The sequence below is a fragment of the Hylobates moloch genome, unplaced genomic scaffold (assembly GCF_009828535.3).
Source record: "Hylobates moloch isolate HMO894 unplaced genomic scaffold, HMol_V3 SCAFFOLD_9, whole genome shotgun sequence".
Lineage (NCBI taxonomy): Eukaryota > Metazoa > Chordata > Mammalia > Primates > Hylobatidae > Hylobates > Hylobates moloch.
The window spans coordinates 104585364-104729542 of record NW_026652284.1 but is presented as its reverse complement, the minus strand read 5'-3'; the positions used below and the strand labels follow the sequence as shown (position 1 = coordinate 104729542).

At 39.2% G+C, this 144179-nt stretch overlaps 2 protein-coding genes across 2 annotated transcripts; one reads left to right on the top strand and one right to left on the bottom strand.

Moving 5' to 3' along the window:
- The first annotated feature begins 45683 nt into the window (after positions 1 to 45683).
- Positions 45684 to 111359, top strand: TMEM65 (transmembrane protein 65). Its single transcript, XM_032760381.2, has 7 exons — positions 45684 to 46503; positions 92885 to 92929; positions 96274 to 96341; positions 100608 to 100662; positions 101829 to 101871; positions 103752 to 103857; positions 109878 to 111359. The coding sequence occupies exons 1-7, from the start codon at positions 46206 to 46208 to the stop codon at positions 109977 to 109979; spliced, it is 717 nt and encodes a 238-aa protein (XP_032616272.1). The 5' UTR covers positions 45684 to 46205; the 3' UTR covers positions 109980 to 111359.
- A 10041-nt stretch (positions 111360 to 121400) lies between these two features.
- On the bottom strand, positions 121401 to 121997 carry LOC116813861 (transcription factor SOX-2-like). Its single transcript, XM_058443681.1, has 2 exons — positions 121708 to 121997; positions 121401 to 121608 (listed from the first exon to the last, which is right to left on the bottom strand). Exons 1-2 carry the CDS (start codon positions 121995 to 121997, stop codon positions 121401 to 121403), a joined length of 498 nt encoding a protein of 165 aa, XP_058299664.1.
- Positions 121998 to 144179: the final 22182 nt, after the last annotated feature.

The following is a 144179-nucleotide window of genomic DNA, read 5'->3' as shown; positions in this document are numbered from 1 at the left end:
GTGGATCATGAGGTCAGGAGATCGAGACCATCCTGGCTAACACGGAGGAACCCTGTCTCTACTAAAAAAAAAAAAAAAAAAAAAAATTAGCCGTGCCTGGCATGCACCTGTAGTCCCAGCTACTCAGGAGGCTAAGGCAGGAGAATTGCTTGAACCCGGGAGGCAGAGGTTGCAGTCAGCCAAGATCATGCCACTGCACTCCAGCTTGGGCAACAAAGTGAGACTCTGTCTCAAAACAAAACAAAACAAAAAAAGTAAAGAAAAGAAAACAAAGGGAATAAGAATAAATCGATCCTCCTTTCTAGTGTCCACTGCTTTTTTCCTGAATACTAATAAAGTATATGAATAACAATATTTGTTTAGAGTCTGTCAGGATTTGCTAGCCTGAAATGAGATGGTCCAGGAGGGCTTTCTAGTGAAGCACTGTGGGCTTGGCCTCTTGGGGATGTTCAGATGTTCATGAACCTTCAAAATAAGGTTCATGCAGCACAGGAGATTTTCAGGAACATTAGACCTTATGGTAGGCTGAATAATGGTTCTCTGAAGATGTCCGTGTTCTAACTCCCAGAACTGCGAATGTGTTGCCTTACACAGTGAAAGGGGCTTTGCAGTTGTTATTAAATTGAGGATTTTGAGATGGGGAGATTAGCCTTGATTACTTGTGTGGGCCCAGTGTAATCACAGGGTTATTATGAGGGAAAGGCAGGAGGAACAAAGTGAGTAGTAGGAGCTGTGACTACAGAAGCAAGAGGCTGGAATGAGGCAAAGAAAGAACCAAGGAATGCAGGAAGTTTCTAGAAGCTATGAAGGGGAAGGAAATGGATTCTCCTCTGAAGCCTTCAGAAGGAACGTAGCCATAGTATCTTTTTTTTTTTTTTTTTGAGACAGAGTTTTGCTCTTGTTGCCCAGGCTGGAGTGCAGTGGCATGATCTTGGCTCTCTGCAACCTCCACCTCCTGGGTTCGAGTGATTCTCTTGCCTCAGCCTCCTAAGTAGCTGGGATTACAGATACATGCCACTATTCCTGGCTAATTTTTGTATTTTTAGTAGAGGCAGGATTTTGCCATATTGGCCAGGCTGGTCTCAAACTCCTGACCTCAGGTGATCCGCCTGCCTCGGCCTCCCAAAGTGCTGGGATTATAGGCGTGAGCGACTGTACTCAGCCTACTATTTGAATTTTGGATTGTGTCTCAAAGCATGTTCAGTTTAGAGATTATCTCTGTTTGTGGTTTTATATTCCATAAATGCACACATATGTATATGATAAATATAAATAAACAGGCTGTCCCTCTGTCTGGCCTGTGGACAGATGGGATAATTATTCAGGACTCCAATCCTACGAATTGGTTTCTTTATAACTGGGTTTGATTCTAAATTTCCTTTGTGTAGAACAATCAAATCAGTGCCATATAATTGCAAGTATTGCACAATTACTAGAGATTTGAGCTTATTTTTCATTATTTTCACCATTAGTGGTTATTTACATTTAAAGCACACATTGGATTCTCATGGTAACATTTTCTCTATACAGATCCACTTAAAAACTGGCCTTAGGAACTACATGAATGAAAAGAACTGGATACATAGTTTCTGTTAAATTATTTTTTAGGGTCAGGTGCGGTAACTCACCCCTATAATCCCAGCACTTTGGGAGGCTGAAGCAGAAGGATTGCTTGGGGCAAGAAGTTCAAGACCAGCCTAGGTAACATAGCTAGACTCCCTCTCTACCAAAAAAATAAAAATTAAAAAAGATTAAAAAAATAAATTCTTCTTTACATGATTTTTTTTTTTTTTTTTTTTTGGCAAAGTCTCACTCTGTCGCCCAGGCTGGAGTGCAGTGGCGCTATCTCTGCTCACTGCAACCTCCACTTCCTGGGGTGATTCTCCTGCCTCAGCCTCCGCAGTAGCTGGGATTACAGGCACCCGCCACCACGCCCAGCTAATTTTTGTACTCTTAGTAGAGATGAGGTTTCACCATGTTGGCCAGGCTGGTCTTGAACTCCTAACCTCAAGTGATCCGCCTGCCTCGGCCTCCCAAAGTGCTGGGATTACAGGTGGCCACCACACCCAGCCTTGCATTCATTAAAAAAAAAAAATTCAGAGAGAAGTCTCCAAGGGTCATAATCAGAACACTACATAGAGGTACATGGGAAGTTGTTCTTATTTTGTGGGCTAATTTCAGAGGAAATATAAAGAAATTAGAGTGGTTATGTTAAGGGGTCAACTTCCTTACGAAGGTTCTCATACTGACTGATATACAAAAAGGACTGTGAACAACAAATAAAATCAGAGGAAATTTTCTAACATGCGTATCTGGTCAATTCATTTTCCTGCTGAATATCCTTCAATGGCTGCCCATTATTTACAAAATAAAGTTAAAATTTCTCGGCATTGTGTTTGAGATGTTTTGCGCTGTGGGCTTAATCTCTCTGACATGGTATCTAGCCCCTCTTCGAAAACACCCTGTGCTTTGGCCTTGGGAAATGATCCCTGCCCCACGTCATGCCTTTCCTCTGTCTGAGCAGCACACACCAACTTATTTTTGCCATCCTTTACAATTTGGCTCACATGCCAGTACCTCCTCTCAGATGTCTTCCCGGGCTGCCTCCCCTTCTCCCTGGCTCAAACGCACAGCTTTTTTCTCCTTTATGGGCCCGTGATACAGCCACTATAATTACTTGTTTACAAGCTGTCATCCCCAACAGACTGAACCGCTGCAGGGCCGTGACTTCCTTCTTTTCCTCTGAATGCCCTGCCCTTGGCAGATACGGGCAGTCTGAACCTGTCAGTCAGTTCTTCTCAGTTCCTTTTTAGCTCTGAAAGTGTGAAAGTATGGATTCCGTATTTAAGGATTCATATCTTTGAAGACCAGGGACAACTATTATTTGTATTACACTGCATGGATAATTTAAGACACTTATAAAGTTAATTTCTGTCTATACCTGAGCACACTTAAGTGCCTAACTCTTGCATAAGAAAGGATTCTGGCCAGGCATGGTGACTCATGCCTGTAATCCCAGCATTTTGGGAAGCCAAGGTGGGCAGATCACCTGAGGTCAGGAGTTTGAGACTAGCCTGGCCAACATAGTGAAACCCCATCTCTACTAAAAATACAAAAATTAGCTGGGCATGGTGGTGGCAGGCACCTATAGTCCCAGCTACTCGGGAGGCTGAGGCAGGAGAATCACTTGAACCCAGGAGGCGGAGGTTGCAGTGAGCTGAGATCATGCCACTGCACTCCAGCCTGGGCAACAGAGTGAGACCTACCCACCCCACACCACCAAAAAAAGTTAGAATTCCATTGTAATAATTTTATATCTGCTATATACACACTTTACAAAACTTTTCAATATAAGAATTATAATCCTACATCTCAATAAAGTTTACTTCTAAATGCATTAGCTGAACTGGGTGTGGTGGTGCACACCTGTAATCTCAGCTACTGGGGAGGCTGAGAGGGGAGGATTGCTTGAACCCAGGAGTTTGAGATCAACCTGGGCAGCACAGTGAGATACCCATCTCAAAAAAAAAAAATCATTAAGGAGCTTACTATCTTACAAAGAAAAGGAACAATAGCATAAGTGTATCTTTGTGTAACAACAATATGTTGCTGGATTTGTTTTAAGAAGGGAGCTGTCATAGCTAGACAAAGCTACAGCTGTCATGGTTAAAAAATAAAACTGGGGGCCAGGTGCAGTGGCTCCTGTCTGTAATCCCAGCACTTTGGGAAGATTCCTTGAGCCTAGGAGTCTGAGGCTACCCTGGTCAACATAGTGAGACCTCATCTTTTTTTTTTTTTGAGACGGAGTCTTGCTCTGTCACCAGGTTGCAGTGCAGTGGCACGATCTCAGCTCACTGCAACCTCTGACTCCCTGGTTCAAGCAATTCTCCTGCCTCAGCCTCCTGAGGAGATGGGATTACAGGCACATACCACCACGCCCAGCTAATTTTTGTATTTTTAGTAGAGACAGGATTTCACCCTGTTGGCCAGGATGGTCTCGATCTCCTCACCTCAAGTGATCTGCCCACCTTGGCCTCCCAAAGTGCTGGAATTATAGGTGTGAGCCATCGCATCCGGCCGAGACCCCATCTTTAAAAAAAAAAATTAGCTGGGCATGGTGGCACATGTGTGTAGTCCCCAGGTACCCCAGAGGCTGAGGTGGGAGGATCCTTTGAGCCCAGGACTTTGAGGCTGCAGTGAGCCATGATAGCACCTCTGCACTCCAGCCTGGGATACAGAGCCAGATCCTGAGTCAATAAATAAATAAATAAAATGGGTTAATGTCTAAATAAGATCATAATCTCAGGAAGAAACAAACTGAATTTTTTGGCATTGATGTTGACAATGAAAACCATTTATCCATTTAAACTGGTGTGGCATCCATTTATTATACTTAGTATTGCCTTTTAGAAACAGAACTGCTTGAACTGCACTTCCGTGAATCAAATAGATCTTATATTTCTTGGTATAGGTCACCCGAGACAATATTTTATAGAGCAACTGTCCTCAGGAAGAAAATACTCTTGTTTCAGTTATTCAATGGGATTTCATAATAAAGTTAAACCAGGATTGAAGGACTTAATCTGCTGCTGCAAACAATTTACAGTTTTACCATCAGCATTCATTTCTCTGACACAGCATAACTTAGAAAATTCAAGGAAAATGTTAGTAAATCATAACATCAAGCCTAAGCAGTCATTTGTAAACTTTTGTATGCCACCGGCAATTTATCATTTGACTTGCTACCCTCCCACCCAAGTTCATAATCCTCTTGACTCCCCAGTTAACATTAAATTTCCAATTCACACCTACCAAAGGAGAGTTTCTGTAAGATAATACTTGGATTACTGGCATGGGAATCATTTGGGGCTCATGTGAAAGATGTAAGTTCCTGGGTCCTACCTCCAACCCACTGAATCAGAAATCCTGATGGCAAGGACCTTCCCCGACATAGTTGATTAACCAAAAGGTTTTAGTTTTTGTTTTTTTTCCCTCATAGAAAGAGGTCCGCAAGTAGGTAAACTACGGTAGTAATGGCAGCTTCATGCTGCCATCTGAGACCAGAGATCCTTCTGGCTTTCTTATATATTTTTATTCTCATGGTGTCAAAATGGCTGCTCCATCTCTAAGCATTGAGCTACATTATGGGAAGGAAACAGGGAAAGGAGTAAGGCAGAAAGTCAAAAGGCCTGGTGCTGAGTTGGCCATCTTTAATAGACTTCCTCAGGAGTTCCACCCAGTGAATTACACTTGTTTCTCATTGGCCAGAGGTGGGTTACTGGTCACCAATAGCAAGGGAGTCTGGGGAGGTACTCTTTAACAGGGGACATTGACAGCCATACTAATCAGAACTGTACAGGCTGGGTGCGGTGGCTCACGGCTGTAATCCCAGCACTTTGGGAGGCCGAGGCAGGTGGATCACTTGAGGTCAGGAGTTCGAGACCAGTCTGGCCAACATAACGAAACCCCATCTCTAATAAAAATACAAAAAATAGCCAGGTGGTCGCACACGCCTTTAGTCCCAGCTACGCTGGAGGCTGAGTCAGGAGAATCGCTTGAATCCAGGAGGCGGAGGTTGCAGTGAGTGGAGCTCGTGCCACTGCACTCCAGCCTGGGCGATAGAGCGAGACTCTGTCTCAAAACAAATGAACCAACCAACCAACCAACAAACTGTATTAATAAGATAGCAGGGAAGAATGGATTTTTAGTAGGCAATTAATGTCTGCCATGCACGTCTTTTTCTTTTTAATAACTTTTTGAAACAAGTAGGCAATCTGGTGCTTTAACTGTGTGTTTTTTTTTATAGTATTTAAATTATATTATAATGTTATTAATTACCTTTTGGATGTTTAAGAATGTTTTTGCATCTTTTATATGGCTTTGTTTTGAAAACTAAAATATTCTTGAAGAACTGTCTTCAATTTTATAATGGTTACCAGTGGCAAAATTAAATTTGGTATATTAAATTTTGCTTTGTGTCTGGAATAAAAAACTATCAGACAAGAGTACAGCTAGCTATTCTGAATCATATGTCTTATCACTGATTGCTAGTATAAAATCAACTATATTCTGATACAAAATCTTCTGGTTCCATGTCTTAACAAAAAATTATGGTCATAATAAGGGGATTCATATTTTCAACTATGTCTCTATGCAAATATTTTTTTCCCCTCTTTCTTTACCACAGCAACACTTTTCAAGTTTTAAGAAAGACTTTAAAACTGAGAGTTTCATATTTGATGGTTAAAAAAATTTATGTTATCTAATGTGATGTTCAATATATGTAAATACTTAAAAGAATTATATTTTAAAAAGGGAAAGATAAATGGAATGAAAATTTTAAAATAATTTATAATTGCATCAGAAACACAAAATACTATGGGATATATCTAATGGAGGATGTATAAGACCTCCACACTGAAAAGTACAATACATTGCTGAGAAATTAGAGCAAGATATGTCCCTAGCATAGGAAACTGCCCTGTGTACCCAAGGACATATCAGTGCTTTAGGTCTGTGGCTGGGATGCATCTTTGAAGCTTATGAATATTGGCAGACACACATCAGCCATTAAGCACAGGTGTTTGCTGTCAAATCCAGGCCACATTGTAATATTTCCTGTTTATCTTTGGTGTTTATTATAAATTACCAAATGCCAAATTTCTCATTCTGATGCTGAATACTTGTCAAACCATCAGATGTTTACTGATTATAGAATGGAATCAATTCTTCTTTTTTTTTTCAGAGACAGAGTCTCACTCCGTCACCCAGGCTGGAGTGCAGTGGTGGGTTCAAGCAACTCTCCCGCCTCAGCCTCCTGAGTAGCTGGGATTACAGGCATGCACTACCACGCCTGGCTAATATTTGTAATTTTTTTTTAGTAGAGAAGGGGTTTCACTATGTTGGCCAGCCTGGTCTTGAACTCCTGGCCTCAGGTGATCTGCCTGCCTCGGCCTCCCAACGTGCTAGGATTACAGGCATGAGCCACCGTGCCTGGCCCAGAAATAAATTCTTTCCTCATCGTGTAAACCCATGATAGCTTTCCTCCATTGGCTAGTGCCTCTTCTGTGATGCTCCTCTACTCAGGTACCTTAGCTTGGATTCTCAAGGCCCAAACCCCCTCAGGCTCCACCTGTCCCGCCTTACTTCTCACTACTCTCCAACATAGAAGTACAGAGTAGTGGAAAATCTTAAGTCTGGGAATCAAGAATGCCGAGTGTATTCCTGAATGTGCCACTTTTTATGTGGATGTGCCTTTGTGCAAATCATCTTCCCCGTCACACAGGAGGTTGAACTCCCTGAATTTTTTTTTTTTTTTTTTTTGAGACAGAGTCTAGCTCTGTTGCCCAGGCTGGAGTGCAGTGATACGATCTCAGCTCACTGCAACCTCTGCCTTCCAGGTTCAGGTGATTCTCCCACCTCAGCCTCTCAAGTAGCTGGGATTACAGGCATGAGCCACCACACTTGACTAATTTTTGTATTTTTAGTAGAGACGGGGTTTCACCATGTTGGTCAGGCTAGTCTCAAACTCCTGACCTCAAGTGATCCTCCCACCTCGGCCTCCCAAAATGCTGGGATTATGGACATGAGCCATCGTGCACAGCCAACTCCCTGAATTTTAATCAGAATAATATCACCACTGCTTGCAGTATTTATCTACACATTCATTTGACTGCATCTTTGCTTCAAAAAAAATTGCCCCATTATTTTTGTGCATCAATCATTAATTAACCATTAATTAATGATGCAAAACAATTCATTTGATTTTAATGTATTATTGTTTATTATAAATAATTATAATATACAACATAACACATTATATTTATTAATTATAATAATGAAACTATTTATTGTTTATTATAACCATAATATATCATTTTTAAATTTTAGTTTTCTCCTCATAGTGGCTGCCATGAACATAATATACATGCTTATTGAGCCCCTAATTTTACATTGAGATAAGGCAAGATCTATAAAATAGCACTTACCTTTAGTCAACTTAGAGTTTTATGCACTTATCCCAATTTTCTTTTTTTTTTTTTTTTAGACAGAGTCTTGCTCTGTCACCCAGGCTAGAGTGCAGCGGCACGATCTGCAACCTCCGCCTTCTGGATTTAAGCAATTCTCCTGCCTTAGCCTCCCAACTAGCTGGGACTACAGGCGCATGCCACCACGCCCCAGCTAATTTTTTGTATTTTAGTAGAGATGGGGTTTCACCGTGTTGCCCAGGCAGGCTGGTCGTGAACTCCTGAGCTCAGGCAATCTGCCCGCCTCGGCCTCCCAAAGTGCTGGGTTTATAGGCGTGAGCCACCGTGCCCGGCCTTTTTTTAGTTTTTTTTGAGATGGAGTCTCGCTCTGTCACCCAGGCTGGAGTGCAGTGGTGCAATCTCAGCTCATTACAACTTCAGCCTTTCAGGTTCAAGCAATTCTCCTGCCTCAGCCTCCCTAATAGCTGGGATTGCAGGCGTGCACCACCATGCCAGCTAATTTTTTTTTTTTGAGGTGGAGTCTGGCTCTGTCGCCAGTGCAGTGGTGCAATCTTGGCTCACTGCAACCTCCGCCTCCTGGGTTCAATCAATTCTCCTGCCTCAGCCTCCTGAGTAGCTGGGACTACAGGCATGCACCACCATGCCCAGCTAATTTTTGTATTTTTAGCAGATAGGAGGTTTCACTATGTTGGCCAGGATGGTCTCCATCCCTTGACTTCGTGATCCGCCTGTCTCAGCCTCCCAAAGTGCTGGGATTACAGGCGTGAGCCACCATGCCAGGCCTAATTTTTTTATTTTTAATAGAGACGGGGTTTCACCATGTTGGCCAGGCTGGTCTTGAACTCCTTACCTCAGGTGATCCACCCATCTCGGCATCCCAAAGTGCTGGGATTACAGGCATGAGCCACTACGCCCAGCCTGAAAGCTCCAAGATTCTAATCATGGCTTGGTCTTTCCCGTAAGCAGCCCCCATCCAGGGGCCCACCAAGAGCCACCTCATTAGAACAAAAGACGCTCCAATCACCCAAGAAACTAAAAAGTATTTAGGAGTTCAGTGTCAGGAACCACAGTCAAAAACAATATATTAGAACAAAAGATGCAGCTAGCACCTCTATTGCTCAGCAAATTACGAGGGTTGTAGGAGCTCTGTGTCAGAGACTCGGGGCAGAGAACAAATATGTATTTCTTACTATATCACAACATCACACCTTCAATTCCATTTGAGCTCCCCTTTCTTCTTCTACTCCCTCTCACAATGTTACCATGAGTAATTCCCTCCAGCTTGTTTGCCATTCTCTCCCGCTTTCCCTCCCCAGACAGCAGTCCTGCTCATGGCTCCTATGCACTTTGGCTGCTGCTTACCTGAGCAGCTGGTTGGTGAACTGTGTGGGGCCACTAATTGTTACCCACAGGCCCTGATTGGGGGAGGACTCTGAGGTAATGATCCTCACACTATCCCCCTCACCAAGTAGTTATGGGGGGCAAATGAAACCCTATCTTTTGGGCTCTTAACTTGAGTCACAGAATGCTTTGGAATGACCCTCTGCAGAGTAATGGATATACAATCTGGACTTTGCCTAGAATTTCAGGGCAGTCACTCTTGAACTCCAGAACTCCTTTCTGTCTGGTGGATGAATCCACTACACATCCCATAGACTCTGGGTCATAAATGCCTGATGTACAAGAGATAGACACCTTATAAATCATCAACACTGACTTTGGCAGAGCCTGTTACCAATGTTATTTCCTGGGAGCTAGAGGAATACAAACCAAAAGTCTCCTGGTCCCTTTTCTGCCACTGGAGTGTGACTCATGGCAACTCCCTATGCTTTCTGTCTCTCTCTTTTCCCCCAATTCAGTCTCAGCATCCTGTTTGGGGATTTACATAGTGGTTGTGAACCAAAGATTCACTTTGGAGGGAAATCTGGCCTAGTGATGATCCTTAGGCATCTTGTTATATATTAAAATATATGGGCCCGGTATGGTGGCTCACACCTACTTCTCAGCACCTAGGGAGCCAACACACGAGGATCACTTGAGCCCAGGAGGTTGAGGTTGCTGTTAGCCGTGTTCATGCCACTGTACTCCAGCCTGGGCAACAGAGCTAGACCCTGTCTCTTAAAAAAATAAGTCAATAAATTTAAATATTGTAATTAGGTTCAAAAGGAAGTAGCAATTTGGTTGCTTTATTTATTTTGGGATCACTTCAAGTTTATGGACTAGCTTAGAAACATAATGCACTGCATATTTACTATATCATATACTTATAAATGTATATTGGCCAGGTGTGATGGCTCATGCCTGTAATCCAGCACTTTGGGAAGCCAAGGCAAGTGGATCACTTGAGGTCAGAAGTTCAAGACCAGCCTGGGCAACGTGGTAGAACTTCGTCTCTACTAAAAATACAAAAATTAGCTGGGCATGGTGGTGCACACCTGTAGTCCCAGCTACTCAGGAGGCAGAAGCAGGAGAATCGCTTGAACTCAGGAGGTGGAGGTTTCAATGAGCCACAATTGTGCCACTACATTCCAGCCTGGGTGACAGAGTAAGACCCTGTCTCAAAAAAAAAAAAAAATATATATATATATAGAGAGAGAGAGAGAGAGAGAGTAATATGTTACATATTACAAATATATTTTTATTACCATTTTCATTTATATAGTTACTTCTGTAAAAATTATGCATTTATATAGAAATACGCATATGCATACATTTCTATAGAAAACTATGTTAAGAAAAGGGAAACCACTGTAAAAAAAAAAAACCCATTTGTAATTTTCATATCTTCCTTATAAATCCTTGAAGAGAAGCCAGTAAATTTAATGCATCTCAGATAACTGTGATTCATAAATGGTAGGGGATGAAAAATATAAGGCTACTGCTCTTAAGGAATTTATAGAAAAGTAGGCATTTCATAAGTACTTGGTGATTTATAATGCACTGATCTTTGGAGCCTGGATAACCTGGCTACTTAATGTGTCCCGCCTTGCTGATATCAAATAGACACCCAAAGGTAATGATTTCAAAGATTATTCTAATTAACAAGGGACTACTTCAGACTCTAGCAGAATATGGTTCATTAAGTACAATTTAATCATTAAGGCAATAATATTAATTATGCATGCTTTCTGAGAAAACACCTTATCTCTTTATTCTTATTAATAACCATCTCAATTTTATAAAACACATTCAAACTTATGTACTGAAGTTATGCAAAGGCAAGGGAACATTGTTACAGATAGAAACAATAAATTATTTACCCAAAGCTATTCAGAAAACACTAGTCAAAACTGAAACTAGGCTTCCAAACACCCTGTCAGTATTTAAATATGTCAAGGTCAAAGTCAGATTAAGCAACTGGTCTTAGATATTTTTAGCAGTAGCTACAATTAAGATTTAATAACACTACACAGGTCTGGAAAATGTCATAATGTCATACACCAATTATTATCTTGAAATTCATTAAGAACTCCATAATCATAAGAGCTTTGGGAGACAGGCAATGGAAAGAATATCTTGTTGGGTACCTACTATGAGCCTGGTGCTCTATGGTTCATTATGAAAATCATCTCAGTGAATTCTCGTAACAACCTTGTGATGCACATTTTTAATCTTCATTTCATCCATGAGGAAACAGAGGGGAAGTAATTTGCCCTGGCTCATCATGCTAGTAAATGGAAGAGCTGCACAAGTTTAAATCCATAAAATGAAATGCAGAGAAGTACAAAGACAGTTGTATTTAATGACTGTAAAATGTATTAGAATGTAAATAAATAGTACCTATCTAAGTCTTTTCCTGCTTATTGATGAAGGTCAGTATTTTTTTTTATTATACTTTAAGTTCTAGGGTACATGTGCACAAGGTGCAGGTTTGTTACATATGTATACATGTGCCATGTTGGTGTGCTGCACCAATTAACTTGTCATTTACATTAGGTATATCTCCTAATGCTATCCCTCCCCACTCCCCCCACCCCACAATGGGCCCCGGTGTGTGATGTTCCCCTTCCTGTGTCCAAGTGTTCTCATTGTTCAATTCCCACCTATGAGTGAGAACATGCGGTGTTTGTTTTTTTGTCCCTGTGATAGTTTGCTGAGAATGATGGTTTCCAGCTTCATCCATGTCCCTACAAAGGACATGAACTCATCATTTTTTATGGCTGCATAGTATACCATGGTGTATATGTGCCACATTTTCTTAATCCAGTCTATCATTGATGGACATTTGGGTTGGTTCCAAGTCTTTGCTATTGTGAATAGTGCTGCAATAAACTTAACGTGTGCATGTGTCTTTACAGCAGCATGACTTATAATCCTTTGGGTATATACCCAGTAATGGGATGGCTGGGTCAAATGGTATTTCTAGTTCTAGATCCCTGGAGGAATCACCACACTGACTTCCACAATGGTTGAACTAGTTTACAGTCCCACCAACAGTGTAAAAGTGTTTCTATTTCTCCACATCCTCTCCAGCACCTGTTGTTTCCTGACTTTTTAATGATGACCATTCTAAATGGTGTGAGACGGTATCTCATTGTGGTTTTGATTTGCATTTCTCTGATGGCCAGTGATGAGGAGCATTTTCTCATGTGTCTGTTGGCTGCATAAATGTCTTCTTTTGAGAAGTGTCTGTTCATATCCTTCGCCCACTTGTTGATGGGATGTTTGTTTTTTTCTTGTAAATTTGTTTGAGTTCTTTGTAGATTCTGAATATTAGCCCTTTGTCAGATGAGTAGATTGCAAAAATTTTCTCCTATTCTGTAGGTTGCCTGTTCACTCTGATGGTAGTTTCTTCTGCTGTGCAGAAACTCTTTAGTTTAATTAGATCCCATTTGTCAATTTTGGCTTTTGTTGCCATTGCTTTTGGTGTTTTAGACATGAAGTCCTTGCCCATGCCTATGTCCTGAATGGTATTGCCTAGGTTTTCTTCTAGGGTTTTTGTGGTTTCAGGTCTAACATTTAAGTCTTTAATCCATCTTGAATTAATTTTTGTAAAAGGTGTAAGGAAGGGATCCAGTTTCAGCTTTCTACATATGGCTAGCCAGTTTTCCCAGCACCATTTGTGGTTTTTTGTTTTTTGAGACGGAGTCTCGCTCTGTCACCCAGGCTGAAGTGCAGTGGTGCGATCTCGGCTCACTGCAAGCTCCACCTCCTGGGTTCACTCCATTCTCCTGCCTCAGCCTCCTGAGTAACTGGGACTACAGGCGCCCACCACGATGCCCAGCTAATTTTTTGTATTTTTAGTAGAGACGGGGTTTCACTGTGTTAGCCAGGATGGTCTCGATCTCCTGACCTTATGATCTGTCCACCTCAGCCTCCCAAAGTGCTGGGATTACAGGTGTGAGCCACCACGCCCAGCCTACCATTTGTTAAATAGGGAATCCTTTCCCCATTTCTTGTTTTTGTCAGGTTTGTCAAAGATCAGATGGTTGTAGATGTTTGGTATTACTTCTGAGGGCTCTGTTCTGTTCCATTGGTCTATGTCTCTGTTTTGGTACCAGTACCATGCTGTTTTGGTTACTGTAGCCTTGTAGTATAATTTGAAGTCAGGTAGCGTGATGCCTCCAGCTTTGTTCCTTTGGCTTAGGATTGTCTTGGCAATGCGGGCTCCTTTTTTGGTTCCATATGAACTTTAAAGTAGTTTTTTTCCAATTCTGTGAAGAAAGTCATTGGTAGCTTGATGGGGATGGCATTGAATCTATAAATTACCTTGGGCAGTATGGCCATTTTCACAATATTGATTCTTCCTGTCCATGAGCATGGAATATTCTTCCATTTGTTTGTGTCCTCTTTTATTTCGTTGAGCAGTGGTTTGTAGTTCTCCTTGAAGAGGTCCTTCACATCCCTTGTAAGTTGGATTCCTAGATATTTTATTCTCTTTGAAGCAATTGTGAATGGGAGTTCACTCGTGATTTGGCTCTCTGTTTGTCTGTTATTGGTGTATAAGAATGCTTGTGATTTTTGCACATTGATTTTGTATCCTGAGACTTTGCTGAAGTTGCTTATCAGCTTAAGGAGATTTTGGGATGAGACAATGGGGTTTTCTAGGTATACAATCATGTCATCTGCAAACAGGGACAATTTGACTTCCTCTTTTCCTAATTGAATACCCTTTATTTCTTTCTCCTGCCTAATTGCCCTGGCCAGAACTTCCAACACTATGTTGAATAGGAATGGTGAGAGAGGGCATCCCTGTCTTGTGCCAGTTTTCAAAGGGAATGCTTCCAGTTTTTGCCCATTCAGTATGATATTGGCTGTGGATGTGTCATAAATAGCTCTTATTATTTTGAGATATGTCCCATCAATACCTAATTTATTGAGAGTTTTTAGCAGGAAGGGCTGTTGAATTTTGTCAAAGGCCTTTTCTGCATCTGTTGAGATACTCATGCATTTTGAATACCTGATGAGTATCATGACATTTATTTATTTATTTATTTATTTATTTATTTATTTATTTATTTTTGAGACAGAGTCTTGCTCTGTCACCCAGGCTGGGGTGCAGTGGTGCAATCGTGACTCACTGCAAACTCTGCCTCCTGGATTCAAGTGATTCTCCTGTCTCAGCCTCCCAAGTAGCTAGGATTATACCGTGCACCAGCATGCTCAGCTAATTTTTGGAATACCATGACTTTTATGTGATGCAATCGCTGGCCCCAATCCATTCACTTTAGTGATTGTTCTTAAAGCTGATGCCGCTATAACAAGATTTTTTTGGGCGGGGGCCGGGGAAGCTAATGTGACTTCTAGTTTTCATCTTTCCAAAAATCTTTTCATATTTGGGGACCCACCTATCTTGATTATGCAAAAAAAGATGCAAAGAGAACAGCTGTACTTGATTCTGGGGCTGAAATCAGTAAATATTTATTGAGAATCTACTTTGGTGCCAGGCACTAGGCTAGGTACTGGGGGTGCAGTGGGGTACTGGACAGTCAGACAAGGCCCAAGACTACTTGGGCTTGAGTGTTTGGGAAAGGCCTCTCTCAGGAGGTAACATCTGTGCTGAATTCGAATGATGAAGAGGAGCCAGTGATGCAAAGATCTGGGCTCAGAATAACCCAGGTAGTGGGAATAATACATGCTCCATTCTGATGCAGCAACATGCCTGGCATGTTATAAAAACAGAGAGAGGCAGAGGTTGAGATCAGGTGGTGAAGTAAGCAGGGGCTAGATTATGCTGATTGTATAATCAGCATAGGAAGTCTAAGTTTCTTTTAAGTAAAACAGAAGCATTGGGATTTTTTTTTTTTTTTTTTTTTGAGATGGAGTCTCACTCTGTCACCCAGGCTGGGTGCAGTGGCACGATCTCGGCTCACTGCAAGCTCTGCCTCCGGGTTCACGCCATTCTCCTGCCTCAGCCTCCTGAGTAGCTGGGACTGCGGGAGCCTGCCACCACGCCCGGCTAATTTCTTGTATTTTTAGTAGAGACAGGGTTTCACTGTGTTAGCCAGGATGGTGTTGATCTCCTGACCTCGTGATCCGCCTGCCTCAGCCTCCCAAAGTGCTGGGATTACAGGCATGAGCCACCGCACCTGGCTGGGAATTTTTAAGCCCAGGAATACATGCTCATGTTTATAAAGTTTTACAGTATCTTGGATCACAGGTCTTCAGAACTTAAAGGGAGTTTAGAGATTGCCCAGCTAAAATTTTACTTAAGAGTGAAGAAAAACTAAATCTTACAGTAATTCCATGATGTGGCCAAAGTGATACAAATAGTGCAAGCAGAGTGAGGACGTGTCCTAGTTCTGGCTCCAGAACCAATGTTCTTTCTATTTCAGTACTTGGCCTTACCATCTTAAGCTAGTACTTTTGTGGAAGAATTTAAAGCATTCTTTAAGTCTCTTTGAAAAACTGTTCCTAAGCCACAACATAATCTATTAACATGAATGCTGTAGTCAGCAAGCTTTAAAGACAGCACAAAGTCCTTGCTAATGCCCTGAGAAAAGCTAATACTTAGTTGGAGTGTCAATTACACCAGTGTCCCATGAACCCAATTACTTCTCAGTAACTTCAGACACCATCTATGCCAAATGGCCAACATATAATCCTGGAATCAAAATTGTCTAATGAAAGGAACCTTTGGGCTCATTTAGTCTAATCTTTTTAACAATAAGGAAACTGACTTACCTGTGTTCCTCCAAGGACTCTCTCAGTGGTTTTTCTTCCTGTTGAAATATACCATCTTAGCCAGGCCTGGTGGCTCGTGCCTGTAATCCCAGCATTTTGGAAAGCCTAGGCAAGAGGATTGCTTGGGGCAAGGAGTTCAAGACCAGCCTGGGCAACACAGGGAGACCCCATCTCTACAAAAATTAAAAAAAAAAAAAAATAGCTGGGCATGGTGGGATGCCCTTATGGTCCCAGGAGGCTGAAGTGGGAGAATGGCTTGGGCCTGGGAGGCTGAGGCTGCAGTGAGCCGTGATCACACCACTGCACTCTGGCCTGGGCAACAAAGGAAGACCCTGCCTCAAAATAGGTAAATAAATAAATAATAAAAAGTAAACAAAAATACAAAGAAATAAGATTATTTCAGAAAACTAAAATTGCTATTTTAAATAATAAAGCGAAATGACATTATCTAGAGTAAATGTGGGAGAGATAACTCTATGTAGGCTGGTCGGAAAAGGTTTTGACAAGAGGACAATTTGGGGGAGGAATTTTGTTTTTTCTGTTGCGTGCAGAAGAAACAACAGCTGCAAAGACCCTGAGATAGGAACAAGTTTGGTCTGTTCTGGAAACCTAAGAGAAGCCTGTATGGCTGAAGTGAAGAGCAAAAGGGAGCATGCAGGAGAGGAATCTCAGGCATGGACAGGGGCCAGAGAGGCCATGGGAGGCCCAGTGGGGCTTGGTGAGCTTGCTGTGTCACCCAGGCCGAGTGCAGTGGCACGATCATGGCTCACTGCAACCATGACCTCCTGGACAAAAGTGATCCTCCCACCTCAGCTTCCCAAGTAGCTGGGACTACAGGGACATACCACTGCACCCAGCTACTTTTTATTTTTTGTAGCCATGAGGTCTTGCTATGTTGCCAAGGCAGGTCTTGAATTCCTGGACTCAAGTGATGCTCCTGCCTTCCCTCCTGAAGTGCTGGGATTACAGTTGTGAGCCATTGCACCAGCCTAGACCCTAAATAAATAAATAAAAAATAAAAAAGAAGTTAGCTGAAGAAATAGCCTTCTTCCTAGGTAGATAGTAAGAAAATCAGAAGAGTGTCTCCCCAGATGCCAAGAAAAGAGAGTATTTCTAGAATGAAGAACTAGGGAGTAATTCACTATTTCACATATGTTCGAGATTTGAAGGAAAATCAGAACAGAAAAAATAAACACTGGGTTTAGCAACTGCACTAGTCAGCATTCTCCAGGGAAACAGAACAAATAGGATATGTAGAGATACACAAGAGAAGATTTATTATGGGAATTGGCTCATGTGGTTACAGAGACCAAGTCCTACCACATGCCATCAGCAAGCTGGAAAACCCAGAAGGTGGAAGTATACTCTGTATAAGCCTTAAGGCCTGAGAACCAGGAGCGCCACTGTCCAAGAACTGGAGAAGATAGATGTCCCAGCTCAAAAAGACAACAAATTTGCCCTTCCTCTACCTTTTGTTGTTGTTGTTGTTTTGTTTTGTTGTTGAGACAGAGTCTCACTCTGTTGCCCAGGTTAGAGTACAGTGGCATGATCTTGGCTCACTGCAACCTCCGCCTCCCAGGCTCAAGCGATTCTCATGCCTGAGCATCCCGAGTAGGTGGGATTACAGGAGCATGCCACCATACCTGGCAAATTTTTGTGTTTTTAGTAGAAATGGGGTTTCACCATGTTGGTCAGGCTGGTCTCGAACTCCTGGCCTCAAGTGATCCACCTGTCTTGGCCTCCCGAAGTGTTGGAATTACAGGTGTGAGCTACCACGCCCAGCCTCTCTACCTTTTTATTCTTTTTTTTTTTTTTTTTTTTGAGAGACAGGGTCTCACTATGTTGCCCAGGCTGGTCTTTAACTCCTGGGCTCAAGCAATCCTCCCACCACAGCCTCCCAAATTTCTGGTATTACAGGCATGAGCCACTGTGCCTGGCATTTTTAATTCTATTCTGACCCTTAACTGATTGCATAATGCTTACCTACACTGGTGAGGGGGGGCCCTCTTTCCTCGCTGATTCAAATGCTTCTTACAGGCATTCTAAGAAATACTGTTTCATCAGCTATCTGGGCATCCCTTAGTCAAGCTGACAAATAAAATTAACCATCACAGAAACATAGACCTCATTAATCGTCTGATAAAGCAGTTTTTGTGGAGTGGTTAGGGTGGAAGTCCAGCTGAGAGGGTTAAAGAGTAAAGGGGAAAAGAGGAAGTAAAAATGCTAATCGGGAATATCTTTTCCCAGAAGTTTTTCCCTGGAGTGGAAAAAATAGGGCTGTAGCTTTATGTGCATGTGTGTTCAAGGGAAGATCTGTTTTTGTTTTGAAGGTGGTTTTATGCTTGTGGAAGTATTCAGTAGAGAGAACTGGAAGATGGCAAAGACTGACAGTTAATTCTAGAAGTCGTCTTCGAAGCAGACAAGATTGAATGAACAAGCCTCTGGTAAGAACAGAAACCATGGCTGGGTGCGGTAGCTCACCCCTGTAATCCCAGCACTTTGGGAGGCTGAGGTGGGTGGGTCAACTGAGGTCGGGAGTTCGAGACCAGCCTGACCAACATGGAGAAACCCCGTCTCGACTAAAAATACAAAATTAGCCAGGCACGATGGCACATGCCTGTAATCCCAGCTACTCGGGAGGCTGAGGCAGGAGAATCGCTTGAACCCAGGAGGCGGAGGTTGTGGTGAGCCGAGATCGCACCATTGCACTCCAGCCTGGGCAACAAGAGCAAAATTCCGTCTCAAAACAAAAATGAAAACAAAAACAAAAACAGAAACCATTTACGTATTGTAAAGGGTGAGAAGGCCCAGAGAGGTAGAGAAAGTTGTGATAAAGGGCCAGGGCCAGGCAGTGGCTCACACCTGTAATCCCAGCGATTTGGGAGGCTGAGGTGGTGGATCACCTGAGGTCAGGAGTTCAAGACCAGCCTGGCCAACATGGTGAAACCCAACTTCTAGTAGAAATACAAAAATTAGCTGGGCGTGGTGATGCACACCTGTAATCCCAGCTACTCGGGAGGCTGAGGCAGGAGAATAGCTTGAATCCTGGAGGCGAGGGTTGCAGTGAGCTGAGATCACACCATTGCACTCCAGCCTGAGCAACAGAATGAGGCTCCACCTCAAAAAAAAAAAAAAAAGTTGTGATAATAAAGAAGATTGGGCCAGGTGCGGTGGCTCATGCCTGTGATCCCAGCACTTTGGGAAGCCAAGAAGGGCAGGTCACTTGAGTCCAGGAGTTCAAGACCAGCCTAGGCAAAATGGCAAAACTCTATCTCTACAAAAAATACAAAAATCAGCCAGGCACAGTGGAGCATGTCTGTAGTTCTAGCTACTCAGGAAGCTAAGGTGGGAGGATCATTTGAGCTCGGGAGTCAGAGGTTGCAGTGAGCCATGATCACACTATTGCACTCTAGCCTGGGTAACAGAGCAATATCCTGTCTCAAAAAAAAAAAAGAAAAGAAAGGAAAAGTTTGTGATCGTGACGCTCTTTACTCACAGGCTTCTGTTCAGGAACAAGTGCGGAAAATTAGCCAATTATCCACAATTGGGTTTAGCTAGAGTTGATATTTTGCCAAACAAGCAAGATGGAGAGTGAGGACAGCAAGCAAATTAATAGTGTTTCAAAGATAGTGATTATAAGGCCATGGACTTTAGACAGGGCTCAAAGGGAGGGGAGGATTACGAGGGTTGATGGGTAATGAAAAAGTTGTAAGAGTCAATAGGTTAGAGGCCCTGATAGGGTCAAACAATTGTAGGTGTTGAGGAGTAAGAATAAGTCATCTAGAAGAATAGGAAGTGGTGGTCAGAGTACAGAGCTATGACTGAATTTGAAGTTGTTGAAATTATTTGTGCTGACCAGGCCAGGTATGACCATGAGGAAAGTGGCCAAAATACGGGGAGTAAACGATCATTGCAGAGAGAGGAGAGATCAGGATGCTTTGCACTAATCTAGGTAGAGAGAAGGTTACCAATACCAATAAATAGGCACAAATGAAGAAGACTGGGCTGGGCGCAGTGGCTCACACCTGTAATCCCAACACTTTGGGAGGCCGAGGCGGGTGGATCACCAGAGGTCAGGAGTTCGAGACCAGCCTGGCCAACGTGGCAAAACCCCGTCTGTACTAAAAATACAAAAATTAGCCAGGCTTGGTGGCATGTGCCTTTAATCCCAGCTACTCAGGAGGCTGAGGCAGGAGAATCCCTTGAACCTGAGAGGCGGAGGTTGCAGTGAGCTGAGATCGCGCCACTGCACTCCAGCCTGGGCGACAGTGCAAGACTACGTCCAAAACAAAACTGAACTATGTTAATCCTTTTTAACAGTTTTTGTGTTTCGGTGGTCTTTTTTTTTTTTTTTTTTTTTGAGACAGAGTCTCACTGTTGCCCAGACTGGAGTGCAGTGGCACAATCTCAGCTAACTACAACCTCCATCTCCCAGGTTCAAGGGATTCTCCTGCCTCAGCCTCCTGAGAAGCTGGTATTAAAAGGTGCACACCACCACAACTGGCTAATTTTTGTATTTCTAGTAGAGATGAGGTTTCACCATGTTGGCCAGGCTGGTCTTTAACTCCTGATCTCAGGTGATCCGCCCACCTTGGCCTCCCATAGTGTTGGGATTATAGGCGTGAGCCACTGCGCCTGGCCCCAAATGGTTCATTGTAATTACATTTGCATTTCTCAATCTCTCTCTCTCTCTCTTTTTTTTTTGAGATAGAGTCTCACTCTGTCATCCAGGCTGGAATGCGGTGGCACGATCTCATCTCACTGCAACTTCCGTCTCCTAGATTCAAGCGATTCTCCTGCCTCAGCCTCCTGAGTAGATGGGATTACAGGCATACAACATCATACCTGGCTAATTTTGTTTTTTTTTTTTTTGAGACAGAGACTCCCTCTGTTGCCCAGGCTGGAGTGCAGTGGCGCGACCTTGGCTCACTGCAACCTCCACCTCCTGGGTTCAAGCGATTCTCCTGCCTCAGCCTCCCAGGTAGCTTGGATTACAGGCATGTGCCACCACACCCAGCTAATTTTTGTATTTTCGGTAAAGACGGGGTTTCAACATGTTGGCCTGGCTGGTCTTGAACTCCTGACCTCAGGTGGTCCACCCGCCTTAGCCTCCCAAAGTACTGGCAATACAGGCATGAGCCACCACTCTGTCATTGGTCTTAATGGACCTCGTATTTAGTGCATTTATGTTACAGAACTTTTCCTCAAATGATATATTTTCTAATGCTTCAGGGACAACATTGCATGAACAAATTATTTGGGATGATTAAGAAGGGTAGTGAGAATAGGAAATTCAAACTGGAGAGTAATAAAGTCATTAAACATGGAGCTAGTCAGGCAACAGATAATTTATCGAGGGAAGTTGCTACTGGAGCTATGAAGAGGATAAATAGATTTTTGATTTTGAGAAAACTTGAAACTCATGCAGAAAGGTTGCAATGATTCAGTGTCTCTCAGCTGTAAAAATATGTCAATGCTTGAACTTGTTGGGCCTTTGAGGAGAAAAAGCTTTGAACTCTGGAGCCATAGAGACCAGAGGTTTGAATCCTGTCCGTCATTTATTAGTTGTGTGACCTTGGGCAAGTTACTGAATCTGTCTGCACCTCTAGTTTCTTATCTAAAAAATGGGGTTTAAAAATAGTTCCTACCTGATAGAGTTATTAATGAAGATAAATAGACATTATCTTTACTGAGGGTTTAATACTGTAACTGAATCATGGTAAACACTCAATAATGGTGAGTTATATTCACTGTTATTACTGTTAAATATTATCTATAAATTGGAGACACCAAAAGCCACTTTTCAAGGCTAACAGAATTAAATGAGATGAAGAATGCAAAATATCTAGCACAGTATCTGCCATGCATTGAATTCTAACTGTTAGCCATTTCTATGAAATTGATCAGCAAATCTAATTATCTAATCATTTAACTGAGGAGTGATAGAGCAACTGAGAAGTAATAGAGGGAAAAAGTAGAGCTCTCCCTCTCTTGAACCACTTACTGATTAATGTTAGCCTTTGAAAGTCTTTCCAGGCTGGGTGTGGTGGCTCACGCCTGTAATCCTAGCTCTTTGGGAGGCCGAGGAGGGTGGATTGCCTGAGCTCAGGAGTTCGAGACCAGCCTGGGCAACATGGTGAAACCCCATCTCTACTAAAATACAAAAAATTAGCCAGGCGTGGTGGCGTGTACTTGTAACCCCAGCTACTCAGGAGGCTGAGACATGAGAATTGCTTGAACCCAGGAGGTGGAGGTTCAGTGAGCCAAGATTGTGCCACTGCACTCCAGCCTGGGCAACAGAGTCAGACTCTGTCTCAAAAAAAAAAAAAAAAAATCTTTCCAAATGGTAAAGCAGAGACTCTGATGGAAATAGCTTCAGGATAGAGGAGTCCTGAAGTGTCTGAAGAGATGAGGAAGATTCAAGCAAGCACAACTTCAATTAGCCACATTCTTTTTGAGAGCCTACATGTGTTCTCTACCTGCAGATCAAAGTGTTATGAGCCTTTCAACAAATAACCCTCATTTTTTTCATAATAAGAACTCTGCAGCTCTGTTTAATTCCAAAGCTAGTGTTCTTGGCAAATTTGTAATAGAGATGTAACCACTGAAAATAAAGCTTTCACTTATTGAATTTATATGATGTACTCCAGGCATTATGAAAAACTCTTCATATACATTATCTTATTTAAGTACAGTCATGTGCCACACAATGACATTCCAGTCAACAACGGACCACATATATATGTGCTGGTGGTCCTGAAAGATTATAATCTGTATAATCTAACCTATAAACTGAAAAATTCTTATTGCCTGGTGATGTTGCAGACATTGTAACCTCACAGCACAAAGCATTACTCACGTGTTTGTAGTGATGCTGGTATAAACAAAGCTACTGCACTGCCAGTCATAGAAAAGTATAGCACATAGAGTTGTAACTGCCCAAGGGGTTCACTTTCCCCCTGCCTAGACAGAGCCGATTCATCAAGACAGGGGAATTGCAATAGAGAAAGAGTAATTCACACAGAGCCGGCTGTGCGGGAGGCCAGTTTTATTATTACTCAAGTCAGTCTCTCAAGCATTTATTTCGGGAGCAGAGGTTTTATTTTATTTTTATTTTTTTGAGACAAAGTCTTGCTCTTTCACCAGGCTGGAGTGCGGTGGTGCAATCTCGGCTCACTGCAACCTCTGCCTCCCAGGTTCAAGTGATTCTCCTGCCTCAGCCTCCCAAGTAGCTGGGACTACAGGCGCCTGCCACCACACCCAGCTAATTTTTGTATTTTTAGTAGAGATGAGGTTTCACCATGTTGGCCAGGATGGTCTCCATCGCTTGACCTCGTGATCCACCTGCCTCAGCCTCCCAAAGTGCTGGGATTACAGGCGTGAGCCACTGCACCTGCCCTACGGAGCAGAGTTTTTAAGGAGGATTTGGTGGGTGGGGGGAGTCCAGTGAGCCAGGAGTGCTGATTGGTCAGAGATGAAATCATAGGGAGTCGCAGCTGTCTCCTTGCACTGAGTCAGTTCCTGGGTGGGGGCCACAAGATCAGATGAGCCAGTTTATTGATCTAGGTGGTGCCAGCTGATCCATCAAGTGCAGGGTCTGCAAAATATCTCAAGCACTACTCTTCGGAGCAGTTTAGAGAGGGTCAGTAACTTGTAGCCTCCAGCTACGTGACTCCTAAACCATAATTTCTAATCTTGTGGCTGTTAGTCCTACAGAGGCAATCTAGCCCCAGGCAAGAAGGAGGTCTGCTTTGGGAAAGGGCTGTCATCATCTCTGTTTTAAATTATAAACTATAAATTAAGTTTCTCCCAAAGATAGTTCAGCTTACACCCAGGAACGAACAAGGACAGCTTGGAGGTTAGAAGCAAGATGGAGCTGGCTAAGTTAGATCTCTTTCACTGTCTCAGTCAGTGAAATTTCACTGACTTGTATAGTGGTAAAGTCTGGTTGCCTTTGCAAAGGCAATTTCACAATTAGGTACAGAATACTTGATAGTAAACAACTACGTTAGTAGTTTATGTGTTTACCATACTAATTTATCTTTATTTATTTATTTATTTTTGAGACAGGATCTTGCTGTGTCACCTGGGCTGGAGTACAGTGACATGATCTCTGCTCACTGCAGTCTTTGTCTCCTGGGTTCCAGCAATCCTCCTGCCTCAGCCTCCCAAGTAGCTGGCATTACAAGTGTGCGCCACCACGCCTGGCTAATTTTTGTGTTTTTTAGTAGAGATGGGGTTTCACCATGTTGGCCAGGCTGGTCTCAACTCAAGTCATCCGCCCACCTCGGCCTCGCAAAGTGTTGGGATTACAGGCATGAGCCACTGCACCTGGCCATTATTATTTTAAAGTATACTCCTACTTATAAGATAAACAGCCTCAGGCAGGTCCTTCAGGAGGTATCAAGAAGAAGACATTGTTATCATAGGAGATGACAGCTCCAAGCATGTTATTGTCCCTGAGGACCTTTATGTGAGACAAGATATGGAGGTGGAATGCAGTGATAATGACTGTGACCCTGTGTAAGCCTAAGCTAGTGTGTATGTTTGTGTCTTCATTTGTAACAAGAAAAGTCTAAAAAGTAAAAAATAAGTATTTCTTTTAAAAAACAATGGAAAAAAAGCTTATCCAATGAAAACATAAAAAAAAAGAAAATATTTCGTTGGGGTGTGGTGGCTCATGGCTGTAATCCCAGCATTTTGGGATGCCGAGGCGGGTGGATCACCTGAGGTCAGGAGTTCGCGACCACCTGGTCAACATGGTGAAACCCTGTCTCTACTAAAAACACAAAAAATTAGCCAGGCGTGGTAGCGGGCACCTGTAATCCCAGCTACTCTGGAGGCTGAGGCAAGAGAATCACTTGAACCTGGAGGCGGAGGTTGCAGTGAGCCAAGATTGCGCCATTGCACTCCAGCCTGGGCGACAAGAGCAAAGCTCAGTCTTAAAAAAAAAAGAAAGAAAAGAAAAGAAAAGAACAAAAAGAAAATATTTTTATACAGCTGTACAATATGTTTGTGTTTTAAGCTAAGTTTTTTTAAGTTTCTTTTTGTTTCAATAGCTTTTGGGATGCAAGTAGTTTTTGGCTACACGGATGACTTGTATAGTGGTAAAGTCTGAGACTGTAGTGCACTGTCACCCGAGTACCGTTCATTGTACCTCCTAAGTATTTTTTTATGCCTCAACCCTTCCCAACCTCCCTTTTCTGCGTCTCCAATGTCCATTATATGTCCACTCTGGGTTTGTTTTTGTTTTTTGTTTTTTGTTTTTGAGACGAAGTTTCGCTCTTGTTGCCCAGGCTGCAGCACAATGGTGTGATCTTGGCTCACTGCAACCTCTGCCTCTCAAGTTCAGGCAATTCTCCTGCCTCAGCTTGCCGAGTAGCTGGGATTACAGGCATGCACCACCACGCCTGGCTAATTTTGTATTTTTATTAGAGATGGGGTTTCTCCATGTTGGTCAGACTAGTCTTGAATTCCCAACCTCAGGTGATCTGCCTGCCTCGGCCTTCCAAAGAGCTGGGATTACAGGCGTGAGCCACAGTGCCCGGCCTATACCTCCACTCTGTATGCCTTTGCATATCCATAGCTTAGCTCCCACTTATAAGCAAGAACATAGAGTATTTGGTTGTTCACTTAGAATAATGGCCTCTAGCTCCATTCAAGTTGCTGCAAAAGACTTATTTCATTCTTTTCATGTCTGAGTAGTATTCCATGATGTATATATATCACTTTTTTTTTTTGAGATGGAATTGCACTCTTGTCATCTAGGCTGGAGTGCAATGGCGCAGTCTCGATTCACTACGACCTCCGCCTCCTGGGTTCAAGCGATTCTCCTGCCGCATTCTCCACGGTAGCTGGAATTAAAGGCGCCCGCCGCCATGCCTGGCTAATTTTTATATTTTTTGTGGAGATGGGTTTCACCATGTTGGCAGGCTAGTCTTGAACTATTGACCTCAGGTGATCTGCTTGCCTCGACCTCCCAAAGTGCTAAGATTATAGGCGTGAGCCACTGTGCCCAGCTGTATATCACATTTTTTTAATCCAGTAATCTGTTGATGGGCACTTAGGTTGGTTCCAAATCTTTGCAACTGTGAGTTGTGCTGTGATAAACATACATGTGTAGGTGTCTTTTCGATATAATGACTTCTTTTCTTAAGCTAAGTATTATTACAAAAGAGTAAAAACGTTGAAAACGTGTGTGTGTGTGTGTGTGTGTGTGTGTGTGTGTGTGTGTACAGAGGTGGAGTCTCACTCTGTCACCCAGGCTGGAGTGCAGTGGTGCAATCTCGGCTCACTGCAACCTCCACCTCCTGGGTTCAGGTGATTCTCCTGCCTCAGCCTCCCAAGTAGCTGGGATTACAGGTGTGGGCCACTGCACCTGGCTAATTTTTGTATTTTTAGTAGAGACAGGGTTTCACCATGTTGGCTAGGCTCATCTTGAACTTCTGACCTCAGGTGATTCGCCCACCTTGGCTTCCCAAAGTGCTGGGATTACAGGCATGAGCCACCACACCTGGCCTATTGAAGAAAAAAATTGTTTTGACGAATTAAAAAAAATAAATCTAGTGTAGCCTAGGTGTAGAGTGTTTTTAAAGTCTATAGTAGTGTGCAGTAATGTCCTTAGCCTTCACTCACTTACTACTCACTGACTCACCCACAGCAGCTTCCAGTCCTGCAAGCTCCATTCATAGTAAGTGCTCTATACAGGCATACCATTAGGAATTTATTTATTTTTTGAGATGGAGTCTCACTCTGTCACCCAGGCTGGAGTGCAGTGGCGTCATCTCGGCTCACTGCAACCTCTGCCTCCTGGGTTCAAGCGATTCTCTTGCCTCAGCCTCCAGAGTAGTTGGGATTACAGGTGCATGTCACCATGCCTGGCTAATTTTTATATTTTTAGTAGAGGCAAGGTTTTGCCATGTTGGCCAGGCTGGTCTCAAACTCCTGACCTCAGGTGATCCACTGCCTCGGCCTCCCAAAGTGCTGGGATTATAGGTGTGAGCCACTGTGCCCGGCCAGGTATATAATTTTTTAACTTTTATACTGTATTTTTACTGCATATTTTCTATGTTTAGATATACAAATACTTTCCATTGTGTTACAATTGCCTACAGTATTCAGTACAGTAATATGCTGTACAGATTTGTAGCATAGAAACAATAGGCTATACCATATAGCCTAAGTGTGTAGTAGGCTATAACATCTAGGTTTGTGTAAGCTCCTCTATGATGTTGACACAATGATGACATCATCTCATGATGCATTTCTCTGAACATATCCCCACTGTTAGGCAATGCATGACTACATATAAACAGCCCTGGGAGGTAGGTAGCATTATTGTCTAAATTTTGCCAAGAAGGAAACTGAGGCTCAAGGAGAGTAATTTTTTCAAGAATCTGCAGCTAGTTAGGGGCAGAGGCAAAATGTTAGTCTAGGTTAGCCTGTCTCTGATGTCTCTGCTCTTTACCTTTATTTACACTGTAAATACCCACCATGCACTCCTCTTACCTCCTTGAGCCCAGGGTTGGTAGCAGCACAACTACAACTAAGCTCTGGGTTACTGTGCTATCTCTTGTGGCTCCTCTACACCCATACCTTTGTAAATGGTCCTTTTGAAAATAACCCCTGTTCAAATGATCCTAGTTAGGGTATACCACCTTAGGTGTCCTGCTGCGACCCTCACTGGTATAGCTCACTACGAAAGATATGGAAGAGAAGGAGTTAAACTACTCTTGCTTCCTTGCTACACAACATATATATGGGGCGCACACACACACACACACACAGACACTCTTCCTGTTATGAACTGAATGGGTACCCCTAAACTCATATGTTGAAGCCCTAGCCCTCAATGTGATGGTATTTGGAGATGGGGCTTTGGTGAGGTAACTAGGTTTAGATGAAGTCAGGAAGGCAGGGCCCTGGTCTGATGGCATTAGGGCCCTTATGAGAAGGGAGAACAGGCCGGGTGCAGTGGCTCACGCCTGTAATCCCTGCACTTTGGGAGGCCGAGGTGGGTGGATCACCTGAGGTCAGGAGTTCGAGACCAGCCATGACCAACATGATGAAACCCCATCTCTACTAAAATAGAAAAATTAGCCGGGCATAGTGGGCACCTGTAATCCCAGCTACTCGGGAGGCTGAGGCAGGAGAACCGCTGGAACCAGGGAGGTGGAGGTTGTAGTGAGCCGAGATCACGGCACCGTACTCCAGCCTGGGCAACGAGAGTAAAACTCCATTTCAACAAACAAGCAAACCAAAAAGAGATAACAGAAGATGGAAAACTGGAAGCATTATTAGCATTCTTCTCCCACTTGGGAAAACAACATATTGTGTAGAAAATAGTGTGTAGAGATTCACACTGTGAGCTTGTTTCCAAGAAGCAATAGGAAAAGTGAAATAAACCACAGGCCCTTTGAAAGAAGTGGCAGGCTGAGGCCTACACGGTGAGCCAGGTGGAAAACTGTAAGTCCCCAGAGTGTGAAAGGGGGATAAACTGCCCCAGGGATATACACTCTTACTGAGGGACCTGGCAATCCAGGCCATGGGGGAAGGCTTTAAGCCTACCCAGTTCTTGAGCTGATTTAGTGAGTGGTGAGGAGTATATGAGAAGGAGCGGCACCTGGACAGACTTTGTGTGCATCCCCAGGCTCCAGCAGGCATGGAGTGAGGCGATTCGTGAACCTACCTCACAGGGGACCTCCTGGAAGTCTGCTAGACCCAGGTGGCAGTCACAGGTTGTGAGAAGCTCCCAACTGAGATTTGCGATATTATGTTGAGTGGGGACAAACGCCCTTGGCCAGAACTGAGGGGCGAGTGGGAAGTGTGCTGCAGGCATAAGGACAGGAACTGGGTGCCCCTGCTTCATGGGCAGACTAGGAGGGGCATGGCCTGAAAGTCAAGGTTTCTGTCTTGGTCAGGAAAGCTTATGGCTTGGGGCGATTTTGAGTTCTGAGTGCAGACTGTCTGGAAGCAAGCTAGCTGCTGACAGCAGGACACTGCAGGCGTGAGACCTGCCTCCACAAGTGCCTGGGAGCTGGATGGAGCTTACTGCCACTTGCTATAGCCCATTCCCCATGTGGATTCTTTTGTCCAGCAGAAATAGCTGTGCCCCTCCTGGGGACATTACCCCTGTGGCCAGAGAACTGCCTTCCAATCCCCACTGGGGCTGCTACTTGCCCTGCACATGGTGAGCCAGAGCACAGACTTGCCTGACCCAGCCCCCACCTGGCGTTACCCCTCCACGTGCCCTGGTAGCTTTACACAAAGGACACAAACCTTTGGGAGCTCAATGGGTCTGCCCATTGCTTGAGACATCAGAGTACCTCCCCTGGGTAACATAAAGCAAGCATAAATCCCACTTCTACCACTGCAGCAGGCACTCTTTCACAAAAGACCACCACCACCTGGCTGTAGGCCAACTGACGCAGGTAAAATAACACAGTGCCCAGGAAGGAGAAAATGTATATGTGACTTCAGCTATCACCATTGCCTGCACTACCCTGGCTAATCAGGAGATCCTGAGTCTGTCTACGTGACCAGTTCATTGTTACTACACCTGGCATTTGAGAAAGCCAACACAATAAGGCTATTTATAACCAAGGAATGTCACAGAGTCTGCATCACTTCCCTCTCACCTCCATTAAAACTAGTGCTGGTACCCACTGCTGGAAGACTTGAGGACAGGTCACGTCACTGGATCCCTTGACGACATTCCCCAGCACCAGCTCGGAGTGCGGCAGCCCTACTGGGTGGCCAGACCCAGAGGAGCGGCAGCATTCACAGTAATCTAGCCCTCAGGGACTGCTACTCTTAGGGGAAAGGGGAGCGCACTACATCAACGGAGCACCTCAAGGGACAAAATAATCCAGAAGGAAGGCCTTGAGTCCCAGAACTTTCTGCTTGTGGGAAGTTTTTTCAGCAGAAGTGCAGGTGCAGTGCTGGGCTCAGCAGGAAAAGTCTCTGGCTGTACCCCAGCAGTCAGGCAGCCTTGGTACTTGTGAAGGAGAAGGGGACTTCTTTTCTCCCTCATCTGCCACTGAAGACATATCTGGGATACTCCCACAGGACCTCAGTGAGGGTGTACCTACAGACAGCCTTTCTGGAACACTTCAGAGCGACTGCACCCCCACAGGAGGAGTACCCTCCAGGTTTAGGCTTGCACAGTGGGTAGAGTCACAGGTCCTTTCTACATGGAATATCAAAATTCCTGCAGCTGAAAAGAGGTGCCCATCTGGACTGAATTGCTGGAACATTGGGTCAGGAGTGTAACTAGGAGGTGGATCACTTTCCTGCTGGCCTGGTGAGCTGAGGTGGCTTCCAACCTTCCCGCTGATAAAACCTCAGTACGTTTCACTGAGAGCTCCCTCAGCTGCCTCTGTCAAGGCTGGGACCTCTGCCCACCATTTGGTATTGCTTTTACCCACCTGCTTTAGCCACAACCAGTTTCTACCCAGGGATACCTTCCTTACTTGTCTGAAGTCTGAAATGTTCAACCCAGTAAATCAAATATTGGGGGATAAATATGTAAATATAAAAGTGCACATCACTGGGGAATGAGATCAGCTTCAAGAGAGCTCTGACATTCCAACCCTATGGGAGATGGTGAACCTGCTCACATACTGAACACATTTCTACTACAACAAGCATCTGAGAAAGCCATCATACAAAGACCGTCTATAACAAAGGAACTCATACAGAGTCTTCACCCCTGAAAGCAAAGAGAGCTGAATTAGGCTACAGTAAACTGTAAACATTAAAGTCACATCCACAAGGGAAAAAAGAAAGAATTTTCTTTTTTTAAAAAAAGACACAGTTGAATCAAAAATAAATCTAAGACTAATTAGAAGAGGCTGGGTGCAGTGGCTCACGCCTGTTATCCCAGCACTTTGGGAGGCTGAGGCGGGCAGATCACAAGGTCAGGAGTTCAAAACCAGCCTGACCAACATGGTGAAATCTTGTCTTTACTAAAAATACAAAAAAAATTAGCCACATGTGGTGGCACACACCTGTAATCCCAGCTACTCGGGAGGCTGAGGCAGGAGAATCACTTGAACCTGGGAGGTGGAGGTTGCAGTGAGCCAAGATTGCACCACTGCACTCTAGCCTAGGTGAAGAGCAAGACTCCATCTCGGGGTGGGGTGGGGGGTGGGGAAGAATAATTAGAAGAAACAGTCTACCCAAATGAGAAGGAACAGAAAAATAATTCTGGCAATATGACAAAACAAGATTCTACAGTACCCTCCAAAAACTGCACTAGCTCTCCAAAAATGGATGCAAACCAAGATGAAATCTCTGAAATACTAGATAAAGAATTTAAAAAGGTGATGATTAAGCTATTCAAGGAGACACAAGAGAAAGGTGACAACCAGCATGAAGAAATTTTAAAAAATTCAGAATATGAATGAAAAATTTTCTAAAGAGATATATATCTTAAAGAAAAAACAATCCAAACTTCTGGAAATGAAAAACACATTTAGGGAATTACTAAAGGCAGTAGAAAGTTTTAAGAATACACTAGACCAAGTAGAAGAAAGAATCTCAAAACTTGAAGACAAGCCTTTTGAATTAACCTAATCAGAGATAAAGAGAAAAGAATTAAAAGAAATGAACAAAGTCTCCAAGAAATATTGGATTATATGGCCGGGCGCGGTGGCTCAAGCCTGTAATCCCAGCACTTTGGGAGGCCGAGGCGGGCGGATCACGAGGTCAGGAGATCGAGACTATCCTGGCTAACACGGTGAAACCCCGTCTCTACTAAAAATACAAAAAATTAGCCAGGCGTGGTGGCGGGCGCCTGTAGTCCCAGCTACTCGGGAGGCTGAGGCAGGAGAATGGCGTGAACCCGGGAGGCGGAGCTTGCAGTGAGCCGAGATCACGCCACTGCACTCCAGCCTGGGCAACAGAGCAAGACTCCGTCTCAAAAAAAAAAAAAAAAAAAAAAAAAAAAAAAAAAAAAAAAAAAAAAAAGAAATATTGGATTATGTAAATTGGCCAAACCTAAGAATCATTGGTGTTCCCGAGGGAGAAGAGAGAGAAAAAAATTTGGAAAACTTATTTGAGGGAAGAATTGAGGAAAACTTATCTGGCCTTGCTGCAGATTTAGATATCCAAATACAAGAAGCTTAGATAATTCCTAGGAGATTCACTGCAAAAAGGGTATCACCAAGGCATACAGTCAACAGGCTATCTAAAGTCAGTGTGAAGGAAAGAGTTCTAAGGGCAGTGAGATAAAAGCATCAGATAACCTATAAAGGAAAACCTATCAGACTAACAGCAGATTTCTCAGGAGAAACCTTACAGGCCAGAAGGGACCGGGGTCCTATCTTTAACCTTCTTAAACAGAATATATATTTATTTATTTTTCTTGAGACAGAGTCTTGCTCTGTCACCCAGGCTGGAGTGCAGTGGCATGATCTGGGTTCACTGAAACCTCCATCTCCTGGTTTCAAATGATTCTTCTGCCTCAGCCTCCTGAGTAGCTGGGATTACAGGCCTGTGCCACCACGCCTGCGTAATTTTTGTACTTTTAGTAGAGACAGGGTTTCGCCATATTGGCCAGGCTGGTTTTGAACTCTTGGCCCCAGGTGATCCACCCGCCTTGGCCTCCCAAAGTGCTGGGATTATAGGAGTGAGCCACCACACCCAGCCTCATATTTCTAATTTTCAAAAAATCTTTTTCACTTTCTGGATCTTCCTGCTTTTAGAGATTCCTGTTTTTCAATGGATTCAGTTTCTCTTCTTATTTTGCAAAGATTAACATTCAAGCTTATTTAAATGTTAAATGTTATTCCACGTTATGCATTTTCAAAAGTTTTATTTTGCTCCTGTGTCCTCAGGGTTTCTTTTTTCAAAACAATATTGGCTATTTTGGTTCTGTCTTTCCATTTTTAAGGCTTTCTTCAATTGCTTAACGATTTTAGGCTTTTGGCTCATATTTTGTATTCAAGACTGTGACAGCCGGCTGGGCGCAGTGGCTCATGCGTGTAATCCCAGCACTTTGGGAGGCTGAGGCAGGCAGATCACCTGAGGTCAGGAGTTTGAGACCAGCCTGGCTGACACGGTGAAACCCAGTCTTTACTAAAAATACGAAAATTTGCCGGGCATAGTGGCCTGTAATCCCAGCTGCTTTGGAGGCTGAGGCAGGAGAATCGCTTGAACCTGGGAGGCAGAGGTTGCAGTGAGCTGAGATCACGCCATTGCACTCTAGCCTGGGTAGTAAGAATGAAACTCCGTCTCAAAACAAAAACAAAAACACTGAGACAGTCAAAAGCTATTTGGACACCCTATGATTGTCAGGGCTGGTTAATTGGTGGGCTTCATCGTAAGATGGTCTGGCTGAACTCTTACTGGGTGCTCAGAAAGGAGTCTTTTAAAAGCATGGCTACCAGTGTTCTTGAAGCAGACCAGAAAAGTGACAAGGGATCCTTGAGGGAGTGTGGCCCTATCTCCTTGTTTTTGGTATGCCTCCTTTCTCCTAGATGTCTTGGTACACCAAGCCCAGTGTCTCTCTACTAGTAAACATCTAGACTTCTGGGATGTGAGGAAGAGGCATGGATGAGGGAGGGATCTGGGCTTACAACTGTTCGTTTTAGATGTCTTCAACTAGTTCTTTTTGTTTTTTTTTGTTTGTTTGTTTGTTTTTTTAAGAGACTAGTCTCTAGTGTGTTTACCAGGCTGGGCTCAACCTCACAAATTCTTGTGCTCAAGTGATCCTCTCTCTTCAGTTTCCTAAGCAGTTGGGGACTACAGGCACTTGTCATCATGCCCAACATAGTTCTTTTTTCTTAGGTTAATTGTATCTCTACTTTCAGAGGTACCTGATGCCTCCAATTCCTGCAGTGTTTTGAGGCTTTGCTTGAATTAACCTTCTTCTAAGTTGTTCCATTCCAGCTTAATTTTCACCATTCTCTGGTCCAGTGGGTTAATGACCACTCTTTCATCTGCTTTCCATCTTATGTTAATGTGTTACTGTCATTTATTCTCTTGTTAACTCTGGGCTTGTGAGTCTATGTCTTTTAAAAACCCACTTACGGGCAAAAACTGGAAGCATTCCCTTTGAAAACTGGCACAAGACAGGGATGCCTTCTTTCACCACTCCTATGCAACATAGTGTTGGAAGTTCTGTCCAGGACAATCAGGCAAGAGAAAGAAATAAAGGGTATTCGATTAGGAAAAGAGGAAGTCAAATTGTCCCTATTTGCAGATGACATGATTGTATATCTAGAAAACCCCATCATCTCAGCCCAAAATCTCCTTAAGCTGATAAGCAACTTCAGCAAAGTCTCAGATACAAAATCAATGTGCAAAAATCACAAGCATTCCTATACACCAATAACAGACAAACAGAGAGCCAAATCATGAATGAACTCCCACTCACAATTGCTACAAAGAGAATAAAATACCTAGGAATCCAACTTACAAGGGATGTGAAGGACCTCTTCAAGGAGAACTACAAACCACTGCTCAACGAAATGAAAGAGGACACAAACAAATGGAAGAACATCCCGTGCTCATGGATAGGAAGAATCAATATTGTGAAAATGGCCATACTGCCTAAGGTAATTAATAGATTCATTGCCATCCCCATCAAGCTACCAATGACTTTCTTCACAGAATTGGAAAAAACTACTTTAAAGTTCATATGGAACCAAAAAAGATCCCACATTGCCAAGACAATCCTAAGCCAAAAGAACAAAGCTGGAGGCATCACGCTACCTGACTTCAAACTACATTACAAGGCTACAGTAAACAAAACAGCATGGTACTGGTACCAAAACAGAGATATAGACCAATGGAACAGAACAGAGCCCTCAGAAATAACACCACACATCTACAACCATCTGATCTTTGACAAACCTGACAAAAACAAGAAATGGGGAAAGGATTCCCTATTTAATAAACGGTGCTGGGAAAACTGGCTAGCCATATGTAGAAAGCTGAAACTGGATCCCTTCCTTACACCTTTTACAAAAATTAATTCAAGATGGATTAAAGACTTAAATGTTAGACCTAAAACCATAAAAACCCTAGAAGAAAACCTAGGCAATACCGTTCAGAACATAGGCATGGGCAAGGACTTCATGTCTAAAACACCAAAAGCAATGGCAACAAAAGCCAAAATTGAAAAATGGGATCTAATTCAACAAAGAGCTTCTGCACAGCAAAAGAAACTACCATCAGAGTGAACAGGCAAGCTACAGAATGGGAGAAAATTTTTGCAATCTACTCATCTGACAAAGGGCTAATATCCAGCATCTACAAAGAACTTAAACAAATTTACAAGAAAAAATCAAACAACCTCATCAACAAGTGGGCAAAGGATATGAACAGACACTTCTCAAAAGAAGACATTTATGCAGCCAACAGACACATGAGAAAATGCTCATCATCACTGGTCATCAGAGAAATGCAAATCAAAACCACAATGAGATACCATCTCACACCAGTTAGAGTGGCGATCATTAAAAAGTCAGGAAACAATAGATGCTGGAGAGGATGTGGAGAAATAGGAATGCTTTTACACTGTTGGTGGGAGTGTAAACTAGTTCAACCATTGTGGAAGACAGTGTGGTGATTCCTCAAGTATCTAGAACTAGAAATACCATTTGACCCAGCCATCCCATTACTGGGTATATACCCAAAGGATTATAAATCATGCTACTATAAAGACACATGCACACATATGTTTATCGCAGCACTATTCACAATAGTGAAGACTTGGAACCAACCCAAATGTCCATAAATGATAGACTGGATTAAGAAAATGTGGCACATATACACCTTAGAATACTATGCAGCCATAAAAAAGGATGATTCATGTCCTTTGTAGGGACATGGATAAAGCTGGAAACCATCATTCTGAGCAAACTATCTCAAGGACGGAAAACCAAACACTGCATGTTCTCACTTACAGGTGGGAACTGAACAATGAGAACACCTGGACACAGGGAGGGTAACATCACACACCAGGGCGTGTCGTGGGGTGGGGCGGGGGAGGGATAGCATTAGCAGAAATAAATGATGAGTTAATGGGTGCAGCACACCAACATGGCACATGTATACATATGTAACAAACCTGCACATTGTGCACATGTACCCTAGAACTTAAAGTATAATAATAATAATAAAAACCATTTACATTCCTTTTAGTGTGATTTTCCAACAGCATGGTCAAAATTATATGTGTTCAACCCACCATTTCTAATGAGCACTTTCTGTCTTCAATTTACTTGATTTTGCTGCTGCCTTTGTAACTCTAGACTACTCATTCTAGAAATGTTATTATCCTTTGGCTTCTGTGGAGACAGTATTTTTTTTCTCTTGAGGTATCATCTCATTTCTTTCCTTGGTTCTTTCTTCTTCCACTGTGTATCCCTTAAATGTTGTTGTTCCCCAGGTCTCTGCCCTTAGTCCCTTTATGTTTTCATTGACACATTTGCCATAGACAATAACATCCACTTGCTTGGATTTAATAACTTCCTTAATAATGTTGACTCGAAAATCTATGTCTGTGGCTCCAGACTCACATAAAACTCAGAAACCGGATAGAGGAAAACAGGACTCTGTCTCTCTATAGCCTAATCAGGTCAAACAAACATCCTAGTGCCAAAATAGGTCCTCCCTTTAGGTAAAGGAAACAGCAGGAATAAAGGAAGGCATTCAACTTCATAAAAACAACAAACAGAGCAAAGGAAGAGCTGTATCACATATGTGAAGTTTTGTTTTGTTTTGTTTTTGAGATGGAGTCTTGCTCTGTCACCCAGGCTGGAGTGCAGTGGCACGATCTCGGCTCACTGCAACCTCTGCCTCTTGGGTTCAAGCAATTCTCATGCCTCAGCCTCCCAAGTAGCTGTGATTACAGATGTGTACCATCATGCTGGGCTAATTTTTTTGTATTTTTAGTACAGACAGTGTTTCACCGTGTTGCCAAGGCTGGTCTCGAACTCCTGGGCTCAGGCAATCTACCCTCCTCGGCCTCCAAAAGTGCTAGGATTACAGGCATGAGCCACCGTACCCGGCCTCATGTGAGGTTTTTTTTTTTTTTTTTTTTTTGGTATTTTTATTTTTTTTGTATTTTTAGTAGAAACAGGGTTTCACCATGTTGGCCAGGCTGGTCTCAAACTCCTGACCTCAGGTGATCCACCTGCCTTGGCCTCCCAAAGTGCTGGGATTACAGGCTTGAGCCACCATGCCGGGCATATGTGAGGTTCTGATGCAGTAAGAAGCAATCCCAAAATCACACTGACAACACACAAGAGTTTATGTCTCTGTCATGAAAACTCTGCTGCAGGTTGAGGAAAATCCCTGGGGAAGCTGTCCTATATTGGCTTTCTATTCCGGGTCTCATCAATTTCATGGAACATCAATTTCAGCACATGTTGTGACTCTCACCATGGTAGGAGATGAGAGAGCTGCATAGTTGAGCACAGACATTCAGAAGTGAAATATGTCAGGTCTCTATTCATTGTCCAAAGCAAGCCACAAGATCACCTCTAACTTCAAGGGTTCAAGGAAGAACAGTTCCCTTGGACCCTGAGAATTGGACACTATTGAATAGCAGTAATTCATAACATTTAAAATATTAGACCTTAAACAGAAAATTTGGCTTTAAACAAAGTGTCTTTCTATTTGTATGCTCCTAGTACCTAGCGTGATAGCCAGTACAGAGTGGGTGTCAATGTGTTGAATTGAGATATGTTTTAGAAGATAATTTGATAAGTATCTTGGAAAAGGTGTTCAGCATATCTGTATCGACACCTGATTTTCCCTTCAACACAAACAGGAACAGTGAACGTCTTTCAAACAGTGACCTTTCTCCTGGGCTCAAAAGATGGAGCCGTTTTTCAAAAATAGTTCTTGCAACATTTCTCAAAAGGAGACCTACAAATGGCAAACAGGCATATGAAAAGGTTCAACATCACTGATCATCAGAGAATTGCAAATCGAAAGTACAATGAGATATCATCTCATTCCAGTTAAAATGGCTTACATCCAAAAGACAGGCAATAACAAGTGCTTGCAAGAATGTGGAGAAAAGGGAACCCTTGTACACTGTTGGTGGGAATGGAAATTAGTACAACCACTATGAAGAAAAGTTTAGAGGTTCCTCGAGAAACTAAAAATAGAGCTACCATATGATCTAGCAATCCCACTGCTGGGTATATAATCAAAAGAAATGAAATCAGTATATTGAAGAGATATCTGCACTCCCATGTTTATTGCAGCACTGTTCACAATAGCCAAGATTTGGAAGCAACCTAAGTATCCATCAACAGATGAATGGGTAAAGAAAATGTGGTACGTATACACAACGGAGTACTATTCAGCCATAAAAAAGAATGAAATCATGTCATTTGCAATAATGGAACTGGAGGTCATTATGTTATTAACATAATGTGAGACTAACCAGGCACAAAAAGGCAATCATTGCATGTTCTCACTTACTTATGGGATCTAAAAATCAAACAATTGAAACCATGGACATAGAGAGTAGAAGGGTGGTTACCAGAGGCTGGGAAGGGTAGTGTGGGTGTGTGTAGGGGAGGCAGTGATGGTTAATGGGTACAAAAAAATAGTTCAAAAGAATGAATAAGACCTAATATTTGATAACAAAACAGGGTGACTATAGTCAATAATAATTTAATTGTACATATTAAAATAAATAAAAGAGTATAATTAGATCATTTATAACACAAAGGATAAATGCTTGAAGGGATTCATACCCCATTTTCCATGATGTGATTACTATGCATGGCATGCCTGTTTCAAAATATCTCATGTACCTCATAAATACATACACCTGCTATGTACCCACGAAAATTAAAAATTAAAAAAATACTTATTGCAGCATCTAAATATTTCAAAACCTCACTAAGAATTTGACTTTAAAGTTTGAAGAGAGGGCATTTTATAGCCTTGCTTATATTTACTTTAATCAAAACCCTTCCCCAACCTCAAAGGCAAAGGACAGCATGGAAGGGGAAGAAGTTACAAAATATTGCCTCAAAGAGTCAGGTAGTTGTTTGTGTGTTTGTGCCTGTATGTGCATGTGTATGTATGTGTATGTGTGTCTCTCTCTGTGTATTTGTGCACGTATGCACTTTTTATGTTGGGTGTGGGATAAAGACTTGTTGCATATAGGTGCGTTATTGTAGGCGTTGCACATAAATGTGATATTACAGGCAGATAAACATGAGCCTCATAGAGTATGAAATTAAGCACAGAAGTTTTGAGTTTCCAAGTGACAGCCCCTTGCTTATATTTTTCATCCTGTTTTCATGAAGTACTATGTCTTGCCCTGTGCTTGGCATTGTTTAGCAGGTAGATTAAATCTTTTTATTTTTTTTCTTTTGTGACGGAGTCTCACTCTGTTGCCCAGGCTGGAGTGCAGTTGCACGATCTTGGCTCACTGCAACCTTTGCCTCCCGGGTTCAAGCAATTCTCCTGCCTCAGCCTCCCAAGTAGCTGGGATTACAGGCATCCGCCACCACGCCCAGCTAATTTTTGTATTTTTAGTAGGGGGGTTTCACCTTGTTGGTCAGGCTGGTCTCAGACTCCTGACCTTAATTGATCCACTCGCCTCAGCCTTCCAAAGTGTTGGGATTACAGGCATGAGCCACCACACCCAGCCTAGATTAAATCTTTAGAAATGAAGTTCCGCAGTGGTGATGATGAAAAGCCGTATTGAATGAATGGTGTAGAGGAGTACAAAGGACTCAAAAGAGGAGATTGTTTGTTTGAGATTTATTTAGGATTTCTCAGGTATTTTAGACCAAAATAATTCCATAGTTACTTTCTTTGTTTCTGTTTAAATTGTGTATACTTATCATAAACAATTCAAGTAAAAGAGACAAATGCAAAGGAGAAGGTTACAAAAATCACTCAAGTTTCCAACAACAAAAATGACCAGTCTTACATTAGGTGAACATAGTTTCAGGCCATAAACCTCACCAGTCCCCAGTTTTCCCCCTACCTTGTTGCCTCCTGTGCCTCTTACAAGTTCTCACTGATGAGGAGTCCCAGGGTCATGACCAGACTCTCCGCTCATCTCTATCTTTACCCCAATGGCAACCTGATCAGCTTATAGCTTTAAATGATACCTGGATGCTGATGACTCCCAAATTTATGTATCCAAACTTCTTCCTTTGAAACCTGGACAGCTAGAATGTAAGGGGTTGTTGAGTGAAAGAAAGCTGAGAAAACAGAGATCCTAGTTGTGTTCTCTTTCTTTTAGCTTTAAAGTTGAATTAGTCTCTGACACTTCTAGATATATGGTCTACTGCTAACACTAGTTTTTACATCTTGAGGCATTTTAATACTACCTATCATTTGTTGAACATCTACTACATGTTAGGTACTGTCTTTCTTTTTTAAAACATACATTGTCTTATTTTACCCTCATGATTCTGTGAGGTAGATTTTCATAAAAATCAAAACAAAACAAAAACCAAAAAAAACCCCCACAAAAACAAAAAACAAAAAACAAAGGCTTAGAGTGATAAGTAACATGTCCAAATTGATACAGCTAGTAGGTGTTAGAGTTAGGATTCAAGCTCAGGGGATCGATCCTCTTTCTGGTATGCTATATCTATTTGTATTTCAATGTGAATTTTCATATCAGTTTGACAATTTCCATACACACACATATAGACACACAAACCCAGCTGGGATTTTCATTGGGATCACACTGAATTTATAGATTAATTTGGTGTGATGATTAATTTTATGTGTCAACTTGACTGGGCCAAGGGATGCCCAGGTAACTGGTAAAATATTATTTCTGGGTATGTTGGAGAGGGTATTTCTGGAGGAGGTCAGCATCTGAACCGGTAGACTGAGTAAAGAAGATCACATTCACCAATGTGAGCGGGCATCATCTAATACACAGAAGGCTGCAATAGAACAAAAAGGCAGAAGAAGGGTAAAAATACTACCTCTGCCTGAGCTGAGGCATCTGTCTCCTCCAGCTCTTGGACACTGGTGCTCCTGGTTCTCAGGCCTTCAGACTTGGACTGGGACTTACACTTGTGACCCCCTGGTTCTCAGGCTATCAGACTTGGACTAAATTATACCACCAGCTTTCCTGAGCCTTCAGCTTGCAGACAGCAGATAATGAAACCTCTCAGCCTCCATAACCATACCAGCCAATTCCTCATAATTAATCTCTTTCTGTATATATTTCTATATCCTATTGGTTGTGTTTCTCTGGAGAACCCTGACAAATGCATTTAGGGAGAACTGATATCTTACACTACTGAGTTTTTCAATCTTGAATTGGTATTTCCCTCCACTTATTTAAGTCTTTAATCGTTCTAATAAGACTTTGTGGTTTCCATTGTGAAGAAACAATTTATTCACCACCACTGTGATGGGGCAGAGGCCTTCCAGGGGTCAGAATACTAAGGCAGGAGCTTGATGGATGAGAAGTGCAATGAGGAAATTGCAAAAATATGGGCAGAAGAAATGATTAAAGGTTCCACTAGGTAAAGCAATAATTTCAAGAATTTTAAAGCAGAATAGCTGGGTGTATAAAGTTTCATCAATGGCAGGCAGCAAACAGCTGTGTGCCCTGCCAGCAACAGGGAAGCCAGGAGCTCTGGAACATATTTATATGATGCAGCTTACCATGGACTGATGATTCAGCAGCGATTTTTCACGAGGAGGAAACCGATTGTTAACTGAGGTATGACAGTTGTCCTCTTTAAAAGCGAAGAACAGGCTGGGCCGAACTCAGGCCAAGTTTGCCTTCTGGGCTTTCCTTCCTTCTGTCTTCCATTTCTGTAGCCCCCTCCAGCCTGCTAGCGTTTCCTCTTCAGCACTATCATATTTCCTGGGAAACTCCCCTTTGCCACCTGCATCTAGACCTGCTCCACAGCCCCATAAACGATCCCCAAATTATCTCCCTCCCTAGCTCCTTCATTCATTCATATTTAGGATATTCAGGTGTTCAGAGAAGGAAGTGGTCAGGGGATCCAGTTAATACACATCCATGTATTAAATGACAGCTAGGTAGGCATTTCTCAAATGAGGGTCCAAAGACATAATCCTAGAGATTTGAGAGGTCCATGGGCATTCAGATAATAATAGCTAGTATTTATTGCATGCTTGCCATGTATCAGGTGCTGTTTGGAATGCTTTACATGTATTATTTGGTTTCACCATAACATTACAAAGCAGATGCCCTTATTTATATTTAACAGGTGAGAAAACTGAACATGTTTTTATTCCCATTAAACAGATGGGCAGTCATGGAAAGGTTGATCAGCTCAAGGTTACACAGCTAATAAATGACAGTATAAGGACTCAAATCCAGGCAATCTGGGTCTAGAGCTAGTGCTTTCAACCCCAATGCTGTCATCTGGGACTCAATTGAGCCTGGATGGTCCAAGATGCTGTCATGCATGTTTGGCAGTTAGCTGGGGCTGTTGGCTACAGCCTCCTCCTCCATTTGGTCTTTCCAGCAGGATGCATCAGACATCTTTATGCAGCAGCTGGATTCCAAAAGGTAAATGTCTTTGAGGCAATTTTTCCATGTGGAAAATTACCTTGATGCAATGGCAGCCTCCATGTATACACCTACAGGTCATGAAACAGATAGGCTTATAGGCCAAATTAAGAAGCTTAAATCACATTATCTGGTAGTTCTAAAACGTATCCTCAAATGTTTTGGCATTACTCCTATTAAGATGTGGGGTCTGTATCCCTTTCCCTTGAATATGGGCTGGCCCTAGGGATTGGCTTGTAGCCAGTAGAATACAGTGGAAGTGATACTGTGTGACTTCCAAGGATAGGTCAGAAAAGGCCACAAGCCTGGTTCTTTTCAGACATTCACTCTGGGGAAAGCCAGCTGCCTGGTGAGAAGTTCACCATGCTGGAGTGGCTGTGTGAAGGTGCTCTGGTTCTCAGCCCCATTTGAGCTATCAGCCAGCCATGTGAGTGAGCCATCTTAGCTATTCAGCCCAGCTGAACTTTCAAATGACAGCAGTTGTGTTGAAATCTGATTGATACTACATAAACGACTCCAATAAAATAACCGTCCAAGTAAGTTCTTCCCAAATTTCTGAGCCTCAAAATTAAGAGCAGAATAAATTGGCTATTTAAACTACTAAGTTTTGGCATAATGTGTCTACCCAAAGAGTAGCAATAACCAGAAGAGTTTACCAACCAACATAAAACACAGTGAGAAGCAAGCGGAAAGAGACAGGGTAGATTAATAAGCTTAGGACAGGCTGAAGGACCATAGCACCTAAATTCTGTTTTATGCAATGTTCTCATGTCTTATCCCTCTCTACCATCCAGTCTTCTCAGCACATAGTGTGGTTACAAGGATCAGACTGGAGACTAAGTAAGGCGACTCAACAGACTGAAGGGGCCTGGGCTCAACATATGTCTGTTCTGTTACAGAGCTGAGGGGCAAGCGTGTCTGGTTATAACGGTAGCTGGCATTAGTTGGCTTTGTAGCTAGGGGTTTATCTGCTTTTCTTGGGAAGAGATTACATGAGGCCATAATAGCGTTACAATGGGTGTTACCAGTAGGTGTGCAATTTAGGGATGACATGGCTGTCAATCTGGATAGTATGATCTGTACCTTATTAATACTTAAAAGTCCACTTTGTCTTTCTGCCTCTATCTAAAGCAGCATTTTCGTTTGTTCCATCCTTTTTATCTATGTTCAACCCACATCCATTCATTCTATGTGTAACCTTTCTCATAAGTGACTTGCTTCTACATTTTAGTTTCTCTTGTTTTATAATAGAATTAAATATTCTGTAGTAATATAGCAAAAGCATACCCCCAAGGAGCAAACATGTGTCATATCACGTTTATGATGTCCTCCTATTTATTGACCAAAACAAGTCAAATAGCCAAGCCCACAGTCAATGTAGAGGTGGACTACACAACGGAGCGGATAATAGAAGGTGTAGTTCATTGGGAGTCACTACTGTAACAATCTAATACCAACACACAGTTAGGAGAGGGTTGATCCAGGGATCAAACTTAGTTTAGTGTGTCTCTGGAGTCTACACACTAAACTACTATTCTGGAGGTGATTGGGAATGGGTTCTTACCGAAGAACTTTTTTCAAACCTCACTTCCCGGGCCCCACCCCAGTGATTCAGAATATCTTGGGGGTAGGGAAATTGTGGGGGGATGGGAGGGTACTCCCATGAGCCTGAGACTGAAATAACTCTGCAGAGGATTCCAGTGCACACTAGGGAATGAAGGGGGGTTCAAAGACAAGGAAGATATACTTTCTGCACTCAAAAAGCTTTCATTTCCACAGACAGCATTCTTAATTGTTGTTATTACATCACAGAGGCATCACCTTGGAATTTAAAAAAGAAGCGATTGCTTTCCATGTTTAAGAGCCATCAGTGTTTCTCAAGCTTTCGTGTGTGTTATTACTGGAGTGCTTGTTAAAACCTACATGACTGGGTCCAATGCCTACGTTCTGATTCAGGAGGTGTGAAGTGGGTTCCACTATTTCTCATGTCTAAGAAACTCAGGGACACACTTTGAGAACCAGAGTTAGAGAAGTAGGAGGCTTTAGTGGTAACAGTCCTCCATTATTCAGTTTAATATTCTACTTACATGTAGCATATTTACTACAGACAAGTTCCCGGGCTGAGTGCAGCACTGTTTATGATAAGGATGGGATTTAGATCTTGATTACGCTTGAGCAGATTTATTAAGTGGGTTTATTCTCTAAGGGTGCCTAAGCGTCATTAGATAGGTTCAGATAAAGCAGAGATCTCCTCCCTTAGGAAGAGATTAGGGACAGCTTAATGAAGTAGGAGACCTTTCACCTGGGCCTTGAAAGATGCCTAGGACCTGGACCAAGGGAAATCGTGGACAATCAAATAATTCTTCCCGCTTTAACACGGAGAAAAAAAAATCACAAGCAACCACTAGGAAAGGTCTATGATATTCTTGCCTCTGCCTCTAGCATTAACAATTTGCATGCCAGCTGCTGGAATCTGAACGGGGAGGACTGTTCTCGTGTCAAGGGCTCAGTCTCAGACCCTCCTTGGGCAAGGGTGGAACTGGCTTCGCTTTCTCTTTGGGGCGCACAGAGCGGGTGCATTAGAGCCGGCCTGCTCAGCCGAAGCGGCGGTGGGCGCTGACTTGGCGAAGGGCGCAGCTGGGGCGCTTCGTTCCGGAGCAGAGCGCCGCGATCCTGTCGGGGCTGGGGTGGCAGCGCAGCTCTCCGCCTGTCCAGAGCGGGGCCGCACCCCGGGGCACCTTTCAGAACGAGCTCCGGATATGGGCTTGGCCCCAGGTTGGGGGCCGGGCGGCAGCTGTACTACCCTGGCGGGCGAGGGGTCCAGAGCTCCTCTTCCCTATTCCGACCTGTAGATTTAACGCCAGCACAGGGTGGCGCACCCTACCTCCTTCCACCTTCACGCACCAGCGGGGAGGGGACGCGTGTGCGCGCTCCTCCCCTAGGCGGGAGAGCGGCCTGAGAGCCTGCAGACTGCGCCTGCGCAGCCCCGCTCACGCCCTCCCCCCCCGCCCCCCCGACCTCCTTCCCCTTTCGCCCCGCCCCGTTCCCCCTTCTGCTGCCGCTAGGGGTAGCGGCGGCGGCTGCGGCCCGGGAGCGCGGCTGCTTTGAGGGCTCGGGAGCCCTACGGAGTGGGGACGTGGGGAGGCTAGAGGGTGAGAAAGCCAGCTGGAGAGGAGGGCGGCGCTGGAGGAGGGCGGTGCGTGGCTGACTCATCCTCTGGAAGATCGGACTGACAGAGAGACACACACCCGCCCGCCCCGCCCGCCCGCGCCGCTCCACCTCAGCCGGGAGGCGCCCGCCCGCACCGCCCGCCCGCCCTCTCCGGGCGCTGTCCGGCGCCGGCCGTCTCAGAGAAAGTTTTTCCCATCGGAGGGGCCGGAGCCGCCGCGGGCCTTTTGGAAGGGAAAGGGGACGGAACAGGAGGGGAGAGCCGCGCGGGCCCGCGGAGTGCATGGTGCCCGGCGCCTCGGCTGCCTGGCAGGAGGACCTCGGGGCGGGGTCGAGCTGATCCCAGCTCCTTCTCCCCTCAGCCGCGCAAGAAACCGCCCTCCCGGACGGCCGCGGGCGTCCCCGCTCTTCAGCTCGCCATGTCCCGGCTTCTGCCGCTGCTGAGGAGCCGGACCGCGCGCAGCCTGAGGCCGGGCCCGGCCGCCGCGCCCCGCCCGCCGTCCTGGTGCTGCTGCGGGCGGGGGCTGCTGGCGCTCGCGCCCTCCGGCGGCTTGCCGGGCGGCCCCAGGCGGCTGGGCACGCACCCCAAGAAGGAGCCCATGGAGGCGCTGAACACGGCACAGGGCGCGCGCGACTTCATCTACAGCCTGCACTCCACGGAGAGGAGCTGCCTGCTCAAAGAGCTGCACCGCTTCGAGTCCATTGCCATTGCCCAAGGTAAGGGGGGCAGGTGGGGGGCGAGCCTGGGGGCCCCGACGCCCGCCTCTTCCCGCCAGCCCACCGGGAGCCCTTTGCGGCCCTGGATCTTGGACCCCCGCCGCCGCCCCCCTTCCGCCCCCCCTCGCCTGTCTGGCCCCACGCCTGGGACGGCTGGGGGCGGGGAGACTCTCCGCCGCCCGAGTTTCCCCCAGGCAGGTAGGACGGGCGCGGGTCGTGTCAGGAAGACCCTGACACGGCCTGGCTACTTCCTCCCCAGCCTCAGAATCCGGAGCTTCGTTCTAAAATGCCAGTTAACACTGTTGGGATTGTGGTTTGATTTGCCCCGTGCCTCCCCTCCCCAGCCCTCCTGTCCCTTAGCTCTTGCTGCTTTCTTGCGAGCGTGCACCCGTGCAGGTGGCATGCTGTGCCTGCTCCGAGAAAGTGCTACAAACCCGCCTGGCAGGAAGAAACTTTTTGAATGGTTATCAAATGAAGACGTATGGGTGGGTAGCCAAAAGAAGGGGTGTAGCTTCAAAAGTCAGGGATGCTCATAGCTGCTTGTTTCCACACACGTCTGGTTGCGTTAATTTAAGCAGCCAAAGGAAACATTTTCCCCAGAAATGGAAAGACAGATTCAAGTTAAACTCCAGTTTTGGTTTTTCCCAGAGGTTGAAAGAATGAAATAAATAAGGAGGTATATTTTTTGGAAATCTGTGGCTCTGGTTAAAAGTCAGACTGATGCTCAAAAGTAATTTGGAACGATGAAAGCAAAACGATTTTTAAACTAGTCTGTTAAAATAGGATATTTCTAAAAGAAGTCCAGAATGGGGTAGGTCAGAATTTGAGTCTAGGTGAAAAAGCTAAAAGTTCAGAAAATAAAAAGGATGAAAGGAGCAAACGACTAAAATGGATGTCTTAAAATATTTCTGCCACTTACATACAGTTATGTAAACAAAACACATTGCTTCAGTTTGTATTACATTCTGATGTGTTTGAAAGTTTTAAAAAAGTTTACTCTGCCCTCTAAACTTGGTAGATACATAAACATCTCATAGATTCCAAAGTGTAGAGCACATTGATTCGGATCATGCCATTTGATTTGCCAGACTTGAAAGTATATCTTTGGCTGATGTGCAGGAATGGAGGAAAGAATTATCTGCCTCATGTAAGCAGGGCATTATCTGTACTACTTAAGAAACTTGTTTTAGTTGTGGCTTTTAATCAAATTTTTTCCCCCTCAGTTCAGGAAATTGTGGACCAATTTATAGTGGATGATTGATTCCAGACATTGTTTACCCACAGTGCTTTTACAGGAAAATGTAACATCCGATCAATTCCATTATTCAATATGTAATCATGATGTTATGTGAAATCATAATGAAACACTAGCACATTTGTAATCTATGTGTGCACTCAGTATGCAGTTTAAAAATAGTCAATCAATTCTGAAAATATGCTCCTTGGAAAAATAATATAGTCAGTCATGTACTAGAGCATTAACTTTTGAATCTTTCTGCACTGACAAGACTATTTGAACACACATTTTACCTTTTCCAAGTAATTTCTTGGAAATTCTGCATTGTCAACAAGTTATAAGATTGAAGGGCCCTATGAATATAGTTTTATGGCAGTTCTTGAAAAGCATGTCCTGCAAGGTGACTGAATAATTTTTTTCTCATGTATTATTATTTTTTACATGCCAGCAGTATTGCGGTAGCAATGCTACATTTCCTAATAAAGATAATATTTTTTAATTTAACGTGGTTTTAAATATTCTGAAAAGGACCCAAGCACTTTAGTCAATGGAGGTCATTAGCATCAATTAAACTTAGTTATGTTACTAATATGAGAGAGAAATTAGTAATTTAAATTGTCTTCTTTGCTCAGGAGAAACAGTCAAGGATATTTGAAACAATGGTTAGTCAGATGCTTATCTCTCCTGTTTATATGCTAAAGAATATCAAAGTTTAAAACAGCTATTTTTGCTGATGTTGATGACAAAATGATTGTCCTATGAATCAAATGACACAGATGCTGCTGCTTTGTTAGTATAGTCTTGGTGTTCACTTATTGTTTTCAGTATCAACACATATAGTTATGAAGATAACTAGAATCATCACTTAGGAAATTACCTTATTCATTAATCATTAAGGTAAAAGGGATTTTATTATGTTGGGAATGCATACAGCTCATTCCATTGCTGAAATAAACATTTTTTTTCCAGCCAGATAAATGAAAAACTCCCATGTTTTCTTTTATTGTTGCTTTTTGAATAATGTTTTCAAGTACTCAACCAATGTATTAAGTGTGTGTGTACCAAGTGCACTTTCTAACAAAATTAATTCTATTAAAAGGGCTATTTCTTACCATAGGCAATCTTTTGTGTCTTTGGAAAGGGTGCTTGTATAAACTAATGAAGTGTTTTGGATTTGGTATGGAAACATTACTGAAACAATATCCATGCTTTGATATGGCAGTGGAATCTGCTGTTGAGATTTGGCACATTTGCCCTTATCTTTCTTATATGTTTATCAGTAGGCATGTGATATAATCTGTGATGAGATAAAGCTTTGGAATCAGTTCGTAATAGATAAGGCAGACCTTGTGGGATATCTCATCATAGTTAAATAGAATATTGTGATTTTTAAAATTACAAACCAATTTCTTTCCCAATTTAAAAAAAAAGTTGAGGTTGCGCCTTCAATTTACCTGCTCAGCCTGATCTCTCTTCTTCCAGAAACAGACCATATTCTGCTGATAGAGCATTATTCATTTTTTTACAAGTAGTACTGGCAAGCTGACATTATTACAGTGGCCTTTCAATGTTAGCCAAAATTTTTAAAACAAATTTTCTTCCCAATTTTTGTAATTAGTATTTCCATTTATAATTATTTTTAAAAGCTTTTAAAATATAGCAATTTGGTATTGAAAGATAGACAGTGCTTGTTGTATTAGTTATCCATTGCGGTATAACAAATTATCCTAAAACACAGTGGCTTAAAACAAGCATGTATTAACTCATAATTTCTGAGGCCCAGGAATGCTATAGCATCTTAGTTGAGTATTTCTGGCCCAGGATCTTATAAAGTTGAAATCAAGCTCTCAGCTGGGGTGGCATCATCTGAAGTCTTAACTGGGGCTGGAGGATCCATTTCCAAGAAGTCTCACTCACATGGCTGTTGGCTGGATGTCTCAATTCCCTCCCATGTGGTCCTCCACAGGGCTGCCTGAGTATTCTCATGACATGGCAGTGGGTTTCCTCTAGAGCAAGTGATGAGAGAGCGAGAGAGCAAGAGAGAGCGAGTGTGTTTGCAAGACAGCACCTGTGAGCACCTAAGCTGGAAGCCACAGACTTTTATAACGCAGTCTTAGTAGTGACAGTCCATCTCTTTTGTCCTGACTCATTGTGGGAGAGTACTATAGAAGGTGTGAATACAAGGGAGTAGGAATCATCGGGGGTACATCTTTGAGGCTGGCTTCTACACTTATTTAAGGTGGTGTAATTAATGCTCACCAGAGAGTTACACAGAGAGACAAGAACTGGCTATTAGAGAGGTACAATGAGAGAGATGTTTTGAAAAAAGGAGTCTCTTAGAGAATATTTTTGTTATAATATGTATACTATAAGCCACAGACTTTTATAACGCAGTCTTAGAAGTGACAGTCCATCTCTTTTGTCCTGACACATTGTGGGAGAGTACTACACAAGGTGTGAATGCAAGGGAGTGGGAATCATCAGGGGTACATCTTTGAGGCTGGCTTCCACACTTATTTAAGGTGGTGTAATTAATGCTTATCAGAGAGTTACACAGAGAGACAAGAACTGGCTATCAGAGAGGTACAATGAGAGAGATGTTTTGAAAAAAGGAGCCTCTTAGGGAATATTTTGGTTATAATATGTATACTTAAGATATTTAAAAAATGAGATTCTTTTTACGTATAGCAAATAAAAGATGTATTGAGGTGAACAGAGCAGTTTTTCTATCAGTGTTAGATCTTAATTAGGTTGCATTTTTTTGGTTCCTCTATATGAGTGGTAATTGTGTGCTTTTGACATTTTTTACCATTTATTTACATCTGTATATATTAACCAAATAATTCTAAACTTTAATCTTGTAGTCCCCCATTTTTTGTGATTGTTTAAGGTAGGGTGAAGAGCTTTGTTTTGAGAACTTGCCATATAGCATAAGAGGACTTTGACAAAATGAAAGACTGGAAGATAAAGAGCTTATACTAAATTGAGTATCTAGAACACTTAAAAATAAATTAGGCTTTCTTATGGAATCCCTGTTCGGTAGAGATCTTGGACCTTTAACAAGATTATCCTTATTATTTTTTTTCAGCCCATTGCTCCGGATTATGTGAGAAAATAGAAATTCTTTTTTAAAATTTTTTTTATTTTTTGAGACAGAGTCTCACTCTGTTGCCCAGGGTGGAGTGCAGTGGTGCAATCTCAGCTCAGTGCAACTCCGTCTCCCGGGTTCAAGCGATTCTCCTGCCTCAGCCTCCCGAGAAGCTGGGATTACAGACATGCACCACTGTGCCTGGCTAAGTTTTGTATTTTTAGTAGAGGTGGGGTTTCACCATGTTGGCCAGGTTCGTCTCGAACTCCTGACCTCGGGTGATCCACCCAGCTTAGCCTTCCAAAGTGCAGGGATTATAGTCTTGAGCACCGTGCTTAGCCTAAATATAAATTATTTTAAGCCATGAGCCTCTGGAATGGTTTGGGAATAGTTTGCTTTTGTCCAATAAGAAAAAGGGCAAGAAAAACATTTTATGCTCCAAATTAAGATACGTGAATAAAGATATTTCAGTGCCTTTGTTGAGATAGTAAAAAAGGAATAAGGAAAGTATAGCCCCACCTAGGCCCGGCAAGAGGGGAAGAACAAGGACGTGGATAAGAAGTATGAATTGAGGCAAGAGGAGTGAGAGATCTCTGATGAGCCATGGGCTTCTCTATAAGTTGAGTTAGGCTCAGTTAAATGAAGCTTTGCTACAATCAGTTATTTTACCAATATGGAAAGGACCTAATTACAGTAGTATATTTCAGCAAGCTTAATTCTGAGTTCTTTAGAGTTACGGGGTATGTTGGAATGGTTTTATTACTAGGGATTACTGCCAGTAGAAGACAGATAATCAAGTAATCAAGTAAAGTTTTTTTTTTCCATTATGAAAGGCATATATGCTATTTAACAGTGTTTAATCATCACTTACATATAACATGTCCAGAGTTACGTGTGACTTCAAATAACAACCCTTCTATTATAGCTCATGATTTTGTGGATCAAGAATATAGGCAGTTGCAGGTAGAGAGTTCATAGGAAATAAAAAAGTAAAATTTAAAAAAAAAGGATATAGGCAGGGCTCAGCTGGATGCTGTTTCTTATGGTATCTATGGAGGTCATTACGTAAACTCTGGCTGGCTGATGGTCTGGTCAGAAGGTCCAACATCGGTTTATTTACATGTCTGGCACTTTGGTAGAGATGGCTGGAGGGCTGGCCTTAACTGGAACTGTTGACCCAAGGAGATGGATGTAGCCTCACCAACAAGACAATGTTAGCATGGTTGTAATACTTAGCTCAGGGCTCCCAGAGAAAATGTTCCAAGGGGGCTGGGTAGAAGCTGTAAGACTTTGTATTAGTTTTCTTTCTCTTTTTTGAGATGGAGTCTCGTGCTGTCACTCAGTCTGGAGTGCAGTGGTGTGATCTTGGCTCACTGCAACCTCTGCCTCCCGTGTTTAAGTGATTCTCCTGCTTCAGCCTCCCTGAGTAGCTGGGACTACAGGCGCACACCACCATGCTTGGCTAATTTTTGTATTTTTAGTAGAGATGGGGTTTCGCCAGGTTGGCCAGGCTGGTCTTGAACTCCTGACCTCAGGCGATCCTCCTGCCTCGGCCTCCCGAAGTGCTGAGATTACAGGCGTGAACCACCACGCCCAGCCTGTATTAGTTTTCTATTGCTGCTGTAACACCACAAATACAGTAGCATAAAACAACATATTCTCTTAGAGTTCTCAGAGTTCAAAGTCCAAAATAAGTCTTAAAGGACTAAAATCAAAGTGTCAGCAAGGCTCTGTCCTTCTAGAGAGTCCAGGGCAGAATATGTTCTTTGCTTCTTTCGTCTTTTGGGATTCCTTGGTTCCTGGACACATCACTAAAATCTCTGCTCCCTCATTGATCTTTTTGCCTCCCTATTATAAGAACCCTCATGATTATATTTAGGTTTTATCTGGATAATCCAGGATAATCTCACTCTCTCAAAATCCTTAATTACATTTGCAAAATTCTTTTTGCCATATAATGTAACATATATACAGGTTAGGAAAGTAGAATGTGGGATATCTTTGGGGGCCATTATTCATCCTACCACAGACTTGTTATGACCTAGCTTTTGAAGTTCCAGAACATTATTGCTGCTGCAGGTAATTGTTCCAGCAAGTCACTAAAACCAGTTCAGATTCAAGGGAAGGGAAATTAAAAGGACAGAAAGGTGATTCCTTATCTATCAGACTCTTAACCTCTCTATTAAATAAACTTTTGGGTAATTGTTTTCCTTGATTGTGTTGTCTCTTCACTTCTAAATTATTGACTAAATTCTAAATATTAGAAATTTGGGAAATATGGCTTCCAGGTAAGTCAAACACTTATATCTATAGTTTAATTTATCAGTAATTAATTTGCTGTTTTTCACCTTAATAGTCATTTATTGCCTATTTTTTATTTGTGACAAATTTTTATGAACAAATTTGTGGATAGGAAAATTGAAGTAATATAAAGTCAGCAATTTATAGGGTCATCCAGAGGGTCAGGTGGAACTACAGATCACGATCTTGAAAGTTTGGGATGATGTGATATTTTGCCATTATTAGTGGAGATTGTTTTCATTTTTCTAAAAATAGTGATGAGTTTGCATAACCACACTCTTGTCTGGTTTCCTTTGGTGTCTTTGGTTATAAAATAACTTGAACAAATAGGGACTAAATCCTTGAGTGTAGATTTTATTAGCATCTTGCCTAAGTGATCTGAATTAGTTAGTATGTAGCTTTATAGGACTCTAGCCTTGTCTTTGACTCACAGGTTTATGTCTGCTTTAAGTAAAGGAAAACACATAAAAACAAGTAGTTATATATTAAAATTACCTCAGACAGACAATAGAGGTAAGAGTAAATAAGAGGTTCTTGTAGATAAAAGACTGTAGGTAACAAAATCATTTCTCCTAAGCACTGAGACATTTACTTTGATTGCTTTTGATGATAAACTATTTGAACATATTGCATTTTTTATCTGCCTTAGTAAAAATATAATGAGCATAATTAGCTTCTACCAGATGTCAGAGTCCTTATATACTATATTTTAATACAATAAGTTTCTTTGAGGTTACTTCTATTTGTAGACATGCTAGTCATTACACCAAATGCCTCCAAAACACTGCTGTTTCAGTTGGCATGCTTTTTGGACTCTGTCACAGTGGTAGTGAAATGTGTTGGGCTTAGTCTGCCCCTCCCTACTCCTCAGTGCTCTCAGGCTTTTCTACTCTATTCTCATTCATTCCTTGTAGTTATGGTAAACTCTTTTCTGCTGTGTAAGGAGGTCTGCGTCGTGGCATCCTGTTATTGTTTCTAAAGACTGCTTTTACTTCTGCCAATTGTCACTCTTCCATTGTGTTTAATTTTCTTCTTTTTCCTATGTTTTTCCTATCTTTTTACTTCCTCCATTTGCTTTTCAGCAGGGTTTAATCTTGATAGACATTTCAAGGATCACTGTTCTCATTTGTGTTTTCAGCTAACTAGTTGCATCTATCACATTATTATTGATTTTTGACTCTAGCTCTTGTACTAAAGATCTTTCTTTTGATAATATCCCTCATAATAGGTTTTATAGTAGATTCTACTGCAAGGGCTATGGTTGCACAACAAAATCCTTTACATTCTCTTACTAAAGTTGTACTAGATAATAGAATTGCTCTAGATTACCTACTGGCTAAATGGGGAAGAATCTGTGCAGTTGTTGATACTTGTTTTACATGGATGAATACATCAGGTATTATGGAGATTCAGTTGTAGGGGATTAATGAACAGGCTGCTTGGTTGAAAATGCATCAGAATTAAGCAGTTAACTGTGGAAATGACTTAAAATGGTCATTGACACAATTGACAAGAAAATTTGGTTATTTCTGTGGCTTACAATAATTAATTTAAAATAATCACCATAATCAGGACTGATAACATACCAAGACACACCAGAATTTTAGGAGGCTCATACAATTTTGGACTATATATTAGTAACATATCTATAAACTATAACTCAAAGAAGGTTAAACATCATTTCTTATTTGACAATGCTTCCCATGTAATTTAACTTACCAGATAAGCTTGTTTATTAGTTCTCTTTTGGATGCTGCAAGGACCCTGTGTGTAATGTCCCAAAGTTAGTTTGAGGTCAAAAGACTTAACTTTGAATTCGAACTTAATCAAAATAGGATCAAAGATCACTGTAAAATAATTGTCATACCTTTAGCCAAAGTGGTAATTAAAAGGTTTTTAAAAGCAAAACCATTTATTCTTCGATAGAGGAGTGACTCTGTTTTCCACACAATCATAAATCCTAATAAAGATAGCATGAGATGGAATCTGTCTCTTCTTTCCCCTCTTTCTTTTTTTGCAGTTGACTTAAAAGGTAAACAAACATATTTACTCTCTCTTCTTAATAGTACACAAAATTCTTGTTCAAAAGAGAAAACCAAATTTTACTTTTGTATTAGTATATTACCAATACTAAAACTATAGCTAATTTTAATAAAAGCTTATAAACAAATTGGATTTTCATAAACCTTTTATAATCTCTTAGCATTTTTTCTATTTTTTTTTTTTTTTTTTTTTGGAGACAAGAGTCTTGCTCTATCACCAAGGCTGGAGTGCAATAGCATGATCTTGGCTCACTGCAACCTCTGCCTCCTGGGCTCAAGCGATTCTCATGACTAAGCCTCCTGAGTAGCTGGTACTACAGGCCTACACCACCATGCCTGGCTGATTTTTGTATTTTTAGTAGAGCCGGAGTTTCGCTATGTTGTCCAGGCTTGTTTTGAACTCCTGACCTCAAGTGAACCACCCCTCTCTGCCTCCCAAAGTGCTGGGATTACAGGCATGAGCCACTGCGCCCAGCCAATTTTTTCTATTCTCTTTCTTTTTCCAACTTGCTATATTAATTTAGTTTTATCTATATCTTTAAGAAAATTCCTTCGTTTTGAAACAAACTTTAAATATCTTCTAAACTAGATAGATGAAATTATTTTTTCTCAGCAAATACACATTTTCATGCTTTTTACAACTTTCCTTATCAAAAACATATCTTGGCCTGGCGCGGTGGCTCATGCCTGTAATCCCAGCACTTTGGGAGGCCGAAGCGGGTGGATCACCTGAGGTCAGGAGTTTGAGACCAGCCTGGCCAACATGGTGAAACCCTGAATCTACTAAAAGTACAAAAAATTAGCTGAGCGTGGTAGCAGGTGCCTGTAATCCTAGCTGCTTGGGAAGCTGAGGCAGGAGAGTTGCTTGAACCCAGGAGGCAGAGGTTGCAGTGAGCCGAGATTCTCCCGTTGCACTCCAGCCTGGGCTATAAGAGCGAAACTGCATCTCAAAAAGCCCCCCAAAAAACCGACCAAAAAAATCTTGCTTTTTAAAAATTTTTTATTTATTTTTTATTTTTTTGAGACGGAGTCTTGCTCTGTTGCCCAGGCTGCAGTGCAGTGGCGCGATCTCCGCTCACTGCAGCCTCTGCCTCCCGGGTTCAAGCAATTCTCCTGCCTCAGCCTCCCGAGTAGCTGGGATTACAGGTGCGTGCCACCATGCCTGGCTAATTTTTGTATTTTTTTAATAGAGACGGGGTTTCACCTTGTTGGCCAGACTGGTCTCAAACTCCTGACCTCAAGTGATTCGCCTGCCTCTGCCTCCCAAAGTGCTGGGATCACAGGTGTGAGCCACCGTACCTGGCCCAAAATCTTGCTTTTTTTAAACACTCTGTATACAGACTTGTTTCCTCTTATATCTAGTAGTTTTAATTATATATATTAACTACAGGATTTTTTTTTTTTTTTTTTTTTTTGAGACGGAGTTTCGCTCTTGTTGCCTAGGCTGGAGTGCAATGGCACGATCTCAGCTCACCGCAACCTCCGCCTCCCTGGTTCAAGCCATTCTCCTCCCTCAGCCTCTGGAGTAGCTGGGATTACAGGCGCCCACCACCATGCCCAGCTTATTTTTTGTATTTTTAGTAGAGACAGGGTCTCGCCATGTTGGCCAGGCTGGTCTTGAACTCCTGACCCTGACTGATCTACCCGCCTCGGCCTCCCAAAGTGCTGGGACTACAGGTGTGAGCCACTGTGCCCGGCCTACAGTTTTAACTCTTAGTAGCCTTAATGCCTAGCGAAAACCTTTGAAGTAGTCTTGAACTGTTTTATGTCAGTATTTGTAAATGAAAACCATTTTGGATTTTTTAGAAAGATGTTTTCTCAATTTTTTTGTTTATTAACAGATCTAAGTATATTTAGCCTTTCTGTGCCATATAAATGAATTATATGTAACTGACAATTCAGAAGCCAATCCTATTTAATTTTACTAATAATTTAAAAACTAGTTTTATTTATCAAATATTAACACGTATACAGACACACAGAAGCAGATCTTACAGCTTTCATAAGCAATTTTCATTTGCTGGCTTTTAAATACTTTTTTTCCCCATTCTACTACCAATCTTCCAATTATCTGTTTCATTGCCCTAGGCAATTGTTAGCTGGGCAACCCTAAATTTGCATTTTCAAAGGGATGGCTCTTAGATGAAACAAGGTAGAAAATTTATATCTCCAAAACACAGAGCTGAGATTTCAGGCCTAAATAATTTATTTATTTATTTATTTATTTTTTAATCATTTATTTTTTTATTATTAATTTTTTTTTGCACACAAAACAACAAACATTTTCTAAAAATACATACAAACAAAAAGATGCATATCAAACATATTAGGAAGGTTGCACATGGGAAGACGGGGAATAGAAATGGGGGGTGGCAATTAAAGAAAATAAATGAGAGAGGGACTTTGTATGGATCAATGATAATAACTCAATCCTCTATTTGACAAAGAAGAAGGAGAAAGAAGAGGAAGGAAAAGAAAGTGGGATAAAGGATCAGAAAGGGAGGAAAATAGAAAAAATTAGAGTATGACTCCAGGGTAGACCTGTTTTGTTGTTGCTGGGTTGGTTGGTTGGTCTGTTGTATTTTTCATATGTTTCGCCATCTTGGCCAGGCTGGTCTCGAACTCCTAGCCTCAAGTGATCAACCCACCTCGGCCTACCAGAGTGCTGGGACTACAGGCGTGAGCCACCACGTCCAGCCCCCACATTGCTTCTGGCCTCTGTGGTAGACCTCCCAGACGGGGCGGCCGGGCAGAGGCGCTCACCACATTCCAGACGGGGCGGCCGGGCAGAGGCGCTCCTCACTTCCCAGACGGGGCGGTCAGGCCTAAATAATTAATTGTATAATCATTTGCCCAAACCAAGGAAGAAGGTTGTTGGTAAAGGCCCAGCTAAGGCAAGATAGCCAGGAAAAGCACCTTAAACAAAGGTTAGATTTGTTTTGTAAATTCAAACCAATGGTAAGAGTTTCTAGTGACTCAGTTCTCCCTCTCTTCCTGGTGCACAGAGGCAGACACCCTTACAAATGGAGATTTTTTTTTTTTTTTTGAGGCAAGAGTCTCCCTCTGTCGCCTAGGCTAGAGTGCAGTGGTGAGATCTCGGCTCACTGCAACCTCTGCCTCCAAGGTTCAAGCGACTCTCCTGCCTCAGCATCCTGAGTAGCTGGGGCTATAGGCGCACGCCAGCACGCCCGGCTAATTTTTTGTATTTTTAGTAGAGACTGAGTTTCACCACGTTAGCCAGGATGGTCTTGATCTCCTGACCTCGTGATCTGCCTGCCTCGGCCTCCGAAAGTGCTGGGATTACAGGCGTGAGCCACTGCACCTGGCCAAGTTTTTTTTTTTTTAATAGATGTAAATTTCTTTTACAGAGGAGTTTCAAAATAGCCAGCTAAATGCCAGAAAGGTATGTCTTGAAGACTTATTTAGTTGAATAGGCAGTCTTTTTAACTTAGCCACTGTTTCTTAGCTGAAATTATTGAGTTTAGGGTGAAGGCCATTAAGGAAAAGGGCAAAGAAAACATTCTGTGCCTAGGCTCAATATGATAGCTCTGAAAAAGAAGCAAGGCTACTTTACCTGAGGTCCTAACTTTTATAAACACTTTATCCAGGATAGCTTTCTTTTAGCCTTTAGTGTGGTATAATAACTAAGCCAAAAGGTTAGCAGATTTAATTTTCATTATCAATTAGTTGTTTAAGCTTTTTATTTGCCTTTTATAGTCTTTTTCCTTTTTTTTTTTTTTTGAAACAGAGTCTTGCTCTGTTGTCCAGACTGTAGTGCAGTGGTGTGATCTCAGCTCGCTTCAGCTTCTGCCTCCCAGGTTCAAGCCTCCCTCGTGCTTCAGCCTTTCGAGTAGCTGGGATCACAGGCGTGTACTACCATGCTTAGCTAATTTTTATATTTTTAGTATAGATGAGGATTCACCATGTTGGCCAGGGTGGTCTTGAATTCCTGGCTTCAAGGGATCTGCCCACCATGGTCTCCCAATGTGCTGGCATTACAGGCATGAGACACCATGCCCACCCTCTTTTATAGTCTTTAAAAAGAGGCAATGAGTAGAAACTCTACAAGCCAGAAGAGAGTGGGGGCCAATATTCAACATTCTAAAGGAAAAGAATTTTCAACCCAGAATTTCATATCCAGCCAAACTAAGCTTCATAAGTGAAGGAGAAATAAAATACTTTATAGACAAGCAAATGCTGAGAGATTTTGTCACCACCAGGCCTGCCCTAAAAGAGCTCCTGAAGGAAGCACTAAACATGGAAAGGAACAACCGGTACCAGCCACTGCAAAAACATGCCAAATTGTAAAGACCATCAAGGCTAGGAAGAAACTGCATCAGCTAATGAGCAAAATAACCAGCTAACATCATAATGACAGGATCAAATTCACACGTAACAATATTAACTTTAAATGTAAATGGACTAAATGCTCCAATTAAAAGACACAGACTGGCAAATTGGATAAAGAGTCAACACCCATCAGTGTGCTGTATTCAGGAAACCCATCTCACGTGCAGAGACACACATAAGCGCAAAATAAAGGGATGGAGGAAGATCTACCAAGCAAATGGAAAACAAAAAAAGGCAGTGGTTGCAATCCTAGTCTCTGATAAAACAGACTTTAAACCAACAAAGACCAAAAGAGACAAAGAAGGCCATTATATAATGGTAAAGGGATCAATTCACCAAGAAGAGGTAACTATCCTAAATATATATGCACCCAATACAGGAGCACCCAGATTCATAAAGCAAGTCCTGAGTGACCTACAAAGAGACTTAGACTCCCACACAATAACAATGGGAGACTTTAATACCCCACTGTCAACATTAGACAGATCAACGAGACAGAAAGTTAACAAGGATACCCAGGAATTGAACTCAGCTCTGCACCAAGCAGACCTAATAGACATCTACAGAATTCTCCACCCCAAATCAACAGAATATACATTTTTTTCAGCACCACACCACACCTATTCCAAAATTGACCACATAGTTGGAAGTAAAGCACTCCTCAGCAAATGTAAAAGAACAGAAATTATAACAAACTGTCTCTCCAACCACAGTGCAATCAAACTAGAACTCAGGATTAAGGAACTCACTCAAAACCGCTCGACTACATGGAAACTGAACAACCTGCTCCTGAATGACTACTGGGTACATAACATAATGAAGGCAGAAATAAAGATGTTCTTTGAAACCAGCGAGAACAAAGACACAACATACCAGAATCTCTGGGACACATTCAAAGCAGTGTGTAGAGGGAAATTTATAGCACTAAATGCCCACAAGAGAAAGCAGGAAAGATCCAAAATTGACACCCTAACATCACAATTAAAAGAACTAGAAAAGCAAGAGCAAACACATTCAAAAGCTAGCAGAAGGCAAGAAATAACTAAAATCAGAGCAGAACTGAAGGCAATAGAGACACAAAAAACCCTTCAAAAAATTAATGAATCCAGGAGCTGGTTTTTTGAAAAGATCAACAAAATTGATAGACCGCTAGGAAGACTAATGAAAAGAGAGAAGAATCAAATAGACGCAATAAAAAATGATAAAGGGGATATCACCACCGATCCCACAGAAATACAAACTACCATCAGAGAATACTACAAACACCTCTATGCAAATAAACTAGAAAATCTAGAAGAAATGGATAAATTCCTTGACACATACACTCTCCCAAGACTAAACCAGGAAGAAGTTGAATCTCTGAATAGACCAATAACAGGCTCTGAAATTGTGGCAATAATCAATAGCTTACCAACCAAAAAGAGTCCAGGACCACATGGATTCACAGCCAAATTCTACCAGAGGTACAAGGAGGAACTGGTACCATTCCTTCCGCAACTATTCCAATCAATGGAAAAAGAGGGAATCCTCCCTAACTCATTTTATGAGGCCAGCATTATCCTGATACCAAAGCCTGGCAGAGACACAACCAAAAAAGAGAATTTTAAACCAATATCCTTGATGAACATTGATTCAAAAATCCTTAGTAAAATACTGGCAAACCAAATCCAGCAGCACATAAAAAAGCTCTTCCACCACGATCAAGTGGGCTTCATCCTTGGGATGCAAGGCTGGTTCAACAGCCTTGCAAACGTATGCAAATCAATAAATGTAATCCAGCATATAAACAGAACCAAAGACAAAAACCACATGATTATCTCAATAGATGCAGAAAAGGCCTTTGACAAAATTCAACAACCTTCATGCTAAAAACTCTCAATAAATTAGGTATTGATGGGATGTAACTCAAAATAATAAGAGCTATGTATGACAAACCCACAGCCAATATCATACTGAATGGGCAAAAACTGGAAGCATTCCCTTTGAAAACTGGCACAAGACAGGGATGCCCTCTCTCACCACTCTTATTCAACATGGTGTTGGAAGTTCTGGCCAGGGCAATCAGGCAGGAGAAGGAAATAAAGGGTATTCAATTAGGAAAAGAGGAAGTCAAATTGTTCCTGTTTGCAGATGACATGATTGTATATGTAGAAAACCCCATCGTCTCATCCCAAAATCTCCTTAAGCTGATAAGCAACTTCAGCAAAGTCTCAGGATACAAAATCATTGTGCAAAAATCACAGGCATTCTTATACACCAATCACAGACAGAGAGCCAAATCATGAGTGAACTCCCATTCATAATTGCTTCAAAGAGAATAAAATACCTAGGAATCCAACTTACAAGGGACGTGAAGGACCTCTTCAAGGAGAATTACAAACCACTGCTCAATGAAATAAAAGAGGATACAAACAAATGGAAGAACATTCCATGCTCGTGGGTTGGAAGAATCAATATCATTAAAATGGCCATACTGCCCAAGGTAATTTATAGATTCAATGCCATCCCCATCAAGCTGCCAATGACTTTCTTCACAGAATTGGAAAAAACTACTTTCAAGTTCATATGGAACCAAAAAAGAGTCCGCATCACCAAGTCAATCCTAAGCCAAAAGAACAAAGCTGAAGGCAGCACACTATCTAACTTCAAACTATACTACAAGGCTACAGTAACAAAAACAGTGTGGTACTGGTACCAAAACAGAGATATAGATCAATGGAACAGAACAGAGCCCTCAGAAATAATGCCGCATATCTACAACTACCTGATCTTTGACAAACCTGAAAAAAACAAGCAATGGGGAAAGGATTCCCTATTTAATAAATGGTGCTGGGAAAACTGGCTAGCCCTATGTAGAAAGCTGAAACTGGATCCCTTCCTTACACCTTATACAAAAATTAATTCAAGATGCATTAAAGACTTACATGTTAGACCTAAAACCATAAAAACCCTAGAAGAAAACCTAGGCGATACCATTCAGGACATAGGCATGGGGAAGGACTTCATGTCTAAAACACCAAAAGCAATGGCAACAAAAGCCAAAGTTGACAAATGGGATCTAATTAAACTCAAGAGCTTCTGCACAGCAAAAGAAACTACCATCAGAGTGAACAGGCAACCTACAAAATGGGAGAAAATTTTCACAACCTACTCATCTGACAAAGGGCTAATATCCAGAATCTACAATGAACTCAAACAAATTTACAAGAAAAAAACAAACAACCCCATCAAAAAGTGGTCAAAGGATATGAACAGACACTTCTCAAAAGAAGACATTTATGCAGCCAAAAGACACATGAAAAAATGCTCATCATCACTGGCCATCAGAGAAATGCAAATCAAAACCACAATGAGATACCATCTCACAACAGTTAGAATGGCGATCATTAAAAGTCAGGAAACAACAGGTGCTGGAGAGGATGTGGAGAAATGGGAACACTTACACACTGTTGGTGGGACTGTAAACGAGTTCAACCATTGTGGAAGTCAGTGTGGTGATTCCTCAGGGGTCTAGAACTAGAAATACCATTTGACCCAGCCATCCCATTACTGGGTATATACCCAAAGGACTATAAATCATGCTGCTATAAAGACACATGCACACGTATGTTTATTGCGGCACTATTCACAATAGCAAAGACTTGGAACCAACCCAAATGTCCAACAACGATAGACTGGATTAAGAAAATGTGGCACATATACACCCTGGAATACTATGCAGCCATAAAAAATGGTGAGTTCATGTCCTTTGTAGGGACATGGATGAAACTGGAAATCATCATTCTGAGCAAACTATCACAAGGACAAAAAACCAAACACTACATGTTCTCACTCATAGGTGGGAATTGAACAATGAGAACACATGGACACAGGAAGGGGAACATCACACACCGGGGACTGTTGTGGGGTGGGGGGAGGGGGGAGGGATAGCATTAGGAGATATACCTAATGCTAAATGACGAGTTAATGGGTGCAGCACACCAACATGGCACATGTATACATATGTAACAAACCTGCACGTTGTGCACATGTACCCTAAAACTTAAAGTATAATAATAATAAATTAAAAGAAAAAGAGGCAGTAAAAATGTTGAAATCTTTTTTAGAAACTTCTGCACATCAATAGGCATCCTTGGATGAGACTAATTGAGGATTCCTCACTTTCAAATGTACTAAATTGCCTTTAGTAAGATTTTGCTATCTCTTTAAGTGTTTGCTGCTTCCAGGGCTTAATATTTATACATGTATAGGTAGGCATAGCTAGAAAGTGGAGTACTCAATTCTTCAGAAATTAAGGGTCTCATCTATTTGGCTTTCGCTCTAGATCGCCTTGATCAGTTTAACCAGTGATTTTTCCCTACATAGGGTGAGAGAAAAATAAACAAATGGGGTAGAACACAAAAATTCCTCTGAATTTCCAAAAGCCAAAGCTTGCATCCCCGGCAGTATTGCCATTTACTACCGGTTTCTGTCTGACCCAGTCAGATGTCTGAGGCCTCTAACTGGATACAGGCCAGTTAATGATTAGATCCAATTCTGTCCTGGACCCAGTCCAGTTTCTGTCACAACTTCCAAATTCAGTTCAGATAAAAAAAAATTGCTCAAACTCAGATAGCTCAAAACATACATCCATGGAGCTTTGGAATCCTAGAGAGAACTTACCCATAATCCCCATTTGCTGCAAGAGAGCAGTAGACACAATGGATCCTGTGGGTACTTCACTTGGTCGCTTGTTTCTGGGGGTTGCTGGGAGCTCGACTTTGGATCCCACTTCTGACACCGTCTGTTAAGGGAAAACTTGAGACAAATTTAACAGAGTTTATTTGAGCAAAGAATGATTTATGAGTTGGGCAGCCCCTTAACCAGAATAGATTCAGAGCCACTCTGGTGTTGTTGCATGGTCGGAGAGGATTTATGGATGGAAAAAGGAAAGTGACTTATGGAAAATGGAAGTGAGGTGCAGAAGCAGGCAGATTGGTTGCACCTTGGCATATGCCTTATTTGAACATGGTTTGAACAGTTTGCTACCTGTGAATGCATTGAAGTATGGCTGCTGTGATTGGCGGAGACTCAGCTATTTGTTATAAGAATAGATTATGACCTGTTTACATATCTGCTTGGGTTGTAGTTCATTATATATGGAGAAACCTTCAGGCTTAAAATATGTAAGGAGGCAGCATTAGGCTAAACTTAATTTAACAACACCATGTTCACTACCATTACTTACCAATTATTGAATACTTGTTGTGTGCCAGACATAATGAGCTGAGTTTTTATGTGATGATTTTGTTTACTTCTCTTGGAGGGAGAAGGAATTATCTCTATTTTATAGATAATATACTGATGCTAAGATTAGCTTGCCCCAAATCCTTCAACCAGTGTGTCAGAGTAGAGTCAATAACAGCTTTGGCCGGGCGTGGTGGCTCATGCCTGTAATCCCAGCATTTTGGGAGGCCAAGGCAGGTGGATCACCTGAAGTCAGGAGTTCGAGACCAGCCTGGCAAACATGGCGAAACCCTGTCTCTACTAAAAATACAAAAACTAGCTGGGCGTGGTGGCAGGTGCCTGTAATCCAAGCTACTCAGGAGGCTGATGCAGGAGAATCATTTGAACCTGGGAGGTGGAGGTTGCAGTGAGCTGAGATCATGCCATTGCACTCCAGCCTAGGCAACAAGGGTGAAACTCTGTCTCAAATAAAAAAAATACAGATAAAAAAGTAAAAAAATAAAAGGTTTGTCTGACCCCCAAACCTCTCTTCCTACTTACTGCCCCTCTCTGGATACTTATACCCAGGATTTTAAACATATGGGGAAAATAATACCTCATGGTCAATAAAAGTTTAATTTTTAAACTAACTGGATGTGCTTGTAACATATCTTAGTCTCCTGTATCTCCTGTGTGTTTGCATAATATGCACCATTCAATACAAAAGCAAATATGGTATTGTTACTTTGAAAATATGGGGAATCAAGGTGCAAAAAAGTTAATATATAGTGTGAAAAGTTTGGAAAAGTCAGAAAGCTAGTATTTAGGATTTGTAACTCATAAATCTCTAACCTTTAGTTTTCCTTTAGATTTTAGAAGGTTTTTTATTTTTATTTGTTTTAGAAATGAATTCCTAACTCGAATGATTTTTTAAAACAAAATCTAACATTTAACCCATAGGAAAGCTTTCCAGACTTTGAGTTCATTTTCAGCTTTACTGGGTATTGTGAGATAACTATATAAAGATATTCAGTAATTAATTGTATATATCAACTCTGGAGCTCCAGAGTAAGAGTCAAGTTTGAGAATTCTACCCATATAGGTAGTAACTAGGGCTAGGCAGTATAAATAGAGTGATAGGAGAAGATCCCAGGAGAGAATGCTGAAAAACACCAGTGTTTATTGGAAGAGAACAGGAAGAAGAACAAGAACTAGAAAGAGAGTGAGGAGTAATGTCCAGAGAGACAGCAAAAAAATAGTAATGATATCCTAGAAGCTAAGAGTGGAAGAGGCATTTCAAGAAAGAGGGAATGAGACCAGGAACGGTGGCTCACACCTGTAATCCCATCACTTTGGGAGGCCGAGGTGGGAGGATTGTTTGAGTTCAGGAATTTGAGACCAGCCTGGACAACATGGTAAAACCCCGTCTCTACTAAAAATACAAAAAATTAGCTGGGTGTGATGGTGCATGCCTATGGTCCCAGCTACTTGGGAGGCTGAGGTGGGAAGATCACTATAGCATGGGAAGCAGAGGTTGCAGTGAACCGAGATCACGCCACTGCACTCCAGCCTGGGTGACAGAATAAGACACTGTCTCAAAAAAAATAAAAATAAAAAAAGAAGGAGTGATCTGATGCTTTAGATAGGTCAAGTAAGAGGAATATTGGGGCTGAAGTGTGTGTGGGGTCCGTAACATGAAAGAGATTGATGTCTTTGTCAGAGCAGTTTTAATGATAGCTATGTGAGGAGAAGCCAGATTTTAGTAGGCTGAGAAGGGAGTATCAATAAGGAAGGATTTAACTTTCTGAAGGAAACCTTGGATATGGAAGGGAGATGTTGTGCCATAGCTTGATTTTATCTGAGATCATCTCTTTACTCATAAGTCAGAAATGTGAATTTACTTTAAGTATATGTTACTGGTGTAGAGACAAAAGGAAAACTCCTTTGCCCTCTGAAGATTCACTGACAGAAGGCAGATTAATAAGAGAAATGGCCTACAAATTTCTTAGCATGCATGGGGGAAAATCACAGAGTGATTACCCGCTATCCTAACGGGGCCCACATATTTACATAGCCTCATTTAAGAAAGGAGGGAAGAGATGGGTAAAATAGGTATGTATTAGGCCATTCTTGTGCTGTTATAAAGAAATACCTGAGACTGGGTAATTTATAAAAAAAAAAGAGGTTTAATTGGTTCACTGCTCAGATTAAGGATTGACTCATAGAGATTGGGAGAAGGATCCAGGTAGAGTTTCATGTTCTTCCTACAATACTGCTATTCCCCTCCTTCAGGTTTCTACTACAATGGGCACTTTCTTAGGGGTTTCTTATCTTTTTTTGTGTATCTGGTGGGATTTCTGGCAAGAGAACCTGCAAGAAGGTGTGGACCCTCCCAATTTATGCATACCCTAGTAGCTTCATACTGCCTAAAAATCTCCCACTTTGCCTTCACCTGTTCGCCTGCTATTTAGCTGTACCCTTCTTATGGTATCCAGTTGCAGCTATCCTAAGTAAGCGAGTACTGACATCCTGTCTGTCCTTGTAGGTGCCTGCCCCTCTTTTGATTTAGGGCCAGTTGATTCCTCTGTGACTTCAGTTCTCTCATGGTTTAGAGATAAGCCATCAATTTGAATTGAATTTGACTGTGTTTCATTATAAAGGTGGGATGAAGCCCCTATGTTATATCACACAGTGAAAACTAGACCCCTGCTTTCCAGAGTTTAATTTGCATACATCATCTGGGAATCTTATTGAAATGCAAATTGTGTTTCATTAGGTTTGAAGTGCAGCCTGAGATTCTGCATTTCTAACACATTCCCAGGGATTTCAGTGCTACAGGTCCAGGGGCCATATTTTGAATAGCAAGGTTACAGAAAGTATTTTTGTTTTTAAGATAGGAAAGAGTTGAAGACTTGTAGATAATAGCTTCAGGCATGCTTGAATTGTGAAAGGAAACAGGCAAACGTGATAATGATAATATAAGATGTGGTACATTTTGTGAACTGGCTGAATTTTATGTGCATGAGAAAGATCTTCTGGTTTAAAAAACATCCTAGAATTTTTTTTTTTTTTCTGCTCAAAGGGACTTCTTAATGACAATTTGAAAAAAGGTGAATTGTTAACCCTGATTTTGTAGCTCTGCAACAATCACATTTGAGAAATAAATACTGTGTAAGAGATGTATTCTTTTTGCTTATCTTCTTTTACTTCCCATTATTACCTGGAATACACTGTCCACTGGTTAGTCTAATTTCTTTATTGAGCTGTGACCTCCATCATACTTTTTTCTCTTCTGCTTTTCTTCATGTTGTTCTCCTGTGTTTTTCCCACCTAATTTTTTTATTCCTTTTTACATTTTGAAACAGTCTTAAATTTACTGAGGAGTTTCAAGTATGGTACAACAAACTTTTTTTCTCCTCTCCTAAATCATTGGATAATAAGTTTCTGATATGATGCCCTATCATTCCTCTCACAGATTGAGTTCCTTGGCAAGCAGTTTCTGAGACAAAGGTTAACATGCAAGTAGTTGATTGAGTAGTGTGCTGTTGAAATCCTTACCTTGGGAAGGGAAGGGAAAGAAGCAGGCTTGGGCAGAGGTAGAAGTAAAGGTGTAATTTAGTTTCAGTGGAAGCCTCAGCTGACACTGTAGGGAGTTTTGGAGATGGGATGACACTTTTGTGTTGTCTTGAGTTGGGCAAAAGCGTTGGGCCTCTGCCTCTGTGAAAACAAACTATTAGATGTGGAGTGCCCTGGGCAGGGTGCAGATCCCTCAGTGAGGCAGCGTTCTTCAGCTGAGTCGGTCCCCCAAGATGACTGATTGTTGAGGGCTGTCTCTTATCAGGACTTCTGGCAGCTAAGGATCAGATTATGTACCACATTGTCCACTGCAGCGGGAGTACTGTGGTATGGATTTCCTATAAACAAGAACATTGCCCTGGATAGCCACAATATAATATGGGTACTTTACTACCATCTAATACTCTGATGTCATTCAAGTTCCACCAATTATCTCAGTAATTCTTTAGAGCAAAAAGATTCAGATCAGAATTGTGCGTTGCATTTAGTTGTTACCTGTTTTTAATTTCCATCCATCTGGAACAGTTCCTTAGTCTTCCCCTTGAGTTGCATTGATCTTGACACTTTTGGGGATTACAGACCAGTTTTTTTGTAGCGTGTCTTTGGGTTTTTTGTAGCACGTCTTTGAGAGAAACAATTTGGGTTTCTCTCTTTCCTCATGAATATATTTCAGTTATGCATCTTTGGCAGGAGTATCACAGGATTGTTGTTATATTCTTTTCATCCTATCATTTGGCCCATGATTTCAATTTTTCCTTGATGATGTTAACTTTGGACATTTGACTAACGTGGTATCTATCTGACTTATGCACTCTAAAGTTACTGTTTTCCTTTTTATAATTTATAAGTCTTTTGTGAAGTGATACTTTGAGTCTATGAAATATCTCATTCCTCATCATTCAGTTTAACAATTTATATCAATATATTATATTCAGTAGATTATAATTCATTACTATCATTTTTGATCTTCCAGCTACCCTGTATTTGGCCAGTAGGAACCCCTTCAAGCTGGTGTCTCTGTCTTTTTGACGTGTCTTCATTACTCTTTGAATAATTCCTGGCTTGAATACTCCACAAGATGTTCCAGACTCATCTTGCCCTTTTCCTGCCCTAGCCTTAGAATCAGCCATTTATACAAGAAACTCTGTTGTTTTTTTTTCAGTGTAGAATGGTATTTAGAAACCAAGATCTGGGCGTTAGTTGTGCTCATAACTATTAGGATGTTGCCCTAAGAGTGGACATAGCTAGTAAATAAATGAATATATGTATTTATATATAAAAGCTATATTATTTATAGTTCTGTGTGTTCTATGTATTATAAAGATTCATTACCATTTCTTCAATACTAAGCTAATACCACAGGGCATGTTCTAGTTTTCTCACTTTCTGTATTTCTAACTCCATTCTCTGATGGAGAAATTCCTAGCTTCTATTATTTTTAATATATTTATTTATTTTTCACCACTGCTCCTGTCTGTCACCAAAATCTCATCACCACTGCTGCCCACATATTCCTATACAGATGCCCTCCTCGCACCAACTTGGGCACTGACACCCTGAGCCACAATCCCTTCCCCTTACCATGTGGAAGCCTGTCTCAACCAACTGAGTTCTTTTTTTTGTTTTTGTTTTTTTTTGAGACAGAGTCTCCCTCTGTCGCCTAGGCTGGAGTGCAGTGGCGCGATCTCGGCTCACTGCAACCTCTGCCTCCTGGGTTCAAGCAACTTTCCTGCCTCTTCCTCCCTAGTAGCTGGGATTACAGGCATGCACTACCATGCCCGGCTAATTTTTGTATTTTTAGTAGAGACGGCATTTCGCCATGTTGGCCAGGCTGGTCTCAAACTCCTGACCTCAAGTGATCTGCCCGCCTTGGCCTCTTAAAATGCTGGGATTACAGGTGTGAGCCACTGCACCCGGCCCAACTGGGTTCTGACACCTTATACCAGACCGACCTCCCTGTGTGGATACACCTCACACTGCTTGAGCTCTAAAACCCTGTTCTAGGCTACTGTGGCTTCCCCTGCCTCCTACACAGATGCCTGCCTCCTACACAGATGCCTGCCTCACTCATTTCTTCCTCATGGCTTTTGGACAGAACTTTATGGGAAAGGGAAGAGAAATCCCACCTCCCCTCACTTACTGAAATCTTGCAATACTTTAAGGCTAAATCCTACCCCTTCTTGGAGTCTGTCTCCCACTTCTTAGGGAAATAATTTCTCCTTTCTGGAAACTTACACTGTATTTTTATTTTATTTTATATTTTAATTATTTTTTTTTTTTGAGATGAAGTCTTGCTCTTGTTGCCCCGGCTGGAGGGCAGTGGTGCGGTCTCGGCTGACTGCAACCTCCGCCTCCCAGGTTCAAGCAATTCTCTTGCCTCAGCCTCTCGAGTAGCTGGGACTGCAGGCACCTGCCACCATGCCTGGCTAAGTTTTGTATTTTTTTAGTAGAGGCTGGGTTTCACCATGTTGGCCAGGCTGGTGTCAAACTCCTGACCTCAGGCCATCCGCCCACCTTGGCCTCCCAAAGTGCTGGGATTACAGGTGTAAGCCACCGCGCCCAGCTGACTTACACTGTATTTTTTTGTTCTCTAATCATGTCATGTCTGTTTGTACATCCTATTGACTCCATGTCATACTTTGCGATCAGGGGCTATTTTCTATAATTTTTTTCCCTTTAATAACTTTTAAGGATTTTTTTTAAGTGATAAATGCAAAGGAAGATACAAAAAAAAACCCCTACTAGTTGAAATATAATGAAGGTTTTTTTGTTTTTAAACACAAAATTTAATCATTGAACTCTGCTTTATTATAGATTAGCTACTCTTTGACTGATAGTTAAATGATAATAAATTCAAGGAATTTAAGTGGAAAACATTTGACTTCTAAGAAAGAGAATCTTGTTCCTTTGATTTTACACTAATTTGTATAGGCAGAAAAAAATGTATATTAAATTTTAATGCCCTATTATTTCTCTGGATTTATGCTAATTTCATTAATAATTCATTTTTCATTATTATAGGCAATCCCTGCTTTATATAATTTCTATATGCATGAATCTCAGTAACCATGTTTTAGTTAAATAACACCAGTTCCCAACAACTCAGTTCAAATTTCATTTAGTACAGTATAATAACTTTCAGTAATTGTATAAAGTACAAATTTTGCTGCTAGCTCCTCAGTCCATCAATCACTCTGTAAAAACATATGTACATCATGATCATGACCAATCACATTGCTTTTTTTTAATAGTCTGTTGGTGATTGGTTGCTATATATCTGTCATTCAGTTCACACACAGACAGCAAAGCATGTAGGTGTGTTTCCTCCTTGTCTCCCAGTGATAACATGATGTTTTACAAAAATGGATAATCAAAAGGAAATGGACCAAAAAAGATAAAAGTGCAGCCAAGAAACAAAAAGTGAAAATGCTGAAGGGAAATTCCAGTGAAGTGTAAATGGAGTATAGAAGAAATAGCTGACTGTGGGAATATTGATACTGCTATTGAACTGCTGCCATTTAAGAGACTCCAGATATACATCCAGAGGAGGTTAGGGAGGGTGAACTTATGGATATAAATGAAGAAAGTGAGGAGGTTGTGGTGAAAAGGTGAAGCCGTTTCAGGGGAAGTGATCCTGACAAAAAGTTCACATTAAAGGAACCCTTGGAGATATTTCATGACGTTGAAAATGTAAAGGATAAAATGTTATAAACTAATCCAGATTTAGAAAAGTGCGTGACAATTTATCGAGGTATGGAAAGATGCTCGCTGCATATTGTAAGTTATATGATGAGAAGTTATATGAGAAGACTAGCACTGTTAAACCTACTTCTGATAAGTTTTTTCCAAAGAAACAACACTATCAGTGTTTCTGTTGTTTTAAAGTATACTAAATAAACATTAGTTTTACTATTTTCGAAATTGTCCTTTACATTTATACCTGTCAATAAGAGAGTTTTTCATGTTTTGACAAAAACATTTGAAAGGTCACAGAATGATTACAACTTTTCCCATTGGTTACTAAGACTGTTTTGCACAGTTTAAGCTTGCATTATCAGTTATATGACCCCACATTACTGTGCAAAGCAAAGACTGCCTGTATACTAGCATGTGGCCCTTTTAAGTTTTATATATATTTTAAAGTTTATATATATATTAGTTATTTTGTTGCGTGAATATATTTTGATTTCAAAATGTTTTTAGCATGCAGATATCCCAAACCTGAGATTGCCATTGTGAAGCGTGCGAAGGAAGTATCCTCAGCAGAGACCCCTGATAGTTTTGGTACAGTACAGTCTTACAGTGTTGATTGCAAGTAGTGAAGCATCTATTTGATGGAACTTCTTACTTTTTTGAAACAGAATGCCTAATTTTTCTGTTTTTGCATTAGTGTTTTTGGCTGTATGATGGAACAATAACTGCATGCTCAACTAACTGAAGGATTAAATTTTATAACTTTAAGAAAAGGCAAAATATTTATATTTAATTATATTTAAATAGAATATTTAAAAATTGTTGAAATAACCATAGCAAGTGAAACATAAGAAGCAGCAAAGTCTATGAATTTCTTCAGGACAAATGAGTAGGTAAAAAGGGCCACACACAGTGAAACTTCAGAATATTTCAAAGAGAGACTGTATTTAAGTACAGTAACTAAACTTCAGGAAATGTTCAGTATTTTAAAAATATGTTTTTGAATAGTTTGACAGCCTTAAATAAGTTCATACTAAGGTCATTCATGAATTTTTTTTAGATTCAGCTTGATATCTAACTCAGGTTACATGCTATGGTGATGGTAGAAGTTGTGTGTGTGTGTGTGTGCGTGTGTGTGTGTGTGTGAGAGAGAGACAGAGAGAGAAAAAGAGAGAGAGACAGAGTGTAGGGGTATGTTATGAAAGAGGGAGTGGTGGGAGAGAGAAAGATTAAAACAAGTATCTCTCTGTCCCTGTTTTATTTATTTCTGATTACTATTTGATTTAGATACTTTGCCTAAGAAGTATAACACAGCGTATGAAAGGGAGTCTGAAATATTTTGTGGACCAATTGAAATTTTGTAGGGATAAGAGTTAAATAAAACTCAGACTGTATATATGATGTCAGGCAGAAACAGCAAAAACTAAGCTGTAAGAACTTTAGAGAAATATAGGGGCATAATGTGTGTTTACACACACACAGACACACACACACACACAGACATTAACATATTAGTACATTGTCTGCAAAAATACCCCAGTATACTCTTACTTTGCCAGCTCCAATATTAAAAATTTTAAATCTCAGTTTGCATGTAGAAGTTAAACATTTAATGCAAATGTATTTTGAAGAATAAAATGTTAATTTTGAAATATTCTGAAGATATTTTAATTAGCCCTCAAATACTTGAGACTTATTCAAATTTATTCAAATAAAATTCAAATTTTATTCTATTAATAAGATACTTATTCTTATAGATTATGGCACACAGTATCACTAGGAGATCAGGTGCTGCTGAACGATAACGGATAGTAGGACTTGCCTGTCAGTGCTCTTGCCTTTTGAAACTCAGTGTTTGGTTATATCCCTACTTAGAGTAGTATGCTTCTTTATGAATGTTTAGGTGGTGCATCTCTTGAAAGTATCATGAGGACCTGAACTCATTTTTTGTAACATAAAACTAAGACCCAGAGGGCTTGTAACCTGCTGAAGATTTAGTGACTAATTATATATCAGAGTAGATATTTGTGTTAGGTCTTTTGGGTTTTTAGTTCAGTGCTGTTTTTCACTCTAATACATTTCTTCAGTGTTAGCAGTGGATTCGCCCTAGGCTATAGGGTATCCCGTTGTTTTGGAACCATGTAATAGTTTCCAGTTGTTCTGAAACCATCCAGCAGAAACCACCTAATATCTCCTTCAAAAAACATTTTATTTGGTAACTATGATGTATCATTTGATTTTCTCCTCTTTATTTTAACTTCAGTGTTTTTTTAAAAAAGTGTATCTGAAGGAGAATTACATTTTATGAGAGGAAAAAAGCAATTTGAAAAGGATATTAGTATTTGAGCTAATTGCAGTTTTATTTCAATTTCAAATACTAATGAATAACCAGTGTTTTGACAATGTTTTATATATTTACATACAATTGATTCTTGGTTCTGCCATGTTTTTCTATTGAGAATTTATTACCTGAATGAGAAGTAGAATGGGAAAATGAGAATCTGAGTTCTGGACCTAGCTGTGTGTCTTTGAGTAAGTCACTTAACATCTCTGGGCCTAAGTGGCTACATCTTCAAAGTGGAGAATAAAGTCAGTATTTCACAGTGAGTGTGCTTCTGGTATTTGGGCTGGATAATTCTTTGTTATGAAGTACTCTGTTGTGCATTGTAGGAAGTTTAGAATCCTTAATGGCCGGTGGTAGCATTTTCCAGTCATTATCATATCCCAAACAACCCTTCATATCTAAACCTCTTCTAGTGGGGAGGGACCACTTCATATTGAGAACTACTGGCACATGGTGTCTAAGAATTCTTTCAGCTTAAACATTCTGTGAAAGAATTCTTATTTAGGGCATGATTGAAAGGGAAGAAGATAATATATCATACACCGAAAAACCTCTGCTGCTTCCTAGATACGAAACAATTTTATTTTAAAATGTTTGCGAATCTGCGTAGCCCTACTCACAGAGCTACCATTTACGATGTTCCAAGATAAATTATTTTATTCTAGCTTGCCTTAGGCTTTTTCTCTACAGTATTATCCATAGCTATATGATTTTTTAAACTAAAAATTATATAGTACCATCTCTATATCTAATAAGTAAAAGCAACAAGATTTTTTTTTAAGTTGTACTATTGTTTTAATATCTTAGCCTTTAAAAAAGGAATATCATTGTATATAGTAATTATTTTCTTTATCTTCCATAGGCATAAAAGAAGGGAAGGAATATAATTTCTGCGTTTAGAAGTATATATAGTTGTTGAAGTACACAAGTTATATGTGTAAAACTACAGATCAGTAGTATATCTGATTATCCTTAAAAAAAAAAAACTACCATGAAATGCAATAACAAAAACAAATTATTGGCCCGGCACGGTGACTCGCACCTGTAATCCCAGCACTTTGGGAGGCTGAGGTGGGTGGATCACCTAAGGTCAGGAGTTTGAGACCAGCCTGACCAACATGGATAAACCCCGTCTCTACTAAAATTACAAAATTAGCCAGGTACGGTGGCGCATGCCTGTAATCCCAGCTACTCGGGAGGCTGAGGCAGGAGAATCACTTGAACCCAGGAGGCGGAGGTTGCAGTGAGCCAAGATCACACCATTGCACTCCAGCCTGGGCAACAAGAGCGAAACTCTGCCTCAAAAAAAAAAAAAAAAAGAAAAATTATTGTACCTCTATTATTTACTATTACTTAAGTCAGAGTTAAATAGTTAATAGGGATGGTACATTAATAAGGTGATGATTAATTGAATACTATAGTTTTCTTCGTGATTGCTTCTGGCTGACTCCTGTCCTCAGCTGTTATACCACTGGCCTCCACCAGTCTGGAATTCATTAGTTGCTTCTAGGTAACAGGTTGCAGTGAAGTCCTAGGTCGCATGGTAAGTTCCCTGGAAGGTTAACAACGTGACGGTTTTAGTTCTTTTATTTGCTTATTTATTTAATTAAAAAATCAATAGTTTTAGGGGTACAAGTAGTTTGTAGTTACCTGGATGAATTGTGTAGTGATGAGGTCTGGGCTTTTGGTGTACCCATCACCTGAATAGTGTATGTTGTACCCAATAGGTAATTTTTTGTCCCTCGCCTTTCTCTCGCCTCTTCCATTCTAAGTCTCCAATTTCCATTACAATGTTAGTTTTTATAAGCTATAAGTAGAAATTTCTTTTCTACATAACATATATGTTGCAGTAATTACTTTTAAATGCTAAATAAAATTACAAGATTACACTCAAATGCCTTTATGGGTTTTACATAAGACATATTTATTTAGAAATAATTAAAAAGTCCTTTTACAATTAAAATTTCTATTTAAAAAGACAGGTTAATTAAAATCTACTAAATTAAAAGTTAAGCTCTGCTATTTCTAAAGAGCTTAACTTTAGAAAGCTTAACGTTCATTTTTCAATTTTGAATGTCAGGTTTTGTAAGTATATAACTTGGCCATATTAATTTTTTTTTTTTAAAAAAAAACACTGCTGTGTTGCTTTATAAACCACTTTTGGTGCATGTTAGACTTTTTGGCATTTGATTTGCTTAAATTATTTTGCTTACAGCATGGTTTGCATTTTAAGTTTGTATTCTTTAATATGTTGTATATTTATTGTAAATTTTACCTTACCCATTTGAACTTTCGGTTCTATTAAAGGACTAAGCAGTTATTCATGATGTTCAGAATTATGGGTAACTGAGACCCTTGGTCCCCAAATTGTTGCTGAAACTCACTAGTTTAATATCTATTATTTTCATAAATCTTCTAATTAGGCCAGACTGTGATTTGTGTTGCCATGTCTACTTCCTGCACTTTTGTGGGAAAGATATTGGGGTGAGTTTGGAATAAATATTAGGTGGTCAAAGGTCAGAAACTGCATAATTAGACACTTGAAGAATACTGAGTTATTTGTAGTAAAGGAGTAGTACATGCATTAAGCTGTTCCTTTTCTGTCATCTCAGGGTGAAGCTGCTTTGGTACTTTTCTTATTAAGTTTATTATAAATAATTTGGATTTTTATCTTCATTTGTGATTTTTATATTGCTTTTTACATCCATGATAATAGGCTGAAATATCACATTGAGAGTCATTTTTTCCATGAAAACATAATAAAAAAATAGACTAGGAAATAAGACTCTTTGTTTTTCAGATTTTCTTTTATTTCAAGTATGGATTTACACACCTTGTAAAGTGTGTGCTATAGTTTCGCTCTGTGTCCCCACCCAAATCTCATCTCAAGTTGTAATCCCCACGTGTCGAGGGAGGGACCTGGTAGGAGGTGATTGGATCATGGGGGTAGTTTCCCCCATGGTGATCTCATTATAGTGAGGAAGTTCTCACGAGATCTGATGGTTTTAAAAGTGGCAGTTTTCCCTGCACGCTCTGTCTCTCTTGCTGCCATGTAAGATATGCCTTGCTTTCCCTTCACCCTCTGCCATGATTGTAAGTTTCCTGAAGTCTTCCCGGCCATGCGGAACTGCGAGTCAGTTAAACCTTCTTTCTTGGCAGGGCACGGTGGCTCATGCCTGTAATCCCAGCACTATGGGAGGCCGAGGCAGGCGGATCACGAGGTCAGGAGTTCCAGACCAGCCTGACCAACACGGTGAAACCCTGTCTCTGCTAAAAAAATACAAAAATTAGCTGGGCGTGGTGGCATGCATCTGTAATCCCAGCTACTCAGGAGGCTGAGGCAGAAGAATCACTTAAACCTGGGAGGTGGAGGTTGCAGTGAGCCGAGATTGCACCATTGCACTCCAGCCCAGGTGACAGAACGAGACTCCATCTCTAAATAAATAAATAAATAAATAAATAACCTCCTTTCTTTATAAATTACCCAGTCTCAGGTAGTATCTTTATAGCAGTGTAAGAATGCATTAATAATGTTAAATTTAATGGAACATTCAACATGAAAATGACAAATTATAGTTTCTATTAAATAATAGAGCTCACTGTATATTGCCATTAGCCGTGTTTCTGTGTTGCAGCATCACCATTGTTGTTAACATGTTTTGTAATTTTATGATGGAGGCTAAAATGTAGAAACTATAGGTGTTTCACATTTCTTTTACTAAAGTCTATTGATTTTCAATTTAGGATGTATCTCTTAGTAGTGTTAAAAGATAATCTTTAGAAAAATTAAAGTTAGCAGAATTCATTTGAACAAAGAGACAACTCGTGTTGGGCAGCTCTCTGAACTGTTACTGGTGACAAACCAGCACAGGTGTAGAGAGTTCCTCCCAGCAACACATGGACAGGCAGTATTTATAGACAGATGGAAGTGCTATACAGAAACAGCCTTTTGTTTACAAGTTGGTGTTTTCCTTATTTGGACATGTCTGAGCAGTTTGCAGCCTGTCATTGGCTGAAAGGTCAGCTCCTATGATTGGCCAAAGCTCAGCTACTTGTTACAAGAATATACTTTGAGGTAGGTTGCAGTTTGTTTACATACGAAATTAGATTGCAGTTTGCTACATATGGAGGCAGCTCTAGGCCAAATTTAATTTAACAATTTCCCCCTTTTGATCAGTCTCGCAATTTTGAGAGATTGACCAAAATTTTGGGCATTGACACCATTCTTTGTCACTCACCATCATAACAGACTTGTTTGGTCTCTATGGAATTCACAATTGTTAATGTCAGGTAAGCTGAACGTTTATGTTCCCTTGATGTTATTATTGTTCTAACCATAGCGAGGCCATTTGATATATATTGGATGGCTATACATGAACAATTAATACTCTAGAGAGGATATGGTGCACCAGGGAGACTATTATGGCTATCAGGAGGATAATACTAAGAGACTGAAGTATACTTCTTAACAGGAGCTCCTGTCAATTGAACCAATCAAAATCAAATATATCAAAAATGAGCCAAAGAAGAATCTACTTGTTTTAACAAAGTAGCTTACTTACTGATTTCTGGCAACTGAGTTTCTATCATACCAGATATATTTATGCAAGTACAGCAGGAGGTGTTAGCTATTGCATGCAGTCTTCTTTGTTCAGACAGCAGAGTCCAAAGGAATGATGCTGTCTGAAACAATTTTAGCAAGAGAATTTGAAGAAGTTTGCTGGGGGCAGCTGTAGCCTTTGCAGTAGAGTCAGCTGTAGTAGCTAATGTTTGAGACAAATTTCTAATCATAACCTCATTTACATTTATGCCAAGCCAGGGAAGGAGTATTTTACCAAAAAAAATAAAATAAAATAAAAATGCCTGTTTAGAGGGATTTGCACCTGCTGGCAAATTCCCCTTTATTTTATAGTGCAAATTAAGAGGTATAGACCAATGTTCATTTTCCAGTTGGTTATGGAGTGACAGTGATACCATTAGAATCCCTAAACCACATTGGTTCCTTATTTTCCACTTATTGATACATGGAGTTACCCACATATATGGTTGATCATAAAATCCTCCACAGATAAAAATGTATATTGGAGGTGCACAAGAGGCAGTTCCTTATGAAATGCTTTATATGTTAGAGGCCGCTATTAGACAAGCACTAGCAATATTTGTCTGAGGCTCCATTAGTGGAATCATTGCAAGGTTGGAGGCTACTGACAAGGAATTAGGGTTACACGTTTGCCTATAAACTGTCAAATCGTCGTCCTTTGGTTTTCTTATGCAATTTCTGGTGTAATTTAACTGCAAAACCCTCACTATAGGTTTTGCCTACTGTTAGTAACATGACATATCTAACATTCAATTGCAGAAGCTGTTGGTTATGAAATCTTAATTATCACATTATCTTGCCATATATAAACAGAAAAGGGAACACAGGCCAAAGAGGAAAAGAGGCACAGGTTTCATAGTGACACAGAAGTCTTGATCTGTAATCTTGGGAAAGCTGTTCACAGGTTTACCCAGGATGCCATCTGCTTCTGGGTAAAATAAAAAGCTTTCCTAGTCAGCCTTACCTTGAGGTCTCTGATTGGTATACAGTCTCAAGAGTCTAGAGAGGCCCTCTTGAGTTAAGAGATGTGGATCAAAGACTCGAGGTCCTGAAATTTTACTGCAGAGAACCTGTTGGTATTGTTTCTTCCAACAGAATTCAAGGGCAGTCTTTCTATGGTGTCTTTTTCAAAAGACCTGAACTCCTGGTTCTAGATAGTGAAAGGTCTGATTGTCATCAGTTGGTGGGTCATGAAGGGCTTCTTTTACCTGATGATAATATACTTTGGCATCTTGCATTTAAACCTCTCAATACTGAATAATGTCAGAGTTTATAAGAGTGGTGGATATATGAGGTTCTATTATCAGGGACATAGGCCTTCCAGTAACTGTTATATAAGGGATCAATCTATGTTTTCTAGTGGAGTGGATCTGATTGCCATCAATTGGTAATACCTTTTACCAAGGCCATCAAGTCAATTCAGTTAGCTTTGTTTAATGCCATTGTGTTTGTAATACCTTATTTCATTGTTTTACAACTTGTCCATTGAAATGAGCTTTGTTTAATGCCATTGTGTTTGTAATACCTTATTTAATTGTTTTACAGTTTTTCCATTGAAATGAGTACCTTTATCATGGGAGATTTCTCCAGAAATACCCTATAAAGGAAACATATTTTCGAATAACCTTTTTGTTGCTCTTATAGCATCGGCCTTATGTACAATCAGAAAGCTTCTATATAATCATAAAACCTATGTTAAATGTGGTAATTGAATGAAATTCATCTGTAAGTGGTCAAATGATTCATTAGGTGCTAGAAATGTATTACCTGAGGTTTTTCATTATCTTACCAGAATTATGGGTTTGCCAAACCAAACATTAGTTATAAACCACTTTAGCAATCTTAGAACAGTCACTCAAACAATTTTTCCCCGTAATTTGGATCGTTTTATCTCTTCTATGATGAGTCATGGAGTACAGAGCTTTTAATAATGGAAGCTTTCAGGAGTCAGGAATGACCAGGCAGCTGTCCAGGCTTTCCATGAGCCCATGCTTAACATTAGATTTATATCCTTTTAAATAACAATTTTATTTCTCTAATTCAGGTGCATAACACTTGTTTATTATATAGGTTATCATAGGTAATTTGACTTGGATTAATCTCATAGAGTTCGTTCAAATTACGTATCTTAACAGTTTCAGTACTGGCTGACCTACTGTGAAAATCTGCCAAGGCATTTCCTTAGTATTTAATGAATTCTTGTTCTGCTTTATGTTGGGTTAGCAGTTTTATGAACCAATGAGTTTCTTCCTTAGAGTTCTTGTACTCAGTCCAATGGTATGATCTTAAAGTTATCAGAAACTTGTACTTCTCAGAGTTCTTTACATGAATCTCCTTGAAGACGTAACCCTTTAGGCTTATAGTTGCTCAGGAAAGTACACGAGTAAATAATTAACCAAATATGAATGATAAAGCTTAAAATGGCTATGATTAAATATCTGATGAGAGTTCATTACAGTGATGATACAGTTGACAGGGAAATTTGATTATTTCTGTTGCATACAACATTTGAATATAATAACCAGAATGATGACTGATTGTATTATACCAGAACTATCAGATTGCTATGAATTTCATACAGTTTCTGAAACACATCCATACAAATGAAACTCAAAGTTTAGCATTACTTATTTGGCAATACTTCTCATATAATTTAATATGTCATATAAGCCCAGTTAATTTAATATCTGTCTTTTTATATAAGGAGAAGCATTCCTTTGAATGCTTATATAGGAGATGTTTCAAGGGCTTGACTGGAAAATCAAAGTTGAGGTCAAGAAAAACACTTTATTAAGAACCTAATTTTGGGAAATGTGTCAAAAATATCAAATGTTTAAAATACGTGACTAAAATAGGGTGACAGGTCTCTGTGAACAGTAGTCATTCATTTAACAAAAGTGAAAATTACAAGACTTCAAAGATAAATACAGAAAGCTACATAGTTGTAGAGAAACCTTAGCTCTAAATTTTAATAGAGCAGATTTTGTTTTCTTAAGGGGTCAAACACCCAATAAAAGCAACATGGACCACAAGAAATTACTTTGGTAAAACGCAGAATCTGTTTCCTAGATCAATTATCTAAAAGGTAAAGAAAAACTTTTCACAATTTCCTATTGAAAGTAGACCAGTAGTCCAAGAAATTGTTACTGTTTTAATACAGGGGACCAAATTCTAATTTTGTATTAGTATACTTTTGATATTAATGCTCAGTTTTTAGAAAAACTTATAAAGAATTCCCTTCTAATCTTAGCTGGCTTTGTCACACATAAAATTCTTTTTACAAGATTTGTCCTTTGCAAACCTACAACTTTCTTCTGCATTTAGATTTTGTTTTATACTTTTCCTGTTCTCATCTTGGGATGACCAGTCATTCTACTTTCAAACAAAAATTACATTTTCCCTTAATGAAACAAAACAGCCTCATACTTTATAGCTTTTGCTTACCAAAATCGTGTATTACTTTTCTTTTATACTTTATATAAAATTATTTCTCTTATTTCTAGTAATTTTAGTATATATATTAATTAGAATTCTGAAATCTTAATGACCTTAATTTCCAAAGGACACTAGGAAGCAAGTAATTGTGAACTATTTGTCACACCAGCCATGTGAAGATTTGCAAATCTATGAATCATAATATCTGGAAGCATGTACTTTCTCATAGCACAGTTTGTCAGTGTGGCACAGAACATGTTTACTAATGGCCCCAAGTATCTTTAGTCTCTGTAATAAGAAACTGTAGAAGAAGCAAAATGTTATCTGTCTTCTTTGGATTTTTGGCTAGGCCTATTGTTTGTGCACATTCTTCTCAGCCTCAAATTTCCATTCTTGATGATAAGAATGTTAAAACCTTCTGGTATAGGGAAGACATCATTCACATGGGACTTTTACCTCTATTTAACTCACTCGTTTTTAATAATTATGCTTGGATTGCTTAGCAAGATGGGACATCAAACAGCTAGTCATCATCTTAAATTACTTTTCTTGCTGATGAATTTTGTAATGTAGAGATAACATAAGTTTATTTCACCAGTAAGCCTAGGTAGGAAAAGTCATGTATCTGTGTTAATTTTAATGTTAACAACTGTGAAGATATGTCTGTTTTAATCAAACCAATAATATTCTTATTTGCCAAAGATTACCCAAGTCATGTGAGCTTCAAAAATCATTTGGGTCATTTCCTATTTTTCTGAGCAAATACTTCATTTATCTAAGTGCTTATTTTTCTTTAAGTCAATTAGATAGCATTCTTATACACTTTAATTTGGCAATATCATAAGGAAATAGAAAATATCACACATATATAGATAGACATCATAGATGCAGACGTACATAAACATATAAACAGAAACAGATCTTACACCTTTCATTTAAAACTTTAGCCATGTTCCACGTACAATAATACAACACTCATGAATTTATTAAAGAATACCTGGATCCAAATTGTTTTTCTGGCCAGTGGAATAATATTTCCTGCCCAGATAGCTACAACTTCTGAATGATATTTGTGAAAAAGACTTTAAGATGTTTTTACTTGCCTTCTGTAAAGAAGCTTTTAAAGAGGCCGTCTTTGATTTATCTTTTAAATGCCCCTGCTTGCCAGTTAAAGAATGCATCCCATTGCTTTTGTGACATTGGGATCCTTTCTTTTCTGATACACCTCACAAGTGAGCAATTTAATCTAGGTTAAAACTTCCCTATTGTGGCCACTGTAATTCTAAGTTGTCCTTAGTAAGATTAAGGACATTTTTTTTTTTTCCAAAAATACACAGGTTCTGGGCCTGTAATTTTTCTTTATAAAGTTAGCCAGTGTCCCAGAAGGTGGAGTCCCAGACTCTTTAGATTTAGGGGAAACCACTTGGAAAAGGTACCTACCTGAGTCCTCCAACTGGATCCAATCCAATCTAATCCTGAACCCCATCTAGTAAAAAATGCTCAAATAAAGTCAGCGAGCTCAAAACTCAAATTCATGCTGCTCAAATCAGAGGGATCAATGTGCACAATGGGCTCTGGCCCTTTGCTTGGACACTTGGTGCTCCTGGAGGTATACTTCAGATTTCACTTTTGATGCCAAATTGCTAAAAGAAAAACATTAGACAGATTAAGTATAACAAAGTTTATTTGGGCAAAGAAATAACTCATGAATTGGGCAGCACTTCCAGTGCTTGAGAAGCAATTGAGAAGCAATGAGAGCTTCATCCAGCAATGTGGGCAGACAGTATTTATAGATAGAAAAAGGAAATTATATACAGAAATAGCTTTTTTGCTTATAGCTTGTGTCTGCCTTGTTTGGACATGTGTGAGCAGTTTGCAGCCTTAATTGGCTGAAAGCTCAGCTGCTATGATTGGCCAAGATTCAGCTACTTGTTGCAAGAATATTTTATATATGTATATATATATATATATATATTTTTTTTTTTTTTTTTTGAGACAGTCTTGCTCTGTCGCCCAGGCTGGAGTACAGTGGTGTGATCTCGGCTCACTGCTGCAAGCTCTGCCTCCGAGGTTCAAGTGATTCACCTGTGCAGCCTCCTGAGTAGCTGGGACTACAGGCACCCGCCACCACACCCAGCTAGTTTTTGTATTTTTAGTAGAGACAGGGTTTCGCCATATTTGCCAGGCTGGTCTGGAACTCCTGACCTTGTGATCCACCTGCCTTGGCCTCCCAAAGTGCTGGGATTACAGGCGTGAGCCACCGGGCCTAGCTAAGAATACATTCCTAAGGTAGGTTGCAGTTGGTTTACATACTGTATCAGCTTATAGTTCACTATGTACTCAGGCAGCTTTAGGCCAAATTTAATTTAACAGTAGCATAACTTATTTAAAAAAGAAATTTATCAGGCGTAGTTTATCCTAAAAAGTATTTTAGATGCTTTTGTTAATATTGGACTGAAGGTTTTTTATAAAGAAGTCATTTTTAAAGGGAAGTATAATAAAGAAGAGATATACAGGTTAAATCTTATCGTGAACATTCAGACTTGTTCTGTTTTATGTATTGGAATCTTGTTGTCAATTAAAATAAGTTTGAAATCGTTGCTTAGAACTTTCTTTTAAGGATTTTGTCTTAATGACATTTTGCCTGCATTCTGAAAACATGAAAATATGAGTGTAACATTAAAAAAATAAAAATGCCGTGAGATGGGGGTAACTTGACATACTTTTTCTGCAATGAATTTTGCAGAAATAAAAAAAAAATCACCCTTACATATATTCTCTCTTGCTGTTGCTCTTTCTCGCTCTCTTTGGTTCAGTAGTGCCACTTATAGGAATCTATTCTAAGGAATTTTCAGAGGAGTGCAAAATAATTTAGGTACAAGTTAATGTTATTTGAAAGTATGAAAAATAACAAATATCTAATAATAGGCTATTAATGAAATGACTAGATCATGAAATAAATTTTCAGAAATAAAATTATTTTCCTAAAAAATTTAAAGATGTGGGAAATATTCATTATTTAATTTTTTGTGGAAAAGGCAGAATACAGTTTTGTGTATATATCTTTATAGGAAAAACATCGAAGGACAATACGTTAAAACATTTATTTCTGATAAACTGTGGATGCTTTTAAGTTTCTTTTCGCTTTTCTGAATCTCATTAACTTTCTATAATTATATAAGCTTTATAATGAAAAATAAACCAAATAAATTTAGTATTTTAGATGTTATTTTCTAATTTTTACCTCAAAATTCCTTTTAATAAAAAACAAACTCAATATCCTCATCCTTTTAACATATGCAACTATAAGTATGTAATACTTTTATATAAAAATGGCTTGTTTAATGTAAAATATTTGCAGTCAAACTCCTATTATAACAATCAGTTTTGACTAAAAAGCAGAGTCAAAGGAAAAGGCTTTGTTGACTTCTTAAAACTCTACTTCCTCATGAACAGATTGGAGAGTCTCATTTCAAACAATTTTCATTTGACTTACTACAACATAAATCAGCGATTTATAGTAACTGTCTTATCTTATTTACCCTTTAGCAAAGACTTTAAAATGTGAAATCTAAAGGAAAGAAATTTATATGTAAATATTATCTCATGGATTTTTGTAGATAATTTTTCTATCCTATGTATTTCTACACATAGAATCCTATTAAGAGCAACTTTTCCTTCATTGGAAAATGTCTAAGAAAGAGGACACGTAAGGAAGTTTGGATGTTGGTTATTTTTGCCACTATTATGAATAAACTCTTATATTTAGGAAAGCAGAATATTTATTATGCCATTAAGGCTTTTTGTTCTGTGTTCACGAGGAATACATCTGGTTTTCTCTTCTTTGTAAATTTCTTGGTTAGGCTTTGTTTTTAATGTTGTTCTGTCCTCATTAAATCAGTTGAAAAGTATTTCTTCATCTATTTTTTGGAAGAGCTTTTGAGTTTGTAGGATTGGTGTTTTTTCTTTAAATGTTTTAACAAAATTCATCAATGAAACTATCTAGATTTGGAAGGGGTGTGTGTGTGTGTGTGTTTACATATAAAGTTTTTTGGTAACAAATCAATTTTGTTAGAGCTAGTCAGATTTTTGTTTGCTTAATCTGCTAGTTTTGGTAGGTTATATTTTTCAAGGAATTTGTCCATTTCACCTATGTTGTTGAATTTTGGGTGTAACGTTTTTCATAATACTCTTATCTTTTTAATATCTGTGGGATCTGTAATGATGCCCCCTCTTTCATTCCTGATATGAGTAATTCTTATTCTCTTTTTGTCTATCAGTATAGCTAGAGTCTTATTAATTTTGTTGATCTTTTCAAAGAACCAATTCTGACTCTTTCCTTTATTATTTGCTTTCTGTTTCATTGCTTCTTTCTACTACTTAGTTTATGTTTACTTTGCTCTGTAGCTTAAGATAGAACTGTAGATTATTTATTTTAGACCTTTCTTCTTTTTAATGTAAGTATTTCAAACTGTAAATTTCCCCCCAAGCATTCACTTAGCTGCATTCTACAAATTTTGATATATTGCATTTTCATTGTTACTCAGTTTGAAATATTTTCTGATTTCCTTTTTGATTTCCTCTTTGGTCCATGTATTTAGAAGATGTTTAATTTCCAAATTTGTTTTTTCATATATCTTATTGTTACTGATTCCATTATAGTCAGAGAACATATTTATGATTTTAATCAAATTTATTAACATGCTTTGTGGATCAGCATATGTTCTATTTTGAGGAATGTGCCATCTGCACTTGAAAATAATATGTATTCTACAGTTGTTGGATGTCGTTTTATATAAATATCAATTAGATCAACATAGTTGGTAGTCAAGTTTATATCTTACTGATATTTTTGCCTAGTTTTCTGTCAATTACTAAGAAAAAGGCTTTTATATCTCCAAGTATGATTATGGAAGTGTTTGTTTTGCCCTTTAATTCTGTTAGATTCAGCATCACGCATTATGAAATTCTGTTATTAGGCATAAACGTGCAGTTGTTATGCCTCCTGATGCATTGACCCTTTTGTCATTTTGAAATGTCCCTGGTTTATTTCTGGTAATACTCTTTGTCTTTAAGTCTACCTCATCTGATATTAATATAGCTGCTCCAGCCTTTATAAGCCTACTGTTTGTGTAGCATATTTTTTGCCATCCATTTACTTTCAACCTATTAAACTGTAATCCTTGGGATATCATATAGTTGGGTCTTACTTTTTTTGTTCGTTTTTATAGTCTCTGCATTTTAATTAGAGTGTTTAGTCCATTAAAATTGAATGTAATTATTGATATGGTTGGATATAAGTTTACTATTTTGCTATTTGTTTTCTGTTTGACCCTCTGTATTTTGTTTCTGTTTTCCTTTCCTGCATTCTTTTTGATTAATTGAACATTCCTTCAAATTCTCCTTCAAGTTATTTGTTAGGTTCTTAACTATGGGCTCTTTGTACTTCGTCTGTATGTGTAGTTACTCTAGGGATTACAGCATATATTCTTAACTTTTTGCAGACTCTTTATTTTATTTTATTTTATTTATTTATTTATTTATTTATTTATTTATTTATTTATTTTTAATTTTTTTCTTTTGAGACAGAGTCTCGCTCTGTCGCCCAGGCTGGAGTGCAGTGGCGCAATCTCGGCTAATATTGGACCATTTTATATTCATCATAGAAATGTTGCAACTAAATTACCAAATCAGTCCATTTACTGCCCTGTTCATCCTTAATGTTATGATGTCATATGTATTCATCTACATATTTTATAAACACTATAAGACAGTGTTACAATTTTTGCATTAGACAGTCATGTCTATTTAAATTAAATTACTAGGAAAAAGTAATCTTTTATATTTACCCAGACATTTACCATTTCTGATGCTCTTTATTCCTTCCTCAATAATTTACTTTTCAACTGCTATTTCCCTTCAGACTAAAGAATTTCACTTGCACTTTCTGTATTGCAGGTTGACTGTTAACACATTCTTACAGCTTCAGTTATCTGAAATACATTTTGCCTTCATTCTTAAAGGATACATTTTTGCATGTAGAATACTGAACTGATACCCATTTTCTTTCTGCATACTTAAGTCTTTTTTTGTGTTTAATATGTATTTAGTTCTGACTGCTTTCAAGATTTTTTCCTTTTTGATTATTTTCCTTCATGTTGATTCCACTAGAAGTTCACTGAACTTCTTGAATCTTTTGAAATTTTTGTCTTGCACTAAATTTGGGAAATTTGTAGCCATTATTTATTCAAAGAGTTTTTGTTCCTAGTTTCTCTACTTGCCTTTTAATTACAATCATACATATATTAGCATATATTAGCCCTTTTAATATTTAGCCATCGGTCCCTGAGACTCAGGTTTATTATTTTTTCAATCCTTTTAGTTTCTGTTGTTCAGACTGAATAATTTTTATTGATCTGACATCATTTTCACTAACTCTTCTGTCACCTTCATTCTGCTTGTAAGCCTATCCAGTTAATTTTTTTTTTAATTTTTAATTTTGTGTTTTTTTTTTTTTTTTTTGAGATGGAGTCTTGCTGTCTCGCCCAGGCTGGAGTGCAGTGGTGTGATCTTGACTCACTGCAACCTCCACCTCCTGGGTTCACGCAATTCTCCTGCCTCAGCCTCCTGAGTAGCTGGGATTACAGGTACCCCCGACCATGCCTGGCTAATTTTTGTATTTTTAGTACAGACGGGGTTTCACCATGTTGGTCAGGCTGGTCTCAAAACTCCTGACCTTGTGATCCACCCACCTTGGCCTCCCAAAATGCTGGGATTACAGGCGTGAGCCACTGTGCCCGGCCCCAGTTAATTTTATAATTTCAGATAATGTATCTTTCAGTTCTAGAACTTCTTATTGGTTCTTTTTTCGATATTTTCTTCTGTTTCTCTGATGAGATTTCCTGTCTTACTCATTTAAGAATATTTTTATTTACATCTTCAAATACAATTTTAATTGCTGCTTTAAAGTTTTTGTCTGCTAATTCTGACATTTGAGTGACTTTGGGATTGGTCTCTATTGTCTTCTGAAAATGGGTCACATTTTTCTTTTTCCTTGTTTGTGAAGTAATTTTGTATATATCTTAGTTATTACTGTAATTACTACATTGTAGAGACTCTGGATTCTGTCTTGTTCATCTGAAAAGCACTGATTTTTGTTTGTTTTAGCAGGCATTTAATGTTTAGGTTCAAACTGCAAACTCTCGTGGGCTGCCCTCAAATCTTTACTTATTTTGCCCTTAGTCAGTATTTTTGGAGTTTTCCCTGCACATGTGTGGTTCCACAAGTCAGCTGTAGACTTGAACTGAATGTATGCACAGAATTTAGGACTCTTCCTTTCTGACTCTATCCTTTCCAGGATTCCTCCCTCACTTTCTAGTTGTTTGGTTACCTGGCACCTCATCCTCTGGTTCTTCAGACAGATAGACTGAGGAATTTTCATCAGAGCTTTAGTTGCTCTGCATGTTGTGACTGGAGCCTGCTCACAGGCTGAAAGCTGCAACAAACAGGTAACTAACTCACTTAGTGTCATTTCTTTTTCTGTGTTGATTCCCCTCTAGATCAACCCGGTTTCGATAATTTTCCAGTGCTTTCAGGTAGTTAATTTGTTGTATTTTTGTTTGTGGTTTGTAGTTGTTCCATGTAGGAGAATTCCTCTGATAAGAGGTTACTCAGCCATTATGGAAAGTAATGTGGCAAATGTGGTATGGTGAAGTACAAGCTTAATAGTTATCTTATTGTTTTAAAATATCCAGAAAAGGAAAAGAGTATGATGTATATAATACACCCAGACACACACACACACACACACACATATACACACACACACACACACAGATGGAAAGAACTGTTTTAACTCCATAGTTCACTTAATAAAACATTGGAGCAGAACACATTTCCAGTGTAAGTGTAGATAGTTTATTATATGTCAAAAGAAAATCCTGAAATTAATTCATAAAATATATATATATGGAAATAAACCTTCTGGGATTTATTGTGACTATTTACAGGGATGTTATACTGGCAGTAATTACATTTTAAAACCTATACAGATGACTGAAACCTTGGGCTGATTTACAAGTTTCGTTGTGTATTTTATAGGTAATTTTTTTTTTTTTTACTTCTGATGTATGTTTTGTTTTGATTCAGTTAACATAAGAAAAAATAACTTCTGATTTTAAAAAAAATTGGTCTGGGCATGGTGGCTCACACCTGTAATCCTAGCACTTTGGGAGGCCGAGGTGGGTGGATCACCTGAGGTCAGTTCGAGACCAGCCTGGCCAACATGGTGAAACCTCATCTCTACTAAAAATACAAAATTAGCCAGATGTGGTGGCACACACCTGTAGTCCCAGCTACTTGGGAGGCTGAAACAGGAGAATTGCTTAAATCCGGGAGGTGGAGGCTGCAGTGAGCCGAGATTGTGCCACTGCACTTCAGCCTGGGAGAGACAGAGCAAGACTCCATCTCAAAAAAATAATAATAAAATAATTTGATGGATACTTCCTAATAAGATTGTCACTTTCTAGGAAATGTTCTTTTCTTGATTCCTCTTGTACTCTGTAAGTTCTTTGTGAAGCAGGAGGCAGAATCTGTGTGTTGATTTTACTTTCACCTCTGTGCCAGTAGTTTTCCTCCCTGCCGTATCTCCTTTATTTTATATTTCTTTCTCTTAACATTTTTTATTGCCTCTAGTTTTTAATTTTTTATGTGTAGTAGGAAAGAAAGATTAGGAATATTGATTACATTATTTGATTTTTTTCCTTATTACTACACGTTTTTTACTTGCCTAGCCCTTATCTTTTCTTCTTCGCTGTTGTAGAATATTTTTAATGTTTTACTCAATGAGTTGGGAATTTGAAGAAGTAAAAGCAAGGACTCCATATACTCTCATTCTACTGGGGAGGTCCTGCTTGTTGAATTTTTAGGTATTTCAAGATGTTCCAGTCAACTGACAAGGACTTCTCACAGTGTCAGAACTGTAGTGATGATGAGAGTAATGCAACTAACAAATAGTTCTGGTATGTAAATAACCACTTTTGCATGTTTACTTCACCAGAAAATTCTCTGGAGTATAGCAGTATCCTGTATTCTTAGTTAGAAATTAGGCAAACCACTTGAATGCTTTCAAAGGAGATTTTGAGTTAATCATGCTAATCAAAAAAGAAGAATATATTTTAATCAGATGTGAAATTCTATAAGATTAGTATATATATCTTCATTTCTTAATTCTTCTAAAAAAGGAAAAATAAAGCTTAAGTTTGCTTTCTTAGAACTTTCTAAATAATATGAAAATTAATTAAACTCGAGGTTTTAGTGTATTTCTTACTGTAAAGCCATTATGGAACTTGGAAAATACCAGTCACTAATGTGGACCATATTTCCTCTTATGTAGGTTATCAATGGAGATTTATTTGAGTTTTACTTTTTTATACTAAATTCCTTAGTTCTTTTGTTGTCATAAAATATAAATAAATATTTTTGAAGATGTATATCTAGTTTGTAATGTGTTTCTTTGGATAATCTGGTTGTACTAAATCTTTAGAGTGATCCACTATATGGTTCTTCTCTATATGATAACAATTAATTCCGTCCAGTTGGTTGATCATAAAGAAGGTAGAATTTTCCACCTTTTTACCTTAGTTTACTCTTAAAAAAATGGTGAGATGGTTATTGTTATGAGACTAGGTAGGCTGCTGCCTGTAATAATTGTTAATTTTTAGATATAATGATGACACGTAAAGATACTCTCTGGCTTATACTTGGGAAAACTTTGTTACTTGTGATTCTGAATAACACCCTACTTTTAAAAGTTGTTTTAATGTATAGAATACCCTATTATCCAGTGTATAGGTTCCAAAAGTTAAAATATTCAGTTATATTATATTCAGTTATATATTAATTCATATATAATATATTAATATATATCAATATTATATAATACTATTAATATATTATAAAAGTTAAAATATTCAGTTATCAACAGAGATTAAGGAACAAAATACAATTCAGTGAAGTCATTGTTTTCATACATTGCTTTAAAAATATTTTCTTCATTTTAAAGATATCTAGATCTATTTGAATATTCATGTTTTCCACTATCAATGATGCTTGTTTGCGTATTTCTTAAGTCATCTAGGGTTGCCATCTTAAAGAAGAGTAGCTTTACTTCTAAAGTGTTTTTCTAGTGTAATTAATGCAAACAGACTCATTGTCTAGATGCAAGGACTTTAAAGAAATCTGAAAAACAAAAAACGAATGAACTTACCCAGGGCTAGAGTCCATGTTAGGCTTGTAACTGAGCTCAGTTTCATTTGCTGGCCTTTTGATTTAATCCATACTGATTAATATTTTCTGTATGGACAAGTTTGGTCCATTAACCTAAAGATAATTTGTGAATAAACGCTGATATTCTCCCATGTTGTAAATCTTCTGGTATTTTCTTCATTGTAATAAAAATATCATGCTATAGTAACTAATTCTTGCCCCACATCCTTTTTCTCCCCTTTAGAAAAATTGGAAGCTCCATCACCCACCCCAGGACAGCTGAGATATGGTAATGGTTCTATAATTGTTAAATATATGTTCATCTATCTTTTGGCCTTGAAATAACTGTATCATTCATTGATAGCACAGAAGAGTCAGTAAATTAAATCTTTCCAGATAGGGTGGATTATCCTGTTCATTATATGAAGCACAAAGTTTATAAACTTGGCTAAGGATGTAACACAATATTGTAAAATACCTAATATTGTTAAAAATATCTAATATTATGAAAATATTGTTGCCATTTAGAAATAGAATTATTTTTATGATAGAAGTTTTCTTAATTTCCAGGAAAAAGGATGTATTTACTTTAGTTTGAATTTAAGTTGGGTAAATGCAGAACTAGAATTTCTAGGCTCAAGGCTAGATACAACTGTTCTCTGGTAGAGAAAATGCTTCTGGCTGGCTGTTTGTAAGAATGAAAAAAATAAAGTTTATTTAAAACTATGTGAAGAAGGACCTTATTACAATGCTGCTAGTGTTCTTTCTTCTCTCTATTATGATAGGAATAAATATTCAAGAATAAATAAATATTCAAGAATATACCAAAATAATGTAAAACAAGTTGGGATGTTATTATAAAGATGGAAGAAGTGAATTGTTTAACAGTATAGTGAATTAGAGTAGGTTGTAAATTAAAGCTAAATATGAACTGTGATTTGCTAACAACTGGCAAGTTATAGAATAGTGTTTCTGAGAGTAAATTGAAGAAGCCACAAATTAGTAGGAGATCGTTACATACTAGAGAGCAAATTTATGTAATTTTTTAAAAAACCTAATGGCCAGTTACTTTTTCTCTGACAGGTAGAATGTGATTTATATTAGAGATTAGTAACTTTCCTCAAATACCAAAACAATTTAAGAATTCTTTAAGACTTCTGTTCCCAAGTAATTTATGATTCTCCCACCTTAGATTCATACAATCTATAGTTCATAATACTGTATACTATTATCATTTTTTGTAGATGATATTGAAATTTACTGTTTGTATGGCTGTCTTATCATACCTAAACCCCTTTGGGGCTGGGAACCAAGTCTTATTTATCTTCGTATCTCTGGTGCCCAGTGGAGTGCTCTGTACATGTTTATTTAACTTTTTGAAAAACTATATTTTTTCCTTTTAGTTAAAATAAATTATATTTTTTAGGACATATTTATATAGGTATAAACACTAAAAACATACATCTTACAGTTCAAAGTAATTGTTATAAGAGAGTGCCTTGGTTTTACTGACCAAGTTTTTACTAAGATAGCAATTAGTGTAATCTTAATTTAATGGCCTTATCACCTAATTTTAAGATATTTGTAACTGGCCAATTTTAGAGATGCTATTAAATGAATCCAAAATGCTAATTAATCCTAACCAGTTTCATCATTATTTTTCTGTACTTAAGTAGCTTTCTCTTCACTGTAAATGTTTTATTTAGTGAATTTTTAGAATTTCATTATACTCTTCTAACCTGTTAAATTTGTAATGTGTATTGGTTCTGGAAGCTGCTTTTTATAAAATTTTGAATGTTCAGTAAATAACCAGATTTAGGCAATAAGTTAAAAAACTAAGGCTAGACGCTTTAATTGAAAAAAAAATTCCATTTTACTAATGTTCTACTTGATTTTTACCACCTTTAATAACTTAAATAATATTCTTTGTAATTAAAAATGTTGTCCTTGATCTTGGACATTTTTACTTAAAAACAAGAAGAAATTTTAAATGACCAATTTTATACCTATTATGTGCTGATTTATATAATGTTGTATAGCTATAATAATATTGAATATAATAGTATTCTTATACTGTATATAGTATTGTCCTGTGGTCTTAGTCATTTATAGTGGTTGTGGGTAGAAGTGCTTTTTTTTGAGTGCTTATTAGCCTTCCCTGCTAGGTGCAGAGCTCAATATAGTAATATCAAATTTTTATAACTTCTGGATTATATTTCAATTATACTTTCTGTGGAGATAACTGCATTAAAAGAATAAAAGACTCTAAAAATTAATAAACACATATAACCAGTTGGTTTAAGGGATTATTTTTTTGGACGTAGTATAAAACTCAGCATTTTAATGTTTGTTGAGAAAAGTCCTCAGTTGAACGGATGTTCACTATACCTTGGCAATTTTATAGATTAATTAGAATAAAGTCTTTTACCTATTCCCGGCTTTTAATCTGTTTCACAGTCTGCCTTCAATTCTCTCAATCTGGAATTCTCTTCCTTTCCAGGTTAGTGGTCTTCAACTTAATGAAATAATATTTTTTGAGCATCTACCATGCCCTCGATATTCTGCTGAAGATGTAAATATGAAAGAAATGAGAATAAATGTATAAAAAATATGTAGGTATTAGTTCTTCCTAGTTACAATTTTTTTTTTAGATGGAGTCTTGCTCTGTTGCCAGGCTGGAGTGCAGTGGCGTAATCTCAGCTCACTGCAACCTCTGCTGCCTGGGTTCAAGTGATTCTCCTGCCTCAGCCTCCCAAGTAGCTCGGACTACAGGCACGCGCCACCACACCCAGCTAATTTTTGTATTTTTAGTAGTGACGGGGTTTCACCATGTTGGCCAGGATGGTCTCGATCTCTTGACCTCATGATCTGCCCGCCTCGGCCTCCCAAAGTGCTGGGATTACAGGCGTGACCTAGTTACACTTCTAATATCTCAGATCATTGAATTTATATACCCAATAGATGAAGTAAGGTGTGTTTTTGGTAGCAAGAGGTGAAGTTATAGTTTGATTTAAATCAAATATTGATTGTTTATAGTTTGCAATAGCATTTAGGAATATTGATGAATTTTGAGGGTGGAAAAAGACTGCACATAGATGAGGTAATATAGATGAGATAATCACCTTTTTCTAACATTTCTTTAAAAAAATTAGTTAGTGAGTAAAAACACCCAAATAGCTTTTCTGACATTTGATTTAGGACATTTTCATTATTTCTAATATAGAAATCGATTTTATAGTATCAGACTGTAGTCATAATAGAAAAAGAGATTGATGTCAGTAGCAATCAGGTAAAACATGGTACTCATATATGTTTATTAATTTGTTCTGTTAATTCTATGTATATATTTGTGTGTGTGTGTGTGTGTGTGTGTGTGTGTATGTTACCAATAAGAAAACACAAAAGCCTAACAGTTATTTTTACATGTTTTATATTTTTTCTGGTTTGTTTTGTTTTTTTTCCCAATATAGTGTCTACTTATAGCAGTAGCAGCATCTATTGGCTCTGGAAAATGAGAATCAAATTCTAGAGATTATCAAGTCTGTTTAGGATACTTTGATCATATCATCTGTTTTTGTCATTCTAAGTTATAGAAATCTTAAAATATATTTTTCTGTTTTTGATGTTTTTCAGTATTCATCCACAATGCGATACCTTTCATAGGGTTTGGCTTTTTGGATAATGCAATTATGATTGTTGCTGTAAGTTCTTTCTCTCACTGCTTCTATTTTGAGTTCATAAATTAATGTGGTCTACATTTTCCTAATAATTTTTCTATTGTGGTTATAAAGTTTTAATATAATGAACAAGGATTTTTTTTACTATATCTCATATTAATTAGACTATAGCTCAATTTTAAGGCATCATATTTATTAATCATTAAGACTTTAGATAAAGCATTTAGACAAATAGACTTTTGGTAGACTTTTGGTAGAGCATTTAGACAGAACATTAAAGGCCTATATTATCCTATTCTAATTTCGACATTCTTAATAAAGAAAAAATATGTACAATGTTCTGATATTCTTTAATGGTGTTGGCAATTATCACATATATAGGTAATTATTTGATTTAGTTCCTTGTTCAATTTTCCAGTGTGAAAATGTTTTAAAGCATGTTTTGATACATAGTCTAGCCGTCAGTCTAGCCATTGTTTAAAGTTTCAATTCAATTAAGTGACTATATCTCCCTTTTGCCTTGTTCCATTGTAGTGTTAAAAAAAATTCCCCTTTGCTGTGGTATTTTAATGTAAGGGTCCTCCTTAAAAGTGTTTAAGCTCAGAGATGGCTGACTTACCTTTCTTACTGCTATATAAGGCCTGTTAATGGATACCAATATTAGGTTCATATTCTAAAGTCAGAAATAGATCCATGATTAAAATGCAAGTCTTCAAAAACTGCCCAGTGCTCTGTCTGTTTTCAAGAACATACCAAGTGTTAGCTACAGCTTATGAATTTATCATAATGGGGTTTTCATTATAATTAGATTTGATTTACATTAATTGTTTAAATAATCTAGCCAACTCAGATTTTAGTAGTTTCCGAGAAGGCAGTGTGGTTCTAAATAGTTGAATAAGTTTCTCACATTCACAGATATATAAATTGGCTAGTTTTATTCTTATATACATATTATGAAAATGCCATAATCAGTCAAAAAACTATTCACTTCTCTTATTTTGTCCAAGTAAAATAGATTGATCACAGTCCAGTTATTATGGCGATTATCAACTTTCAATACATATTTTTAGAATACCTTATGTGAAGTCATTCTTTTCAGATATTAGCATTAGATTGAAGGTAATAGATCTTCAATACATTTAGTAGGAGGAGAAACAAATGTCATATACTTTGAATACCAGTTTCTGAGTTCCCAGGTGGGGTCTTTATTTAAACTCATTTGAGAAAATCAAAGTGCTTCACAACTAGAAACTTTTCTCAGTTAGGACTTAGAGAGTTTGTTGTCAGCTTCACTGACTCTAACTTTTAAAAACGTTTTGTAAGTGATAGCTAAAGTGTAGGAGACTACTGAAAAAGTGGAATGACCTTAGGATTGTTGAATGTGAGGAAAATATATGAGAGATGCAGGTTTTCTTTTTGGTGTTTTGGAGATCACGTGTACTACAAATGGACATCAATAGAAGATTTGGTTTCAAAGTAGGAATTTTTAAAGTAATTTACATTGTATAGATTATAAAATTGATGTAAACATGGTTTATTCAAGAATGGTTTTATTTGCTATATAGTCTAGCCTTATGTCCAGATTGATGGGGATCAGCTACCAAACCAAACACCCACATTCTAGAGTCAAATTATTGTAGTAATTTGTAGTTCACTATTTGGTGTTCCCCAGGTCTGTGCCTAATTGTTAGTATAATTAAGAGTGCACTATTTTTCCAGGCCTGATAAGGCTGACTCCAAGTTAGTAATACTTGTTATTCTGTTTCTATTGAAATCCAGTTTCAGGGGCCTATCAACCATTTTGTTTATTTTTTCTTATTTTTTTCCCCAGCACATCCAGAACACAGAAAATCAGTTTTTATTTAAATAATACTGAAATAAATGTTTAAGCCACTGACTTCAGTACCTGGTTAAGAGTAGTTGGTGTGGCAAAAATATTATCCTGTGATAGTTGCAAACTAATTCAGAGACAATAAAATTTTCCAGTGAGGCTTTGTAATATAGAATGCTGAGACTAAAACATATAAATAATGTAACTGTAGAATCTATGAAAGGGGAAATAAGTGATTATTATCTTAAGAATGTTTTTCATCTTTTAATTAAAAAAATACGGCCGGGCGCGGTGGCTCACGCTTGTAATCCCAGCACTTTGGGAGGCCGAGGCGGGTGGATCATGAGGTCAGGAGATGGAGACCACGGTGAAACCCCGTCTCTACTAAAAATACACACACACAAAAATTAGCCAGGCGTGGTGGCGGGCTCCTGTAGTCCCAGCTACTGGGAGAGGCTGAGGCAGGAGAATGGCGTGAACCCGGGAGGCGGAGCTTGCAGTGAGCCGAGATTGCGCCACTGCACTCCAGCCTGGGCAACAGAGCGAGACTCCGTCTCAAAAAAAAAAAAAAAAGTACTGATCAATCCCTCTCATTGTGGGACAGCTATGACTGTTTTAAGATAGTAAGTTGAGGAGATAGTTGATTCTTCTTTTTTTTTCATACCATAGACATTTGATGTTTTCCTCCTTCCTGTTAGGTGTACTTTCCCACCCTAGTTGTAGTCGTAAAAACAAATTCCTGTGTAATAGATTTGGCCCTCATGTTAGTTGGTGTTCATATTAAGCCTTTTGTTTCATAGTTTAAAAAATATTTTTGTATTATTGGATTGCTTTTTATAACTTACATTTTAGGGTTAGTTTTGGGTTACTTTACTTACAGTTTAATTGGATAGAATTTATTAGAATTCTAGAATAGATTAATTGTATTAAGGATAATGAACCAGGTATAACTTTAAGACAACTATTAGTATTCGGTTTATTTATAATTTCTATCTCACCTATTAACACAAAATTTGATGTAACTGTGGGACACAGTAAAGAAGTGGATGGTCCATTGCCCCCAAACCATCTTTGACTTTATATGGGGCTTTTCCTGATGTTAGAAGGACCTTCAGCTGTGTTACATTCAACCAAATGATTAAGCACTTAACTATTTTTTAAATGTATGTATTGCAAAGAGATTCTTCTTTGACCACTGCCAGCGATTCATTGCTGTTAAAGATGCCGTATTTATTAGACTGTTGTTATCAGGTGCCTCTCTTCTATATTGGTGCTCCAGCTTTTTTGCATTTAGATATGATGATACATATCTTTATTCCTTTTCTCTGCCTGTTTTTACCTTTTCTTCCTCTTTATTTCTTCTTCAGAAATCTGTTTCTTGGGGTATATTTACAACCTTGTCATTTGAACTTTGTGCATCAGGACAAAAGACTTTTGAACTTTAATGCATCAGGCTGTTGGGTCCATATTCAGCAATAATTATATATTAAAGTGATGCAGCCAAAAGCTCTAGGGGAAAGAAACTTGAGGAAAACTCTTTTCAGTTTTATAAATAATTGATGAGTAATGCATTATTTCTACATAAAAAATAGGGCATTTTTTCCCTCCACAAATATCATTGAGATTTGAAACAGTTTTTAGAAATGTTCAAGCATCAGTATTCAAGAGAAGTCTTGAAAATTAAGTCTTCTAATGGCAGCATTGCTCGGGGATTAGAATTGAATTAGCACAATAGATCCTAGGATTTCTTCTTTATTTTATTAGAATAGTTTAATCATCTTCACTTCAGTTCCTCCTCTTTAAAATGAAAGTAAAATGTGAGCCCCTCTTTTCTTCAGAGGAATGATGATATACTGTAGAAAGTCTTAAACTCTGTCATTAAATTCAGTGGCAATACAATGGGGCTTTGTTTTGAGTGTAGATCTATTGTACTAAATGCCGTTGCTGCTTATAAATTGAATGTATAGTTTCACTACTTAATGGTTAAAGAGCTAAGTGTTATAAGGATAATTTTATAAACCCCAATTTCCCTAGAAACTGGTTTAGTCTCCTTTTAACCTTTTGATAGAGTAAATAACAATAGTATAGATGTATAGTTCAGAATTTAAAATCAGTGTGAGTTGGTCTTGTTTTCAAAGAGCTTTAAAGCATTTTTCTCTGTGGTAGAAAAATAGAAATTCTAGATTTTCAATGATGAACTATATTTCTACATGTGTTGCTAATTTTATTTTTATAAGCCTAATTTGAATGAATAAAATGTTATTGATGTTATTTCTGTGTGAATGCATATATTTAATAATTTAATGAATTACTACATTATATGTGCATATATGATGTATGTAATTTTGCAGCACTAACATGTTGATTTAACTATTATATCTATTTTTATTAATGCTTTGCTATTCTTTTATAGTCACTTCAGCTTTAATTTTTAAGATTAATTTTTTATCATATTTCAGGGAACCCATATTGAAATGTCTATTGGAATTATTTTGGGAATTTCAACTATGGCAGGTATTTAACAATAGTAAATGTTATTATTGCATTGTCTGTACATTTATAAAACATTTCAGTAGATTAGGTTTAGAAGAGGGTAATTTATTTGAATGAGTTTACTCATTGAGATGTCTGTTAATTTTCTTCATCCTATTCTTCTGATTCTTAGTTTTGTATATGTAGCACTTTTTCTGAAAATTTTAGGTATTTTATATTATTAGTTATTGGATAACAATACTCTGCTATATTGATTTCGTTAAGACAAGATTTTCTGGCAATTCGGTGTTACCCCTAAACATTTCTACCCTTGGTCTCTTTTGTTTATTTATTTAGAGATGGAGTCTCACTCTGTCACCCAGGCTGCAGTACAGTGGTGCGATCTCAGCTCACTGCAGCCTCCACCTCCAGGTTCAAGTGATTCTCCTTCCTCAGCCTCATGAGTAGCTGGGACTACAGGCGCCTGCCATCATGTCTGGCTAATTTTTGTATTTTTATTAGAGACGGGGTTTCACCATGTTGGCCAGGATGGTCTCGAATGGCTGACCTCGTGATCCGCCCGCCTCGGCCTCCCAAAGTGCTGGGATTACAGGTGTGAGCCACTGCACCCAGCCTATTATTTATTTATTATTTATTTATTTTTGAGTTGGGTAGAATTTTTCTTGAGTTGGGTGGAAAAATCAAAGAAGGAAATACAGGATTAAACATCTGTCTTCTCTGTCCCATTTACCACTCTATTCTTCATGGAGGTAAAATTTGGGAAGAGTTCTATGTTGTATTTATTGTAGAAAGCATTAGGTAAATGAGTTAATGAAAGAAACATTTTTTTTCTCCTTGACTTTCTTGAATTTCATAGCTGTACATGCAACTTTACCAATCCCTTTAAATATTATATGAAAGATACTACAAAATATTGTACAATTAATATTGAAACCAAAATGGAAATTGGCTGGTAACAGAAAAAAACCTACTACTTAATGGAGGTAGAATAGTATAATTTAAAAGTTGTGTTTTATTTCAAAACGTTTAGAGTAAGAGCTGTCCAATGAGTTACTTTGGATATAGTTGCTGTAATTTGAGCAATGTGAGAACTCTTCCAAGATCAGTGCTTTATTGATTACACAGTGATATATTATAATTATTATTCTTTTATGTAACAATTATTTGTTTATTTTTCAAAATTTTAGCTGCTGCTTTGGGAAATCTTGTGTCAGATTTAGCTGGACTTGGGTAGGTTCACTTATTCATTTGTATATTCTGTACTTGCTGTCTTTCTGTTCCCCACTCTTCTTTAATTGAGAAGCATAACAAAAGGATATTTCATTTTTCTTTGTTTTCTAGAATTAAAATTTCGAATTTACTTTTCCTAAACTAATAGTACTAAATCTTTGGTATCCATCAAATGTAGATGCCTTGGTGATATCCCAGTTATATATTATTAGTATCTCTGGAGAGGGAGCCCTGGCAGTTGTGTTTAGTAATTTTCATGAATGGTTCTGATGTATGCAAAAGTTTATTCTAAATTTACCATAATGTAAGCAAAATGGAATTTGTGTTTACTGAAGTATTTATATGTATTTTATAGACATCTCCAAGGGTAAGACAGGATTAAAAGCAAGAACTTCTCTCATTATTCCACCTCACCCTACTCCCACAAAACCCAAAGAGAAGGGATATGGCTCAAATTTGAGGATACTGACTAGACATGTTTTCTAGAGGGGGGAACTTTAAAAGGAAATAATGGCCAAAGCATATATGGGTTTGGCTATTTTTTGCTCTCTTTACTTTATGTGGCAGGATTAATGAAATAAACTAAGGACATCTATTTAGAAAAGGCCAGCTTTCTCTCTCTCTTTACATTCTTGTTCCAAGTAGCAGATGGCCTGAGCTGCTTCCTGAGCTTGGGGAAGGCTGGGGGAGTATAAATTAGACTAAGTGGACATTATTGTGATAAATATGCTCTCTCTTGCTCTGTCTTTGACTTTGTCTCTTCTTTCCTTGACTCATTTGAGTGTTACAATTTCAGATTTGAATTTTTTCTTAGAAGTTTACTTAGCCCTATAATCTTGGCAAAGTAGGTTTTATAAGTGATTTAACCTTAACCTTCTATATTAGACTTCTGCACTGGAGTCTGGGGCCAAAGCCACAGTTAAAAACAAAGTTTCTTTGTTTTAGGACCATGGCAAGAATTTTATATTCTTGGAATTCCTGGCATAAATGTATCATGATATCATCTCTTAAACATTCTATTCCCAGTTTCCAACATTAAAGTAAATAATGAGAATATTACAGTCATTATATAGCTTTCTGATTTATTTAATAGAACCAAATGATCTAAGAGATTTTAAAGCCATTTAGCTATATATTGCATCATAAAACAATTATTTTTGTTAAGAGATGAAGATTTTTCTGGAAGTCATTGTATTTAAAAACTATTTCTCTTCTCTCTTTTTTGGGGGGGTATCATTCAATAACAAATACCACACTTTATGCATTCTCAGATACATTTTATGCATTCTGAGATGCATTTTAACATATTTGATATCAGGATCCATCTTATTGTTGGTAGTATACATAGTTTAATTAGCAATTTTTTTTCTTTCTTACAGTTCATAAAGTAAGGATGTATCCAATAAATGATGGCAACTTAGAATTGATAAAATACTTGAGATTGGCCTGAAAGTTTTAGGGTATTTTTGTTAGTTTACCAATCTGAGGAATTTTGGAAACTTTTGCTGTATTATCTGTACAAATTATTATATACCTTGAATTGTTTTTAAAAATAATAATAGAGAATAATTGCTCTAAGTCAATTAATTATCCTTTGTGTTAAATATGTTAATAAGAAAGTATTTTTAAACAATATATTTATATGCGATAAAAATTAAAAGTTGTAAAGAATGTTTATGTCATTTCTAGAGTACCAAGTGCAAATGTAAAGTTATCTTGTTTCTCCTTGTAGTAATTAGTTTACTATATGAGGACATTTGCATGTGTTTTTAAAAACCTATATTTTGTCCTCATGTCTTTTTTTTGTTTTGTTTTGTTTGCTTTTGTAAAGCCTTTATTGAAATATAACTTATATATCATATTGTCTTGTTTCTTCAAAGACTTGCAGGCTACGTTGAAGCATTGGCTTCCAGGTTAGGCCTGTCAATTCCTGATCTCACACCAAAGCAAGTTGACATGTGGCAAACACGTCTTAGTACACATTTGGTAAGTAATTTACATGGTTTATGATAATGAATTGGGTAGCCAGAGCAAGATTCTGTATAGTTCAGGCCCTTGAGAAATATGAGACTAAAATTGGTTTGAATGAAGTTTTTAACAAAAATTGTCCAGACCTTGGCAGTTTTCAGAAGAACAGTAATTTGTGTTATTAACTCCTTATTTTTTGTAGGTATACTTAATTTTTAAAAAATAGTTGTGTAATTCACTTAGTATTAGGGAGTATCTCTTATAGGTTGGGGTCTAAAGAACATAAAACGAATAATAAACTGTGATTATCCTTGAGGAACTTGTTTAGGTGGAAAACCAAACATATAAACAAATTATAATTTAGTATGACATATGCAGTAATGAATTATGTAGAAGATATAACAATGATACAGGTAAGAGAATTAACACTGTGGGGAGTAACTTCTTTTGGTAGGGAGATTTCTTGGTGATTATTAGATCTAAGCTGATTTTTGAATTATTGATGAGACATTTACTAGATGAATAAGAGGAATTCCAAGCATACTGACTAGCAATCAGTAGAGGATGATAAAAAAAGGGTATATGTAGGTAAATACAGGAACCTACTTTAGGAATATAATATGTAGTAGCTGTAGGTATAAGCAGCAGCAGAAGACAACACTGGAGAAGTAAGCGGGGATCAGACAGGAAAGATATTGTATGTGAATGCTAAGGAGCTTGAGCCTCTTACCTAAGTGAGGGAGAGCCAGGGGAGTTTTAGATAAGAAGGAAACTGGATGGATCATGATACCATCAATAAAATCAAGAAAAAAAGGAGGAGGAATAAGCTTGTAAGGGAACATAATGAGTTCTATTTTGGATGCATTGAATTTGAGATACTAGTAGGATATTCGAGTGGTGACACCTAGTAGGCATTTGGGTTAAAGTCAAGAGTTAGGTCCAAACTAGTAATAATGGGTATTGTCACTCATTCATTCAACAAATACTTATTGTTTACGTATTATATGCCAAGTAGAGATACAGGAGTTTTGAATACATTGGTTAACAAAATAAGATCTTATTTCTGATAGATCTTACATTCAAGCAGTGGGGAGACAGACAATAAACAATCTGATAAATAAAAATATTTAGCATATTAGAAGTTTATATGTGTTATGAGAAGAAAAAGGGAAAGCAGAGCGAGGTAGAAGAGGCTAGGAGTGCTAGGATGGAATCAGACTGCAATATTCAATAGGAGAGTCACTGCAGGCCTCACTGAAAAGGTAGGTGATTGTTAAAACCATGGGAGAAGATGAGATTTCATAGGAGAGTGGTTCTCAAAATGTGGTGCCAGTATCAGCAGGATCAACATTACCTGGTAACTTCTTAGAAATGCAAACACTCAGTCTTCATCTTAGACCTGTCTATTATTGTGTAAATTATTGCAGCTGGATGGGGTGGCTCATGCTTGTAATCCCAGCACTTTGGGAGGCCGAGGCGGGTGGATCACCTGAGGTCAGGAGTTTGAGACCAGTCTGACCAACATGGTGAAACCCTGTCTCTATTGAAAATACAAAAATTAGCTGGGCATGGTGGCAGGCGCCTGTAATCCCAACTTACTCGGGAGGCGGAGGCAGGAGAATTGCTTGAACTTGGGAGGTAGAGGTTGCAGTGAGCCGAGATCAAGCCATTGCACTCCAGCCTGGGCGACAGAGTGAGACTCCATCTCAAAACAACAACAACAAAAAAAAAAACATGCAAATTCAGCAGCTTAAAACAACATATATTTGTTATCTCTCATTTTCTGTGGGTCAGATCAGGAATAGCTTAAATGGGTCCTCTGGAAGGCTACAATCATGTCCAGCTAGGACTTGGTTCCTGTCTAGAAGCTCAACTGGTGATGAATCCACTTCCAGGCTCACCCAGGTCTTTGGCAAAATTAATTTTTTTGTGGCTGTGAGGGACCCAACCTCTGGCTTGCTGTTGCACTCATGTCCTGGAGGCCTCCCTCCATCTAGAGCAAGCTTGTACAATCCGCTTTTGGTAATCCAAAAGTTTACCACAAATTGGTAAACTTTCTTAAAACATTATGAGATTTTTTTCAAGCTTATCAGCTATCGTTAGTGTTAGTGTATTTTATGTGTGGCCCGAGAAAATTCTTCTTCTTCCAGTGTGGCCCAGGGAAGCCAAAAGATTGGACACCGTGATCTACGGGTCACCTGCAGTTCTTTGCCATGTGGCCCTCTCAGTAGACCCTCTCACAACATGGCAGCCTGCATCTTCAGAGCCAGCAAGGGAGAAAGAGAATGAGTCTGCTGGCAGGATGGCAAGATGGAGCCTTATGTAATGTAATATAATCACAGGAGTAACACCCCATCACCTTTCCTATTACTCAAAGCAAGTTAGAGCAATCCTACCCATGCTCAAGGGGAGGAGATTATGCAAAGACTTAAGTACCAGAAGGAAGGTATTGTGGAGGCCACCTTAAAATCTGCCTGCTACAGATTCACAAAATGAAAAATTCTGGAGGCAGAACCCAGCAATCTGTGTTTTAATTCTGCTGTACATTAAAATTTGAGAACTGTTGTTCCAGAGAAAATGTGTAGAATTAAAGAACCCTAGAAAATACCTAAGAGCTCATGGTCTTGTGGGAGCTTTCAAGGAGGAAGTTTTAAGAAGCGATGAATGATAATCAATTCCTCTTGATATAAAGAAATCAAGTAAAATTTCTGAAAATTTTCTTTTGTTTTTTGTTTTTGGATTTGGTATGTAGTTGCTCATTGATAATCATTTCTGAGCAATTTCCATAGACTGATGGAAGAAGAAAAATCAAATGACAATGGATTGAAACACTAATGAGAGGTGAAGAAGAAGAATAAAATATAAAATTAATGTTAGATGGAATTTATTTTAACGAAGATATTAAATGTTTTGGAAGTAAACAGAATTTTTACCTGCAAAATGTTCATACAGAGTATAAAAACATACACGTGGGTAATATAGAGTTAAATTCATTACTAATCACTTTAAATCACTTTAAATCTGCAATAATTACTACCCTTTAAAATATGAGTAGTAGAAGGATCACAACTATACCAGGAAAGTGTTTGGTTTTCAGTCAAAATGTAGGAAGAGTGTGGAGAAACAAAATGAGGACCTATATGCTTGTTGTAATTTTTACTTTATAAAGGTTGAAAAGTCTTTTAAGAAAGTAGAATGTTAATTTTGGGCTTTTCCATTTAGTTTACATGTGTCCATATCTTACAATTTGTAAGTAAAGTGAGACTAGCTCCTGATACCAGCTGGAGTTTTGAGGGAATAAGGATATTCTAACATTCTAGCAATTTGTCTTAAAAATTTTAGCATTAAAGTTGGGATCAGAAGTTTATTTTCCTGCGGCATAATAATTGTTTTCTTTCTATATTAAAAGCAGGTTCATTTTCTCTTCTCTATGACAAAAGCATCTAAATTACTAAACTAGTATTAATACATTGGGTGTGTGTGTCTCTGTGTGTGTATTGTGATAAACCCCTCACTGGTTTATGGCAACAGTGATTCTGTTCCTTAGTTGTTGACTCTGCTTGTTTTATGTTAGAATCAAATCTTCTACTCTGTAACATAACATTTTGATTCTATACAGCCTGAAGTATTTGAAGTTAGTGATCAGCCATCTACTCATGACAAAAGCTAACTCTGAAATTTACCCGTGATAGAATAAATACAAATACACATGCAGGTTCCAGGTTTCATAGGTGTATTTTAAAACCTCACTTGTAATTTGGTTGTTTGAAGTTCAAAAAATATTTTCTTATAAAACAGTATTACAGATGGGACTCAAATTCTACGATTAGCCCCAGTGTAGTTAACTATGGGGCCTAGAGTACTGTAAGACATAATAATAATGTATAAATAAATGTTTTCACAATGGAAAAAATTGTTTCAGGTCCTGGATCAGGGAGTAAGAAAAGTGTATCACTTTTTTTCTTCCTCTCCATCCTATTGACATTATATCTCTTGAGATAATTGGGTCAGAAATCACTGACTGGTATTCCTAAAGTGAGGGGCGAGGAAAGCCTTGGTTGCAAGAGGAATTTAACAGAATGGGTGGGAAGTGAAAGTGGGGTCTATTGGCAATTGTTATTTTCTGTATATGGGAAAGTCAGGAGTCTGAAATAGAACATCATGATTTCTCTATGCATATATTCAAATGAGTAAATATGTTAAAGTCAAAAAACAAGAAGCTAGGATTAACTTTATCAGCATGTGGAATGAAGAAAATTTCTGCTTGTTAAAACTCTGCATGAGTGATACCTTTTAAAGTTTTGGCATAACGGAAATAATAGTTTTGACTATTAATATCAAGCATTGGTCATACTACTAATACCACTACCACCACCAAAACCCTCAAAATAACAGAGTTGAAAAATTTTTATTCAAGCTATTGTCAAAATATTAATGTCTGCTATTAAATTTGTTAGAAAAACTGTAGGATATGGGCTGGGCACGGTGGCTCATGCCTGTAATTCCAGCACTTTGGGAGGCCGAGGCGGGCAGATCACCAGGTCAGGAGATCAAGACCATCCTGGCTAATACAGTGAAACCCCATCTCTACTAAAAATACAAAAAATTAGCCGGGCGTGGTGGCAGGCACCTGTGGTCCCAGCTACTCAGGAGGCTGAGGCAGGAGAATGGCATGAACCCAGGAGGCGGAGCTTGCAGTGAGCCGAGATCGCACCACTGCACTCCAGCCTGGGCCACAGAGCGAGACTCCATCTCAAAAAAAAAAAAAAGAAAAAAGAAAAACTGTAGGGTGTGATAGCTAAATAGACAATGTATAAGAAAAAACATTTCATTCAAGACTAAAGATTATGTAGCTATCATAGTATCTGTAATGTTTGATAGAACTTATTTTGTCTTTCCCTGTGTACCTAACTAGAAGTTCCTGGAGGAGAGAGACAGACTGCATAAGATTAGTCCATCTCCATGGTACACCCAGTACAGAGTTTGACACATAGTAGCTTCTCAATAAATATTTGTATGAGGAAATGAAACTTAATTGAAAAGTATATAAACTTGATAGTCATCATAGGAATGCAAATTTTGAAAACCATTTACAAAAATAACAATTATAAATTTTTATAATGATCTGGGTGTGGTGGCTCCCAGAGCCTGTAATCTCATTTGGGAGGCCAAGGTGGGAGGATTTCTTGAAGCCAGGAGTTCAAGATCAGCCTGGGCAACATAGGGAGACCCTGGCTCTACAAAAAAAAAAAAAATAAATAAAAGTAACAAAATTATCTAGGCATAGTGGCATCTGTCTGTAGTTCTAGTTACTGGGGAGACTGAGTCAGGAGGCTCGCTTGAGCCAAAGAGTTTGGGAAGAGATCAGGAAGATGGCTTGAGCCAAGGCTGCAGTGGGCTATGATCATGCCACTGCACTCCAGCCTAGGTGACAAAGGGAGACCCTGTCTCTAAAACAAATAAATAAAATAAATAAAAATGAAATAAAATTTTTATAATGTAGGTGAGGTTGCAGGATAATTGGTATGTATGTCTACATTTATGTATACTGAAATTGGCATGTAAGCATGTGCAGCTTTGTCAAGGATGAATGCTTCATGAAGATGCACAAATATTAATACTGTTTGATTTTTAAACAAATCATTGGGGAAGAACTATACATGGAAATGCTTATTGTTATTTCACTTATAATGTTGAAGAAGTAGCAGTGGCTATTGTGGTAAAGAGAGATTTAAGTAGAATATAGACCCGTCAATTCAGTTGAACTTAGAAGTCTTTTAAGTTTATGTAGCGGTTTGGAAAAGAGTTTGGGAAAATGTGTGGCTATGCAGGGGTACGGATTGAGGAAGAAAACAAAGATATGTTTACATAATGATTATATCTACATATAATTAGGTATACACAGGGATAAATATTGAAGAGGAATATATATGAAGGGTAGCAAATCCAAATATATTGAGAAGAGCTGGTGAGATTTTTTTCCTGCCTTGTTATCAGAGATAAAGTAACTTTAAAAATGTTCTCTTTTGTTTCCTTAGGGCAAAGCTGTTGGGGTGACTATTGGCTGCATTCTAGGAATGTTTCCTTTAATTTTCTTTGGAGGAGGTGAAGAAGATGAAAAACTGGAAACAAAAAGTTAATCCTCTTAGAATACCTATAAAAAGATGTAAACTAATGTACCTCAGTAATTAAATATGCTGTCACAACATTTAGGAATTAAGACAGTAACAGTATAGATATGGGATCAAATAATTTAGCATGTATTATGGAAAACACTAACTTATTGTGGCTTGATCTTCTTAGGACATCTTTTTTAAAAAGCTGTTTAGTATCATTTTGTGTAAATTGTTGAAATGCTTTTTCATCAATAGCAGTCAACATTTTATCTTTTCTTTCTTTTTATATTCATAATGTTATTTAAGTGTCATTGATGTACTGTATTGACTTAGGGTTTGCTTATTTGTTACTTAACATGTGTACATGCATGAAAGCATTTTTTGTTGTTCCCTGATAGTTAACATTTCAACCTTGGGATTTTTCCAAATTACTTAAGATGTTTAATATCAGTTAAAGATTTTCTTACCCTCTTTTTGGGAACATCAATTTTGTACTGTTATGCAGTAAACATTTATAATCATATAATTTCAGTCATTTTCTTAACTCTCACATCTATTGAAAATGGATATAGATACAGATTTTAAGTATTTTAAGTATATATTACTCATTTTAATTTTCTGACTTTACTATTTTAAGGGCCAGAGGTTAATCAGAAAGTGCAATTATGTAGTCTCCCTGCTACATGAAACCATACAAGCATACTATTTTTAGTTGATTTTTTTTAACCTTTAGTTTCCCAGTTTTGAATAATTACATGGTGGATTCTGACTTTTGAGGGGAAGCAAATGATTATTTTAGAGTCTTTGAAATGGGGATTGTGGAATTAGACTGAACTAAGGGATTTAACATGATGCTTGGAAATTAAGAGACTAAAGCTTTTTTTAAAAAAAGGTAGAAAATAGGAACTGTCAAGAAGGTTTATGGTATAAATGGTGAAGTTGAAGTGATGTTTGAAAGGTTAATTAAAGATACAAATTATATTATTTGGTAAGGTTTTTTTTTTTTCCCCTCCAAAGATGTCATCTTCCAATCTGAATAAGTCTGAATACTCCATACTCATACTCCTAATCTCATTATATGTTATTTAGTGAATTTTATTTATGAATAATTTCTTTTGAAGTGAAAACTAGATATTTAATATTTTGCTTTTTTGCTCCATAATCTAGTAAAAAATTACATGAGGAGACATCCTTTTTCCCTTTGTTTTTCTTTTTTCTTCTTTTGTGGTATTTAAAGCGTATTTTATGTTGAAGTTACTTATTTCTAGTCTTACATATCTGACTTAAGTATAACCATGCAAGAATTATAAATTTTAGTTTTCTGAACCCTTAAACTTTTTTAGCATGTGATCTATTACACATGCTAAAAAATTACTCTTACTTGTAACAGTGTAATTAATTAAATACATCATGGAGGAGAGAAACTTAAATTAAAATTAAAATAATATTTTGGCTATTGAAGTTATTTGTGTTGCTAAATAGATGCAGAGGATTCACAGCAATTTATTTTAAGGTTTTATTTATACATAATTACTTTGAACTCTTCAGAGGAGATTTTTTTCACAAGGCAATTTGTCATAAATTCTCTCATGCACTTCAGAATGAATAAGTGCCATCCTTTAATCATAGACTTTGAGGGGAGAAAGCATAAAAATATAGCATATAATCTAAAAATAAATATATAACATGCACAAATAATATGACATTCTTACTGAATCAAATCATGATTCTAGAACTTGAGATCTTACATAGAATTTCAGTTTGTATTTTCCATTTAATAACCACACACAGATAACCACACAAAAAATCCTTTGTAAAATTTCAGATTGATAGGATTAGAGTGCTTAAATTTTTGTGGGGGAAAGGTGGGAGGTAAAGTGTAAGTGCTTTCTTTTGTCCCTAACTTGTGTACTGATGGCAGTCCATTCTGTTTTCTAAAAATGTATTTTATTGTGGTGCTTAACTTCTTATTAATTAAATCCTGTATCAGAAACCTTGCCTGTGAGTTTAGAAAGGGCTTTTGATTATTGTTTTTTCTTTTTGCTCTTGAAAGTAATCCGGTCCCAGGGAATTACTGGTTTAACTGAACATCTCCAGAATTATTTAAGGTGTCAAAATATATAACCTTCACATTGAAAGATAGTTTTAATTTATGGGCATAATAAAAATTTGAATCATTCAGGTAATTAATTTTCAAAAAATGGAGACCATTTGTCTTTATCTGAAGGTATATATTTAAGATCATAGTCTACACTAGTATGGTGCTTTGCACAAAGTGATTTCTGAAGAATGGTTCTTTTTAAGATAATGACTTCATATGATCATTGTTTCACGTTACTTGCCACAAAAAACTTTAATTCAGGTTGAAACTGGAACTGTTTGTTTCTCATATTAGCTACTTCTCTATTAGGAGTACAAGAACTATAGTTAAATGCAACATGAGCTACTTTAGTACTGTTTGTTTGAAATTTGTGTTGTCCATGTATTATGATTTATTAACTTGTTGATGCATGTAAATTGGGTGCATTTTGTTGCCATGTATGTTAAATGGTGACCAATGTTTTTACAAAGGAATTGAACAAAAAAAGTATCTTTTAAGAAATTTGGAATGTGGTTTTGATTTTGAAATTTGATTTCTTACTAATCTCAGAGGGCCTTGGTATATTCTGTTACTAAAGCAAACAGGATTAATGAATACGGATTTGTTACAAGGTGGCAGCAATGTCACTGAGACAGTGAATGGAACAATTTACCACCTCCCTGGAATCTGCACCTGAGATACAACATTACAGAGTATGAGTGAAGAGTGAGCCCATAGAAAAGCTTTAGATAGACTCACATAAGTCACACTGATGGGTATTTACAGCAGAGATATCCAAGCTGTTTATGTAATAATGTCTCATTTACTTTATTATTTTTCTCTATAACATAAATTTTGAAGGTAATGGAAGTTTATCTTTTATACCAAAAGTTTGTATGAGCCATTTTGAAGTAAATCTTTCTAATTTTAGAATTATATTTTCTTGCCATCTTAAGACGGCATATTAAATATAATATAACCTTTTTCTTAGTGACTAAGCATTATGTTTACATATATTATTGTGTGGTAATGCAGTACCTTGAGAATCTAGTTTTTATAGTTTTCATTTTTTTTTTCTGATCTTGCTTCTGGCAACTTTTATCTCTCTAATCTGCTTTTTTTCTCAGTTGTCTGGACTTAGAAACTAGTTAGCCTATCTTACCATAAATTATTTGGGAAATACTAAAAAGTTGGCTTTGGATCCTGACTGAGATGATGATGATGATAGTAGTCGTAATAATAATAATAATAGTTCCCTTTTATTAAACACTTATTTGTTCCTTTATGTGCTAGTAATTTACACACATTATTGCATTTAATCACCTTAATGACAACATTAAGTTGCGGCTATTATCATTATCAACTCTATTTTCTCGTAGCTAAATTGAGTCATGAAGAGGTTAGTTTGCCACTATGAATAAGTGGACTGGAATCCTATTTTGTCCAAGTATGAAGCCTATCTTCTTAACTGCTAGGCAGTAGAGATATCAGTTGCATGGGCTTTGTAATGTCTGCTCTCTGCCTAGGTTCCTTTTTACCTCCAGATTCAGATTCATGGAGTCATTTTCTTATCTATAATTTCAGAGTATTGTGCTTACAATCTCAAGATTCATTTAAGAAATCTTGTGTTCTTTATTACATACTATGTGCTAGGATGTTCAAGGCACTGAGTGAACAACCAGAACATCTGTACCCTCATGAAGCTTATTCTTTTGGGGTGGGTAGTAATAGGGGAAGAGAACACAGAAAAGCAAATCTCCTTTTTTTTTTTTTTTTGAGATGGAGTCTTGATGTCACCCAGGCTGGAGTGCAGTGGCATGATCTTGGCTCACTGCAACCTCTGCTTCCTGGGTTCAAGTGATTCTCCTGCCTCAGCCTCCTGAGTAGCTGGGATTACAGGCACGTGCCACCGAGCCTAATTTTTTTTGCATTTTTAGTAGAAACGGGGTTTCACCATGTTGGCCAGGCTGGCCTCAGACTCCTGACCTCAGGTGATCCGCCTGTCTTGGCCTCCCCAAGTGCTAGGATTACAGGCATGAGCCCCTGCACCCACCTGCAAATATACACTTAAGTATTGTTTATGTCAGATGGTGGTAAGTTCTATAGAGATAAATGAAACAAGATAAAGAGGATAGAAAGTACCAGTGGTCATAAGTGAAGATGGTCAGTGAAGACCTGAAAGAAGTGAAGGCACAAACAGTACAGATATTCTGTGAAGAGAAAGTATCATGCTAGGTGCTAGAAAGTTGGTGTTAAGAAAATCTCAGATACATGAAATATGTTCCACTTTGGAATTCATGGTGAAATTTTTTCTTTTTGTTTCATATTACTAATGTCTGGATTAAGCCTAAAGAGTAACAGTTAAATATTAAGATTAATACTTACTCCTTGCATGTTTACTGACAGCAGTAGGTGGAAATGGCACAGAAGCATGGGGAAGCAACCCTAGAATTCAAAGAAGTCTGTGGATACTCCCATCAGCAAATCATTCACAGTTGACCCTTGAACAATGCAGGGATTAGGGACACCAACCCCCTGTGCTGTTGAAAATCTAAATACAACTTTTTACTCTCTCCAAACTTTACTTATAGCCTACTATTGGCTGGAAGCCTTTCTGATAACATAAACAGTAGATTAACACATTTTGTATGTTATATGTATCATATGTTGTATTAGAATGAAGTAAGGTAGAAGAAAGAAAATGTTATTAAAATCATCAGGAAGAGAAAATACATTTACTATTCATTAAGTGGAAGTGGATCATGATAAAAGTCTTCATCCTTCTTGACTTCATGTTGAGTAGGCGGAGGTGGAGGAGGAAGAAGAAGGATTTGTCTTGCTCTTAGTGGTAGCAGAGGTGCAAGGGGAAGCAGGAAAGGCAGGCACACTACGTGTAATTATGAAAACACGTTGTAACTTCTGTCTGATGTTTTGCTTTTTTTCATTTCGCAAAATATTTCTATATATGGTATTAATCCTTCTTCCACCATTTGCTTTAGTTTTAGTGCCTGTGTGGTAGAAGGGTTCATGTTGTAAAATCAGTCTTGAATAATCAGAACACTTCTACCAGATTGTCTAATGTTGATTTGTTTTCTGGCACTGCTTCTAAATGTCTTCCTCCTCATTGCGTGGCACTGATTCAGAGGCACTCATCTCCAAAAGCTAAGCTTTTGAATTGCTTAGCTTTTGATTCACTCTAGGATTCAGGTCTTGAAACTTTCTACCCTCCACCATTTATTTATTTATTTATTTATTTATTTGACATATCTACAACCTCTTTCACGATTTTCTTGATTGGCTCTGTTGTAAATTCTGTGAAGTCACGCACAACATCTGGTTGTTTTCCTCAGCAGGAATTTATTGTTTGGGGCTTGATGGCTTTCATGGCTTCTTCTGTAGCAACAATGGCATCATCAGTGGTGGAATCCTTCCAGACTTTGATGATGTTCTCTTTGTTAGAGTTCTCTTGCATGGCACTGATGGTTCTTTGCATAGAGTACTGTGTGTAATGAGCCTGTAGGTCCTTATGACTCTCTGATCTAGAAACTGAATTAGAGACATTGTGTTTGGGGGCAAATAGATCACTTCAATGCCTTTAGTATTGAACTCATGGAGTTCTGGGTGGGTGGCCAGGGGCATTGTCCAGTATCAAAAGAACTTTAAAAGGCAGTCCTTTACTGGCAAGGTACTTCCTGACTTCAAAGCCAACAGCAATGGAGCCAATCCAGAAAAAGGGTTCTTGTCGTCCAGGCCTTCTTGTTACACTGCCAGAAGACTGGCAGCTGGTGTTTATCTTTTCCCTTCAAGACTTGGGAGTTAACAGCTTTATGGATAAATGCAGTCTTGATCATAAACCCAACAGCATTTGCAAAAACCGACAGCATTGGCCTGTCCCTTTCTGCCTTAAATCCTGGTGCTCACTTCTCTTCTTTACTAATAAATGTTCTTTGTGGCATATCATTTTTTTTTTTCCATAATGGGGCACTTCTGTCTGCCTTAAGAACCTGTTCTGGTAGATAGCCTTTCTCAATGATTTTCTTAATGGCATCTGGGAACTCATTTGCTGCCTCTTGGTCATCAGGAGCTGCCTCTTCTGTTATCTTAACATTTTTAAAGCCAAACTTCTTTCTAATATTATCAAGCCATCCTTTGCTGGCATTAAATTCTCTAGATTTAGATCCTTCACCTTCCTTTTGCTTTAAATTGTCATATAATGACTGCCTTTTCTCCAATCATATTAGAGCCTATAGGTACATCTTTCTTATAGCAATACTGCACCCACATAAAAGTTGCATTTTCAATACTAGATAAAAAGATATATCACAAAAAGTGCAAGGTTTGCTGGTATAGATGCAGTAATGGCTTCATAAATTTTCTTAATTTTTTTTAACAGTGGTCCTTATGCTGGATTCATTTATCTTGAAGGATAGGCAACTACAGCTGCAGACCAGTACACATCAAGCAATTTAACTTTTTCTTGTAATATCATGACTTTGCTCCTTGGGAGCACTTCCAGCGTCACTGGTGGGACTTCGTATGGGTCCCTTAGTATTATTGCAAGGTTTATGGTTGTACTAAACATGATGAAAAATAACTGAGAACCATGAGATCACCTTTTACTATGATACACGATTTACTGGAGAGATGAACTGCCCATGTGGAGATGATAAACATCACATGGCTTTTAAGTGAATACAGCACTTGAGCTCACAGCAATAGCAACAGGAGGTAGCTCTGAAATTATGGTAGTAGTGCAGTATATACTATAGTTAATCTTATCCAGTTGTAATTTAGTACTGCATCTTTATGTTTGTCTCAACTGCAAATGGCTCCAATGTATAGTCTGTGTATGCGTAAGTTTTGATAAACTTTAACTTTTTTTTTTTTTTTTTTGAGATGGAGTCTCGCTCTGTCGCCCAGGCTGGAGTGCAGTGGCACCATCCCGGCTCACTGCAACCTCTGTCTTCCGGGTTCAAGTGATTCTCCTGCCTCAGCCTCCCAAGTAGTTGGGATTACAGGCATGCATCCCCATGCCCAGCTAATTTTTGTATTTTTAGGAGAAACGGGGTTTCACCATGTTGGCCAGGCTGCTCTCGAACTCCTGACCTCAGGTGATCCGCCCGCCTCGGCCTCCCGAAGTATTGGGATTACAGGCGTGAGCCACTGTGCCCGGCCAATTTTAACTTTTTATAATAGATTTTTATATATTTATGGTAGTAAATGATAAAATAGACTAGTGTCTACATATATTTTATGAATTCATGACACACCTTTTTCTTAGTTTTTCAATATTTCTAAGCTACATGGTGCATCTGCAAGTTTTTTAAATTGTTGCAAATTTCCAAAAAATTTTTCAATATATTTATCAAAAAAATGCATATAAGCGGACCTATACAGTTCAAACCCGTGTTTGAGAATCAACTCTACGACTTCCAATGTCATTCTGCACCATTTCTGCAGTTTATCACATTTTGCTTCAGGCAGATTTGGTAAATCTTCAGTGATAGTTGTCTAGGCCATTGTTTTGTAACATGATCAAATGCTTAATGGGAAATACAATGTGTATATACATTCTCTGTCTACCAGCTACCAAAGAAACAAATATGCCTCAGTTTGACTTGACTTAGTAAATAAACTTGTGTTGGGTTAATGGAGCTAATGGTTACTTTACTTTCTGCTGAATCTGTTCTCTGACCTTTTGCCCTGAGGATTAATATTAACTATATTGATCTACAATTTTTAGAATGTGTCTGCCCCCTCTCTTCTTAACATGACATTACCTACCTAACTCTGGGCTTAATACTATTACTATTCTCATATTTTATAAACAGAACAGTTTTGTGGTTATACTTCAAATTCTTTCGATATCATAAATCAATTATTTTAAACATTTTGGCCTTAAGATCTTAACATTTAAGAACTTAACACTCAAGAACGTAATGCTCTGGAAAAATATTGATGTCCCCAAAGGGTGTTTTCTTTTTCTTGCTTTTAAAAAAGTTTGTATAAATTTAAGGGGTACAAGTGCAGTTTTGTTACATCAGTATATTGCATAGTGGTGAAGCCCGGGCTTTTAATGTAACCATTACCTGATTAGTCTACATTGTACTCATAAAGTAATTTCTCATCCCTTATATGCCTGCCTCCCACCATCCCACCCTTCCAAGTCTCCAGTGTCCATCATTCCATACTCTATGTCCATGTGTACACCTTATTTAGCTCCCACTTACAAGTGAGGACATACGGTATTTGACTTTGTTTCTGAGATGTTTCACTTAAGATAATGACCTCCAGCTCCATCTATGTTGCTGCAAAAGTCATGATTTTATTATCTTTTATGGCTGAATACTGTCTCATATATATATAAATAAGTTTTATATATATATATAAATAAGTTTTATATATATATATATATAAATGATACACACACACACACAACATTTTCTTTATCTAGCTTCAGTTGATGGTCACAAGTCAATTCCCTATCTTTGCCATTGTGAATAGTGCTCCAATAGACATAAAAGTGTAGGTCTCTTTTTGATATAATGATTTCTTTTCCTTTGGGTATATACCCATTGGTGGGATTGCTGGATCAGACGGTAGTTCTGTTTTTTTCCCCAAGTAACTTTTGTTTGTGAAGGTTTATATTGACTATATCAGAAATGAAAACTGACAAATTTTAAAAATATATTTACTAATCTGTTTTAAAATAAACCAATTTCATGCTAACAACATATTTTATGATAATTATTTTTCAAAAATAATTTAGCGAGAAGAGCAGCATTGTTAATACACATTTTGCAGATCTTTTCAATGTCTGGCTTAATAGAGGACAGCTGGATTATCATACCTGTTTCTCCATTCAGTCTGTTTGATATGTTGTTTTGTTTCAGGTAAATGAAGAAATTTATCCTCATGCAGGTATTAAGTTGTAAAACAGAGGAATATTTTAATAGCCTAGGCTGTAGATTTATTCTTGGACACTGTACCAATACTGACAAGGGGTAGTATCTAAAAGGTTATTTGCAACGTAGAATCTGAAGCCATATAAATGAGATTTTGCATTGAATTTCATTAGACTCCAGTGGTCTACCTTGCACTTTGAGTGAAACTTTTTCCCATGAATAATTTTGTAAAATCATGCATTTGGCACATGGAAACTATTGATTCACTTGAGTTATGCAGATCTTCCAAATGTTAATATTTTGCCATATAAAATGTTTAAAAATCATGTTTAATATGACCAGCAATCTCAACTTAAAAAGCCTCTTAAATACTGAGAGGCCATCAAGTTCACATGGCAGATACACATTTTCCAAAATAATTTTCACTTGAAAGCTTAAAACTTATCATTGGCAACAAATACTGTTAGTTTTTCTTGAAGTGACAGTTCACTTTGTTCATGTTTGAGGAAATGTCTGTCAAATACTCTTATCTGAATTGCCTCGAGACTCACAACTCAAAACAACCTCACAAGTGCTTTTCCTCAAGACAACCATCATATTTTGGTGTCCTCAGAAGTACTTCATGTACACTTCTCATTTTTTCATACAGAAAATTTAAAAGACTTAAGAGTAAAGATTTTAAATAAGTATTTTTTACTGCTTTATTAAGGACATTGAAGGAAACCACCCCTCCCCCCAGCCCCCACCTACAGGTGCATGGCAATGAAGAATGCAATGACTACTAGTGCCTCATTTCAAAGATGCTGGTGCTTTTACCCACCATTGTTTTTGCGCCACTGGTGAATGTGTCACCATAGTTAAAAAGACATATAATGTCTTAGTATATTTTGAAAATGTTTTGATTTCACAAACTCCCTAAAAAATCCAGAAGTCTGCAGACCATACCAACACACTTTGAGAACTGCTGTCCTGAACTTTCCTGATTTTATGAGGCTTAGTTGCAAGTAACAAAACCCCAAAATAACAGTCACTGAAATAAGATAGAAATGAATCTCCTATGGAAAATTATTGTGGCATGTTGTCCAGGGCTGGTATAAGGGTTATGCTCTGGAAAGTGGTGGTCAGAGGCCCAGCTTTTCGTCCTTCTGCTTCATCATGTACAGCTTTCATTCGCGACGTTACTTCATGATCTAAAATGGCTGCTTCGATCCCAGCCATCTTATCTGCATCCTGCCCAGGGGGGAAGAAACTAAAAAGAAAGGTAAAAAGGCCTTGCGCCAACTTTTTTCGTATTTCAAAAATTTGTCTCAAACTGTGTATAATGGAGTAAAGACATAAGTTGAAAATGTACCTGTTACGAGGATGATATTAGTTCAAATATATACATGGATTCTTGGCAGACTGATTCAAATACTACAGCTGAATCTTTTAAAATACAGCTACGGAAAACAAAGGGGGAAAACCTTAAAATACCACAATAAATTTACAGAAATATTACAAACCGTAGGAAAATATTTCGAACACATTAACTTCATTTTTTTAATCTGAACAAAATGGAAAGTTGGGAGTGAACAAAAGCTATTATAAATTACCAACGATGTGAGTTTTGCACTTTTGCTCTTTTAAACAAGACCACAGAGATGGTTTGCCAGTACTTATTGTAGTTTTTTCCTTTCGTGCAATTTTTAAACAATTAAAATGTCCAAATTTGAATAATTTTCTTCTTTCCACGTTTGCAATTGTGCTAAATTTCAGCTGCAGCATCAAAATGCAGCAAGAAGCTTCTCCTTGAAAAATACTGGCAAATTCTCAGCTTATAACAGTGGACATTTTGATTGCCATGTTTATCTCGATAAATACTGTACAAAAGTTGCTTCAAATATTAAAACATTTTTTCATTGCCTGGATACTAGCTCTAAATATTATTGGTAAAGACTTGCAAACTTCCTGCAAAGCTCCTACCGTACCACTAGAACTTTTAAAAAGTTTTTGTAGCTTTCTTTCCTCCAAATCTGCACAAGATCCATTCCTCCGCCCTCCGCACTCCCCTGTTTTTCTCTGTACAAAAATAGTAACCCAAAAGGAAGTTCAGGATCTCTCTCATAAAAGTTTTCTTGTCGGCATTGCGGTTTTTGCGTGAGTGTGAATGGGATTGGTGTTCTCTTTGGCAGCTGTCATTTGCTGTGGGTGATGGGATATATATTATATATAATATATATATGTATTATATATTATATATTAATATATATATATTTATATATTATATATATATTGTGATTAGAATTGTTATATTGTAGAAAAAATTATATATTTTTTGTTATTATATATTATATTATTATATTATATATAAATATTAATATTATATATATTTATATATAATGTAAATATTATATATATAATACATATATATTATATATAAAAATATATATTTTTTCCTTTTGATCTGTTTTTCCATTTTTCCTACTTTTTTTTGCCCCCCTTCCTTCTATTCTTTCTGCCCCTCCATTTCGGCCTCAAGCCGTTAATGGCCGTGCCGGGCGCCGGGCACCGGGCCGCTCCTGTAGTGCTGGGCCATGTGAAGTTGGTTGGGGCGGCGTGTTCCCGCAGCTCCACGCCGGTAAGGTACGTGCTGATCACGTCCCGGAGGTCCCCGGCCTGGCAGGGCGCCCTGGAGTGGGAGGAAGAGGTAAGCACAGCGGGGCTGGAGCTGGCCTCAGACTTGAGCACCGAACCCATGGTGCCAAGAGCCATGCCACGGGTGACCTACTGCGAGTTGGACGTGCTGTAGGTGGGCGAGCAGTTCTTGCAGGTCTGCGAGCTGGTCACGGAGTTGTACTGCAGGGCGCTCACGTCGTAGCGGTGTATGGGCTGCATCTGCGCGGCACAGTTCGCGTGGAGGCCCGGGTGTTGTGTGTAGCCCAGCTGGTCCTGCATCATGCTGTAGCTGCCATTGCTCCAGCCGTTCATGTGCGTGTAACTGTCCATGCTCTGGTTCACGCCGGCGCCCAGACCGGCGCCCACCCCGACCCCGTTGAGCCAACTTTTAAGTTGCCACATGGCACATCTTGTCCATTAAACCTGTATCACATGATCACACTGAGCTGAAAGAGAAACTTTAAATGTCTTCATTCTGTATGTCCAATTGTATACCAAAAACTGGAAGAAGGGAAGGACATCTTGGGGGACGGCTGGCTCTCTATCACAATCCACCACTTTGAATACCAAGTATTCATGCCTCATTTTTTTTCCCCAGTGTGGAAGATACCCATCCACAAGAGTGGGCTCAAAGTGACTGCATTTACTCCAAAATGTGCCATACTCTCTATAAGGTCTTAAATTAGCTCCTTGCTATAATCTATAAATGAAAAGAGTATCTTCCCCTACGTACCCAGAGTGTAGTAACAATTTCAATTCAGAAAGGGAAAGAATGGACAACACAACTCTCACTAGTTCCTAGCAGTTATCAAATCCACCACCACTATCCCCAGCAGAAAAGCAGGATAAAATACGGGCCTCATCTATTTGAAGGCGGTAGAAATCTGCCCAAGCAGGACTCTAAAGAGGAGTGAACATTTCTGAGGTGAGCTGACCTGTGGCTGCTTTTAGTCTGGGGGCACTTGTCCATTCTGGTTGCAGAACAGAGGCTGGTAATTTTGATTTTGTATTTTTTTAAAGCTTGCTTCCAGGGGACAGCAACCAAGAGAGCTTTTGGTAGAGATATTGAACAGCCTCAAACATGGGCAATTTCCACTCAGAAAATTTGCAAAGTTATGCTGTTTAGGAGAGAAAACAAAAGTAGGCAGAAAGTTTCCTAAAACAAAGATTAAAAATCAGGACTTGCCAGAAGGAGGGGATCTGGAGAATATCCTAGGTGACCATTCGAAAACTCTGAGGCCAGGGGCACATCAAAGGTAGAATGAGCCTTATGCCAAGATTTGTAACTCTGCCTTGATTTATCATGATTCTTGGTTGGATTAAGTTCTAGCAGAAGACAGGTTGAACCTCACTGAAGAAAGACATCGCCCAAAGCCAGTAACAGTAAAACATCTGGAAATCAATGGAAAATTACAAGAAATGTCAAAACCCACATGGACCACATGACCAAAAACTAAGAGAAAAAAAAAAGTGACACGAGAAACCAAGCCACAGACGATTCAAATATTGGAGTTCACTGGCAAGAACTCTAAGATAACTATGACTAATATGTTTGAGACAATTATGGATAAGATAATAGGCAAAGACTTTGATCAGAAAAGTAATCTATAAAAATCAAATGGATATTCTAGAACTGAATACAGTGTCTGGAGTTGAGAACACAGTAGGTGGATGTAACAGTGGATTTGTGTAACAAAAGATAAGATTAGTGAACTACAAGACAGATCAGTAGAAAAAAATACATACTGAAGCATGTATTGGAGGCATGTAAACACAATGAAAAGCCTTTAGAAAGATAATTGGAGTCTTGGAATAGAATGAGGCCAAAGTAACATTTTGACCAAGCTCAGAAAACTAAAGCAGGACAAAGAAAAATAGAATCACACTTGGGCACATCAAAGTAAACCAACTAAAAAGTAAAGACAGAAAACATCTTAAAGACAGCCATCTCCCACAGAAACAATGGAAACCAAAAAGACTAGAATAATATTTTTAAAGTGCTTACAGAAAGTAACTGCTGATCTAGAAATTCATACCCAGCAAAAAATATCCTCCAAAAATGAAGGTGAAATGGGGCTGGGTGCAGTGGCTCACGCCTGTAATCCCAGCATCATGCCCGGCTCTTTTGATTTTTAGTAGAAATGAGGTCCACTGTGTTGCCCAGGCTGGTCTTGAATTCCTGAGTGAAAAAGATCCTCCTGCCTCAGCCTCCCAAAGTGCAGAGATGACAGCTGTGAGCCACTGTGCCCATTTTGTTTTTGGTTTGTTTGTTTTTTAATTTGGCTCTTTTAGTTGATTTTTGTGGGAGCATTGATCTAGAGCAAGTTACTACATCAGTAGTTTCCAACCTCGAGATGATTGTGTCCCCTCCCCAGGGGACCTTTGGCAATATCTGGAGACATTTTTGACTGTCATAGCTTGGGGTCAGCGAGGATACTACTGGCATCTAGTGAGTCAAGACTAAGGATGCTGCTTAATATCTGTAACAGGTTAGCCCTCTGTAACAAAGAATTGTCTTTCCCCAAATGTCATTAGTACCAAGATTGAGACATCCTGCATTACAAAGTTTTGATTTTAGTATTTTTTTAAAAAGCTCTCTGATTTCAGATATTTTTCTGATTTTACATTTAAAAGACCTTAAATGGCACACAAACTGTATAAATTCAAGTTGATGAACATTGAATTCAATGTGAGTTAATTGAAGAGAATAGCCATTGGATTCTTATGTCACCCCTATTTATCTCTCTAGAGATATATGGAGGATAACTTGGTGGACAAAATACAGTTAGAAGCTGAGATTACTGGTCTCAATTTCAGCTGAGAATTTGGGATGAAACATGTATGCTTGGAAGTCATTTATACACAGCTGTTAGTTGAAGCTATTGTAATATATGTCTTCTCATTTGTAAAGCACAAGAGAGCAGGGCCAAGGACAGAACTCTTAAGGGCAGGGGAAGGAGGGAAGACCATTGGTGTTTAAGGACTCCATTCCTCCATATGATCAACTCAATAGATGCAAAAAAAAAAAATTGACAAAATGTAACACAATAATCAAACATCCATACATGATAGAAACTTCCAGCAGACTAGAACTAGAAGGGAACATTCACATCCTAATAAAGTGCATCTGTGAAAACTTACAGCAAGCATCATACTTAAGGTGAAAGACTGAAATGCTTTCTCTCTAAGATCAGAAACAACGCAAAGGTATATGCTCTTACCCTTCTAGCCAGTGTAATAAGGCCAAATAAATAAATGAGTAACATCCAGATTAGAAAGGAAGAGATGTCTTAATTTGCAGATGACACAATTATCTATGTAGAAAATCCCAATTAATCTACCAAAAAGCTACCAGTACCAATAAATGTTTCTCAAGGTGCCAGAATAGAAGATCAATATACCAAAATCAATTGTATTTTTATATAGAAGCAGTGAGCAATCAGAAATTGAAATTTAAAAATAAGTAAAAAATAATAAATATTTAAGGATGACCTGCCAAAGGACATGTGAGACCTGTTCGCTGAAAACTAGTAAACACTGCTGGGAGAAATAAAATCTAAATAAATAGAGAGACATATTGTATTTATATATTAGAAGATTCAACATTGTTAAGATATAATTGGCCGGGCGCGGTGGCTCACGCTTGTAATCCCAGCACTTTGGGAGGCCGAGGCGGGCGGATCACGAGGTCAGGAGATCGAGACCACGGTGAAACCCCGTCTCTACTAAAAATACAAAAATATTAGCCGAGCGTGGTGGCGGGCGCCTGTAGTCCCAGCTACTCGGAGAGGCTGAGGCAGGAGAATGGCGTGAACCCGGGAGGTGGAGCTTGCAGTGAGCCGAGATTGCGCCACTGCACTCCAGCCTGGGCGACAGAGCGAGACTCCATCTCAAAAAAAAAAAAAAAAAGATATAATTTATTCTCAAATTCAACTATATATATTCAATACGATTTCAATAGAAATCCTAGCAGGCTTTTAAAAGAAATTACCAAATTTATATGAAAATGCAAAGAACCTAGAATAGCCAAAACAATACTGAAAAAAGAGCTAAATGGAGGATTTACACTATCTGATTTCAAGATCTGTTGAAAAGCTACAGTAATCACAGTATAAAGAAGGGTAAACAGAGACAAATGGAACAAAATTTGTCCAGAAATAGACCTACAGAATTGATTTTCAACACAGGTGCCAGGGCAATTCAATGGGAAAATGATAATCTTAACAATAAATGGTGCTGGAGCAAATGGATGTCCATATAAACAAAGAACAACAATAAAAAATAAATGAACTTCAATTCTTATTTCACACCAGTGATCAAAAAGTACTTCAAGATAAATCATAGTCCTAAATATGAGAGGTAAAGTATAAAACTTCTTGAAGAAAACATAGGAGAAAATCTCAGTGACGGCTTGGCACATGTTTCTTAAACTGGACACAAAAAGCAATAATTATTAAAGAAAAATAAAATGGACATCATCAAAATAAAAAATGTTTGCCTTTCCAAAGATACTGTTATGAAAATGAAAATATAAACTACAAAATGGGAAAAATAGTTGGAAAACATATATCCAAGAAGGGACTTCTACCTAGACCACATAAAACTCCAATAATAATAACATAATTATAATAATAAATGTAATAATATAAAAAGTATACAGAAGATTTGAAAAGTCACTTCAATAAAGAAGATATATGAATGGCAAATTAGCGTATGAAAATATGCTCAACGTAAATAGTCATGAAAATATGTATTAAAACCATACCCACTAGAATGGCTAAAACTGAATAGTTAAATTGAAAAAACTGATACCAAGAATTGACAAAGATGTGGGACAACTGGAACGTATACTGCTGGTAGGGGGTGTAAAATGGTACAACCACTTTGGAAAACAGGTTACCAGTTTCATAAAAAGTTAAACATACACTTATGACTGAGCCATTCCACTTCAAGGTATTTATGCAAGGTATATTTCATAATACCTTGAAATGAAATGAATGTATATGTCCACACACAAAGACTTGTGCACTAAAGTTCATAGCAACTTTATTGCTCCCAATAGGCTACAAAGCCCAAATGTCCGTCAACAGGAATATGGATAAACAAATCATGGTCTATCTATACAACATAATACAAGTTAGCAATAGAAATAAACTATTGATACACACAACAACTTGGATGGATCTAAAACTAATTCTGCTGACAGAAGCCAGACAAAAAGAGTACACATTGTATGGTTCCATGTATATAAAATTCTAGAAAATGCAAACTAGTCTATAGTGATAGAAAACATATCTGGTTGTCTCAGGATGGTGAAAGGGCAAGGAGGGCATAAAGGCAGGGATTATAAAGGGGCCATAAGGAAAGTTTTGGGAGTGAGGAATGCATTTATTATCCTTTTTTTTTTTTTTTTTTTTGAGATGGAGTCTTGCTCTGTTGCCCAGGCTGGAGTACAGTGACACGATCTCGGCTTACTGCAGCCTCTGCCTCCCGGTTTCAAGCGATTCTCCTGCCTCAGCCTCCGAGTAGCTGGGAATACAGATATCCACCATCAGGTCTGCCTAACTTTTTTTTTTATTTTTTAGTAGAGACGGGGTTTCACAATGTTGGCCAGGCCACTCTGAATGCCTGACCTCAGATGATCCACCCACCTCGGCTTCCCAAAGTGCTGGGATTACAGGCGTGAGCCACTGTGTCTGGATGCATTTATTTTTATTTACTTTTTAATTTTTTTAGAGACGGAGTCTCGCTCTGTCGCCCAGGCTGGAGTGCAGTGGTCTGATCTCGGCTCACTGCAACCTCCACCTCCCGGGTTCTAGCAATTCTCCTGCCTCAGCCTCCCAAGTAGCTGGGACTACCGGCGTGAGCTGCCATGCCTGGCTAATTTTTTGTATTTTAGTAGAGACGGGGTTTCACTGTGTTGCCCAGGCTGATCTGGAACTCCTGAGCTCAGCCAATCCACCTGCCTTGGCCTCCCAAAGTGCTAGGATTACAGGCGTGAGCCACTGCATCTGGCCTCCCCGCATTTATTATCTTGATTGTGATAACGGGTTCACAGGTGTTTACATATGCCAGAACTTGCCAAATTTTAGCAGTTTAAATTTTTGCAATTAAACTATATAAAAAATACCCCTAAAAAAGAAAAAAAAAAAGGAAAAACGTGAAAAACCATTACTGCTATAAGACTTTCTTTACTACCATCACCACACATCCTCCGGGTAGGAAATAATTTCTAACTCTTCTTTATCCCCAAATCACTTTTTACTTTCATTATGGTACTTATCAGATGTCTCAGTTATCTATTATCCCAAAACTTAGTGGCTGAAAACAGTAATTTGCTATTTCTCACATTTCTGTGGGTCGGCTGGGCAATTTTTCTGCTGGTCTAGCCTGAGCTCACTCAGGTGGCTGCAGCCAGCTGGTGAGCTGGCAGAAGCTGGAGGGTTTAAGATGGCTTTGGCATAAATGGCTTGAAGGCGGCGACTCTCCTACATGGTCTTTCATCATTTTGTAGTCTAACCGAATATATTTTTTCAGTGTCCATAAACAAAGTTTTATTGGAATATAGCCACATCCATTTATTTACTTTTTTAGCAAGATATGATTGTCAGACAAAAAAAGCTATGTATATTCAATGTATACATCTTGATGCATTGGAAGATAAGTATACACCTGTGAAACCATCACCATATTCAGTGCTCTAAACTTAACCATCACCTCTTAGGGGATTCCTGTATTAGGGTCCTCTATAGGGGCAAAACTTATAGGATATATGTATATATGAATGGAAGTTTATTAAGGAGAATCGACTCACATGATCACAAGGTGAAGTCCCATGATAGGCTATTTTGCAAGTTGAGGACCAAAGAAGCCAGCAGTGGCTCAGTCTGAGTCCCAAAACCTCAAAAGTAGGGAAGCTGACAGTGCAGCCTCCAGTCTGTGGCCGAAGGCCCGAGAGGCCCTGGCAAACCACTGTTGTAAGTCCAAGAATCCAAAGGCGGAGGATCTTGGAGTCTGATGTTCAGGGGCAGGAAGCATCCAGCATGGGAGGAAGATGAAGACTGGAAGACTCAGTAGGTCAGCTTGTTCCACCTTCTTCTGCCTGCTTTTTCTAGCTGCGCTGGTAGCCAATTGGATGGTGCCCACTCACACTGTGGGTGGGTCTTCCTGAGGATGGGTCTTCCTCTCCCAGTCCACTGACTCAAATGTTAATCTGTTCTGGCAACACCCAGCAACAACCAGATACGCCCAGAAACAATACTTTGCATCCTTCAACCCAATCAAGTTGACAATATTAACCATCACACCTTGTACACTATTGGTGGGAATGTAAATTGGTACAGCCACTATGGAAAACAGTATGGTCGTTCCTCAAAAGATTAAAAAGAGAACTACCAAATCATCCAACAAACCTGCTTCTGGGTATATACCCCAAAAAATTGAAATCAGGATTTCAAAGAGATGTCTGCATTCCCGTGTTCATTGCCCCATTATTCACAATAGCAAAGACATGGAAAGAACCTAAATGTCCAGATGAATGGATAAAGAAAATGTACATACGATGAAATACTATTTAGCTTTAAACGAGATGAGAATCCTGCCATTTGCTGCTGGGCGCGGCGGCTCACGCCTGTAATCCCAGCACTTTGGGAGGCCGAGGCGGGTGGATCACCTGAGGTCAGGAGTTTGAGACCAGCCTGACCAACATGGTGAAACCCCATCTCTACTAAAAATACAAAAAAAAAATTAGCCGGGCATTGTGGCGCATGCCTGTAACCCCAGCTACTCGGGAGGCTGAGGCAGGAGAATCACTTGAATCTGGGAGACAGAGGTTGCAGTGAGCCGAGATCATGCCACTGCACTCCAGCCTGGGCAACAAGAGCGAAACTCTGTCTCAAAAGAAAAAAAACGAACAAACAAAAAAAGAGAATCCTGCCATTTGCTATGTTATGGATGAATGTGGAAGACATGCTAAATGAAATAAGCCAGGCCAAGTGTGGTGGCTCATGCCCGTAATCTCAGCACTTTGGGAGGCCGAGGCAGGATCACTTGAGGTCAGGAGTTTGAGACCAGCCTGGCCAACATGGTGAAGCCTCGCCTTTACTAAAAATACAAAAAATTAGCTGGGCGTGGTGGCGGGTGCCTGAAATCCCAGTTACTTGGGAGGCTGAGGCAGGAGAATTGCTTGAACCCGGGAGGCAGAGGTTGCAGTGAGCTGAGATTGCACCACTGCACTCCAGCCTGGGCAACAGAGCGAGACTCTGTCTCCAAAGGGGGGAAAATAAAAGTCAAACATGGAAGAACAAGTACTGTATTATTCCATTTAGGAATCTAAAATAATCAGACTTATAGAAGAAGAAGCAGAGACTTGAATGGTGATTACCAAGGTTTGGGGAGGGTGAATCAGAGAGATGTTGATCCAAGGGTACATAGTTTCACTTATGCAAAGTGAATAAATCCTAGAGATCTACTGTACAACATCGTGCATATAGTTAACAACACTGTATTTTGTACTTAACTGAATCTTCATGTGGCAATCGGGTACCTAATCAATAAATGCAGAAGTCATGAGGTCTCATGGGTTGCTTGGGCCCTAGATATTGCACTATCACTCCTGCCACCTTTGACCCTTTATCAAAACAAGTTTTAAAAAATAGCCCAAATTCAAGGGGATGGAGAAATTGACGCCACCTTTCTGATGTGAGAAATGACTATGCCGTATTGCAAAGGGACATGGACACGGAGATCATTATTATAATGGAGATCATTATTATAATGATTTGCCCTTCCAGGTTATGCCTTATGGGCATTTTTGGTACCTGTATCCCAATCGTAAGTTCCTTGAAGGCAGAAATGAGATCTTATTTACCTTTGTATTTCCCTTTGCAACGATCACAGACGTTGCACACTATGTAATAAGTGTTGAATTTTTCCTGGATGACAAGATAAGTAAAATTTAAGAGCAAAAAAGAAAACCAGGGTTGAAGATGCATTATTGTAGAGGTAGGGGAGAAAAGATGTATTCCAAATAATTTAAAATCATGATCTCCAAAGCAGGCAAAAGCGAAGGGCAAACATTAATGAGCCATCAGAATATCTTTTTTTTTTTTTGAGATAGAGTCTCACTCTGTTGCCCAGGCTGGAGTGCAGTGGCGCGATCTTGGCTCACTGCAACCTCCGCCTCCTGGGTTCAAGCGATTCTCCTGCCTCAGCCTCCCAAGTAGCTGGGATTACAGGCACACACCACCATGCCTGGCTAATTTTGTATTTTTAGTACAGAGAGGGTTTCAACATGTTGGCCAGGCTGGTCTCGAACTCCTGACCTTAAGTGATTTGCCTGCCTCTGCCTCCCAAAGTGCTGGGATTACAGGCGTGAGCCACTGTGCTCGGCCCAGAATATCTTAATAGTAACACTTTTATAGCCAAATAGGTAAAGGCAACAGATAAGAAGAGTTGAGTAGCTGCTTAAGTAGCTAGAGCTTTATTTAAATACAGCTCTTTTGATTCCAAATTTTAGGCTTTTTTTCCCCTTCTTCAAATTTTGCAACTCTGAGGTGGTATTATGTTAGGCAATTGAAGAGAGGGGTGGATAATTTAGGGTTTTAAATTCACAGAGTAAACATTCTGGTGGTTGGTACCATGCTTTTAGTATTTATATTTCCCAGTGTATGAAATAAAAGATTTTAGAAGGACAATGCTGAAGACGTCTAAAATAAACTTTCCTTATTTATTTCTAGGCCTTTCTAAGCAGTTAGATTCCAAGAGACAAAGTATGTTGTAGAGCTGTTCTGTTTAGTCTTTCCTCCTGAAATTGCAGCCAGTGTTTTGCCTATCTGCTATTAACACATTACCCTTTGCCTGCCATCTGATATTTGGCATATTTTATAAACAGGTTGAAAGCTCTAAGCTGAATCCTGGCTACATCAGGTTTTGTATTTATATCTTCCTGCAATATTCTTCCCACTCAGACAGCTAATAGTTTAACTGACTGAGATTCATCCTTTCTCTTTGTCTCTGCAAAATTTAGAAATTCATAATGCAATTCAAAATAAGTATTTTCTGCATGCACTTTTCCCATGATGTATTCGGTGTCCAACAATGAACTAAATTATGAGGCAGGTAAGTCAATAAAATCATGAGATCCAATTCTTTCTCTTGAGACTCTTATGGTATTGGAGAGATTTGCAGTCTATTTATTTATTTATTTATTTTATTTATTTATTTTTTGGAATAGGATCTCGCTCTTGTCACCAAGGCTGGAGTGCAGTGACGTGATCACTGCAACCTCCGCTTCCTGGGTTCAAGCGATTCTCCTGACTCAGCCTCCCCGGTAGCTGGGATTATAGATGCCTGCCACCACGCCTGCTAATTTTTTGTATTTTTAGTAGAAACAGGGTTTCACCATGTTGGCCAGGCTGGTTTTGAACTCCTCACCTCAAGTGATCCGTCTACCTCAGCCTCCCAAAGTGCTGGGATTACAGGCATGAGCCACCGCCTGGCCAGAATTGCAGTCTTTTGGGTATTCTGCAAGCTCCAGGATTCAGGGCTTCTGAGTGACCCACATAGTTCATAGTGTTGCTGCCAAGTTCTAGTAATGCATTATGTTATCTTTTTTTGTTTTTACATAATTCAACATATTGGGCAATAAGTCACTTTGCCACTATTCATATTAGTTAATCTTTACCCTGCAGTAAGACTTAATGTAAATGCAACCTTTTAAAATAAAAACATTGAATTATTCCAGTTCAGGAAAAGTACAAGTTGAAACGTAGCAATCTTAGAGGGCAAGACATCAGTTCGGTTTAAATTAGTGAATTAAATTCTCCATGATTTCATGGCTCCCTGTGGATACCATGAACACTCCATTTTACCTCAGTTGTGCCAAATGCCTCAACATTGAGCTCCTAAAATGCAAAGGCTATTTCTAATTCATTTGTTGTGTCTTTGGTATTTATCATAATACCATACTATAGATTATTCCTCTTTCTATGTGGTTTTAAAAATTAGGACCAGTATCAATTTTGAACTTCTGAAGTCTTGATGAGAGAGTTGTAAACTCATTAAAAATAAATGAGATTTAAAGTATTCACCCATCTTCAGGTTCTTTTTGTGCCTTGAGTCTCTGAGGGGAATGGTTGCTGCTGATAAGCCTAGCCACCAGTCACATAGGAAGATATTAATATACAGCAATTTCACAGCTGAAGGCTTTTGCTTTTCCATAGCTATGTTAATAGTATTTGTCATTTGGAATCAAACAAGTCCAGGTTAATCAATTCCTGGGGGAGTGGGGGTGGAACTTACACAAGATAATTAACTTCTCTGAACTCTTCAAGTGCCCCTGTTTATAAAATGGGGACAAAAAATTTATAAAATGGTGACCTCTCTTACAGGGTTATAAGGATTGAAATTCTATGTGTTTAATGCCTGGTAAAATCCTTGACATGTAGAAGGTGCTCAGTAAATTATTGTAGTAAAAATACAAGTTTTTTGGGGGGCCAGTCATGGTGGCTCACACCTGTAATCCCAGCACTTTTGGAGGCCGAGGCGGGTGGATCACTTGAGGTCAGGAGTTCAAGACCAGCCTGGCCAACATGGTGAAACACTGTCACTGCTAAAAATACAAAAATTACCTGGGTGTGGTGGTGCGTGCCTGTAATACCAGCTACTCTGGAGGCTGAGGCAGGAGAATTACTTGAACCCAGGATTTAGAAGTTGCAGTGAGCTGAAATCACACCACTGCACTCTAGCCTGGGTCACTGAGTGAGACTCCATCTCAGGAAAAGAAAAAAAAAAAAAGACACCGGTTTTTCAGAGTCTTTCTCCTCCCTTCAATTTGGTTGTAAAATATTAAAAAAAAAATTTGGAACCTGTAGCATGTTTTGACCTGAAAAATAGTGGGAAAGTGAAAACATTCCACTTTCTCTTTCGGCATTTATTGTGTCACTTAATTATTTTAAGTATTGGATTTTCAGTCTGTCAGACACATTTCTGATGAAAGTTAAGTGCGATCAGGGCTCACTGCAACCTCAAATTCCTGGGCTCAAGCTATCGTCCTGCCTCAGCCTCTCCAGTAGTTGGGACTACAGGGATGTACCACTGTGCCTAGCTTTTTTTTTTTTCTTTTTTGTAGTGATGAAGTGTCACTATGTTGCCCAAGCTGGCCTCAAACTCTTGGCCTCAAGTGATCCTCCCACCTCAACCTCCCAAAGTGTTAGGATTACAGGTGTAAGCCACCACGCCCAGCTAAAAAACAAATTTTGAAGTTTTTGGTGCCACTGCTACTCCTAAAATGAATATACTGAAATGCAATGATTTGGATCCTCCTAATATTCTCTTGTGTTATGAGAAGCTGAAAAAGTCTTCCATGCACAGCTAAAAAACAAATTTTGAAGTTATTGGTGCCACTGCTACTCCTAAAATGAATATACTGAAATGCAATGATTTGGATCCTCCTAATATTTTCTTGTGTTATGAGAAGCTGATAAAGTCTTACGAAACTCCTGTGGGATTATTGAAATAATATTTAAATCTAAGTCTTAGGTCTTGTGAGATCCTAGGCAAGTCATTTAGCTCATATGAAAAATGAGTACTACACATTACTATGATCTCAGATTTGCTTTAAGATTGAATGAAACTTTGCATGGGAAGTGGCTTTGTCATTGGGACAGCTGTTATCTTAAATTATAATAACACTAAACAGGCTGGGTGCATGGCTCACACCTGTAATTCCAGCACTTTGGGAGGTTGAGGCAGGCGAATCACTTAAGTCCAGGAGTTCGAGACCAGACTGGCCAACGTGGCAAAAACCGGTCTGTACTGAAAATACAAAAAACTAGTCAGGCACATACCTGTGGTCCCTGCTACTTGGGAGGCTGAATCAGGAGAATCGTTTGAACCCAGGACGTGGAGGTTGCAGTGAGCTGAGATTGTGCCACTGCACTCCAGCCCAGGTGACAGAGTGAGACTGTACCTCAAAATAAATAAATACATATATACATACATTCATACATTACAATAACACTAAACATCCATAGGGTAAAAAATGGGGGCTTTCATTTGATGGAAAACTTCAGACACAGCTCTTTTCTCATGTGAAACAGGACTGACTAAAGTCCGCTGGCTTCCTCAGAATTGATTAAGAGGAGATACTTGATATCCCGGCACCTTTTTCTGATAGGCTGTCGACTGTAGCCTTAGCCTCTCTCAACCCTTGGCCTGACTCCTCCCCTTCCCTGGGTCGTCTATATCTACCACATTTTATTTGTGATGGTTGGGTTGTGGGGTGAGGTGGGAAACTTGGCACTGGCTAGGTCTCCTTTGCAATCAGCCTCCCTACAGAGAAATTGGCCATTAATAATTGTATTAGGAAACATTTTGTTCTTGCAGAGGGAGACCCATGCTTTACAAAAGACTCCTGCGATTTGGTAGCTTGGCCTACTTCTGGGGTGCAAAATTAGGAAGCCCGTGGTTGCGGCATACCTCAGCCATATTTCCATCCCACCTTTATCTGCGGTAAGGCTGTTATTTTTATCTTCAACTACCTGGCTTGTTTATTTTCTCAAAAAGTTCAGAACTCAAATGGGAAAAAGTAGTATTCTTTATTACCCCACTGAAAAGTAAGGGCTAATTTATCCAAGTCTGGTTCCTCACAGGCTGGCCCCTGAAACACTCCACAGAAACCAGCTACTGCTGTGAGTTTAAGACAATCAACTCAACTTATGGTAGAATTCTGAAGTGGCGGTTTGGTTGGATTGATGCTCACCCAACCTAAAATACTGAGTTAGTAGACCATAGACCTGGGCTGCATATGGAGGTTCTATGTTGTTATGCAGCTGCAGCCCCCAAAGCTTGACCCCAGCCTTTCGATTTTGCCAACTGCTAAGTGCTGAGGTGATGACCCAAAAATGGAGGCCATGTTGCTGGGTTTGGACCCCCAGCCCTTGATCGTACCATGGGAGCAGCTTGTACTCTCTCAATCATGCAACTTTTTTTTTTTTTTTTTTAAAGCCCTACAGCCAAAAGACTGAGGTTTCTTTTCCAATACTTGACGTTTGGCCCTGCTAGATTCTTCCGTGCTGTTCGAATGCAATGGGCAACAGGGCTCACATAGCTGCGATGGGTCTTGTTTCTGAATTTCTCCCCTCCCTGTCAATGTTCCAGAAGGGCCTGCTGTGTGTGTGCCCTGCTTGACCCTTCACCTCTGATACTGTCACCCCTAACCCTCAGCATCTGTTCAGAAACAGTGATCATAATTCATCCAGAGGTCTCTGGTTGACAAAGAAATTTCATACAGATTATCCCATTTGACAGATTATCCCATTTGACCATCATGACAACCTTGAAGATTCAGGTATCTCTCCCATTTCCTAGGCAAGGAGCTTGAATTCTGAGAACTTCAAGATCACAATGAATGATAGAGATGGTTCTTTAACACTGAGGTCTTTAGTCTCTAAATTTTATGTTCTTTGCCTGGGAGTTGGTACTTCCATAAGGCACACAGAAATGCCTGATTCCCTTGTTGCTGTGGGAATAGTTAAATGCCTTGTCTTCCAAAAGTCTTTTTCTTAACCCCAGACAGCAGTTCCAGTGATGAATTTCACTGTAAGTAAGAATAGCCCATTTTTCTCTGCCCTCTAGAGTTCTTTTTTTTCCAGTAGATTTTTCAAAATTATACTGAAGCTGAAGAAAAAACAATATATATCAAAATTGATAGCACCCAGATGCTGCAGAAGTGGCACTGCAGGTGAAAAATACCAGGCTGAGATGAATCTGGAAAAACGGGACTCTTGTAGTCGGCGCTCCAAGGAAAGACTGGATAATAGAAAAGGAAAGATGGAAAAGTCAGAAAGAAGGAGATGTCATAAGAAAGAAAAGTATATACCACACACACACACACACACACACGCACGCACACACAGAGAGAGAGAGAGAACTTATAAAATTTTGACTCTGTCCATTAGTAAATTACTCTGTTACAAGCTGGCAATGAAATTTGAATGGTAGTTTCCATTGCTCAATCCCATGGGAAGTTCTGAGTGTGTAGAGCAGTCAGGCCACTTTCAGTACTCCTGGGACCTCCACAGACCAGGAGGGACTGTGATATTCATGATGCTCAACATGTATCTTAGTTCGCAAAGCATCTTCATGCAAAGGATCTCGTTTTTTTTGTTTTGTTTTGTTTTTGTTTTTTTTTGAAGCAGAGTCTCGCTGTCGCCCAAGCTGGAGTGCAGTGGCGTGATCTCGGCTCACTGCAGGCTCCGCCCCCTGGGGTTCACGCCATTCTCCTGCCTCAGCCTCCCAAGTAGCTGGGACTACAGGCGCCCGCCATCTCGCCCGGCTAATTTTTTGTATTTTTAGTAGAGACGGGGTTTCACTGTGTTAGCCAGGATGGTCTCGATCTCCTGACCTTGTGATCCGCCCACCTCGGCCTCCCAAAGTGCTGGGATTACAGGCCTAAGCCACTGCGCCCGGCCCAGGATCTCGTTTCAGTTTCACAACCTACCGGCTGAAGTAGCTGAGTGGAAACTGCCCCCTTCTACAGATAAGGGTAGAAAACAGTGACATCTAGGTCCCGGAGTAAAGATATTCACCCCTTCCAAAAATAATTTATGAATGATTTAAAATAGTTTTGTTGGGATGCAGACATAGGTACGGGATACAAAATGTAAATATGGAGCCTCAAACATTATAGTATTTTATTTTGTATTTTATTATTATTATGATGATGATGATGAGATGGAGTCTTGCTTGGTCACTCAGGCTGGAGTGCAGTGGCATGATCTTGGCGGACTGCAGCCTCTGCCTCCCAGGTTCAGGCGATTCTCCTGCCTCAGCCTCCAGAGTAGCTGGGATTTCAGGCACCCACCGCCATGCCAGGCTAAGTTTTCTATTTTTAGTGGAGACTGGGTTTCATCATGTTGCCCAGGTTGGTCTCGAACTCCTGACCTCAGGTGATCCACCCGACTTGGCTTCCCAAAGTGCTGGGATTACAGGCGTGAGTCACCGCACTTGGCCCGTTTTAGTATTTTAATAACCACACACGCAGGACCTTCTAGGGCAAGTTCTGAGTTTGGGGGCTCCCTTTGTAGTTCCTGCTTTTTGAATCTGTGCTGAGGATGATTTTCTTTAGATCGTGGCAGAAGTGGTACTATGCTCATTGCAGGCCTCAGTCTTAAGAAGGCCTAATGACCTCTTCTTTTGTACTCTCGGGAATCTTAAGCTGCCATGTAAGAAGTTTGGTTGCCACTGAAGAGATCACATGGCAAATCCACATGAGGAGAAGCCCTGAGATTACATGGAATGAGAGAGAGAGAGAGAGAGAGGAGAGAGGAGAGAGAGGAGGGTAGGGGAGGAAGGAGAGATCAAATTGGCTGAAAACAATAGCTGACCCCAGGCCCAGGTTTCCTGTAGCTAAATGCAGCCACAAGAGTGACTACTGTAAAGACCAGCAGAAGAACTGCTCAGTTGAGCCCCAAACCAGATTCCAGAACTGTGAGAAAATGGAATGATTGTCATTTTAAGCCACTAAATTTGGGTGCGGTTTGTTATGCAGCAATAGCTAACCAAATAGAAGTTAGCACTCGGATGTGGTTTCTTCTGTAACAAGAACACAAAGCTAGTGGCCATGGCTTTTGGCCTGGGTGGTGAGTAGAAGCTGAAGGAGGCTCGAGGAGACTTAGTGAAGGCTGGAAGGGCAGTGAGCAGTTGGCATTAGAGTCTGGAGAAAAGACAATCTGTGTCATGTAGTGGTTGAAAGTTTGGCAACATGTTGACCATAAAAGATAGCAAATGTGTCTAAAGAACTTGGGGATCTGACTAAGAGACTATTTCCAGACAGAACGTTGAAAGTGCTAACTGTCTTCTTTTAGCTGTGCCTGATAAGGCACAAATAGAGAGAGAAGGATAAAAAATAAAAGTGTCAACACAGGAAAACTTTCCAACCCAGGACTTACTGAGTTGGAAAATAAAACTCTCTCCCATTGCAGCTTTTCCAGTCTGCAAAGGGTTCCCAAATGGCCTTGGGGAAAAGATCAAATCTAAGGTGCTACCAGTAAAATGGAACATGTGGGTCAAGATCAAGTCACAGGCTGGGCATGGTGGCTCACACCAAAATGCTGGTAACGGGAGGCCAAGGTGGGTGGATCACGAAGTCAGGAGTTCAAGACCAACCTGACCAAGATAGTGAAACCCCATCTCTACTAAAAATACCAAAAAATTAGCCAGGCATGCTGGCGGGTGCCTGTAGGCACAGCTACTTAGGAGGCTGAGGCAGAGAATTGCTTGAACCTGGGAGGCAGAGGTTGCAGTGAGCCGATATCACGCCACTGCACTCCAGCCTAGGTGACAGAGCGAGACTCCATCTCAAAAAAAAAAAAGAAGAAAAAAGATCAAGTCATAAGTGTGGCTATAAGACCCTTTGTTAAGACCCCAGAAAGATTAGCAGTAGAACCTCCTAGAACCTCAGTGCTAGACAAAAGTGTTTCTAAGAATCTAAAGGACATCTTCTCATAGTACTCTGACCCAAAGTATAAAGAGGTCTGTCACAAAGAGATTTGTGAGTATAGCTCTTATCTAATGGAATGAAACCTAGTAAGACTTATAGGAATCCTACATAGTTTTGAAGAGAACTATATTAGCAGAAACACAGAGTTGTACTGAAAGAAACAGCTCTGCAGCCATAAAAAAGAATGAATTCATGTCCTTTGCAGGGACATGGATGAAGCTGGAAGCCATCATTCTCAGCAAACTAACACAGCAACAGAAAATCAAACACCGTGTGTTCTCACTCATAAGTGGGAGCTGAACGATGAGAACACATGGATGCAGGGAGGGGAACATCACATACCGGGGCCTATCAGGGGGTGGGGGCCAAGGGGAGGGAGAGCATTAGGACAAATAGCTAATGCATGCATGGCTTAAAACCTAGGTGACGGGTTGATAGGTGCAGCAAACCACCATGGAACATGTATACCTGTGTAACAAATCTGCACATTCTGCACATGTATCCCAGAACTTAAAATAAATTTTTAAAAAAATGGAAAGAAAAGAAACAGCTCAACTTGAAAAGAGCCTCTGGACTCTTTCTAAAGACAGGAAACAGGATGAGAAAGCTATTCACCCACAGACACTGGTCATCCCTTATGGGAAAGGAAGAAATAGAAAGCAGAGTAAGGAACCATGAAGAACCACTCCCTAGGAATATAACTGTCCCTGGAGCAGGGGGAATTGGTCACATACGCCTGTCTGGACTTCAGAATTGCTGTGGACTGGCAAGTCCTGCATTCCTTCCATTCTCCTTCATTTAGATGAGAGTCTGTTGTAATTATTTTATGCTGGTCTCAGCAGTATATAGGGCGAAACAATTTGTCTTCAGATCTAGAAGAAATATACCCAAGGAGTCTCATCTACACCTGAACTTGGTTTAGATGACAAGATCTTAAACCTTGAGCCTGAGACTGCTGCTGTAACAGGGTAAGACTCTTAAGGGTCTTGGGAGAGAGTTGAGAATATTTTGCACATGGGAGGGCTGTGAGCCATTGGAAACCAGAGAGCAAACTGTTGCAGTTTGTTTTATTGGTGGCCCCAATAAGCTATGTGTCTTAGTATTCATACCCTTGTGTAATTCCCTTCCCATGAATCTGGTCTGGGATTATGACTTGCTTTAACTCTTCAAATGCAGCAGAAGCGACGCTGTGCCAGTTCTGAGCTTTAAGAAGTACTGGCAGCTTCTGCTTTGGTGCTTCTGGATGCTGTGATCTGCCATATAAAAAGTCTAATTACCTTGCTAGAGGGGCTATATAAAAAGGCCTTAGAAAAACCCTGCCATCTCAGCATCTCAGCAGAGCCCAGCTCCCAGCCAACTCACACTGAATTCAGCCAATTAGTGATCATCATCAAGATCAGCAGAAACCTTATCCAACTAAGCCCAGTCTGAATATCAGAGAGTGAGCAAATACAAACGTTGTTGTTTTAAGCCATTAAATGTTGGGATGGTTTGTTACATAGCAATAGATAAGTGAAATGGGCCCAATTAAAACAGTTGATCCGTAAGCATATAACAAAAATCATTACAATATCTCAAAAGCATAAGAAGAAAAATCTTTATGGAAAATAAACCTTTGGTTTCACTGAAGTTAATTGACTAAATTAACTCAACCACAATTTGAGCATAAATCACAATTGAAAAGACTGACTCGGCAGAGTAGATGGAACAGGCTCAAAGAGCCGACTATATTTAGCGTCTGCTTGGGTTTGGTGTGGGATACAAGTGAGTTTTAAAATCAGGAAAAGGGAAAAAAACATCAAGTCAGAGTAGAGCCTAGAGATTTGTTTATGCTTTTCCATGCCAGAAATTTGAGATTGCTTTCCTTCTTTGAGGAAGAAAAGTATAATTTGTAATTTTGCACAGCTGAGAAGAAATGTTTCTGCTATTCCTCCAAACCTTACTCCCTGCCTTCCAGCCACGTAAAGAACCAATGCAGCTCCTCAAATGAGCCTCTCTGCTTTGTTCATGTTATTCTTCCTGCCTGTGTTCCATTTCCCCATCCATCCATTAACCGCTAAACTTCACTCGCTTGACCCACTTGGAAAATGAGGTGAAGCTTCTACTTGGGGGAAATCTCTCTGACAACTGTCCCTCTGTGCCCTCAAGCAGGCTAATCACCCCTGCCTTGGGACACCACTGTACTTTGTTTTCACCTGTATTCTTTGGCTGTACAATTATTAGGATGGTTTGTTTGCTTGTCCTTTACTCCTCCTTGACCATAAATTTCTACTAGAGACAGGATGAAATACTACTGAGATGATACGTATATGCGGCATTTATTACATGCTTATAATGTGGCCTAACGTCAGTGGTTTTTAAAGTTTTGGTTGTATCAAGGGTGCCTATTAAAAATGCATATTTTTAGCCAGGTGTGGGGACTCACGCCTGTAATCCCAGCACTTTGGGAGGCCGAGGGGGGCGGATCACCTGAGGTCAGGAGTTCAAGATCAGCCTGGCCAACCAGGTGAAACCCCGTCTCTACCAAAAATACAAAAATTAGCCAGGCGTGGTGGCGGGGACCTGTAATCCCAGCTACTCGGGAGGCTGAGGCAGGAGAATGGCTTGAACCCAGGAGGTGGAGGTTGCAGTGAGCTGAGATTGCACCATTGCAGTCCAGGCTGGGTGACAGAGCAAGGCTCTGTCTCAAAAAAAAAAAAAAAAAGCATATTTTCAACCCCCAGCCCCAGGTAGCCTCATTTATTTGGGGCTGGGAGATCTGCATTTTTAACAGGCACCTAGATCACTGTGATACAATAATTGGTCAGGCAACTCAATCTTACAAAATATGGGCCTCAGGACCTCCTGTCTTCTCTTGCCTCTCTCTGGCTGCCTAACCTGGGCTATTTCCCTACAGTAAAGGAAAAACCAGGAAAGATAACTGGATGAAACTCAAATCAGGTAAACACACTTTTAAAGTTCTGACCTGGAAGTTGAAGGTGCAGGCTAAAATAATAATTATTCATCGATGGTATTTATTCCCATTTTTCCTGACTTCCTTTTCCACCACTAGTCAAGAACCGGCCATATTTAAAATTATTCAAGGCACCCTTTGAATAACCCTTCAAAGCTAGAAAAATGTATGTATTTGGAAATTAAATTGTGATGAGCTTATCTGTCAGCTGCATGATATTTCCCCAATCATTCTGTTCTGGGTGATAAATCCATAATCACTGAAGTCAAGAGCTGTGCGTTACATATATTCATATAACCTGGTCCAAAGGCCCAGACTCTCTGAATTGGCAATAGAACACCAGCTACTATTTATTTACCTCTTGCTTTGTGCTGTGGCTGGGATCAATGTTTTACATCATTTTGTTCTTTAATCCTTATCAACACCTTTGAGATAGGTTTTACAGGTAAGAAAGGTGGGGCTCAGATAAATTTAAAACAACTTGTCCAAAGGGCAAGATGAGGTAGGATGAAAAGATATGTCTGTTTCCCTCAGCACCGGAATTCCATCCTACACCGTGGGCCAGCTCCTTAGAGCCTGCCTGGGGCCATGGCTAGGTGATATCAGGGCAGAACTTAAGACCCACAATTCCTGGCCCCCAGCATAATTTTTTTTATGACCTCACACATGGGGCAAAAGGAAAGCTGAAAACATTAATAATTAATTCTGGTAAAAAGAGAGGGTGGTGATATGGTTTAGCTGTGTCCCCTCCCAAATCTCATCTCGAATTGTAGTTTCCATAATCCCCACGTGTCCTCGGAGGGACCAGGTGGAGATAACTGAACCATGAGGCAGTTTCCCCCATTTTGCCATCCTGTTCTCGTGACAGTGAACGAGTTCTCACAAGAGCGGATGGTTTTTATAAGAGGCATTCCCTGCCCAGTGCTCCCGCCCCACCACCTTTGCTCTGCATTTTTTTCCTGCCATCATGTGAAGAAGGACATACTTACTTCCCCTTCTGCCATGACTGTAAGTTTCCTGAGGCTTCCCCAGACATGCGGAACTGTGAATCAGTTGAACATCTCTCCTTTGTAAATTACCCAGTCTGGAGCAGTTCTTTATAGCATCGTGAGAATGGACTAATGCAGGTGGGTTAGGGGAGAGGCCTCTGATTTTCCTTTACTTGTTGGGATCATTGGGAAATTTTTGATTACCAAAAGGCTAAATTATGATGTCATATGTGGCCTTGGAACAGATTATCTGGGCCTTACCCTGTTTCCACTAACTGCTATTTCTCTAACTTTGTGGAAAATGCTAAGACGGTTACCAATTCTTCTTGGTCCATTTTGAAGATCTGCTAAACCTCTAAAAGCCTTGTGAGACCCCTTCAGCCACTGTGGAGCTTTTTAATGGAGAACAGGAAAGGATCGTAACTAGGCCACAGGGGGGTATTTTAGTCTGAGAGCAGGCTGGTTTTATGAAAGTCCAGGCTCCCAGCAGCTTTTGTGAATATTAACGTATAAACCAGGGCAGAAAGGGGCGTCAGCAATGCCCTGAGCAGGGAAGACCGTGGCTTTATGTAGCAGAGGCATGTCCAGGTCAGCAGCAGGGACCTGAATTCCAGGACTCTCAGCTCTGCCTGGAGCTTGTGAGATCTTGGGTCAAGCTCTCAATCCGTGTGGGCCTGGTTTTTTGTTTTAAATTCTTCTAATACTACCTCTCCTGTTGGTGAACGAGGGAAATGGACATGAATGTCTGTGAAAGAACTTATCATAGGTAAGCTGTTTTGAGTGGAGCTCCATCTGCTATCTTTACTGGCTGTTTGTGGTTTTCCAACAAAACATTGTAGCTTATGTGGTTAAGCAGTGTCGTGTTCACAGCAGGAATGCAACCAGCATTTGGTGGAATTGTACTGCTGAATATTTATAACTGAAAACCTCAAAGAAGAGTCCACCTCACAGATGTCACCCTTATTGCTTGTGTTCCAACTATTCAAGAGCTAACCCGTTGTGCTAGTTTGAGATGACTCTTGCTTAAATTGTGGGATGCATTTCACTGTGATAAGCAGGATGGTTTGAGATGTCATGTAGACAAACATTTTTATTAATAATTAGGTATTTTTCACTGTGCATTTAAACAAGGTTCATTT

Bases quoted from the DNA above. Each gene is read 5' to 3' on its own strand.
- TMEM65 (XM_032760381.2), top strand. From the start codon at position 46,206: ATGTCCCGGCTTCTGCCGCTGCTGAGGAGCCGGACCGCGCGCAGCCTG. The intron at 92,930-96,273 runs GTAATGGTTCTA...GATGTTTTTCAG, and splicing joins CCCAGGACAGCTGAGATATG to TATTCATCCACAATGCGATA. The intron at 103,858-109,877 runs GTAAGTAATTTA...TTGTTTCCTTAG, and splicing joins CACGTCTTAGTACACATTTG to GGCAAAGCTGTTGGGGTGAC.
- LOC116813861 (XM_058443681.1), bottom strand. From the start codon at position 121,997: ATGTGGCAACTTAAAAGTTGGCTCAACGGGGTCGGGGTGGGCGCCGGT. The intron at 121,609-121,707 runs GTAGGTCACCCG...CTCCCACTCCAG, and splicing joins TACAGCACGTCCAACTCGCA to GGCGCCCTGCCAGGCCGGGG.